This window comes from Blennius ocellaris (assembly GCF_963422515.1).
Source record: "Blennius ocellaris genome assembly, chromosome: 5".
NCBI lineage: Eukaryota > Metazoa > Chordata > Actinopteri > Blenniiformes > Blenniidae > Blennius > Blennius ocellaris.
The window spans coordinates 29416020-29556486 of record NC_137654.1 but is presented as its reverse complement, the minus strand read 5'-3'; the positions used below and the strand labels follow the sequence as shown (position 1 = coordinate 29556486).

General features: G+C 47.0%; 8 protein-coding genes across 9 annotated transcripts in view; 4 read left to right on the top strand and 4 right to left on the bottom strand.

Moving 5' to 3' along the window:
* Window positions 1–10289, top strand: part of lmbr1l (limb development membrane protein 1-like) — a 14560-nt gene extending 4271 nt beyond the window's left edge. Inside the window, exons 2-17 of the mRNA XM_080497519.1 lie at window positions 1606–1690; window positions 3419–3452; window positions 3787–3926; window positions 4327–4430; window positions 4556–4679; window positions 4772–4840; window positions 4965–5029; window positions 5625–5697; window positions 5785–5871; window positions 5990–6066; window positions 6144–6221; window positions 6311–6384; window positions 7071–7161; window positions 7278–7344; window positions 8019–8180; window positions 8740–10289. Coding sequence (XP_080353645.1) covers window positions 1606–1690; window positions 3419–3452; window positions 3787–3926; window positions 4327–4430; window positions 4556–4679; window positions 4772–4840; window positions 4965–5029; window positions 5625–5697; window positions 5785–5871; window positions 5990–6066; window positions 6144–6221; window positions 6311–6384; window positions 7071–7161; window positions 7278–7344; window positions 8019–8180; window positions 8740–8825 — 1416 coding nt within the window. The 3' untranslated portion in view covers window positions 8826–10289. The remainder of the gene's footprint in view (window positions 1–1605; window positions 1691–3418; window positions 3453–3786; window positions 3927–4326; window positions 4431–4555; window positions 4680–4771; window positions 4841–4964; window positions 5030–5624; window positions 5698–5784; window positions 5872–5989; window positions 6067–6143; window positions 6222–6310; window positions 6385–7070; window positions 7162–7277; window positions 7345–8018; window positions 8181–8739) is intronic.
* A 5000-nt stretch (window positions 10290–15289) lies between these two features.
* Window positions 15290–19114, top strand: dhh (desert hedgehog signaling molecule; the record flags this gene model as incomplete). The annotated part of the gene is made up of 3 exons (XM_080497035.1): window positions 15290–15598; window positions 17883–18144; window positions 18228–19114. 3 exons carry the CDS (start codon window positions 15290–15292, stop codon window positions 19049–19051), a joined length of 1395 nt encoding a protein of 464 aa, XP_080353161.1. The 3' UTR covers window positions 19052–19114.
* A 4518-nt stretch (window positions 19115–23632) lies between these two features.
* kmt2d (lysine (K)-specific methyltransferase 2D) lies at window positions 23633–51657 on the top strand. The gene is made up of 55 exons (XM_080496048.1): window positions 23633–23934; window positions 26685–26767; window positions 26869–26980; window positions 27066–27268; window positions 27419–27528; window positions 27622–27784; window positions 28145–28316; window positions 28469–28583; window positions 28730–28908; window positions 29000–29292; window positions 29419–29526; window positions 29644–30413; window positions 30545–30658; window positions 30749–30862; window positions 30963–31067; window positions 31152–31333; window positions 31625–31789; window positions 31966–32075; window positions 32199–32243; window positions 32359–32547; window positions 32637–32807; window positions 32898–33020; window positions 33194–33315; window positions 33408–33543; window positions 33640–33726; window positions 33822–33899; window positions 33999–34154; window positions 34275–34344; window positions 34485–34723; window positions 34831–34904; window positions 35161–35211; window positions 35315–36961; window positions 37047–37235; window positions 37385–37524; window positions 37718–39507; window positions 39720–39843; window positions 40031–40112; window positions 40211–40277; window positions 40373–40605; window positions 40723–43557; window positions 43639–43788; window positions 43873–44037; window positions 44129–44276; window positions 44366–44447; window positions 44542–44714; window positions 44983–45107; window positions 45207–45342; window positions 45541–45662; window positions 45757–47092; window positions 47172–47308; window positions 47396–47526; window positions 47615–47900; window positions 48001–48074; window positions 48305–48413; window positions 48500–51657. Exons 2-55 carry the CDS (start codon window positions 26719–26721, stop codon window positions 48590–48592), a joined length of 14979 nt encoding a protein of 4992 aa, XP_080352174.1. The 5' UTR covers window positions 23633–23934; window positions 26685–26718; the 3' UTR covers window positions 48593–51657.
* Window positions 51658–53289: 1632 nt separating this feature from the next.
* On the bottom strand, window positions 53290–65230 carry acvr1ba (activin A receptor type 1Ba). The gene is made up of 9 exons (XM_080497111.1): window positions 65073–65230; window positions 56587–56823; window positions 56223–56483; window positions 55907–56137; window positions 55654–55821; window positions 55399–55555; window positions 54815–54939; window positions 54572–54702; window positions 53290–54098 (listed from the first exon to the last, which is right to left on the bottom strand). The coding sequence occupies exons 1-9, from the start codon at window positions 65134–65136 to the stop codon at window positions 53973–53975; spliced, it is 1500 nt and encodes a 499-aa protein (XP_080353237.1). The 5' UTR covers window positions 65137–65230; the 3' UTR covers window positions 53290–53972.
* A 2488-nt stretch (window positions 65231–67718) lies between these two features.
* On the bottom strand, window positions 67719–78236 carry acvrl1 (activin A receptor like type 1). Its single transcript, XM_080497399.1, has 10 exons — window positions 77516–78236; window positions 72851–72922; window positions 71366–71593; window positions 70525–70730; window positions 70338–70437; window positions 70096–70242; window positions 69646–69921; window positions 69328–69525; window positions 68656–68786; window positions 67719–68508 (listed from the first exon to the last, which is right to left on the bottom strand). Exons 2-10 carry the CDS (start codon window positions 72918–72920, stop codon window positions 68362–68364), a joined length of 1503 nt encoding a protein of 500 aa, XP_080353525.1. The 5' UTR covers window positions 72921–72922; window positions 77516–78236; the 3' UTR covers window positions 67719–68361.
* A 3278-nt stretch (window positions 78237–81514) lies between these two features.
* On the bottom strand, window positions 81515–86483 carry ankrd33aa (ankyrin repeat domain 33Aa; the record flags this gene model as incomplete). The annotated part of the gene is made up of 5 exons (XM_080497423.1): window positions 86385–86483; window positions 84516–84834; window positions 84284–84413; window positions 83045–83185; window positions 81515–82341 (listed from the first exon to the last, which is right to left on the bottom strand). The coding sequence occupies exons 2-5, from the start codon at window positions 84771–84773 to the stop codon at window positions 81515–81517; spliced, it is 1356 nt and encodes a 451-aa protein (XP_080353549.1). The 5' UTR covers window positions 84774–84834; window positions 86385–86483.
* A 17413-nt stretch (window positions 86484–103896) lies between these two features.
* On the top strand, window positions 103897–133455 carry arhgef25a (Rho guanine nucleotide exchange factor (GEF) 25a). Of its 2 annotated transcripts, none has more exons than XM_080497020.1 (16): window positions 103897–104415; window positions 120627–120934; window positions 121375–121485; window positions 124242–124366; window positions 125460–125526; window positions 125882–125985; window positions 126183–126252; window positions 128013–128102; window positions 128509–128601; window positions 129051–129101; window positions 129816–129893; window positions 130037–130228; window positions 130501–130681; window positions 131721–131950; window positions 132068–132202; window positions 133196–133455. In XM_080497020.1, exons 1-16 carry the CDS (start codon window positions 104301–104303, stop codon window positions 133310–133312), a joined length of 2067 nt encoding a protein of 688 aa, XP_080353146.1. In that variant the 5' UTR covers window positions 103897–104300; the 3' UTR covers window positions 133313–133455. The 2 variants fall into 2 exon arrangements, with proteins under 2 accessions (XP_080353146.1, XP_080353145.1); XM_080497019.1 differs by having other exon boundaries at window positions 133193–133455.
* Window positions 133456–136928: 3473 nt separating this feature from the next.
* On the bottom strand, window positions 136929–138370 carry sp5l (Sp5 transcription factor-like; the record flags this gene model as incomplete). Its single annotated transcript, XM_080496515.1, has 2 exons — window positions 138264–138370; window positions 136929–137984 (listed from the first exon to the last, which is right to left on the bottom strand). The coding sequence occupies exons 1-2, from the start codon at window positions 138315–138317 to the stop codon at window positions 136929–136931; spliced, it is 1110 nt and encodes a 369-aa protein (XP_080352641.1). The 5' UTR covers window positions 138318–138370.
* Between the last annotated feature and the right edge of the window lie 2097 nt (window positions 138371–140467).

Below are 140467 nucleotides of genomic sequence, written 5' to 3'. Positions count from 1 at the left end.
AATTAAAGTTTCCGTTGGGCTCACAAAAGGCCCAGGAAGTGGAGTCGAGGAGTTTTTTTCGTGTTTGTGTAAGCAGCAAATGGCTGTTTGCAGATCCCCTGAGAACAGTTTGTCTCACGTCGAGTGCTTTTCTTCAGAGATGTGGCATTTCTTAGGATTTTTGACTTGGTTTGTTAACTTGCTTCAGAAGCACTTGAGTACAAAGGATTAAGAACATTTTTAAAGGAAGTCGCCAGAGAATGAAAGATGATGATGATTTATCTTTCTTTTTAATATTACAACTCGGTGAACTCCTTCTGAATTACAGTTATTTTCTTATCCATTTATTCATATTATTATTATTTTTCCTACTTGCTCTAATACCCGCAAAGTGGTCCAAACCTAAAATAATACTATTTGGTACGTTCAGGCAATTTTTATAGTTTTCTTTTTTCTTAATTTTTTGATAAAATGACAGATAAAACCTTCACACAATGTTTTTTTTCTTTTTTCTTTTTTTTAAATCCCTAAGGATTTAGGGTCTATGGAAGAGTGTTAGGGTCACTGAAGAAGAAAAAACATTTGGAGGCTTAAAAAAAACCCAACAAACCTTAATGCACTTAAGAAAAAGTTGAGATTTTATTTTTTCAGAGGTAAAAAAACCAAAAAAACTTCATGTACTTCAGAAAAAAAATTTTTTTCCACAGAGACGTCGGTCCAGCCATCATCATTTGCCCGTGAATGTGAAATCACATGAAATCCCTTACTTCTGACTATACAGGGTTGCCTACTGCTTATGGACATGTGATTTTACGCAGGATTTCCTTGGTTAATATTAACACGTCAAATAAGCCCCCCCGGGACCCTCGCCTTTGTCCTTCGTACTCGACGAACGTCCGTAATGGAACAACGCTGCGGGCCGCACTGCGTCGTATCGTCCTGATGCTGGTGACTGCACTGTGTTTATCAGCTATGGTCTGTTCTGAAGCATCTTTTCACCTTCATTGAACCGCCTGCGATGCATTTTGAAGCAGTCACGCATGTGGATGGACGGACTTTGTTTAAAACGAAAAAAAAAGAAATTCTCCGTGAAAAATCAACTTTGATTTTCAACTTTTTCTGATGTGCATGCAGGTTTGTTTTGGGTTTTTTTTTTTTTTTCTTTCAGTGGCCCTAATACTCGCATGCGACGGCCCAATCAGAGTACAGAGCGGGGGGGGCAGATGTTCAGTTGTTCTGAATTTTGCCCAGACAACAGACGCCTCAGTGAATGATGTGACCTACATTTTTCATAAAGAGTTAATGTCAAGTCAGCCAATGGCGATTTAAACCAGCATGAGACGACCCCCCTACTGGTAATAACCCCTTTCCCTTTGCTTTAATCCACCGTTTTTCCCACTCTCAGGACCAAAAAAAAAGGGCTAATCTTCAGACTCCATCTGTCTCCACTGACTGTGATGTTTTGCTTCTTCGATTCCCTCCCTCCCTCTTGTCTTTCTTTGTATCTGCGCCGCAGATCCACCAACCACTTTTAAGTGTAAACTTCATGAATGAAGAGCCAAACCGAACAAACACACCGCGACAGGACTGTTCTACTCACCTCCTCTTTCTTGTCTCGTCTTTCAGATCTGTGTGCTCCTGTTCTCATGCCTCTACATGGTGTCCTACCTCATCCTCACACACTTCAGGAAGAACGCAGAGTTTGTCACAGGTGAGTGTTGAAGTGACTGAAAGATCAAAGTCGGTTTCATCTCGGGGGGGGCGGTGACAAGCTTATGTCTTTCATCTGGGCAGTGGAATTTCTCTCCGTGCAGTTTTTAGGCAAAACGCAGCGGCTTTTTTATTGAATTTCTATTTATATGTTGTTTTTTTATCACTTAAAACTTTGAAACTTAAAAACGCTCTTATCTTACTAAAGTCACAAATGTCGGTCGAATTATTGGACATGTATTGCGCAAAGAAGCATCTTTTTTTTAATATGACATGAATTTCATTTTATAAAATATAGATAATGGAATGGAACGATTATTGTTTCCTCTTTTTTCTTCCCAAACACAGTTGCACATTTTGAACTGTGAAACTTTGCCAAACCTCTTCGATATTTCCTGGCTACACTCAATTTGTCTACAGTCTTGGGATTTCACACAGATCTCCAAGTTTTGCTTTGACATTGAGCATTTTAGATTCTTTCCCATGGTATGTTTGCAGCAACGTCCAGCGCCTGGTTGTTGGTACGATCACAATTTAGTGTTTTTTTTTTGAGTCCTTCCCATAAGAGCTGAATGTTAAACCTGATATACACGACAACCCCGCCCTTTTCAGACCCACGTCAGTCTTACAGGACAGTAAATGCTCTGAACCTTGGCTGGAGAGGCCCGGGAGGTGAAGAAGTCCTGTTACGTAACGTGTAACCACCTCCTCGGAGGGGAGGTGAAGAATGTTGCTGCGTAAACAAGAGCTGCAGAGTAACCCCTACTTTCACAAGATCACCTCCTCATGAGCACAAGAACCTTGACGCCGTGTCGCCGAGCGCCTCGCTTTGTCCCGACACGTTTCGGGTTATTAAAACCGCGCAATACCCTTTTCACGTGCGTGTAATACATAAGATGCACGTACTTGATGTTTCGGAGGCATTCAACTGTTAAAACTGACGAACTTTTAAAGTTCGACAGCATGAAAGCGGTGACGGTTATATAATATATCCAATAAGTTGCGACAATTAGAACCAGATGTATGAGCGAAGCAGATCCCTGTGCTTCACTGAGGCAGGGCTTGACCTCATTTTGATTTAGATTTTTGTTTTTTTTTGTGTTATTGGAGACGACGAAACCAGCTCGGTATTCACCCGTGGCTGAACACTTGTCTTGTGTATCAAAACAAGCCAACAGTTGTGCCCTGCAGCGGCGATTGAGCAAGAACTCCACACGCTTTTGTTATTTTTTTTGACACAAGGAGCGAGAGAACTGGTTTACGCCTCGTAATTTAACATCTGTTCCAACATCTGTAGAAGAGGCGTGAGAGAGTCATTGGCACAAAAAGCTGCATTGTCAGGGAGGCGCATGATGATAAATAGTTCCTGGAGTCCAGCAGGTAGTGTGAAGTCTTGTCACGTGGATCTGTTGGGGTAACGAACCCAGTTTGGATTGCAAATGGAGCTGGTGGGTTCCAGTTTTGCTGGTCTTGAACAAAATGTTCCAAACACTCAACCTCCCCCGGTACTCACTCCCCTCGCTGAGACCACTGTGACTTCTGCTTTTTTTTCTTCTTCTTTTTTTTTTGCACACTCCTTGGCTGCTTCCATTACATGTTCCCTATATTTACCTGTGTGTTTGTACACTGGAAACACACACAGTGCTCCTGGAAGGTTACAACTATATATATATATATATTTATATATACAGTATTTAAAAGTAACTGTAATCTCTTCGCTTTCTTTCAGAGGACACAGAAGATGCCACAGTCAACAAGATTGCGTAAGTGAAAAGTCGAACCGTTGATCACCAGCCGCTGTTCACTAACCGAGTGAGCAGATAAAGAGTCAGTGTGACATAAGCAGTGACCCGGGATCGTCTACCTGGAGTGTGTGTGCGTGCGTGTGCATGTGTGTGTGTGTGTGTGTGTGTTGAGGCTGAATGACTGCAGCTCTGCCCTTTGTCCCGACACGCTGGCACTTCACCGTATCCAGATCCACCCTATAGCCTTTCACCCCGGTTGTTTTTTTTAGGCTAAACACAAACATGTGACACTCATTGATAACTCTTCTTCTTTTCTTTTTTTTTCTTTTCTTTTCTCCCGTCCTTCTCACAGGCTGTGGTTGTGCACGTTCACCCTGTCGGTGGCGGTGTGTGCTGTGCTCCTTCTCCCAATGTCCATTCTGTCCAATGAGGTGCTGCTCACCTTCCCACACAGCTACTACATGCAGTGGCTCAATGGATCTCTCATTCGCGGTACAGAGCATTGTTTTTGTTTACTTGGAAGTAGGAGATAGTTCACCATCAATGTTTGATCACTGGGGATAATCTGCAAAGTTTCTGTGACCCCCCCGGTGTGTTTATGTTTTAAGGTTGAACTCTTTATCAGCCACTGATTTAAAAAAAAACAACAAAAAAAACGTCCTTTTGAAAACAAGTAGATCAATTATGTGATTTTTTTGGGGGCTTTCACCTCTTAAAATTCTTCCCCTCCTTTTAAATCCTTGCACATGGTGTTGATCGGCTCATGTTTGGCAGGACTCTGCCTCACGGTGGCTGACGGCGGTACTACCAAAACCATTCGCTTTAATTTAAGAACGTCTGGTCTGACCTTTGTGAATTTTCTCCTCCTTTTTTATTTATTTCTTTTTCACAGGACTGTGGAACCTAGTGTTTCTCTTCTCCAATCTGTCCCTGGTCTTCCTCATGCCCTTCGCCTACTTCTTCACCGAGTCTGAGGGTTTTGTAGGATCTAAAAAGGTAACCTCCCCCCCCCCCCCCCTCCCCCACCACCGATCTCTGCTCCGCAATAGATTGATTCCGCAAAATCCATTGATTCGGGCTTTCGCCGTTCGTGTTCTAAAACGTCCGCTCCGGCTCCGCAGGGAGTCATGGCGCGAGTGTATGAAGCGGTGGTGCTGCTGCTGCTGCTGGCTCTGCTTGTGCTGGGCATTGTGTGGGTGGCGTCGGCTCTCCTCCATGACAACATGGCCCGGAAGAGTCTGTACGGTGAGTCACTTGCATCATACCCATATGCCTCTCAGTGATACTATTTTTTTTTTAATCCATATAGTTTCTTATCATTTCCTCCTGAATTGCAGACCTGTGGGAGTATTACCTCCCCTACCTGTACTCGGGCATCTCTCTGTTTGGAGTGCTGCTGCTGTTGCGTAAGCACAACCTCCTGACATTTTACTGCAGCAGCATGAATGCTGTCGGATGACTTTCACCTTCCGCCGCCTGTCATCGTCAACTCTTTCATGTGTGTGTGTGTGTGTGTGTGTGTGTCCTCAGTGTGCACGCCGTTCGGCTTGTCCCGAATGTTCAGCGTGACGGGCAGCCTGCTGGTCAAACCGCGGGTGAGTCACACGCTTTGCATGTTGGGAATTTCCACAAAACTAAACAAAACAAAAACAAATCAATCGTTGGGAACCTCTTTGTGAGACTTAACTGAAGTGATCCAAATCATCCTTACGGTTATTTAAAGCACCTTGTTGAATTATAACGCGATCATGCACATGAGCTACGATCCGTTTTCGAGGCCCTCTGGTCGGTGCTCCCATGGTAACGTTTAAATAAAATGAATTTAAATGAACTGTGGATGGTGGTGAAAATAAACGAGCCCACGCCAACAGTTTAATGCTGAAAACCTGTTGTGGATCAACTTTTAAAAGCCTCCGATTTCACCGACGTGCAGACAGGAGCAGCTCACTTATGACTTAGCGACACATAATGTATTTCTTTTTAACGATTACGCCAATTATTTTTTAGTAATAAGCTCTTGGCAGTGGAAAACGGTGTGTCGTTGGTTTCAGAGATATTAAAAGAACAAAGATGTGACCTGATACGAGTCGAATTAAGTTGTACAATTGATTGCAGATCACTCACAACAGCAATTTAAAAAAATAAAACAAATAAAATTAGAGCCACGGACTGACTCTCGTCTCTCCCCAGCTGCTGGAAGACGTAGAAGACACGCTGAGCTGCACCGCGTTCGAGGAGGATTCACTCTCCAGGAAGCTCAACTGTAAGTGGACGACTGCGCTCGTCTTCCCCGCGGTTCGTTTTGAAAAAAAGTCACCTGACGTTTTGTCTCCGTCGCGTCTGATTGGAGGCGGCGACGCGTCGTGCTGGGTCCGGCTGAACATTGAGGCGATGAGAAAAGAATATCGAGCGGTGAAGAGCAAGCGGGTCGCTCTGGGTAAGACCAACCAGACATGTTGCTCCTCTGCTGGTTGTGGGGGTTTTATTTTTTCTCTCTCCACTGTGTTTAATCATTTGTTGTTGTTGTTGTTGTTTCCTTCGTCTCCCCTCCGCAGAGGCCCGTACCAAAGCATCCCCCTGGCAGAGGAACCTGGGATACCCTCTGGTCATGCTCGTGCTTCTCGCTCTGACGGTACAATTCACGGACGTCGTTTATCCGGACGCAGCTTCCTTCTGCTGGCTCTGACCTTCCCGGTTTGATTCCCACAGGTCATGTGTGTTCTGATGGTCTGTTTCAACGTGTTGGAGTTGCTGCTGGATGAAACGGCGATGCCCCGAGGGATGGAGGTGAGGGAAGGGCGGGGTCAGAGTTCATCCGAAAGACCTCCTGCTTGTGTCTTTTAATAATCTCAATGATTTATTCTGCTGCGCTGCAGGACCCCCACCTGGGGATGGCCTCCTTCTCGATGTTCGGCTCGCTGGGAGCAGCAGTTCAAGTGGTCCTCATCTTGTATCCCTTCATGCTCATAGCTCATCTTTGCAGCGATGATATTTAGAACTGTCGGCGTCATCTTGCACGGTGGCGCCAGACGCTCGTAGATTGAAATATGGGCCTTTTTTGTATGTAGTTTGCATGTTCTCCTCGTGCGTAAAGGTTTCCTGACATGTCTTCATTCACGGTTGAACCGGATAAAGCAGGATAAACAGTGGATGTATAGATAATCATTCTTACGTTAAATGCCTCTCGTAATGCTATTAAAATGCATACGCACATATATAGTCATATATGCATATTAATACCAAATATTAAGAATAGTTGAAAAGTCATTTGCAAAGAATAAAAGAAAACACATTAAATCCTAACGATGTGGTAAATCTAAGCCATCTTAAAGCATCATTATAAAAGTTTTGAGCTGCTTTGTTGACTGTTGCTCCTTTAATATGAAGCAGTTTCATGTTCCAGTTCCCACATTACAACTGAAAGCTGCATCACAGTCCCTGTTTCTGCCACTGGAACCAGCTAATCTGAATTTAATTTGACATTTGACTTTGAGCGTGTGGCTCAGTTTCTGCTGCATTTATTGTACAGAAAAAAGAAAAGAAAAACTTGAAAAAAATATTCAGAAGAACCAATCGGCATGTGACGCGAACCATCAGTGATTCGTTATTCGACTGTTGTCCTTAAATTGATGTCAGCTACTTAATGGTGTCTTCGGTGGTGGGTTTTTATAGTTCTCCTCTCTTCACTACCCTCCTGCCTCGGGCACAAGACACCAACCTCACACAGGTACCTTCGCTTCTTCTTTCTTTATTTTCTTTTTTCTTTTTTTAAATCTCGCAGTGAGACTCTGCAGAAGAGGTCATTGACCAGGATGGTAATGCCAATATTTGCGTCTCTTTCAGATTATTGCAAACTGCGTTTCACTGCTCATCCTGAGCTCTGCACTGCCGGTGTTTTCACGCACGCTCGGTAAGAACCACTTTTTTTTTTTTTTTTTTAAGCTTGTGTTGCATTCACCGGTTGGAAAATGTAAGTATTCATGCTGGAAAGTACTTGTGTTTTTTTTGTCACAATGTAGAATAGGGGGTGTCAATTCCAAATCTGCCTGCCGGAGAGAAAATAGACGGTGACTGCACCGTCGGAGAAATTTAGTGGCCTGAGAGATTTTATGAGTTTGAGGACAAACACTGTGGCCAAGACGACATGTTTTTTGTGTGTTTTTTTTAAAGAAATTTTGAGAGGAGGAAGTTTTTCAATTTCGGGCAAATGCATTAAAAATAAGCACTTTTCAAAAACAAAAGGCAAAGTCCTGAAACGGTTTGTTTTTAAAGGGTCTCCTGTCGTTTTCCTGGTCCAGTCCCATTGAGATCTAATGAGACTCTGAACCGTCACCCCTGATGAAGAACATACAGATTAGTTAACTGCTCTGTGTTTGTTCACAAAAATGACACGGTAGACGCTGTCTTTCAAGATTTCCCTTTGTCGAGTGAGATTGTTAAAATGGCAAATTATGTTCCTCCTTAAATCAACGGTAAACGTGTAGTTCTTAAAGATGGCCACACGGGGGCAGTCGACTCTGGATACTGCACCTGCATTGTACAGCCTCACAACTGTTTTCTCTCCTGGCGGTTGTGTTCTTTTAGGGATCACTCGCTTCGATCTGCTGGGAGACTTTGGGCGGTACAACTGGCTGGGCAACTTCTACATCGTCTTCATGTACAACATGCTGTTCGCCGGACTCACCTCCGCCTCCCTCATCAAAACCGTCACCTGGGCGGTGCAGAGGGAGCTCATCCGGGCCTTCGGTTCGTCTGCTTTCACCTCAAATCCACAAAGAAGTTGTTAAAATGCACAGGGTTGGTTAAAAAGTGTAGGTCCCCGAGTCCCCGAGTCCCCCCCCCCCTCCACCCCCCCACCTTTGGCCCGACTTCCCCGTGGGCTGGACTCTCTTCCTCAGATAGAAAGAATACAATTCTTTCAGGAAATTGTAAAGGGACGAGAGGAGAGTCGGGTCCGCTTGGGGACCTTGGAGAACCCCGCCCTCGACCCCACACACACACACACACACACACACACACACACACCCTCGAAACCTCCACCCAACACAAACAAGCACTGGGATAATGGGCACGCCAAACACACACACACACGCAGTTCCCTTCCTCGCGGGGCAGATAGCATCTCGGCACCGTGGCACTCCATTTTCCCATCACCTCCCAGGCTACTTTTGTTCTGCGATTAATAGATTTTCACCTCGCCAAAAACACAGTTTTCCTCAGCTTTACAAAAGTCCTGCTCCACCTTCTATTTCTCTGACACGGTGTTGATGTTTGTGTGTTTGTGTGTTTTGTTTTGTTTTGACAGGTCTCCACAAACTCCCCTTGACGGTGTCGCGCTCCACCGTCCCCTTCAGACTCCTCCTGGCCAGCGGACTGTCTAAAATCCAGTGACTTTGTTTTCCCCCTCCTCGATGCTGCCTTCGCGAACCATGAGAAACTTGAGCCGCGCTGGCGAGATTCGCCATCATGGGCCTTTTTTTTTCTTCTTTTTTTTTGACCTCATGCAAAGAGACTGGAACGAGTGAGACGTCCCGTCATACGACGGTCCACGTTGAGCGAGTCATGGGACGGGCTGGATCTACAGGAAAAGGGATTTCTGCCATATTCGCAGGACTGCCATGCTGAACAGTCTTTAAAGAGGATCCTTAGTTTTGCTGTCGACAGTAGAAAGTCAGCAGATTTATTTTTGTAATATCGCATTGTAACTGTGATGTCATTTCCTCTTTCCCCCCCCCACCTCAGGTCGATGAGTGCTCTCCCTCCTTCTAATGCGGCCTCCCCACTCCTTCCTCTTAGGTTCGACCACTATTTTAAGATCGGGAATCGTCTGCCTCCGCGTGTTTTGCTTGTCCGGTTTTGCGGCAGTGGCTGGTTTAATAGCAGGATGTTGTTTTTGGAGGCAGACGGGACACAGGGTCTGTGGATGTGCAGGTTATCCAGGGAATGCAAGATTAATGCAACGGCCTCCGTGTTGATGACAGTGAGTTTACTGAGTGGGAAACAAAAGCGTGTATGGTGTGTGATTAGCGAAAGCTTTACACTTTGTCTTACACGGGACCTTTGAACGCCATGTGACGTTCACAAACTGAAGATTTTTTGCCTTCAATCAATCAAACTGTGAATCTTTTTTTTTTTAATTAGGGGAAAAGTGCAATATCTTAAGTGAAAGCACAATTTTTTCACCTTTACCAAAAGCCTTTTTTTTGGTGTATTTTTCATATCTTTGTCAATCATTAGACATTAGAGTGAATCATTTTTTTTTAATAGTTCCAAGATATATGTGACTTGCAGGCCTTAAAGTCGTCTACCAGCTTCTAGTATCACGTATCAATCCCTCACATTGTGTAATATTATGAATAATGCATCAGAAGTTTCTCGTTGACGACCCTGTGTCAGCGTTTGTATTTGCTGTATCAGCAGGTAATTTAGTGGTGTTGTGACCAGCAGGGGGCGGTCTCTCTGACACTCAACCCTCTGTGAGCTCTTATATTCAGTGTATCTGGAGAAATCTGAGGTTTACTCATTTCACTTTTTTCCCTTTCTTTCCTGTTCTTTTTTGGGTTTTCGGGAACTTTTATGATGTGTTGTTTTTATTATTATTATTATTTATGGCCGTTTGGGGATTCATACTTTATGGCTCAGTACTCCTTAAGATGTAACGTGAGACACGCGAGAGACAAAAGAATGTTTAAAAGTTGTCAAAGATGAAAGAGCGGGGAAAAAAAGTGTTTATTGTTTACTTTTTTTTAAAAGAAAAAAAATGTTCGTGTTTCAGACTTTCTTAAACTGATTTCTTAACCAATGTTGTTTCACTGTTTTATAAGCTGATAATTATTAAAGAAAATGTCTTTTTGACTTCTTTGGCTCTTCTTTGAAGTGTCATGACGTGTGTGTGTGTGTGTGTGTGTGTGAGAGAGAGAGAGAGAGAGAGAAAAAGAGAGAGAGAGAGATCAGGGCATCTGTTCTCTGCATCCCTCCACCCTCTCCTCGTACTTCTTTAATCAGAAGCAGAAGAAAGCCATATTTTGAGCTGCCTTTCAGCGGTGCCCCCCACCCCCGACGCCACAATAGACGGAGTCACACACACACACACACACACACACACACTCCGATGCAAATGCCAGATAAAAAAACCCAACAAAAAAACCTCAAATCAAGAGAAGCGACAGTCACTCGTCCACCACCCGCCTCCTTTCTTCCTCTCCTTTCCCCTGCCTATTGTTCATTTCCTCTCCTCGGTTTTTTTTTTTCTGGAGTCGGTTTGAAGAAAACCCCCAGCTTTGATTAATTTCTCCCTCCTGATTTTTTGTTTGCATTTTTTTGAGGGGGGGGGTGTTTTGTTGGATGCTGTAATTAAGCTTATTTGGTTTAGGTTTTGTTTTGCACTGCGTTTCCTTTTGCCAAAAGGAAACTGGCCAACGTGTCTCTGTAACACCAGCAGCACATCTGGAGGCTGCAGTGACACATTGGATGTAGTTTTTAAGTGCGTTTTCAGAGAGTTTGTTCTTTGTGACTCATGATTGAATAAATCCACAAACAAACATACATCCCCAAACAAAAACAAAAAAACATAAATCATGAAAACTCCAAAGTCTTCCCTTTTATTTTTGGAGTAAATTCCAATACTTTTCACATTTAATGCACCTTTTTTTTTTTTTTTAAATAAAGCAGATTGTGATCTTTTCTTTTCTTCATTTGATTGATTCTCTTTAGAATAATGTGAGTAAACAAAACAAACTCGCTTGTAAAATAGGATTTCTACATATTTTCACAAACTCTCCTGTCCAGTATTGAACCAAACTTGGCGTTTGTGATTAATGTTCAATTTACTGGGGGGGCCAATTACAAAAAATAAATCCATTTAACATACGTGGAGGCGACAGGATGTTTGGAATACAACGTTTTGAAGAATAATTTTTTTTAAAATGTACAAAATGTTTTGGTTTTTTTTTACAAATATTATTATTATCCGGCATATCTGAAGTCGGGTTGCGGTTCAGCACCTTCACAGCAGTTTTCCTCAAGGTTTATTTGGCACGTCGGCTTCCCGCCATCTTTCAAATGTAATATATTTTCCACACAGTGGGTTTCTAATCGTCTAATCGTTCATTAGTTCGCTGTTTTAATCTCATTTTAGGTCGAGACTGAGAAAAACGCCTCCTTTCATTAAAAGTGTTTTCATTGGAATTTTTCCCACTTTAATTTATGTAATTCATTCGGGTTATTTTGTTTAATAATTGGGTTTTTGTTTCTTCTACCTTATTATGAGCACATGCAGAATGAATCTGACCTTGAATCTAAGGGGTGAAACGGCGCGCCTCATCCGACAGCAGAAAGCGAAAAGGTCAACGGCAGTGCATCAGTGTCCCGCTGGGCGGCACAGTGTAGAGGACGAGCTGCTGGGCATATCGGGCGGGGGGGAAGTAGACGGCTTGTAATGGGATTAGATAGGCTATCTTTATTGTCAAAACATAAGAATGAAGGACGGGGTTGGGGGGGTTGGGGGTGGGGGGGGGGGGGGGGGGGTGGGGTGGGGACGACGACACAGATTAGCTTTCCTGACAGTCGTCCGTTTGAAGTTTGTGCCAAAGTGCATTAAGCGCTGTTATCCCCTCTTTTCTACGCTTTGCAAATACAGAATCGCTCAGGAAAAGGCGAGACGCGCTCTGCTAATCAACTGATAATGGGCCACGCTGTCCGTTTTGCCGCAGCCGCCCGCCATCCTGTGTGCACGCTCGCGGCACACTCGCTTCACACACTCGCTTCGCACAATCGCCTCTCACACACTCGCTTCACACACTCTCACTGGTGGCGCCGGCTTCTGCCTGCTCGCCCCCGGTCCCGTCGACTGGCGTGAATCTCGATTCGTCGTATAACAAAAAAAAAAAAAAAAAATCTGTCCTAATGACTAATAAGCTCGCTTTACAGTGCAAACACCGTTTTTTTGGGGGGGTCAGGTTCCTCAAACATCATATTTGACCTTTTGACCTGCTTGTCTGCAGCCAGGAAGTTCCACCCTTCGCGGCCTCCATTGTCCACCTCGGCGCAGCATCGCCTCAACCTTCGCCCGCCGCCGCTGTTTTCTCGTCGGACACATCAAAGCGCGAGGCACAGAAGCGGTTCTGTACACGTTCCACGTCACCTGGAGCCGACGGGACCGGCCCGAGGTGTGACACTTGAGTTTCCCGTGGGTTGGGAGCTGCAGCACAAGAAGCCAAGAGGCAGCCAGGGCGCGTGAAGTCACATCAGAAAGCACCACCCTACCTTTTCCTGCACTGATAACGCGGTGAGGGACAGTGGAATGGGCGGTGCGGTGGTGTGTGAAGAGAACGCACAGGGTGTGTGTGTGTGTGTATGTGTGTGTGTGCGTGTGTGTGTTTTTTTTGTGTGTGGGGGGGGGGGGGGGGGGGGGGGTTCAACTCCTTGACTTTCCTTTCCCTCCACCCGCCTTCTAATGGCCTCCATCTCAGGAAGTGGATTCTGCAGGACAGTCTATTCAGCTCAAAAAGACACACTTTGGAATATTAAAGTCAAAAAGCTTCTTTTACAGAATATAGGACTTGGTTGCTGCAGTAGCTTTTCCTCTGTTCAGTGTTTTACCTGCAGACAAACCCCCACATGGGCTACGTGCCGAGCCTGAGCGGGCGGCTCAGGTGAAAGTCACAGGAATCCTCTGGGACGGAACAAAAGCGGAGTCGACTAAACCCAAGCAGGAAAGATCTCGTTTTCTGTGCCGCGGCTTTGCAGGAAACCAAACCATTCACCCAGCCATGTACTCCCATCCTGCACTGGGGGAGTGAAATGCAACGAGCCACAAGGAGGGAAGAGGATGGAGGAGGAGGAGGAGGGGTGGGGGGGTGGGGGCACCAAAATAAAAACCAATAATAATGACTTTATTTTCATCTCCAACCCACAGATGTTTGCTTCCTTCCTTTCCCTTTCATGTCAGATTGAGATCTTTTTTTTTCTTCATTCTCTTAAGGCTTTGAGGAGGAACGTTGGTCCGGGTAATTGTAGATATGAGAGTGTTTGTTACTTTTCTTTTTTTTGTTTTTTGATTGAGTCATTCCCTCCGTTTGTTTCGACGGCTGACATCACTCATCTGTGCGTCTCGGGCCAGACTTGAGCCGTTCCTTCGGTGTTGATCATAAGGACAGGAAGATGCAGCTTCGCCTTGCCACCCCTCCCCACAACATCCTGGGATCATCTGGAAACTTCCTCAACAAGGATGCCTTTCCATGGTCAGCGTGGAGCTCAGTGACCTCTCCTCCAGCTCCGCACAGCCGAACACCACCAGTCCCGTCTGGTGAACATGACATATTGGCTTTTTTATTTTGGTTTAAATTCTCACATTGCTCATCAAGTGTATCACTCATAATGTATTAAATAAACTTCACTGGATCTCTGGGAAGAAATTGGCATTGACTCAATAAGTCGTCCGGGAAGACGGAGACGGGACGGTTGACCTTCAATCTGACGCTAACTTAAGGCTTCCATAAGCGATTACGGGCGTCGCACCCGTCAGACACAATAATTGCAGTCTTCTGTGCTCGGCCTGTGACATTATCAGAGGCGCTTTTTATGAGTCTCCCTGCTATTGTTCTGACACGGATAAAAATAATAAGTGGCTGATGTGGTCAGCGGGTGTTTCCAGCGAAGAAGTCTCGGGTGCAGCGGGTTCAGAGGGTCAAGCCGGCTCCCCAAACACAGGAAGGCACCACTGTAAGTCATAGTCAAGGGTGTCAAGGCTGGACACTTGTGCTCTCCGGGGTCCTCACCTTCAACTGCGTCTATTAATAACAGCAGAGTGTGACTCTGATGGGTGGGATGAGCAAACAACCGGGGAAGGGCATGATGAGTGAAAGTCACTTTTAAAGCACTGTGGTTATCTTTGGACATAAAAAAAAAATGCTGATGCTGAAGTTTTGCAGGTGATGGTTGAGGTTTAATTCACTTTTGAAAAAAAGTTTGGAATTGAATGAAAGCAGTGCGTTTAAGTGCCTCGTAGTAGTGTCTAATGAGGTGAAGGGGTTGGTGGTCATTGTGTTAACATCAGTCGGGTAATCACATGTTCTTTGTGTTGCTTGAATTGGAGGCGTGTGCTGTGGCGCAGGGAGCGCGCAAGAGGAAGGGAGGGCAATCTTGTCCGGACGCTAATAAGACCCAATGGCTGGCGCAAGGTGGCCAGGCGCGCTGGAACGCGACAGGAGACGGTGGACGAAGGACAGAAGGAAGAGGAGGAGGAAGAGGGGGACAAAAAAGAAGAAGGAGAAAAGGAATTACATTTCGGACCGAGACATTTCTGGGTGGACTTGGAGGATGAGAGCACCACAGCAGGTTTCTGAGGAAGTGCGCAGAGAAGAAGGCGCTGCGGTGCGTTAAAGCGCGCGTCAGTTGGAGGATCTCTCTCTCTCTCTGTCTCTCTGTCTCTCTCTCTCTCTCGCTCTCCAGGGGGGCTGAGAGGACCACAGAGAAGCGGCGAGTGAGAGGAAACCCACTAAGACACCTGCTTCAGGACAGGTTCCTCCAGAGGACGTGAGAGGATGACTGGTGGTCCTTTGGCCAGGGACGTCTGATGGGTGACTTTTCACCAGCAGGCTTCATTCAGTCAAATTATGGTCACTGAGCGGCTCGATTAGACACCAAAAGCCTGATTAAGGTTCTTTTAAAAATTAATTCTCTGTACGGGACTGAGTAATTCCAGATGTGACAACACTGTGTCATTTTAAAGCATCATCATTATAATCCATGACTTGGAATGGACCAAGATCTGACCCTCATTCACTTACTATTGCACACCTGGAACTGGGCGACCGCTGCGGGCCTGTGACTCCCGGGAGCTCCAACCCTCCCCAATGAAGCAGTCCTGGCGGGGCCGCCTGGCACAGCTCGGCCTGCTTGCTGCGTGGACCTGCACGTGGCTGGTGCAGGGATGCGGGCCCGGCCCGGGATACGGCATCCGCCCCCGACCCAGGAAACTCACGGCGATGCACTACAAGCAGTTTTTCCCCAACTTCTCAGAGAACAACCTCGGGGCCAGTGGCAGAGCGGAGGGCAAGATCACGCGCAACTCTGAGCGCTTCAATGAGCTGGTGTGCAACTACAACCCGGACATCGTCTTCAAGGATGAGGAGAACACCAACGCCGACCGCTTCATGACCAAGGTGAGGCCGTTTGGAGGAAGGGATGGGCTTTTTCCATTGATTGTGGTGGCGTCGACTCAACACATGTGAAACTGTGACGAGCTGAGAGACGCTCGTGAGTCATGTCAAGGAAGTTTCCCTCCTGGATTAAGAAATCATCTACTTATACAAGGACACGCAAACAATAGCCTGCCTATTTTATGCTGCCACCTTTAGAATTAAATCATATGATCCCATGCTTTGTTTGCACCATTCTAAATCACCTGCTCTTTTTTGAAAAAAATAGAAAAACAAAGTGTCTGCACAGGCTGTGTGAGTTTTAACCCTTCCTTCTCTTTCTTTTCTTTTTTTTTTAAAGATCAAAAGATCAGGATGTAATTCAACACTACTCCTTAAGAGAGTGAGTTTCACTGCAGGAACACCTCCTTTTAATCTTTAACCGAAGTCTTTGTTATCGGCAATAAAAAAAAAAGATTTCTATGTCACGTCCACATTGAATTCCTGATTGTTTACCAGAAATGTGCCTCTCAGGAACAGTCGGGCTTCAGGGTGAATTCAGTCTGGACAGTGAACTGAACAACTTTTAAACAAACAAAAATAAAACCCCAAAATATATATTTCCAGATTGTGAGCGTGAGGTATCTGGAGTCTCAGACGTTGCTCAGCCGTGGCCTCCTCTGATGGTTTAGGATGTCGGCGTGTGTTCGTTCCCCATCCAGAGTGATTGCATATGATGGAAATCTGTGGTTGCATACGTGTGCCCTTTCTGACACCCAGTTTGAGTGTGTGTACGTGTGCAAGTCGCGATGTGAAAGACGCTCTTTGTGCATCATTCGGAGACTCGGAGTGGGTCGCCTATACTAAAATTCCCGCCTGCTGAAGTAATGGCACCGTTGGAAAAGCCACTATTGTAGTTGTGACAATGAAACGCCTCTCTTCAATGGCATCGCGGGCGAAATGTGGCCAGTTTGTTTTCTGTCCCTCTCTCTTTCTCACTCTTGCTGTCACATTCCCAAGTCTGTGCCCATACATTCTTCCCCTCTGCCCTCTCTCTCTCTCTGTAGTCCCAACCTCGGCCCTCTGACCAGGCGCCTCTCTGGTCGACCCGACTCAAACTCTCACCCTCATCCCTTTCGTTCACTTCTTCTTTTTTGATTTTTTGATTTTTTTCCCCCCCATTAATCTGCAATAAAAGCTCGTTTTGCTTTTATTTATAGGCCGCATGCACAAGTCACAAGTGAAAATGCGTTCCGGGGATGGCAGTGAGTGTGTCACCTCAGGTGCTGACGTCATCGTCTTTTACAGTCGGCCGTTTCGCCACAATGCTGACACAGTCTGCAACGTTATGGCCCACGGGGGTGTTAAGAGTCACTGTGCACATATTTGATCAAATGTCTCAGGGGTGAAAACCGAGAGACTCCAAGTCGGGGACAATCTGGGAAGGCGGAGAATGGCCTTGATTATTCTGTCACCCTGTTGAAAAGGGCCAAGGAATGTGCCGAACTGGCTACAGTAGGTTTGTTCTTGTGCCGCGATTGTTTGAGCAAGGTTGAGATGGCCTTTAGCGGAGTGGAGGAGGAATTGCGCGACGCTGCCAGCAGATAAAACCAGCGCAACCTGGGAGTCGGAGGCAGCGTTGAACCTCTTGGGGTTGTTTCACTGAAGTCGGCCTGTATGCTCAAGTGGCGACGCACATACTCCACATTCTTCTTGTGTTCTTACTCAGCGCCTTCCCCGCTGTTAATGAATAATTACGAGTCACTCTTTTGTTACCTGGGCTTGGTTTAAACGGTGCATAGAGTTTGCTCGCAGGCCAAGTGACTGAACTTGGAACCTTTTTCTTTTTAAATAAACTACTAATCTCCTCAAACAATTGGGAGACGAAAGACGCCGTCAGCAATGGGGAATTACACTTGACCATCCTTGTGTATTCACATAATAATCCACAATAAAACAACATTCTATATGTTCACTTTCTTTGATGCTGATGTATTTAAATACTTTGCAACAAGCTGATGCTAATAAAAGTTTGTTAATCGTCAATATAATGCCAACAATCTGGTGGCTGGAAGCAGTTGTTTTTTTTTAAATAAGATATGAGCGTCCTTTTGGCTCCAGATCATGTTTGATTGGGTGAGATTGGCTTCAAAAGACACAAGTAGAATGTATTACACCACGTCAGTTCGTCGTGCATCCAGATCCTTCATATCCTGTCAATACTTGTCAGCTAAATAGTGACTAACGTATAACGTCGCTCTGCTACCGCTCCGAGCTGAACCCTTCCTCTGTGTCTTCCCGTCCCCAGCGCTGTAAGGACTGTTTGAACAGGTTGGCCATCGCAGTGATGAACCAGTGGCCCGGCGTGCACCTTCGCGTGACGGAGGCCTGGGACGAGGACGGACACCACCCCCCGGGCTCGCTGCACTACGAAGGCCGCGCGGTGGACATCACCACGGACGACAAGGAGACGAAGAAGTACGGCCTCCTGGCCCAGCTGGCGGTGGAGGCCGGCTTCGACTGGGTGCATTACGAGTCCAAATACCACATCCACTGCTCGGTGAAAGCCGGTGAGTAACGCCGCCGTCTAAAGGGGTAGTCAAAACGAAAGGTGTGCGATCGTGTTTGTCAACCCCTCCCCCCCCCTTTGCAGATCACTCCGTCGCTGTGGAGAAAGGCGGCTGTTTCCCCGGCTGGGCCCGGGTGACCGTGGCCGGAGGGAGGCAGGAGACGCTGTCGTCCCTGGCTCCCGGCGACGTGGTCACGGCGTTGTCGGCGACGGGCCAGGTCGTGTACAGCCGGGTCCTCCTGTTTCTGCACCGCGACCGGGAAAGCCGGTCCACCTTTCTGTCTCTGGAGACGGAGGACGGCCACAGACTGTCCCTCACGCCGCATCACCTGGTGTTCCTGGCGCCGCGCTGCCGGGGGGACGGCGCGGAGTATCGGGCTCAGTTTGCCGGCAGAGCCGAGGCCGGAGACTGCGTTCTGGTCCGCACCGCCGGCGGCCAAGTGCAGCCTTCTCGGATCGCGGCGGTTTCCGTGGTCGAAGGCGCGGGACTGTACGCGCCCTTGACGGAGGCCGGGACTTTGTTTGTGGACGGAGTGCTCGCCTCCAGCTACGCCCTGGTGGAGGACCACGGCCTCGCGCACTGGGCATTTGGACCCGTGCGACTCTTGTCCTCGTTGGACCAGTTCGTGCGCGGGATGATGACGGCGACGGAAAGGCAGCGCGAGGCCAGTGACGACGAGGAAGCGTGCGCCGAGACTCCAGTGCATTTGAGCACTTTGGCCGCAAAGAACACAGCAGCTGTTTATGTGAATAATCCGAACAGGCGAGACAATCTGAGCGAACCGCTGAGGACGGGAATGAAAAACGATCGCTCCTCACAGAGACGGATATCACACGTGCACTGGTATGCTCGGCTACTGCACAGTATTGGACGAGTCTTTTTAGACGCCGGCACATTTCACCCTTAAAGGTCTGAGGCTCCAGAATTCATGCAGGCCACGACGCAACTCGGCTATATTTTCACTAACGCTTGTGGTTTTCTTCACTAAATTAAAAACGACGGAATGGCTTGGTTTATTATAAGAATCTTTTTGTGACAATACAAATGCTACCGTTGTGATGACACTTTAAACAAAACGACCCAAAAAAATGGATGTAAAAATCAGGAAAAAAAGTATCATAGTTTATCTGTTATATGTTATTTCTTTGTATCATTTCTTTTTATTGTTAAATATATATATTATTCCTAGGGATCAGATTTAATTCCCTATACAATAGAATCTTTATTTTTGTACTTTGAATCATAATATATAAATGAGTCATTTTTATTATAACATTTCCACTGCCTGTACTGTATACCTTTCACTTGTATGTATGTAAAAAAAAAAAGAAAAAAGATTAAACTGTAATTTTATGACGCAGTATTTTCTTTTCTTGAAGGCCAAGTCTGGAGTATTTTTAGTTTGATTGTTTGAGCTGTTTCCTGCATTCACCTGTCGTTTGAAAAGAATCTATACATCTGGAGTATTTTTCCCGTTTCAACTTTAGTACATTGTTGAATATCGTATTTCTGTGATCACGAACAAACACATTGTTATGCCATTTACAAATGATGAAATCTACAGATAACCAAAAGCATACATATTACATAGACATATAGTTTTTCATACTGTGTGGAGTCACCTGACACACAAATGGTAAACTGATGTATGTTTCTTTTTTCTTTTTTAAGACAAAAGTTATCTAGTGTGATTTTCAGGGCACAAATAAACCATTTGTTATTGTATGCAACCTTCTGTAGAAAAATCCAGTGTAACCGACTTCCGAGTTAATGAAAAGCCCAGACTTACTTAATATTCTCCACACTATGTGCACACTTTAACTTTATCGGTTTAAGAGCTACTTTAGGGAGGCCCGATTAAAAAGGACGGCTTCACTTTGCACCCATTCGGGTCACAAATGTGTCTCTGTTGACTTGTTCTGCCTTGTGCACACTATCTCTCCATTATGCAACAGAGTATATGGCGCTCCGAACGAGCACATTCCGGCTTTTCCCCGAGGAAACCGAACTGTCAATATTGAAATGCTCTATTTTAAACATGTTTCAAGTGAAATAGCTTTGGTGCAAACTGCAAACTAAGGTGTGCGACTGCACTGTGGTCGAGCAGTGTGAACCAACACGCCCCCTGGTGGAGGAGCATCAACGTAAAAAACAAATCCCACCTTCAATACAGCTTTGCCACCTTTTCACACCAGGGAGCCTCAAACACATTCTTCTGGATTGCAGAATAATTTTGTTTTCGCATTTTATGTTAAAAAGTAATTTCTACTGGTTCTTTTTTGTGTGTGAGCGGTGACGCCGGGCCTTGTAATAAAGATTATTAGAGCCACAGAGAGGTTGGAGGACATGCAACTCAGCTTCAGTCTCTGCAATGTCTATTAAACTCAACAGAGTCAAAACTGCTCTTCACCTGAGGAACAAACTTCCCGAACGACCGAAGACGGCTCACATGCACACTGTTCTTTTTTAATCAGGGCTTCGGACATGAAATGTTTCCAAAAAATATTCAAATTCAATTTATTTTCCTCCCTTTAGTTTATTCATTCTCCATTTCATGCATTTTCTACTTGCTATCTTATGTATTCTCATTTGCTTTGTTATGATGTGTCTGAATAATGCACAAGTATATCATAAGCTTATTTTTTTTTTGTTTATCTATCGATGTCTGCCAACGTGCAGAGATTTAAAATGTTTTTTTTCCTTTTTTGCTTTAAACAAATGTACACATATTTGTATTGAATATAAGACCAGATATTGACACAGCAAATTATGTTTTATACACTTGATGTATATATAATTGGAAAATAGTGAACGGGGGGGGAATAAACTCTTGTTTTCCATGTCTCAGTTTTATGCTATGTTGTAAACATCTGTGAAGGTATACCAGGGGATTATCCTTGAGATACAGGAGGCAGATGGGAAAGCACCAGCTTCCACCCGGCCGGCCAATCGGAGCGGACTGGAGTTTTAATACCACCCTCTGTTTACATCCACAGGCCAATCAGTGAACAGACTTCCAGCAAGTCTCAGCCCCCCCAACCCCAAAATCTAATCCAATCTTTCTAAAGCTGAATGTGGAGTTAACTAATCCTGTCAGGGGTCCGGTAATAACCTATTTTCAAGATGGAAAACACGGACACCTCGCGTTCAAACGCTAAGAAACTTACACATTATGTGGTCAAGTGGTTTTGTTGGGGGTTGAAGAAGTGGTGTAGTTGGGCTTTAGAAACACTCTTAAGCTGTGTCAGTGTGGATTTTATAGCCTTGAATGGAAAAAAACAAACACACACTATAAACAGTATCGTCAGTTTCTGCAAAGATTAAAGATTGCGCCTCGGAGCCATGTTGATCTTTATTAAACAAACGTATTTTTCTCGCTCAAATGTTTAATTTTCATGCATTCAAATAGTTCAGGGGAGAGGCGTTATCCCGTATATAGAAGAAACTGACAGCAGGTTTCATACGCCGACGTTCACCCGATGAGCGGTGACAGCGTGACACCGCGCGAAAACAAGCGTCAGTCACGTTGTGTTTCTTCGGCGGCCTCAATCCAGCCCCGAGGAGAATATTTCAGATACCTCTCAACACAAAAACACCACGAAGAGTTCACAGAGCAGCTCCGCTCGCTCCTTCCCTTCAAACGAGCAGACGGCGTATTGCACGGGGCTGCTTATCTGCAGGCGAATAAACAGGAAGGAACCATGTGAAATCACCCACATCAACGGCAGTTTTGAGGCGTTCGGCAGATGCTTGATCTGCACAGTGTGCTGGGCTGTAGCCCAAATAAGCTACTTACCTGTAACAGTAGGTGTTTTGCTCTAAGGCATGACAGGTGATATGCGGGAGCTGATGTGGATTAAACTTGTGACCTTGTCGCCACGAGACAGACTGTCACTCAGCGTGATGTTTTTTTTTTTTTTTTCCTGTAAGTTTGCATCTGAGCTGTGAAACGCGTACGTGAACCACCTCGGGAACACGGACCGTCGGTTGAGGAACCGTGAGAAGATGGCATGAAGACCCTGGTGGCTTCATTTGAGAAGGAATATGGTTCAGCCGGACTGCCTGCAGAACAAAATTAAATATTTATCAAATGTTGCACAGGAGATAAATGCTAAACTAGTCATACTTTATTAATCCCCTTGGGGAAATTGCTCTTTTCCGCATTAACGCGTCCTATATCGAGGATGCGGTGGGCGGCTGCATTATGGTGCTCCGGGGAGCTAATGGGGGGGGGGGGGGTCAAAGGTCTTGCTCAAGGAGCCATATTGTTTTTTCAGACCTTTCCTCTCTGGGTCATCCATGCCACTGTAATTCCCCAGTAAAGAGGCATCCAGGGGTTAACAGCAGTATATCTGCCCCCTCCCCCCTCCCCTGCAGGATCTGTGGTATCCTCACATTACCACTGTGCCTCAGCCTCATCTGCAAATCGTAACTGAAATGCATTAATAGTTCATTGATTCTTTAATAAATGAAATGATTCAATATGAGCGGAATAAAAACGTCTGCTGGAGGAAAAAAAAGAAAAAGAAGCTCCATGTTGCTTGATGGAAATTTAAATAGGGAATCTACAGCTTTAATAGCAAAACATTATGTGGAAATGTCTGTATTTATGGGCGAACCTGCTGAAGACTTAAGACTGGGTTTATGTCAGATTTATGTCGGATTGAAGCCTGTGGTTTGGCTCCTCAGTCAAATGTAAATCCTTCCCAGAATTAAAAAAAAAATAAAAATACAAGTGTCAGATTAGAGAGTCGTGGAAGAGAGGAACAACGTGCATTTGTTGCATTAATGAATAAAAAAAAAAAAAAACAAAACCGGTCAGATCGTCCAGAACAAGAGCACCATTCATAAGCAGGCATGTCATCTCAACTGGAGCTTTACAATCACAACAATCTAATGAAAAATGGCTTCCGTGGAACCGAAAAAAAATCTAATGACCTAATATCTCACATCCACCATATTCCAGCGATCCGCAGATTATAATCTCACGTCGTGTGCAGATTGTTCCCCATCGTGCAACGCATTAACGCGTTATCGAGTGATGTAGGAACACAAATCACGATTGGTGTGCATGGATTATTATTATTATTATTATTATTTTGACGTCGTTGTTGAGCGCCAGCCGTTAGCATCGTTAGCTCGGCGAAGTGTTGACCAACAACAACAACAACATCCCCATGCAAAGTTCACGGAGGATGAACGTGTGCAGGAAAACTCACATTAAATATATATAGTCGCTGGATTGACAACAACATTTATGCCTAACGTCTTTTTTTCCCATTATTTTAGATACACAATTTTTTTATTATTTTTTTTATTGCTCAAACTTCTTTTTAACGAGATTCCAGAACAGAGACAGCCGCTTTAATATATTAGCATTAAAGCTAAAAAAAAAAAAAAATCCAACCCGACTACGGACGGACGGAAGCGGAGGGAGCCCGGCTTCACCGCGGGACACTGTAGGCTCGTACCCCCGGCAGTTAAAAACGACAACAACCAAAAAAAAAAAAAAAAAAAACGCTCGACACAAAAGCTCAGGTTACGGGCACGGCGAAGGTAATCGTAGCATTATCCGTGCGGTTAAGCAGCTAGCCGTGTAGCAGCGCCGCTCCGCTCCGCACGGCACTGCCTTCCGCCGCCGACGTGCACTTCCCCCACTCTCTCTCCCTCCAGCCGGCGAGCCGCAGCGGTAGTCCGGTGCAGAAAATGAAGCGACCAGCAGCATTTTGGGACGCTGTGGGGCCGTCTGGATTCTGCTGATGCATGAGGAGACGACATTGTGTTTGTGAGGTGAGCCGCTCCGCTTATCCGCCCGCTTAACTTTGTTTTTGTTGTTGTTGTTGTTGTTGCAAAAAAAAAAAAAAAAAAATAGACGGTAGGTAAAGAGGCGACACCAACCCTGACCTTAGACCGGGTGTTAGCTGTGCTATTGGTAGCATGTAGCCATTAGCCGGAGCCGTCTACTAGCTGGGGAACTAGCCGCGTTACCTGGGCGCTAACTTTGGCTTGAAATATGTTCACGCCGGCCGCACGCGCGATGTTACACGCCGGCCGGCTGGCTCGCGTTCCGGGGCGCCTTCGCCCGCGTGCGTTGGGTTTCGTGCAGTTTTCGTTGTTTTGCGTGTTTTGGGTGACTTTGCTGCTACGTCACCGTTTGTAGTCGTTAGCCAGTCCGTATCAGGCTTGTCGCCAGTGATATGGCTGCGTCTATTGTCTGGGCCGCATCTGCCCCTTTGAAGTGTCGATGTTTACATTGAGAAATAGTGCTTAGCGCCGCGATTATTAAACGGTAAAAAAAAATACATCAAACTAAAAACAAAACGAAAACCTCACGGTATTGCACAGAACCAACACAGTCGACTGCGTTACCAGTCCAAGAAATGTAAAGGCTAAGAACTGACGGAACCTTGATTTACAGCGTTAAACATTCTTTTTTTTTTTTTTTTTTTTTTTTAAACTTTGCTAGCCCATGATGGGAAGACGTTAAGTCACATCGTGGTGTGTATAATTTACTTTTAAGCATTTCCAACTTCCAGGTCGCCTCAAAGCACGTCTATTTAACCTGTGCGGGCTGCTTCGGTGGATGTTTCGGGGGTTTTAGTTTTGAGAGTGTGCCGTGAAATCGAGTTCGTTTGTTGTATCGCTTAAATCAGTACAGTGCATGAATCCGCCGTTCACAGCTTCCCATGCCGTTTCTCATCGTGTCGTACGTTATCCTGTTGGGGCAGACGTACCCAATTTCAGAAGATGTTAAGGATATCCTACCAATACGTTAAAATCACCTCTAATTTGCATGGCGAAAGTATCGGTCGTGTAGTTGTGGATTGTGTTTTGGGCTTTTGTAATGGCTCCGGTTCATTAAACAAGCTGCTTCCTATTGCCTCGGTGAATATTGCAAAATAAAGCTTACGAAATATGCGTGTGTGTTGATATCAAGTTGTTTTCTTTATTATTATAAAACCGCGGCGACCAGACGCGAAGAAACACGTTTCAAATGGACTCATTCAGAGCTACAGTGTCACATTTATAGTCTTTCTCTTCGTTTGCATTTAAAAAAAAACCGACTGTTCTCTTTGGCCTATCTAACATCAGGGGGGTGTTTGATCGATGTGATTAAATATTGATTTACAAATTGGGGCAAATGCATACGTAAGATATACATCATATGTCGGAGTCGATTTTGTAACCGTGTTCATACGACTTCAAGCAATGTGATTACACACGAGTGAACCGACTGTGGTGTGTGTGATAAATATGGAGAGTCCTCCATTGTTTGTTTGACATTATTGTACTTAATGGCGTGAGTCTCGTAAGCGGAACTATGTCGAGGCGGAGTTGGGTTCTGCACGAAAGGCGCACCGCTGCAACAGGAAGTGCTGCACACGGAAGTTGTATTTTCTTTGTGTATCCCGATTTATGGCTGTTTTATTTCGCCAAACATCGTTTCAGTGGTCAGATATGGGACTTTTTTTTCGCCGCAGCATCGCCGATCGGGATTATGCTTTGCTGGGTGAATATTCCGAATGAGTGAAAAGTGCTTTTTGAAGATCTCCGAAATATAACCTGCGCGCTATTAACGCGAGTTTGCGACGAGCTCGAATGCAGGAGAGCGAAAGACTTCATTTAGCTTAAGAGAAGAGTGTCACGTCAATGCGAGGCGTACGGGGAGTTTTTAACCACTTGTTTTGTTTTTGCTCTGCTTTTGATGGAAGAGTCTGAGTTGGTGGAGAGGGAGGCGTGGAGTGTGATTTCAATGCAAATCTCATGTTGGTGGTTTTATTTAGAGATGAGAAATTTGTCATGGGGAGGGAACAAGAAAAAAAGGAGCTTGGGCTGCAATAAACTGAAGTTTTATTTAGTTTTTTAATACATTAATTGCAGGCATGTGGAATAATAACAGACCTGTGCTCTCTGACGTGGGACTCAGAAAGTTTGTCTCAGAAATATCTTCTTATTCCACTGATCTTCTATCCCACTTTATCCTGTTCAGGGGAGCGGGAGCTATGGGCATGGTACACCCTGGACAGTCAATTACAAGGCAAACAGACAGACCAACAACCACACACACTCCTGTTCACACCTCAGGGGCTACTTAGGGTCACCAATTGACCTCGCATGTATATTTTCAGGCTGTCTGAAGAAACCAGAGTACCCACAGAAACCTGTGCCCACACGGGGAGAGCATGAAGGAAATTCTATGCAGCCTTCCTCTGCACAGAAAATGCACACATTGAATAGACTCGAAGTGAAAATATCAATACAACAGAATAAAAATCAGAAATATATACATGGATAAGCGTTGACTATCAAAAGTGTGGAAAAAAGGATCAATAGCATTAAAACATTTCTGATGGATGGAGAATAATTCACCGATGCCTGAAAGAAAGAACCCGAAAGTGATGGAGAAGAAGTTGAAATGAAGTAAAAATGGTAGAAAGAAAATGGGAGTTAACGTGGCAGGCTGCATGTATCTTCCAAATGTGCACAATATATGTCCAGTACTCAGAAGCTAATGCAAACTATTATGTTTCCACCTGCAGATCTCTGTCAAGGAGGTCAAAATTAGTACAGGGGATGGACGAGCAGAAATCCAACTGCGACGAGAATGACTCTGAACCAACAGGTAATGTGTCTTAATTACGTGAAGGCACATTTCAAGTGAAATAAGTCAAACTTTTTGGAATTAATATTTACTTTTTTTTTTCATTTTGATTTTGCTTGTAGCTGATGACAGTGCCACTGCAACAAAGCTTGTCTCTTCCGAGGAGGAGTCGAAGGCCCTTCCCGCTGCTACGGATGAGTCTGATGGCAACGCTTCCTCCTCCAGCACACCTGTGTAAGTTTCTTTATAACGATTTTTGCACTGGCCTTTTCTTGTTTTGTTTTTTTTGCTTCAAGCAATTCTGTCTTTGACCCTGCAGCGAGAGCGTTCGTTCCTGTGCGCTTTGCAACTGTGTGGAGCGGAGTCTGCATGGGCAGCGGGAACTGAGACACTTTGGGCCATCCTCTGAGCGGCCAACCCTCAAGCCATCAGCTTCCCCACTGCCACAGCCCGGAAATGATGACCTGTCTTCCATTGGATTTTCTGAGTCCTCTTGTCTGGCGGCACTCCTTGATGACTCAGGTGAAACAATTGTTTATCCATTTCATTAGTTGGACAGTTTTGTCGGGCTGGCCTCGATTGCATTCACAGAGTATTTGACAGTTATAGACCTAATTTTGACGATTCTCTATTTATTTATTTTTCTGATTTTGGGGGCTTCACAACAAGCAGGAGGTTGTTGGGTTCACCACTGGTGTGCGGTGTGGTCGGACGAGGTGAAGCCGACGGAGGATGAGGAGCTGGAGAACGTGGATAAGGCCGTTATCTCAGGGACACAGCGGGTAGGAACAGGATGATTATAACACGATGCCACCATGCACATTGAGACTTTTTAAACTCTCCAAATTCAACTGGATGCTGTTGGTGCGTTTCAGCTTTGCGAATACTGCAAAAGGCTGGGTGCAACCATTCGATGCCATGCCAAGGGCTGCTCACGGTTCTACCACTTCCCCTGCTCGGCAGCCAGCGGCTCCTTCCAGTCCATGAAGCAGCTGGTCCTCCTCTGTCCAGAGCACATAGACAAGGCGGAGGAGCTGGGTATGTGATCTACACGCTTGCTTCTGAAAAGGGATTCCATTTTTTACTATCGAGTCGTGTCCCTCAGCTTTAGTGCATCCTTCCTTGTTTGTTTCATTTGCCTCACTACGTCACTGCACTGCTTTCTGCCGAATAGGTCGTCATTCAAATTGGCTGAAACATCACAGTCGTATTTTCAATAGGAGATCCACTTCCTTTCTCTGATTTTGAGGCTTTGAACACATCATCTATGTTGTCTTGAGATGATTTTAATAAAATGTGCTTTTGCTATTGGCATAGATGATTTGATAATGTCACCGTCTTCAGCAAGCTGAGGCTGGGGAAGAAGTGTCACTAATACTTGTCAATTTTGTCTCCCAGCTGGTGAAGAGGCTTGGTGTGCAGTGTGCGACTCGGCTGGAGAGCTCACAGATTTGCTGTTTTGTACAAGCTGCGGCCAACATTATCATGCGGCCTGTCTGGAGATTGGTGCCACACCCATCCAACGGGCAGGGTGGCAGTGCCCGGAGTGTAAAGTGTGCCAGACCTGCAGGTGACTTCTACTCATTCCCTTTGGGTGGAACAAAGTGCCACACAAGACAGTGAATGTTGTCATGAACTTTCAGTGCAATGTCAAAGGGACACGTTTGTTCTGTTTAACGTGAGCTATGTTCTCAGTTCTCTTTTTGACTTTTCGTTTTATAGACAACCTGGGGAAGACTCCAAAATGTTGGTGTGCGATTCTTGTGACAAGGGGTACCACACCTTCTGTCTCCAGCCGGCCATGGATTCTCTTCCCTCTGACCCCTGGAAGTGCAGAGTGAGTTTCATCTGTTTTACATCGCTTTTACTTAAATCCAGTTTATAGAATTCTTTGTTCTCTCTCAAACTCCCAATGGGACTCGTTGAGGAGATTTTATTCCTGATATGTTTTTCACTCCATGTCTTCGTAATCTGTCATGCCAGAGGTGTCGCGTATGCTCAGAGTGCGGCGTTCATGGATTGGCGCTACCGGGTTCGGCCCAGTGGTTCGATAAGTACGCAGTGTGTGAGGGATGTCAGCAACAGCGCAGATCTGTGTGCAGTGTGTGCAGCAAAGCTGCCAACCCATCGCTTGCTCTTCAATGCTGCAGCACGTGCCAGAGGTTAGTTTGCAATACGTCGGGAAGATGCATTCATCTGTGCTGTCGTGACGATGGCTTCTTAGTGTATTTACTTGTATTTTATTTGCTTTAGATCGGTGCACAGTGAGTGTGCTTCTTTAGCCGGGGAACTTCCAGACGCCAAGGTGATATGCCAGCTTTGCAAGGAGGATCAGCAGCCTGGTACCCAACCATCGATGCCAGAGATAAAGGCCAACGAGTCACCTGAGGAGACCAAAGGGCATGAAAATTTGGTGGAAATGACAATCCAAATGGATGCTGAACTTGTGAGGGAAGAGCAGAAGGAGGTGACACCAGGGCAGGAAGGCACGTCGGACGTGGCTCAAGTTGAAGAGGCAACTGAAAAAGAGACGCCGATGGATTTAGGTTTGTCAAAACAATACATTCAGATTCATCTGCCCTCACTGAAGGTTTCTTTTTGTACATGTTATTTAAAAAAAATTGTCTCATGGCTGAAACATTTGCCTTTAAATTAATTATTTGGGGTTTTAGGAGAGGAGTCTGAAGATGTTCAAACAGCAGATGTTAGGGAGGCGGAGCCACAGGTAGCGGCAGAAGCATCCACTTCTGAGGGACCAGCTGCTCCGCTGTTATCCAAAGGTACACTCAGTACTCATTATAGATAGTCATGAAGCAGTGTCTTTAAGTTTTCTGGTGTGTGCCATAACAAACACTTGCTGTAATAAGTGATAATGACATCGTGTTCTTTCACCTCAGATGCAGAACAGAGAGGCTCTTGTTTACCTGCTGATGAAAAGAAGACCGAAGAAGGACTCAACCCCACGATTCAAGCCTCCCCTTCCCAAGATTCACTGGTGGAGACCCACTCTAAAAGCACCTCAGAAGCTGAGCTCACATCGGCATCACAGCAAGGCCCTGAACACATGGAGGTGGAGGCAAAGGAGGAAAAACAAGATGTTCTTCCCTCTGTCAAGCAAGAACCATGCCACGAAACGATCAGCTCTGATGACCTCTCCGTTGCAGAACCAACGAGCAATGTTCCACAAAGGTTACCAGCATCTACACTCTCTGTGGACAACGGGCAGGAAAGAAGCCCATGTCGGGAACCCCTGACGCCCCCGCTTCCTCTATCGGCAGCCGCACACGAGAGCCTTTCTGGTGAGGACACGGAGGGGAGGTTAATGCCTCAGTCTGAAGAGGAGGATGAAGAGGAAGACGATGAGCATATGAAAGGACATATTGTTGACATAAAGCAGGAACCGCAGGAGCAAGAAGTGAAGCCGGAGTTATTGCTGGATGAAATGTCCAATATGAGCCACGGGGACGAGAGCAGCAGTGGCTTTCTGGGCTCGCCGGGAGAGCCCGAGTCTCACCTCTCCATGGAGCTTGGCCTTGTGCCCGAAGGCCGCTCGCACACGGATAACCTGCTCACTGAGACCGACGACTCGCTTCCATTCGAACCCCTCAGGAGTGACCGGGAGAAGGCAAAACGTAGAGGATCCCCGGGCCGCTCGCGGGTCAAACAGGTGAGTTCACTTTGTGCGGTGCAGCCCGTCTTTTGGGTGATAAGCTGACATGCAGAAACACACTTTATTTCCTTCATTAGTTTAAAGAGGCCATTACTCCAGACTGAAAAAGCTTATTCCTTGACATGCAGGGGCGGAGCAGTGGTTTTCCCGGCAAGCGTCGACCTCGAGGGGGTGGTGGAGGGAGAGGAAGAGGAGGAAGATCACGCCTCAAAGCCATGGCCTCTTGCATTGATGCCTTCTTGGTGAGCTCTTCGTTACACGTCAATTTATTTCTTTTTTGCATGCATGAAATTGTCGTATTCATTGTTGATGTGCTTGTAATCCCTTTGCAGCTGAGCATGACCACAGAAACTGGACTAAACAAGGAGGAAGAAGACGAGGAAGATGATACGATGCAGAACACAGTGGTTCTCTTCTCAAACACTGATAAGTTTGTCCTTCTCCAGGTACGGCTCTTGACTTCCTTTTGTCGGCAGTCTCACGATTTGCCGCACCGAGAGTTGCATTTTAGAACCCACTGAAAACTCGCGTTTTCTTCTTTTTCAGGATATGTGTGTCGTGTGTGGCAGTTTTGGAAAAGGTGTGGAGGGACAGCTGCTGGCTTGCGCTCAGTGCGCGCAGTGTTATCACCCGTATTGCGTGAACAGCAAGGTATGGCCAGTGTCCTCCGATTCTGTTTCCCCCGAGTTTATTTTTGGCCCGTCCAGCTCATTTCAACTCGGTATCTTTTTTCAGATCACCAAGACCATGCTCCGTAAAGGCTGGCGGTGTCTGGAGTGTATCGTGTGCGAGATGTGTGGAAAGGCGTCGGATCCGTCCCGTTTGCTGCTGTGTGACGACTGCGATGTCAGCTATCACACCTACTGCCTGGACCCACCCCTGCACACTGTACCCAAGGGTGGATGGAAGTGCAAATGGTAAAAGAGAAAAAAGAAAAAGTCTCTTTAAGTGCACTTTGTGTTGTTCAGCCTTGTAGCTTTGAATTGGGTCAAATGGAAATGAATACACGCATATTTGCATATTATGTAAAACTCTGCTGCTGCTTCAGCCCCGCAGAAGCGATGCACAGGCCTGCCCTTCTCCCTCTTACTTTGGCAGCAACACAAGAAATAGAACACCGCTCACATTTGCATCTCTTGTTTTATAAATTGTGCACATTAGTTGGATAAATCTAGCGAGCCCTTTTTTTTTTTGTTCCCTCTGTCCAGGTGTGTGTGTTGTGTGCAGTGTGGATCCAACTCGCCAGGTTTCCACTGTGAGTGGCAAAACAACTACACTCACTGTGGCCCCTGCGCCAGCCTCGTCACTTGTCCGGTGTGCCGCGAGAACTTCATGGAGGAGGAACTGCTCCTGCAGTGTCAATATTGTGATCGGTGGGTGTCTGTTATCTAAACTACTCGTACTCAGAACCTGGTGTTCCTCAGAGCCCTGCTAATGAAGACAAGCAGGAAAATCTCAATTAATGTGCTTTCACCATCTTAAAATGCTCCATTAGTTGTTGATTTTTGGTCGAAAATGTGCTCAGCTATATTTTTGTGTGTCTTTGCAGATGGGTCCATGCTGTTTGTGAGAGTCTGTACACAGAGGATGAGGTGGAGCAGGCTTCTGACGAAGGGTTTGCATGCACCTCCTGCAGCCCATATGTTCCCAAACCTGTGGGTAAGTCGCAGAACGTCTGCTAAATGTGTTGTAACTGAAAACATCACGGCTCGAGAAGTGCAAAGAATGTCTCGCAAAACACAATTTCTTCATACTCTTTCTGCTTTTTGGCTTTGTTCACAGTAGTTGAGTCGGCAATTATGGCCTCAATAAAAATCAAAGAGCCAGGTTGGTGGATATTTCTTACTTTTAGTCATCATTCTACATAGTTTTTTTTTTTTATGGCTGTGTTCTACTTATTGTAGGTTGAGTCACTGAAATTTGCAAATGTCACGTTATACAGAACCCCAGTTCTACCGGTTGGAAGGCGTGTGGCTGACGGAATCGGGCATGTCCCTGCTGCGCAGCATCTCCATGTCTCCTTTGCACAAGCGACGACAGCGGCGCTCCCGTCTCGGCACGCTGTGCAGCGAAGGGGGTCCTGATGGGATGGATCTCCGGGAGATGGAAGGAGATGTGGAAGACGGAAAAGGTTGGAACTTGATTCTTAGTGTATGAGTGATTTTTCATGTGTGTTCTGCCGCTTCTTCTTCTTTTTTTAACACTCATTTACACTTCCAGGTTGTGGTGAACCGATGGATTGTGACACCAAGATGGAGCCGCCCGGGAGTCCAGACAGAGACGGCGGTATAGAGGGAGGCGCCGAAGGCATGGCTGATTGCGAGGGTCTTAAAGGCGGGGCTGAGGAGATGGAAGACAGCAAGAAACGGAAGCGAAAACCTTACAGGCCAGGTGAACAATGCAGACTTATAGAGCAAGTTTTTAACATCTAAATAGATAATTGAACGATTCAATTTTAAACCTTTACCCGAATTGTTTCAGGAATTGGAGGCTTCATGGTGCGACAGAGGAAGTGTCACACGCGGATGAAGAAAGAGTTTTTCGCCCAGCTGGCTGGAGAGACGATGTTGGATGGTCAGCCAATAGAGCGAACCATCGAAGAAGGTTAGTCCCAGCAGCACTTCAATTAATAAATGAATCGGTATCATTCCATAGAAACTATATGAAAATTCTCTCAATATTTTCAGTTCTCCTCATGTGCATTTGAACCGGATTTTTTTTTTTTTGTGAATATTGTAAAGCTGGGAAACTTGAGTGTTATGGTTCTGTCCATGTAGGACCCCACCCGGATACCGATAATATCATGGATCCCAAGCCTGTGGAAGGTGAAGAACAGGCCAAGAAACGTCGGGGCCGTAAGAAGAGTAAACTTGAAGACATGTTTCCGACATATCTCCAGGTTCTTACTCTTTGTTATCACCGTTTCGAACAGAATCAGAATTCAGGTCTATTAGGTTGCCTCATACTCGTTATCTTTTCTTTTCTTTGTAGGAGGCTTTCTTTGGCAAGAACCTAATAGACTTGAGCAAGAAGTCTGCGATGATTCCTCCGGGACAGAGGCCAGGCGGATGCCTTGTCCGACCTTCGTTACCAGCGCCGACGGGGATTAAATCTTCTGGCCCGGAGAGTAAGAACACCAACCCGATCAATGACGGTCATCACATTACTTGTGGTACTCGATGTTGAATGCGGTGGTACAAAGTGTTTGTGCTTCTCTCACTAGCTGAAGCCAAGGATCAGACGATGGAAAGTAATTTTCCTCTCAAGCAAGAAGGGGGCGAGGCCCCCCAGGCTCAGGGAGATAGTACAGGTAAGTATTTGTACATTCCACAACACTGCATAGTTATTTTCAGTTTTCCGATGAATATAAACACGAGTTCTCTACATTGTCCGTTTCAATTTTAGCAACTCCGGCTCCATCCTCATCGCAGAACGACCAGGTGTCAACTGATCTTCATGACTCTGATGCAGAAAAAAGTGAAGGTAATTACCTGACGTGTTCCTTCGGTTCTTCTCTAGTGTGCTAGGCGTGACATAAGAACACACATTTTTAACGTTCTGCCTGTTGTCGTTGTGCGACAGGTCTTCCACAAGGGGTTGAGAGTCAGGACTCTGAGCAATTCTTTAGGAAAGTTTTGGGAGTGTCTGATGGCTCCTCTTTGGGTGGCATGAAGCCCATCTTAGAGGGCAGTAAGGGAGAAAATCGTAGTGCTCTGCCACAAAGAGCTCTCCTCTCAGGTGTGCACAATATTTTAGGCTCATTTTGTCACAAACTACCAACCATGGAAACCATACATGTTGTGCAGTGCTCGAAGACTGTGGTTGGCTTAGGATTCAAATTTGGAAATCCTTGTGCAGGGTCCCTTCCCTCCACTGGAATGATGGATGCTTTTCCGGGCCTCTCACAGTCACCATTCTATGATATTCGGTAAGACTTCATTGCTATTGTCATTTATACTGTGTGAATCAGCTTTGTATTGTAGTTTCTTTGTTTAATTTCTGTAAAAACCTGGAGGGCCCCCCCCCCTTTTTTTTTTTTTTTAATTGCTTTTTTCAATTGGTGTCCAGGGACCGAGGAGGATTGTTCAGTCCAGACGGGGGTGACGAGAGCCCCTGGGCCACCCCGTCTACCCCAGCGACCCCCTCCTCTCCACCGACCCCCACAGAGGCAGAGGGTGACGGGCTGTCTTACAACCAGCGAAGTCTCCAGCGCTGGGAGAAGGACGAGGAGCTCGGAGAGCTGTCAACCATTTCCCCCGTGCTTTACGCTAATACCAACTTCCCTAATCTCAAACAGGACTACCCAGGTCGGTGTCAAAGACGTCTCTATGTCAAGCTTCCTGGAAACATGACTTTCAAGTTCAGGTTCACAAATTCATTTTAGGGAAGTTGCTCAGTATTTCTTCCTTCACAGATTGGGCAAGTCGCTGTAAGCAGATCATGAAGATCTGGAGGAAGGTGTCGGCTACTGACAAGGCTCCATATCTGGTAGGTTCTTTCTACTCTTGATTCACAGTTGCTTCAGTTCCCTAAAGTTCTTCTCAAATTTCTAAGATCAGTGTTACAAAATTGTAAAGGTTTTGTTTGGTTGTTGTCAAGTAGCTTCTGTGACATTAATGAAAAACACAAAAGGTTTTTGAAACATTGATATGGAATTAACCACTTTAAGTTGTGGGGCTTAAGATTAAGTTGCTTAATGTAATACATTTCTGCAATTAATACTTTGCTGCATGCTATTCCGTAGCAAAAGGCCAAAGATAATCGAGCAGCTCAGAGAATCAACAAGGCACAGAAGGTGAGTTCAACGTGTTTTGTATGAAGTGATGTCTTTTGTACTTTAGTCCATTGATTGGGGTAACTTGGTGTATTGATCGCCTTGTGTCCCGCTTGTCTCACAGCAGGCAGAAAGTCAGGTGTGCAGGCCAATCAAGACGGAACCACAGCGTGTGAAAGGCGAACGGCCAAACCTCCACCTCCAAATCCCTCCACCTTCAGGCTCCACGTCGATATCCTCGCAACCCAGCTCTGCTGAAAGCCCATTTCCCTTCCCCCCAGATTCCGGATCATCCTCAGTCTTTTTCTCAGATGGACCCGTTAAGACACCGTCATCCGCTGAAATACGAACTGATCCTTTGACCAAGCTTCCTCCTCAGTCACCTCATTCTCACTCGCACCCATCCACGCCCTTCTCTCATGCCGGGGCCAGCCCCTTACAAGCCTCTTCCTCAGGTTATTCCGCTTCCGGCCCACAGGGTCCTCCTCAGGGACGGCCAGCCAGTCTTGGCCCCTTTGACATGCAACCAGGAACTCCTGGAACCCCCAGACGGGCTCAGCAGGTTGACCCCTACTTCAGGTCACAGCTGCAACAGCAACAACAGGGTCATCTACCACAATCACAGCAAGGCTCCCACGAGTCCTTAGGACCTCCAGAAAGTCCTCATTCGCGAGGTCCTGGGCTTGGGGACTCACCGATGTTCTCACCATCTCACAGCACTCACTACGGAGAACCTTTCAGAGGCCAACAAGGGATGGGGCGATCGGATTATGGCTCATCCCCGTCACCCTCGGCGGTGGCTTCCTCACCTGCAAGCACAGGGCAATACAGGGCTGACATGAGCGCACCCTCTCCACGTTCCTCTGCTGTCGGACGGCCTGAGCTCTCCGCTGGCTCGCCCGCTGGAATGCTGGAGTCGGGAGACGGCTTGTTCAAGGCACCCATGACGCCACGGATGCACCAAGGAGAGGGTGGAGGGCTTCATCCTGGAGCTTCCCCGGGCCACCCTTCTGAAGGCTACAGGCAGTCCCCCTCCCACACATTTTCTGACCCGCACGCCCATCAACCGCTGACTCCCAGACCTCAATCAGGTGAAAATTGTTCCCTCGGACCCCAGAGACACCCTTTACCTCAACAAGAACAATGTCCCAGAATCCCCTCCAGCCCGCAGTCCCAGGGCAGCTCTCAGTCTCCCCACACTCCGGGTGGCATGTCCAATGATGCCTACTCTGTTCACTCTCCCGCGACTCCTCGTTTTCAGTCCCCAGATCCTTGTTCTCAGCCACCTTCCCGACCGCAGTCGAGAGACCCTTATGCCAACCTCCACAAACCCCCTCGTGCTTCCTCTCTGGGTCCCGAGGGAACTGCAAGTTACAAAACCTCACCCCACCCTAATCAGTCTCCGACTGCCCATCCCACCAACAGCTCAATAGGGGATCCTCTTTCTGGCAAACCCTCCAACCAAACACCTCCTACGTTTAGCCGCAGCCCCAGTGCGGGAGGCTTCCAAATAACCCAACAGCAGACTCAGATGGTTCAGGGTCAGCAGCATCAGCAGCCACAGCCACAAACCCAGCTGACTCTAGGAGGGGAAAGTCTTGGACCCAGAGTACCACCTCCCTCTGGATCTCAAGAACTACCAGCTGTCCCGCCTCCAGATGCACCTCATCAACAGTCCTTGCCCAGCACCCAGGAAATGCCTGACATTTCCACAGTGCAGGACCCCTCATTAGTAGGTCTCAGCCCATTAGAGTTGGAGAAGCACAGACAGGTATGAAAATAATAGCCATTAGAAAGTCCATCTCTGCATATCTTATGTGATTTTCTAATCCGTGTTTTTTTTTAAATGTTTTTAGCGCCAAAGATTGAGGGAATTCTTAATCCGACAACAAATGCAGAGGAATTCAATAAGACAAGAGAAAGAGGCTGCGGCTGCTGCTGCTGCGGCTGCCGCTGCTGGCAATGCATCTCCAGGCTGGTCTGGAGGAGAGATGGGGGCCTTTCAGCAAGATAAGACAAACAGAGCACCGCCACCATATCCACAGGTACAAAGCGAGAGCAATATGGCACAAACCTTACATATGTTCTCTCTGATGAATAGGAATGTCTTTTTATAAAGAATCATCTTCCTTTTGAAAAGTATAGGAAATAAAATGGCACTTATATGCTGTTTTGCTTGTAATCCTCTCTTTAGGATCGTGTTCCTGCTGCTGCTGGAGGAGCTCCCGCCCCTGTGGCTGGGAAGATGCCTGTTGCGGTTGGAGGCATGGATGATAAGATCATTCGCCCCCCGCCCACAGCAACTCCTGCTATTGTGGATCCTAGTGCACTAAGGCAAGCTTGTAACATTGGTGATTAACACAACGATCCCATGAGCGCAAAATGATCATACAAAAGATCACTTGCACCTAAAAACAAAATGCCGCATTAAAACTAGTCGCAACCTCCTACATCTTGGCCAATCTTATCTAGTAAGCGCGCTCAAATTGTACACATATCTTACTTTTGTGTCGTTCTTTCTTTACAGGCTACCTGGGCCCCCCAGACCTCAGGGCATGTTTGCGCGTCCACCATTCCCTCCTCAGTGGCAGGGGCAGGTTCCAGGTCCAAGGAGGTTCCCCCAGCCTGGCGTCGAGGTCATGAGCATAAGGCACAATCCTAATCCTGGTGTCAACATCCAGGGTATGGAAGGCATGGCTAACCCTCACGCCATGATGCCAGGACATGGAGGAGAGACTGTACAGCCACTGGGTCAAGGACCTCCGCCACATTTCATTGAATTGAGGCACAATTCGCAGAGGCTCCCACTACGACCCCAATTCATGCCCCACGGTCCCCAGCCCAGACCGCGCCTCTTCGTCCCTCAGCAAGACATGACGCAGCCTTTCGTCCAGCACCACCCCATTTCTCAAGGCGGAGGAATTCCAGCAGAGGTAACCGGTGATTCACAGATGGGGTTACCACAGAGTGGAATGTCAGTTTTACTGCCTCAACAGTCTCCAGGTTCAGTCCCCCAACAGCCCCACTTGCAGCCTCAGGCAGCTACCTCGACTTCGAACTCTTCCAGTACGGAGCAGCACCGACTTTCACAACCAAACCTCGTCACGGAGCCCCAGACTGCAAGGGTGGAAAACAGTGATGAACTGCCAGAAGCTGACCTTGACGGGCTGGGAGATGCCCCAGGCGATGGAGGTGTGGAGGATGAGGATGATTTGGCTCTTGACTTGGACCCGGACAAAGGCGACGATGACTTGGGCAACCTGGACAACCTTGAAACAAATGACCCACATCTGGATGATCTGCTAAACAGTGATGAGTTTGACCTGCTCGCGTACACGGATCCAGAACTCGACCAAGGAGATCCTAAAGATGTCTTCTCGGACCAGCTGCGATTAGTAGAAGCAGAAAGTGAGACGCCTTCGTCCTCCTCCGGAGCTGCACATGTCAAAGTGGAGAAGAAATCCCAAATGGATTCGGCCCAGAAGCCAACAGGCGCCGCTACTCCACAAGGCACCGGCGTTCAGCTGCTACCTTCTGCAGAAACCGTTTCCTCCAACATCAAAGTGGAGGACCAAGGTTTGACTGCTCAGCTGCAGCAGGGACAAACTGTGGTGAAAGACGAAATGGGAGAAGCCGTGTCAATGCTACTCGGTGGAACTGCAGCAACAGACAAGTCTGGCCAAACCGAAGGCCAGTCTGCTTCACTCAGTTCTGTTCGATTAGGAGGGCTTTCGTACCCCCTACCAGGCCAGGCTGAGGCTTTGCCATTTCCCCCAGCTGCCCCACATGGCGACATTGTTGACGACCCGCTCGGCCTACCTGATGTAGGCGGGCAGCACTCGCCAGCTGTAGACCTCGCAAAGGTCGAGAGCTCACTAGAGGGTGAACTGCCTTTGCTGATCCAAGACCTGCTGGAGCACGAGAAGAAAGAACAGCAGAAACAACAGCAGCTCAGTTCCCTCCACCAGGGAGGGATGGCTTCTCATTTTCCTGGCATCCCGAGTCAACATCCGAATCCCCAGGCCCCCGGGCAAATAATGATGCCACACCACCATCGTCCGCCACCGCAAGGAATGATGACACAGTCTGGGATGGTGCCCCGTCCTCCTCACATGCTACAGCAACAACCACAGACACAACCACAGCAGCAGCAAAGGCTCATGGGAGCTGGAATGGTGCCGCCACCTCATATGACCATGGCACAGCCACAAGCTATGATGAGGACGGGGCAGCCCGGCGCCCACGCAGGTGTTGGTCATCAACCACAAACTTTGGTTAAACAGTCGCCACTGGCCAACAGCTTTTTCCCAGATAAGGGTAAGAACCACAACCTTTAATTGTCACCACTACATACTGAGTTGTGGATTTTCTGTGTTGTGCCGCTGCTAACAGGTTGTCTTCCAATCTGAACGTTTGATCATGTAAAGTGCTTTAAGACTGCAGATGTTTGTTTGTTTGTTTTTTTTTAAATTTTGTTACTCTTTTTAAATTCCATTTACAATTGTGCAAATGTCTCTGATGATTTGCAGATTTGGACAAATTTGCTACTGATGACATAATGGATCCGATTGCCAAAGCAAAAATGGTTGCACTAAAAGGTATTAAGAGAGTGTTGGCACAAGAGCCGATGGGTGGTCCTCCTGGTATTAACAGGTATGTTTAGATTACACTGCTGGGGATGATTTTTATTTAAAGTTCACTTTTTTTAAATGCAAAAACTTACAATAGTTTTGACAGAATTGTCTTTTTGTGTGTGATATTATTAGAATAGCATTGCTCTCTGTCACAGTAGAGCTCACTGCATTTGTTTGAGTCAACTTTTGTTTTGCTTTCCCTTCAGACAACAAGTTTCTTTGCTGGCACAGAGGCTGGCCTCTGGCCCAGGCACGGACCAGGCTCAACTTGCATCTGGAGTTCCAAAAGTATGTCACTATTTTCTTTTTCCCCTGCGTTTTTAATTTAATACGATTTGAAGGTTTCATATTGATAATGATGATGTGTGCATTGTGTTTGTGCGTAGGAGGGAGAAACCAGTGATCCTGCTCAGTCAAGACCCAACCCTCCTCAGTTTGTGCAAGGAATCATCAGTATGTTGTTACAATACTACTAATATAGTTTGTCGTTTTGAAAGATGTCTCACCTGCTCGAGATGATGTAACTCTTCCTTTGCCGATTATCACAGATGACGCGGAACAGCACCAATATGAAGAATGGCTTCTTCATACGCAGCAGTTACTCCAAATGCAGTTAAAGTTCCTGGAGGAGCAGATCGGAGTTCACCGTAAATCACGCAAGGCGCTGTGTGCTAAGCAACGCACGGCGAAGAAAGCTGGCAGGGAGTTTGCTGAGGCCGATGCAGAGAAACTGAAGCTGGTAACAGAGGAGCAAAGCAAAATCCAGAAACAACTTGACCAGGTAGGTAGTTTAAAAACAAAAAAAACGACCTGAAAAATCTTATTTTGTGTCACAAATTCATCTGTCACATTGATGTTCGATGTCATGATTGTACTCGGTTGTCATTATCTTTTGTAGGTACGCAAGCAACAAAAGGAGCACACCAACCTTATCGCAGAGTACAGAAGCAAGCAGCAGCAGCACCAGCAGGGCTCGGGTCTTCTTGCCCCGGGACATTCTGCTCAGGGTGGCCCCTCTCACATGTTTCCCAAGATGCCCGGTCAGATGATGATGGGCCAGCAGGGAACACCTGTAATGGCCCAGCACCCAGGCATGATGCCCCAAGGCGGCATGGCGGTCAGAATGCCCCAGGGGCAGCCCTTCATCGGAGGCGGCCAGCCGCAGCTTCCCGCTGCCCTCGGAGCGGGTAACGCCAGGCCCCCGTGTCCCCCTGGAGCCCCGGCAGGATTCTTCCCGCAGGGACCAGGGATGCAGAACGCAGACCCCAGGCTGCTTCAAGAGAGGCAGATGCAGCACCGGATGCAGATGGCAAAGTTACAGCAGCAGCAGCAGCAGCAGCAGGTGATGATGGGTCAGCAGCCAATGCCACATCCAAATCAGCAGCCTGGTTTAATCCCTCAACCGCAGCCGGGAATGATGGGAAATCAATTGATGACACAACAACCCGCAAATGCTCAGCAGGTGATGTTACCCAATCAAGCGACTCAGCAGAACATGGTGCAGGTTCCACAAGGGATGGTCGGAGGCCCGCCCGTGGCTCCGCCGCCCCAGAATCTTGTCGGAGGGCAGCCCATTAACCACACCCAAGCAATGGTCGCAGCCCAGCCTGGGATTATGGGTAGCCCGCAGATCGTACCGTCACCGCAACAGAGACCTCTGCTCATGATGGGTCAGCAGGGTGTAGTTGGTTCTCCAGATCACGCTGGCCTCAGGGCGCCGCAGGCCCAGTTGACTCCACAACAGCAGAATGTTCTCGCTCAGCGTATGCTGGTGTCCCAACAGCAACAACAGAACGTGGCAAAGAATCTCGCTCACCTTCAGCAGCAGCAAATGGTGCAGCAACGACAACCACCACAGTTGACGAATCAGTCCAGCCAGGAGCAAGGAGGACTTTCCCAACCCTCGACTCCTCAAATGGGATCGTCGCCTTCAGCAGGCAGCAACACGCCACAACCGCAGGGTTCGGTAGACGGCCAGAACTCCGGGCCCAAAGACAGTGGACTCCTCAGCCCTCATTCAAAAACTCCTCCGCAGCAGATTGGGCCTCCCACCCCCAATCAAATGCCCCCGATAAGCTCGTCAAATGAGCATCAGACAGACCTGGCTCGACAACAGATACAACAGATACAGCAGCAGAAGCTTCAGAGCCAAGTTTATATAGCGCAACAGCAACAATCAAATCCTCAGTCTGTACACGAGCCACAGACGGGCTCACTTCAGCAACAGCAGCAGCAAGTTCCACTTACCCTTCAGAGACAAGCATCTGTCAGTGCTGACAAGCCCAGTTTGATGGTTGTTAAAGAGGAAGGCAAACCTGTTGATTTCTTATCTCATCAACAGCCGCAAGCTGTTCAGAATCCCACTCAGCAGCCACCGCAGGCCATCGCCCAGAATCACCCCGGACAGGTACAGCCCGTTGTGATGGGCCATAATCCCCAACAGCAAGCCCTCATGGCCCAGCAGCAGAAACAACAGGCCATGATGGGCATGATGAGAGCCCAGCAGCAGGGGATGATGGCACAGAGACCCGGAGTTCCGCTTGGACAGATCCGCACGCCCATTAATATCCAGGCTATTATTGCTCAGAACCCTCAGCTCCGCAATCTCCCCCCAAACCAGCAGATCCAACATATCCAGGCCATGATAGCACAGAGGCAGCTCCAGCAAGGACAGATGCTGCGGATGTCGATAGGCCAAGGTCAGCAAGGTCAACTGAGGCCACAAGCTCCACATGTTGGCCAGCAGATGCACAGTATGGAAGGCCACCAGATGCCATATGGAGCCTTAGGGAACTCGGCCGCACTCGGTGGTCAGCAGCAGCCAAACATGATCAACCAACAGCCCGGTGTTGCGCCTCAGATGCAGCAAGGCCTGATGGTCCCTGGACAACAGCCACAAGTTGGGGAGATGATGCAGCAACAACACATGAGAGGACAGACACCGATGCCGCGTTCCCCGATGGACCAGGGCCGTATGATGAGGCCCGTATCCCCACGGCAGCCGTTACCCAGCTCCCCCGGGGATCATCAGCGACACATGTTTAACCAGCCTATGGGGATGCGTCCACCCACTCCCAACCAGAACCAGCAGCCGGGACTGATGTCGGCTGCAACGGGCCGTGTGCAGGGATCTCCATCCCAGGCTTACTCCCCAAGAGGACCTTTTGGCATGAGCCCGGCTCACGCAGCCTCACCCCATCACGTTTCCTCACCATCTGTTGCGGACAATAGAGCCGGCAGGGGGAGTCCATACAGCCAGGTGAGGGCGTCTCCTCTCAGATCGCCTGGAGCCAAGAGCCCCCTGGATTGTCCGGGACTGAAAGTAGAAAGTCAGACTTCAGGGATGGACGCGTCCTCGGCGGCGCCAGTTATGCCCAACGGGCCACAGAAGGTCACAGAGAGCCATACCGCTCCGACACAACAAGGGAACATCTGCAAGATGGCACTGCAAAACATCAAGCAGGAGCCGAGAGAGGTCCAGTGTGACGGCGCCGCAGAGGCTCATCACGGGGTCGTGAAGCGAGAGATGATGGGCGAGATGGTGGCTTCCGGGACTCAAGGCCCCAGGTCTGAGACGGGACAGCAGCTCCTCCAGAAGCTGCTGAGAACCAAAAACCTCCAGCTCGCCGGCCAGCGGCCGTCCGAGGGCATTCACAACGAGATCAATGGGCACATCAACAGCAAACTGGCGATGCTTGAGCAGAAACTTCAAGGGACTCCCCGCAACATGGAGGTACGTGCTTTTTGAAAAATAAAATTTCCTCTCGCTGTTTTATCAGGGAACGTTTTGATTTAATTGTCTCAAACTCCACAGGATTTACAGTCTCTGACAAAAAGGGCTCCTGTTCAAAAGCCAAAGCGCACCAACAAAGCTGCTGGAGACCGAGGGTCGAACTCGCGGAAGAAAAATAAGAAGGAAGAAGTTGGGAAAAGTGCCGAAGCCCTGATCAAACAACTCAAACAGGTAGGTGGATAAAATGCCTCTGACTTTTTACGTTTTGAGGAATTGTCCTCCGTCATGTAAGTGAATGGCCTTGTACCCCTCCAGGGCCTTTCTCTGCTTCCCCTCATGGAGCCTTCAATCACTGCCAGTCTGGATCTGTTCGCTCCGTTCGGAAGTAGCCCGGCCAACGGCAAGGCTCAGCTTAAGGGATCGTTTGGAAATGCAGTGCTGGACAATATTCCGGATTACTATTCTCAGCTGCTCACCAAGGTATACACGAGCTCCACGTGGGCAATGTTTTGGTTTTGTGTCGTGCTTTTTCCGAACTGATCGCGAGGATGTAATGTTTGTGTCCTCACAGAGTAATCTCAGCAACCCCCCAACACCCCCGTCCTCGCTGCCACCGACTCCTCCACCCTCGGTTCAACACAAGCTGCTGAATGGCGTGACCCCCGGGGAGGATCTGCCTGAAGGGCAGAAGGTTACAGAGCCAACAAAGGGGCCGATCGGTAAACTTGCTCTCATTTTGAGCTCTAAATCCAAACCAGTTTGGCTCGAGGAACTTCCCTCGATCATCTTTACTTTTCTTGTTCTGCAGATTCTGTTACAGAGGAGGTAAAAAGTGTAGATATCCTCGCAGCTCTCCCCACGCCGCCACATAACCAGAACGAGGACATCAGGTACAACTGCTCAGTCTGAACTTCTTGTTCTTCACCGTGTCTTTTGAGAATTCACTGATTTGTTTGGTTTAAAAAAAAAAAAAAAAAAACATAGGATGGAGAGTGATGATGAAGATGCTCCTGAAAGCATCATCCCGGCATCGTCCCCCGAGAGCAACGTCGGCGATGAAACGCCACGCTTCCCGAACCTGCGGGAGCCGAAAGAGGAGGAGACGGAGAGAGCAATATCCCCCATCATACCCCTTATTCCTCGCACTGCCATACCAGGTAATTCACAGGGAATGTCGGATCAGATCAGCAGCCGACCGTCACCCACGATAAACACTTTCTTCAAGTTATGCTTGAGCCTGAGACGGTCCAAGCTCGTATCAGGAGGAGCTTGTTGACTGTTAATTTATTACATCATCTTCTTGGAACAATCTTACCTGGATTGCGTCATTTTGTGTTTTACAACATTTGAAATCGATTGAGCGAAAGAAGATGTGATACTAAAATTGAATGCCCGCAAAAGTTGAATTTGGGTTCTTGTTTTTAGCTTTCCCGGAAAACAAACCATTTGAAGCTCCTGATGGGAAAGTCCTCTCCACATCCAACCAGTGGGACAAGACCAAAAACAACGAGGTGTCTGTTACCTTCACTCTGACTTCCGCTGCAGCCAAGGTACCGAACTAGATCTAAACCACACCACGGTTGTTTTTTTCTTTTTTTGACCGTTTAATTGTTTGAATGAACGTTGAACGAACCTTTTAACATCTCCAGAAATTGAATCACGTGATGTTGGCCATGGCCCAGCTGCTGAACATCAGGATGCCGGGTTCCTACGAGGTCACGTTTCCTCCACAAAGTACTGATCTTCCCGGCGTGGATCAGCCCGGAAAAGGACCCGGACAGTCGGGTAACCGTCTTCTCCCTCCTGCTTTCTGAGTTTTTACTGTTTTAATGTTATTACTGTGAAACCTCAGGGTACGACGCTCCGATGAAGAATCTCATTACTCCGTGCTCAGTGATTATGGTTTATTGCAGGGGTGTCAAACGTAAAGGGACGGATCCGGTCCGATTGCATACATTTGATATATCTGTCGTTGTTTTCCAGGGGTGCTGTGCACCAAGGACGGTGCTTCACCGAGTCAGGACGAGTGGCTGCGGCAGTTTGACGTTTCTCTCCCCGGCTGTACATTGAAGAAACAGGTGGACATTCTGTCACTCATTAAGCAGGTTGGCCTCACTGGAACCGAGTGAATCCTTCTTCTTTTGGGATTAAGCGTTCAAAGTTGTGGATCTCATTTCTCTTTCTCCCCCTCCCTCACAGGAATTCCCAGACAAGGAGGACAAACCTGTGCAGCACTGTTACACAACTAATGTCAGCGATTTGGATGTGCGCCACCTTCCCGTGATCCCCGTGGAGGAGTCTCCGCCCCCGTCGCCCTCGCCCCCTCGCCCCTCGACGCCTCTCCCAGTGGCAGCGAGCGATCCCGAACCTTCCAAAAAGTCTGCTCCCTCGCCGCCCTCGCCTGCCACTCCCACCGTCGTCCAGCCCAAGACCGAGCCCGAGCAGGACGCCGAGCCTTCGGCCGACGCCGCTCAGCCGGCCGGCGTCGCGGCGTCCGCGGATGCCGCCGCCGAAGCTGCGGAGCCTCCTGCTGCTGAAGATCTCTGCGCTGTTGTCAAGGAGGAGGACGTGGCCTCTGACGCGGCCCTGCCCCCTGAAGACTCTCCCTGCACCGCCGAGTCTTCCCCGAAGGCCGCGAAGCAGCGCCGGCCCCTGTCGCCCGACATGGAGGTGGTCCAGCCCAAAGTGAAGAAGTGGCGGGGCATCCGGTGGAAGCGGCTTCAGATCGTCATCACGATACGCAAAGGCGGCTCCAAGAAGGAGAGCAGCCGCGAGGTGTCGGAGCTCATGGAGCGTCTGCGCATCACGCTGCGTCCGGAGAGGCTCCCCCGCGACAAGCGCAAGTGCTGCTTCTGCCACGAGGAGGGCGACGGCGCCACGGACGGCCCCGCCCGCCTGCTCAACATCGACGTGGACCTCTGGGTGCACCTCAACTGCGCCCTGTGGTCCACGGAGGTGTACGAGACGCAGGGCGGCGCCCTGATCAACGTGGAGGTGGCGCTGCGCCGCGGCCTGCGGACGCTTTGCGCGTACTGCCAGAAGACGGGGGCCACCAACAGCTGCAACCGGCTGCGGTGCCCCAACGTCTACCACTTCGCCTGCGCCATCCGGGCGCGCTGCATGTTCTTCAAGGACAAGACCATGCTGTGCACCCAGCACAAGCTGAAGGGCCCCAGCGACGACGAGCTCAGCACCTTCGCCGTCCTGCGGCGCGTCTACATCGAGCGGGACGAGGTGAAGCAGATCGCCAGCATCCTGCAGCGGGGCGACCGCATCCACCTGTTCCGCGTCGGCGGCCTCATCTTCCACGCCATCGGCCAGCTGCTCCCGTCGCAGATGGCCAACTTCCACTCGGCCACCGCCATCTTCCCCGTCGGCTACGAGGCCACGCGGATCTACTGGAGCACGCGGGTGCCGAACAAGCGCTGCCGCTACCGCTGCCGCATCAGCGAGGACGACGGGCGGCCGCTGTTTGAAGTACGCGTCCTGGAGCACGGCATGGAGGACCTGCAGTACCGCGCCACGACGCCAGAGGGTGAGGACTCGCTCCCGCCGCTTCGCTTTTAAGTAAACGAGCTCTGCCCTCTAAATGCGTTTTCGCCGTTGGTGTTCAGGGATCTGGGAGCGCGTGGTCCATCAGGTGGCCGACCTGAGGGACGAGTCCTCCATGTTGAAGCTGTTCACCGAACACGTGAAGGGAGAGGAGATGTACGGCCTCACGATTCACGCCGTCATGAGAATCACCGAGTCGGTAAGAGAGAGTCCTCGTGATTGGTCTTCACCTGAAGACCCTCTCGGGTTCTTGAGGATAATTTGTGTGTTTTGTGTTGTGCATTAGTTGCCCGGAGTGGAGAACTGCCAGAACTACCAGTTCCGATACGGTCGGCACCCGCTGATGGAGCTCCCGCTCATGATCAACCCCAGCGGCAGCGCTCGCTCCGAGCCCAAAGTCCCCACCCAGTGCAAGAGGTATGATCGGGGGCTCGCGTACGGTCCCGAGGTCGTCCCATGGCGGCCTAGTAACGCAACTCGTCTTCGGCTCCTCTCCGTCCCTCAGGCCTCACACCTTGAACAGCACCAGCGTGTCGAAGGCCTACCAGAGCACGTTCACCGGGGAGCTCAACACGCCGTACAGCAAGCAGTTCGTCCACTCCAAGTCGTCGCAGTACCGCCGCCTCAAGACGGAGTGGAAGAACAACGTGTACCTGGCCCGCTCCCGCATCCAGGGCCTGGGCCTGTACGCCGCCAAGGACCTGGAGAAGCACACCATGGTCATCGAGTACATCGGCACCGTCATACGCAACGAGGTGGCCAACCGCCGGGAGAAGATCTACGAGTCGCAGGTAACTAGAGAGCCGTCCGACGGAGGTTTTTCCCCAAAATAAGAGCATTCTGAGGGAAACGATGCGCGAGAGTGAAAGTGTCCTCTTCCCGTCCCGCCAGAACCGTGGGATCTACATGTTCCGCATCAACAACGAGCAAGTGATCGACGCCACCCTGACGGGAGGCCCGGCCCGGTGAGTGTTGGCCGAGTCTTGTTTCCACGGCAACTCGGCTTTTCTTAAAACGCTGTGATGCTACGGCCGTAGTCAACAGTTGTTCTGCTCATGCTCAGTAGAGGAACGATCACTTGCACACGACGGGTAGAAGCTCCGGTGACTCCGCTATAGGAGCCGGTGGGAAAGCGCCGACCGTCCTGTGAATAGAATCCGATCACGTCTTTCACGTTTTTCTTCTCCCCCTTCAGCTACGTCAACCATTCCTGCGCCCCCAACTGTGTGGCCGAGGTCGTAACCTTTGACAAAGAAGACAAGATCATCATCATTTCCAGCCGCAGGATCCCGAAAGGAGAAGAGGTTGAAGAGACTTTCCTCCACCAGTTTATTATTATTATTATAATTGAATCTGCAGCTTTGAACAGATTTGTCTTTCCTCCCTCCAGCTGACGTACGACTACCAGTTTGACTTCGAGGACGATCAGCACAAGATCCCCTGTCACTGTGGAGCCTGGAATTGCCGGAAGTGGATGAACTAGGAGAGTTTTGAAGAAGAAGAGGAAGAGGAGGAGGAGGAGGAGGAGGAGGACGACTCGCTGGCACCAGAGCACTCCTGCGCCAAAGCCTTTGAATCCCACATCGCCAGTGCATAAGCTGTTCGGAGAGACTCGGAGGACGGCTTCCCTCCGCTACTGAGAGACTCATCGTCACCGTACCTGTAGCCAAAGGTTTGAAGAGCATTAATCATTAGAAGTTCCCGCGGCGGCCGCCTGTCGTCGTCGTCTTGGACTCGTTTCTTTCAGCCAATCGACCCTCTGGACTGTTCTCGTCTCAATAAGCTGGAAAACAATCCTCCACGTTTTTACCAAATGATCCCGACCCGCCGGCGTCGCGGCGCCGAGTTCGGCCGGAGCTCCGACAACAAACAAACAAACAAACAAAAAGAAAAAAGCCATTTGAAATGAACCGAGGAGGCTTTTTTTTTTCCGTTTTTCTTTTTTTTTCTTTTCCTTGTTTCAGGTTGGACCTACTTCCTGCCCCACCCTCCTCCTGACCACCCCCCCCCCCCCCAACCCCCCCTCCACCGCCGCCGCCGCCTCACCTCCCAGATAAAGGCACTCCCCCCCCCCCCCCCCCCCATTAAAGACTCATGACAACAACACGGATATTGGCTAGCTAGACAATCTTGATGTGGCTCTGTAAGAACTACACGTTGATCGACGGAGAAACGAAACAAACAGAAGCTAATATAAAAAAAAAAACAAGAAAAAGAAAGAAAATTGAGTTGCTTATTGATCTGTGGCTCCAGATCTGCTGACTGCGGAGTCCCAAGTCTACCTCACTGATTTAGAAGTGACTGCTTTGTATAAAAACTTATTAACTGCTACTGTGGAATTACTCTGTGGGGGGGAGGGGGGAGGGGGAGGGGAGGGGGGGGGCGGCGTGTTGGGTGTTTTTAAACGGGCTTCGCCTTCTCGGACAAGCAGGGAATCTTTAAGCAGCAGGTTTGCTCTATCTACTCTATGCTGATGATGATGATGATTTACAATAATGAGCCAACATAATTATTATTTATACAGAGGAAATATATGAAACCGTTTTTTTTTTTTTCTTTTTTCTTTTTTCCTTTTTGATAAGATGTTGCATTAAAATCACAATCAAGCTTAGTGGGTGTCGTGTACGCCACCAAATCATCCTGGATATTGATGTAGCTTTTTTTTTTTTTTTTCCTTTTTTTAAAAATAATTGATGCATCTGGAACCATGCGACTCGCTGTGTGAAAGCACAAGAACATCCACCTTTTCAGTTGACGGTGACGGTGCAGAAGATTTTTCAAAACTGCTCGCTTCCCCCACCGCCGGCAGACGCATGACTACTGTCCCGTTTAACACTTTTTTGTTTTTTATCGGAATCATGCCTCTTCCTTTCTCTGTATTATTTAAACGGACTGTTGTAAAATTTACTGTAGTAAGTCTTCCTCCGCCTGAGTCCAGCCTGCAGTGTTTCTACCCCCCCCTCCCCCCCCTCCTCCACCCTGCATTCTGCTTTTCTAGTGCTGGTACTGTCTCGTCGAGGCTGAACTGATGGCAGGGAAAGACTTATTGTGGGGGGGGGGGAAAAAAGGGCATTTGTTTTCTTTTCTGTGTAAAGATGATTGAAAAAGTCTTTAAAGGGAGCTTTTACTAAAACTCCACCTTCCCATTACTACTTTGTTTCCTCCCCCTCCCCCCCCCCCCCAAGAAACTGAGACCTCACGTGATTTAAAATAAAATTTAAAAAAACTATTAGAAAAAAAAAATAAAATAAAAATGCAAAAGTTGTACAAACTGTAAATATCGTATATGCATTCAGGGGGACAGCAACTTCTTTATTCAGCCCCTTTGTAATCAATAAAGTTGAAAGTGTAGAGAAAAAAAAGGAAAACAAAAAAAAAAAATCAACCACTGGATATCATTTTAACAAAGATAAAGCTGTATATAAATATAAATATATGTAAAATGGCAAACTAATATCTTTATGTATATGAACCAGAGTGTTTTTTGCATTTGACCTGTTTTTTCTATTTAGTGTTTTTTGCTATAAGCTCTCAGAGACGAGTTTTGTTTAAATAAAAGAAAGAAAAGAAAAACCTTTTTAAATAAAAACCGGGTGTGAGAAGAAGTCTGCTCTTCTCCAATCGAGTCGACGGGAAGCCGCCGATCAGCGAAACCGCTTGGAGAGTCGTCAATTAGAGATGAATAAATTTAAATAAATAAAAAAAAAAAAAAAGCAGTACAATGGTGCATAGCATTTGTATTTATGTAATATTGTTGGTGTTTATTTTTTTCCTCTTTATTTATGCTACTGCTTGTCGACTACCAAAACCCTCGATCGCTCACAATTGGATGATTATTATAGTCTTGAATGGAAAATCTTGAACTCCCTAGAATATCGTTAGTGTTTTTGTTTTTTTTGTTTTTTGTTTATCTATATCTTCCCTATAGAAGCGAATGTGTTGGTAAAACCTCGTGAACTGGTTACTTGGCCTCATGTATGTTATGATGTAATACTCAAAAGTTAATCCCATACTTAACCTGGTAATGAATTGCACTCTCATAGTATAACGGAGAACTTCTCTAAAAGTGGTAGATATTGATCAAGTATCCGAAGCAGTTGATATTATATATAAATATATATATATAAATATATATATTTTTTGGTATGTTTCTATTTCAAGGGAAGACCATGACGAGACATTATGACGCTCACTGGATTTTAGCCGAAATGATTTTTAACTTCTCTGAATCTTAATTTAAGTTCTCTGCATATCTTATAATTTAAATACAATTTCAAAAGTTTGCTCCAAAAAAAAAAAAAAAAGTTTTTTTTTTTTTTTTTTTAAACCTCAACCTACTTTTTAAAAAGATGTTGCATCTGTACAGCAGAGATACTTTTAGGGAATATGAATAAATATAATGATCATTTTTATTGTATGTGGCATGTTTTGTATGGATATTATTTTGAATTGTACATATTTTTTTCAGGACGCCAGAAGTTGCATCTCTTTATATACTGGTTCCCTCTTCCCCCCTCCCCCTCCTCCTCCATCTTATTTCTTTGTCTGCTTTTTTGTTTCTTGTAAAGGAAAATAAAAATGCATTTTAAATACACGCGCCGTCTCGTCTCGTCCTCTTTGGTTGCGTAGAATCGCCTTAAAACTTGGACTAAACTAACCCTTTATTTGTTCATTTTAACATTTTAAAGTTTAACATCACTTCCTGTGAGTTGAGTTTCTGCTCTTGAGGTTTGTAGAACCTGAACCACAAGAAAATATACAAATTTATACACTATAATGTGAAAATCTGGCACATAACTTTTTTTTTTTTTGAAAAGTTTAGATGTTCGAGCTGAATGGGAAGTTGTTTTTTTTTCATGAGAAGTGTGAGAGCTGCATCAAGTCTCTACGGGACGAACTGATATTGACAAATGACCTTTAAACCGAAGAGACGTCGAATAAACACCAGACGGAGACACGGAGGTAAGAAAAAGGGGAAAAAAAAGAGGAATTTATTGTATATCATCTATATACACACTTTTCAACTAATTCTGAAAAGATCTGCACAATATTACTTTTGAAGTTATTACCTATGAACAGGATGTCTTGATGGTCATATCACCATGGCAACAAACCAAACATGGACAGGAGTGTTTTTGTTGTTTTTTTTTTTTTGACAGTTTTGGTTCGACGGGTTTCGCCTCGTTTTCCATCCGCCTGCTGAACTTCTCCCCGTGTCAACAGTAGCAGCAACATTTCGGGGGGGGGGGGTAAGGGGGGGGGGACGGGGGGACGCAGCCAACGACTTGAACAGAAAACAAAAAAAAAAAAGTTGATCAACCTCGTTGCCGAGGAGCCAGTGTTTGGAGACGGCTTGCAAGAGCCGGGTACTGACGGGATTCCTGGACCGCCGGTGCAAAGACCCGCGGCGACAAACGTCAGTGTAAATACTTTCATAGTCTGCAGACGGAACGAAAAAAACATGCAGTTTCACTTTGTCTTTGGAAGGGGAGAACAAAAAAAACATAACAAAACAACCGTTTCTACAGTTCACATGTGAGTGTTTGACACCGTCTGCGTCCCCGAGCGACAAACACCCGCAGGCGGAATCAAGAGTTTACAGGACGCTCTGAAGTATTCCAGTGTCGACGAGAGAGAGAGAGGGAGGGAGAGAGAGAGAGAGAGAGAGAGAGATGCTACCCCAGAGGACGTCTGTAAAGACGGATTCCAACACTTGAGATGTATTCTTACAGACATACACGTATTTAAAAGAAAATAATAAGAACAATCTGGGATCAGTAGTACCACCAATGAGGAGCAAGTGAGAAATAAATTCCAGCAGTTCCTTTCCAAAGATCAGAACAGGATTTCTGAAAGTACCGTCCAGTCGAGAGAAGAAAAAATAAAATTTAAATGCTTGTGGCATTAAAAATAAAATAAAATTAAATGAAAACACACGTTCTATATACAAATCATATGTACCCATCATCAGTAGTGTCTAATCAGGATGTCTTTACAAACACGTAAAAAAAAAAAAAAAAAAAAAAGACGATGTTCCATTGCCATTTCATACGCCTCTTATTTGCTCAGTGTGCATGATGTCGCCATGGAAACGACCCCCCCCCCCCACCCCACCCCCGGATCGGACTGAACTAAGCACTAAAAATTTTCATCTCACAGTGTTCATCAATAACACAATAAAATCTATCAACAAATAAATAAAAAAAAACAACAATAATAACAAAAACCATCCCAAACGTTTTCCCTGCCACAAGTCACACTAACGGGTGGGGGAGGGGGGAGGGGGGGGGGGCTGCACGCCGGAGGTGGAAGCTACAGTTGAGTGCAACTATTTGGATTTTTTTTTTGGGGGGGGGGGGTGGGGTACAGGGGGGGGGTTCAAAGCTTCAGCCTCTCTTTCACACACTTCAGAGACGCGACGGGACGTTTTCTCTTCCTAACGAGGGAAACGACCCGCGGCTCCAAATCCTCTCGCCACTTCTCAAATTTCAGAGGTTCGATAAAAAAAATTAAAAATTAAAAATAAAAAAGTTCCTGTCGCTGTACAATAAGTCAGAATTCCTGCCATGGGAGACGAGAACACGACGAGGTGGAGAGTCATGATATTAACAGTGGTAGAGGGTGTAGTGTTGTGGCCTGTGGAGGGGGGGGAGGGGGGGGGGAGGGGAGGGGGGAGACGAGGGTTCGATTCTCAGTAGTTTTGGCTAAAAAGGTGAGGTAGGCCTTGTCACAACTTGGAGTGTGGCTTTAAAACTGGCAGGGTTTCACTTGCAGTCTGTCATTTTAGTGTTCGTTTCCTATGTGGGAGTGTTTTTCCGCTTGTGCGTCTCCGGAGCGCCGTCACGCCGTCGCCGCCCGGACGCTCACATCTTCACGTCCTCCTCCACGCTGAGCTGGGACAGCGTCTTCTTGATGCGCAGCGCCGTGAGCCGCGCCGCGCCGTTGGCGTACCAGCACTCCCTCATGATCTTCCCCATCACGCGCAGCGACTGCGGAGGAAACGGTCAGAACGCCGTGAGTTTTTCTAGAACCTTGCTGGAGAAACAAGATGGCGGCGCCCTATACGGCAGCGGCTGCTTCGGCAACATCACAACATCACACTGTGCAATTATTCAATTTTAATCTATCCCATTTCTCATCCTGCTCTTTTGTTTATTATTCATATGCACCTTATTTCAACTGTTTGCACTACTTTTTTTAAATGTATTTCAATACGTTTTTTTAAATGCCTTTTTTTACCGGTTGCTAAGCAACGACATTTCGTTGCCAGTTCCTCACTGTGTGATATTCTGTGCAATGACAATAAAGAAAGTTTTCTAGAACCAAAGGAGTCAAAGGCGACGACGCCCCCGTTTATTTACATGTTGCAAATCCTCACTGACCCGATTTGTTATTCAAACCTTAAAATTGAACGTTCGACGCGTCGCCAGAGTCAAAGAAAACGTCTCGGAGCCGGCCGTACCTCGTAGCTCTGCCACCAGTTGGGCACGTTGGGCCGCAGCTTCTGGTCGCACACCACCTTCCTCATCTCCTCGATGGACGGGTCGGACGGCACCAGGTCGTAGTACGGCAGCTGGTACTCCTCGTGGATCCCTGCGGGACAGGAAGCGACAGCCGCCGTCCATAATCAAGCTTTCAAACTGGCTGGTTTTGGGGGTTTTTTTATGAAAAGAGAGAATATTTGTGCTTTTTTTTTTTTTTTTACCTCCGGCGTTGCAGCGGCGAGCGATCTCCCAGTACACCAGGCCCAGAGCGTAGATGTCGGCACACTTGAAGGAATCGAAGTGTTTCATGTTGATGGTTTCGTCCAGGACCTCTGGCGCCATGTACCTGCGAGGGAAGAGAACGCCACGCTTCAATTCCCCTCCTCACTTAAATGCAACTTTCATGCATTTCCTTTGCTTTTGAGACGCTCCTGTGTCGCGTTTGAACCGTACGTGTAAAGTCGCCTTGCTGACGAATCAATAAGAGAAAAAAAAAACACCTGTGGCTCGGGACAAAACGTACGTCTCAAAACCAGCCAGAGGATTGTAGAGAAATTAAAGAAAACTTTGGAGTTTGTAAAAAAAACACCCAGAGGGTTTTTCTCGTTTCGCTGTATTTAAAATCGTCTCCATGTTGCCATTGTCACTTATTTGTCCAGAATTCCCTCCAACGGTCTCGTCCTCCGGTTGCAGTCGATCCCTGAGATTTGCCGACGCGAAGAAAAAGCGTGCAGAGCGCCGGCGGCTGCAAAGCCCCCGGCGGACATCTTCCATCAGTGCGCCGGACGGCGGTGGAAACACTCACCTCTTAGTGCCGACGCGCTGGTTGGGAGCGATATCGATCGTGTCTGTGATGGACTCGTGGCGCACCGCCAGGCCCAGGTCGGCGATGGCGCACATGCCGTTCTTCTTCACCAGGATGTTCTTGGACTTGAGGTCGCGGTGGGCGATGCCGGGCTTACCTGCAGGGTGGGAGGGGGGGGGGGTCAGAGGAGAACGTTAGCATCCTTCTTTTCATTCCGCCTTGCGGCGAGTGCGACACGAGGCGGCGGCGCCTCACCCTGAGTGCCGAGGATCTCCATGTGGAGGTGCGCCAGGCCGCTGGCGGCCGACAGCGCCAGCTTGATCATCCCCTCGATGGTGACGGAGTATCGGTTCAGGTAGTCGAAGAGCGAGCCGTGCTCGTGATAGTCCGACACCAGCCACAGCTGAGTCCACGTGCCATTGTCTGAGGAAGAGGAGGAGGAAGAGGAGTGTTTCAGAGCGTCCCCAAAACAAAGCGTTTTTTGTTTCGACCTTCCGGCCGCCCTCACCTTTATTGTCTGCTGCAATGAATCCCAAGATGTTTTCGTGCCGCAGCATGATTGTCTGGTAGATCTCCGCCTCTCGGAACCAGGAGCGCTCCTCCCTGGACGAGAAGATCTTCACCGCCACGTCTCCTCCCCGCCACTTCCCCCGCCACACCTCCCCGAAGCGGCCCTTTCCTATGATCTCCTGCAGCACGATGGTCCTGGCCACCGTCCGCTGCACGAACAGGGGCAGACCTGCAGGGGGCGGCAGAGAGACAAAGGACGTCAGACCGAGATGAACCCGTGAAAGAAAAAAAAAAAAGGGGGGGGGGCGACTGACCGGAGCCCGATCCTGAGGTGGACATGTCATAGATGAGGTCCTGTAGTGTTTTGTCCTTGGCGAGGTAGAGATGGTCGCAGGACGGGTCCTCCACCTCCAGCCGCTGCCGGTGGCTGTAGGCCCTCTGGTGGTACTGGAACAGGAACACGCCCACCATCAGCAGCACGCAGAGCAGGAAGACGGGCCCCGCGATGACCGCCACCAGCTCCACCGGCCCCCAGCTGCTTCCCGAGCCCGACCAGTCGCCCCCTTTCGTCGGGACTGGAGGAGAAACGAGAGACGTGTGGGTCATTCCTTCGTTCACTCCCAACCCTGCAGACCGAGGGGCGGCCTTCCGTGGGGGGGGGGGGGGACGGCGTCGTACCTGGGACCTTCAGGTCAATACTGTTGCAGTAATCGACGTAGCAGCAGTGAGTGTTGAGGAAGCCTTCGGCACTCAGGCAGAAGAAGGGCTGCCCGGGGGGAACCAGGTTCTCCTGGTTGATGCAGATGCGGACGTGCTGCTCTTTCCCCTGGATGAAGGACGTGGAGGCCATGCAGGCGCCGTCCGTCTCGCACTCGTAGCCCGTCTTCTCACAGTTTGTGCAGTTACAGCGTAAAGCTGAGGGGGGGGGAGAGAGGGAGAGAGCAGAGCGAACGGCAATTTATTTAATAACGGAATCGAGATGAGGCCTTTCATTCCTTCTTCCCGTTGCCAAAACTCCCGAATGATTTAATCTGCCAGGGTTTCTGGGAGGAGCACTCCCTCGCTGTACAACTGTCAACAATCATCAAAATAAAACCATCCGAGGGCTTTTTATTTATTTATTTTTCCCCTCTCCACTTCTCGGTTTTGTCCAGCAGGGGGCAAACTGATCCCAGGATCTCACGACCAAATGAAAAGCTCTTCCACTCAATTGTGGGCATTTCATGGCGTGCAGACTCGGAGCTCTGAGTCCCGCAGCAGCAGCCAGACGGCCCCGGCGGCCCTGAAATCAGATCCTCCACTGCAGATGAACCCAAACACGCAGGGTGGAGACGGACCTGCCCAGTGGGACACACAGAGTGAAACCCGACGAGGGCGGGGGGGGAGAGGGCCGCTGCCGAACGCCCGACGCAGCATCCTGCTCCTCTCCTCCGCCCGACACGGGGAGCAGCCACTGTTTAAGCTAATGAGATAAGAGTTTCATTAAGAGGCGTCAGCCTATTAAAATGTGACACAGTGGAACTTGTGCGGCCGCAGGAATGAAACGACTCCGGGGGGGCCGTCTGCACGCCCAAACGAGGTTCAGTGCAAGGAAGCCGGCACAAATCTGCCACATCTAAAGACAAAAGCAGCAGCGGCGGCCGGTCGAACCCGCAGCGCCAGGAACTGCAGAACTGATTCGATTTGGAGCGAAATGTGATTTTGAGTCATAGCGCACATGCTTCTCATTTAGAACAAGGCCGGTACAAAGCGGGGGGGGGGGGGGGGGCTCTTCTCACCACAGTGCACAGCGGGGGGGCCGGCACGATGAGGTAGTGGTGTGACCAGGATGCTTGGCTTCTTCTTTCACGTGGGAATGAAACACAAACGCTGAACTGTGTGACTGACGACTGGCGTGAGATGCAACGAGGCGAGAAACTGAAAACGCTTCGGCCGCCGTCGAATCAGCGAAGACAGAGGACGGGGGTTTTTGTTTAAGAGAGTGGCGAGAGTCCACCGAGCCACCGCGTCCTCCGTGACCACACGGGATCACCGATCTTCCCGTTTGCTAAACGTTCTTTAGGCGGATGAGCCGTTTTCTCAGGGCGGTTCAGATGAGCAAACACTTAAACATGCCTCCTCCACCGATTGCACCATCAGCATGTAGCGTGTCCAAAACCACCGAGCCGCAGTGTCACAGGAGGGCTGAACTCTTCCACGTCGATTCGTGTGCGGGAAGTGACGTGGTGATGCTTGCTCACTCAGCGCTAACTGGAAACGTGAAACACTTGAAGCTGTAATATTTCACATGTGTGTGGTGTTTACGTGCGTCTTGTTCTTAAAGGAGGCGAGCCAGAAAGTGGCAGGAACTCTCGGCTGAGTGTGTCCAAACTCACTGACGCTCGCATGCAGATGGAATTTCCTGCAGATTACGGAGGTGAAGCGGGCCGGGCCTGATAAAGGAGGGAGAAATAAAAAGAAGTGGCTGCCAGGTCACACTAATCTGCAGCATTAATGGAGCAAATGTGCTCAAATTGTGCTAGATAAAATCGACGGCGGGGAGCAGCGTCAGGGTTTAAATCCTCGATTTGCACCCAAAAAAAAAAAAAACAAAAGAAGAAAACCTGGAACTTGGCTTCCACCAGGCTGCTGCTGTTTACATGCTCCTCTTGCGACAAATCAATCTTCAGAGAGGAAGCGCCGCCGTCAATCCGTCGTGACGGAAAGGAGTTTAAAAAAGGAACACTTTCGAGACAAAAACCTTCCCTTTTCAGACACTTCAGCCTGGTAACCCGACGACGGTTCATTTTCCCCCCACATGCCAATATGAGGCGACGAATTAGTGACGACGGCGAGATAAGAACCCCGGGACCTGAGGCTCCGTCCATCACGGAGACCCTGTGTGGTCAGACAGACGGTGCGCAGCGCAGACACACAGACAGAAGCTCAGGAAGGAAACCACACATGGCTGAAAACACACACATTTCACTTCTTGTATCCGCCACGGATGGTTTGTGGTCTGCCCAGAGTTTGGCTTCCTGGCAAATCTTCCCTCTCATTTCAGGCAACTTTGTTGCCATATGTAGTTCCCCCCCCAAAAAAACATATCGGGTGGCCGATGCAGGAAGGATCGCAGCAGAATCATTTGCTTAAACCGACTGACCTCACAGGTTTCCAGATTAAATGATGTGAACATTTCGTAAAGATTAATCCTTGTATCCCAACTAATTAAAAGTAAATTTGCCTCAATGCCTTAAAAGTTTGCTATACAAACAGATATTCACAGTATCTTCAAAATCTCTTCAGGCAGAAAATCTTTGCAGCTTCTAACACTTTCCTCCCCAGGCTGCAGGGAAAGAAAATGTAACCAAGACCTCAGACGTAGAATGAAAACTCAATATGAACACGAGGCCAGGTAAAGATCCAGAATCCGACTTCAACACAACGCTCTGCACATCTCAGTGGCCTCGGAGCCAAACTGTTAGCAAGCTCAACGTGAAGGAGGCACATGGAGCCTGAAACGCGGGGATCTGAGCGGAGGCCGGGTGTGTGCGGTTTGTGAGTGAACTCTGCACTTGTATCCACATAATTGGGGGTCTTTACACTGGTCCTTTGTGCAGAGATTAAGGCGACATGAGGAGGGATTGGACTGGCCCTACGCGAACAAAGAGCAGACGGGGGGGGGAGTGTGGAGCAGTGTGTGTGTGTGTGTAGGGGGGGATGGGTGGAGCACACGGGACAGACTGGGGGTTACCAGTAACAACCCCAATGTTTCCCTGAGCCAGACAGGACCGAGAGGAGGGGGAGTGTCTCCCATTCGGGTGGGACAATACAGGGTGGAAAGGAGGAGGGGGGGGGGGGGGGGGGCCTCAATGAGCCCCCCAGCTGCGCCCGAGGCCTGACCGAAGTGACCAGCTGCGACTGTCATTAAAACCCAGTCTAGACTCGGACTTACTGGAGGCAGCAGGAAAAGGGAGCCGCGCAGGGAAAACAAGAGGCGAGAGCGAGTTTCTCCCGGCATGTGAAGTTCCCGTCATTCCGTTCGTGTCGAGACAGGAAGCGGCCGACGCAGTGTGGAAGGGATTAATAAAACATTGTTGCCGTAAACAGCGCGGCCTTAACGGGGACCAAATGAAAACCACAGCGCTAGTCCCAGGCCGAACAGGTTGACCCGCTGACCCCGGGGGAGACGGCGGCGTCGGGGAGGCCTGCCACTGTGAAACGGGCCCCCGTCAAAACAAGAGACGAGCTCTGGAGAACGGAAACACCCGCGACGTCAGAGGGAAATACTCGCAGACGGCGGGTTGCAGGGGGCAGACAGAGACGTACCGGGTGGGGTGCTGGGGTGGTGGGTGGTGGGGGTGGGGGGGCAGCATTACCAAAATGCACCGGCTGAAATTAGATCCATACAGATACCAGACTGAGAGCTGATCAAGACAAGCAGACGCCACCAGACAGTGTGAGCGCAACACACACACACGCGCGCACACACACACACACGCGCGCACACACACACACATGCACGCACACACACAACGCAACTGTGCCCTAATCAATGCTAGGGGGAAGGAGGAAAGTCATTACCTTTGTCTGCATCTCAGGGTCAGATTACTGATCTGATTCTAAAGTGAATTCTCCAGGGCTGAAGCTGCTTCTACTATCTCGACCCACCACCGTCCTCCAGGCTGCAGGACACCGTCCCGTCCCGTCCCGCCGGACTCAAACAACAGACCACAGCGAGACGACCCGGCCGCTCACATTCTGAGACGACCATATCGCCTCCATATTGCTCGTGTACATTCCTGCATTATGCATCGGCGAGCATTGCCGCCGGCCCCAGTGGAGACGCACGGGAGGCCGATCGATGCACTGGGCCGTTTCCGGTCAACCTACAATCACAGGCCGCAGCTTTTAATTGCGAGTTGAGGCCGCCGCCCGAACACAAGCTCCGCCAGTTTCTGTCATGTTTACCGTGAGCAGCCAGCCGGCTCGTTGGGTTTGAGCTCCTGTTTACCTTTTTCACACACGGTTCAACTTGTGGATCAGGATCAAACATGGAGCTCCAACGTTTCCTTTGTAAATTGACTTTCAGTCGCGTTAAACTGGTGTTTAAAGTCAGACTCTGAAAACTCCCGACTTCGGTGAAACCGACGGGTCCAGTTTCAGCACGGATAGTTGAAGTAATAGATTTTTTAAGGCGTCAATAGCAGACATCTACTTCCCTTTATGCATCTCTGGTGTTCCCTGTTTAAACCGTTCAGAGCAAAATGTACATTGTTAGTTTTAAATTCTGTGGTTGCTTTAATTTAGGTAATAGAAGAAAAACTTATACGGTATTAAAAAACATCCTAATTAAGGATTTTTGGCTTTTTGAAATTTGACATTTTCACAATACTTTCCTTCAACAAAACTAATAATTTCATATTTCTTTTGGGGGGGGGGGAATAAGTCTGATTTCAATCAATTACAGAAGGTTGTGTTTTACTGTGATACATAATCTACTCAAAGGAACGAGTCAATATATTTTACAAAAGAAAACAACATTTTAGAGTTCTGGTGTTACACTCTTCATGGTGAAAAAGCAGAAAGATATTATCTTATAGTTTGCATGTAGGACACGTGCACGTCACGTGGCTTCGAGAGAAACAAACATGGATTCACGACGATAAAAAGTGAACAGATAAGCTTTTAACAAGGAGAACTTCACTGGTACAAGAAGGAGCGACTTCACACTTACTGGGATGAGTGTTTAACTGGCAAATGAAACAGTCGGGCCCAGTTTAAAAAAAAAAAAAAAAAGAAGAAGAAGAAAAGAAAAGAAGAAGGTACGAGGTGCAGGCTTAAACCGTCCTTCCAGAACTTGTTGGATAAGTTGCACTGTAGGCCCAGCTGCCCTACCCTGGTTCACGCCAATCAAAGCAAATAATTGTCAGGGAAGAATCGAGGACGCATAAAAAAGCTTGACAAGTAGACTGCACGCCTCCCTGCAGAAAATTATGAGGTACGGCAGGTCCAATTTAAATTCCAACGGCAGGCAAAAAAGAAGGGAGGGAAAAAAAAATAAAAAAATATCCACCACCTCTTCAAAGAGTGGTGTAATGGAGGAGGGGTGTCGGGTTCAGCTCTATAGACATGAACTCACACAGCCACCAAGTCCACCTCGGTGTACTGTGACAATAGCAACATTCCTTCCCCGTGTATATTTAGGAGAAACTGCAAGGAGCTTTTTCAGCACAGATCAAGACTTCAGAATAAAATGAAATGCAAAGAAGTGGTCTGGCTCTAGGGGGGGGGGGGGGGGGGCAGTAATCCCCTGCGGTTGAACGTCGGTAATGGCGGAGCTGGGTCAGTCAGAGGCTACGGAGTCTGCTGCAGCAATTAGGGCTCCGTGCCTCCGGGCTAACGGAGGTCATTAACCACACTGGTCATTATGTAGGGAAAGCTGAACCACCCTGGACCTGACCTGACCCCCCCCACACTGGAGAAAATGTTGGTAAACACGGATCACTATGGACGAGGCGTCTCGCCCAGGAAGTGAACTGAAACCCTACACGCAGTACGTGCCGCATTTGATCATAATTCAGCGCCGGGGACTCGGCAGCCAAAACATCAACGCTCTGAGAACAGGTCCCGACAACTGCTACACGTTCAGATGGGAGGCAGCGGAGAAAAACAACTCTCTCCCTCTCTCTCCTTTTCAAGCTTCAGCATCTCAAAATACAAATGTCAAACTCCTCTCTCTTGTCCAAAGTCTACAGTTCACTGACAGACGGCTTTGAACCCAATGGGTTTGGGCCTTTCTGGGTACATTCCCTTGGCTCTGATCTAACGGGCAGGTGTACACATGTTTCAAACTGGAGAACCTGCTTCCAGCACCTCGAGTCATTCGCATTCTGATTTGACATGAGACAGCACCTGCACCGGAGCCTCTTTCCCGGCACGCACACGGCCACTATCCCAGTTCCCAATCAGCGCGTCTCTGGTTTATGCAGACACGCATCGGGGAACGACGAGGCTCTGGCAGGGCGGCTGATTGCACGAGGAAGAGCTGCTAAGAGAGGGTGCAGAGTTCACCAGATAGGAGGAGCTCATCCAGCCAACAGAAGTGCCAACCAACGGCAACATGGTACAGATTAAACCCACGGCAAAGCAGGTGACCTTTAATGCGGGAGAGATAGAGAATGGAGAAAGAGAAAGGAAGGGACGCGCCCTACCTCAGGGCTGTGTGGCTGACAATGCCCATATCACATTGCTGCCGCGTTCAGTTCAGCCAGGCAGGCAGACTGCGTCATGCTGGCATGCGATGCACATAACACCAGTGACTCCTAATCCGCATGAAGTCAACAACACGTGACTGATTCATCAAGCGTACGAGTAAAAGTACTTGCAAAAAAAAACAGAAAACAAAGTACGTGCACACACACACACACACACACACCAGTGCTGGACAGGAATCTGCTCTCGCGTGGAAACTTTCAGGTTTGTCTGGTTTCGGGCCCTGCGTGGTGAGATCTACTATGTGCTGTGACGGGCTGGTTTGAGCCCCCCACCCCCCCCTCCGACACGAAGGAGCCCCAGCAGCTGGACAGACCCATCACCACTCGGCGTCTGCTCTGGACACACGAACCCACCCCCACCTCACACTTCGCTGTAGTGATGGAAAAACAAACCAGCCACTGAGGTGTGATCATTTTCCCAGCATGCGGGGCAACAACCTTGTACTGCACCCTTGTCTACGCTAAGCGGGGGAGGACTATTTTTTTTAATGATTCTTGGAAGCATGACTCAACTTTGTAAAACTTAAACGCTTTAATGAAAGTTAATGCAGTTAAGGTATTTGTTTTGGCACACAAACCTGCAGTTGTGTGTGTGTGTGTGTTTTAATTATTGGCCAGTCTATCCTGGGAATGGCAAGCTGAAACAAGGTGAGGAAGTCACAGGAAGAGCAAAAGTGGAGCCAGACTTCAAACCAACCAATAGCCATGTGTAATCTATTAAACCCCGCAGAGGTGGCTCACTTGGAAGGGAGTCAAAAGGTGAGCAGAGGGAAACACTCTCGAGCTCCAGAGGAATATCCACGCCGATTAGATGGCAGTGTAGTGAGGTTGGCTATCAGCTGCTCCAGCAGATGGAGGGAGGAAGGAGGGGAGGGGGAGGAGGAGGGGGGGCTCAGACTGAAGCAGTGCCCATAAACCGGCGCCTCAAAAGACCCCCTCAACTCGCCACATTTCCATCACAATAAACCCAGACTTCAACTCTGACTTCTGTCTGGGACGGCTTGAATGTGCGGGCTGCTGTCGCCCCTGTTGCCAGCATTCACTTTTCCTGCTGGAGGCCACTAGCCGAGCAGCCCCCCCTTTTCACTCCTTTAACAACCGGGCACGGAGCGCGGCGCTGCCAGTGTGTTTACCCCCAGAAACACATCTCATGCAACAAAGTAGGTTAGGCCTCCATTCACAGCCCCCCCCCCCACCCACCCTCCTCCCCCCTTTCTCTGCTGCTTCCAGCGCTCTCAGCATGTGACCGCGACTGTAATTGACCACATTGCGCATATTTAAGCAGCCAGCCGTCGTTACACGGCGTCGCCTCGCCGTGACGACGGGCGACCGTCTTGTTTGGTAAATATGTTTATCGTTAACCGGGAGATTAACCTCGGGAAGCGGCCAACGGACTGCCGTGTTATGATTTTGTCACACGGCGCGTCCGAGCGACACAATAGAAAGAGAAAAAAACCCAACCAAATAAATAAATAAACAAATCACCTCCATATCAAGTGTCGAGGCTGTAAAACAAAACCAGAAATAGCGACATTGTTCAACTTTACACGGCGAGCTAGCAGACGTTAGCAGCCGTCGCGAGACAAATGCAGCCCCACCATGTTGTTGTTGTTGTTTTTTTTTGTTTAGCTACTTGCTCCGCGTTTAATCAGCCGGTTATAAAAACAATGAAACAAAAAAAACCCAAACAAAAATCAAATCGTATTCGACAACAATAGAATAGAACCGCGGCTCCGGGGCTGAGGAGGAGCAGCAGCGGTGGAGGTCGACGCTAGGCTAGACGCGGCTAGCCGAGCCGATCCGAGCCGCGCCGCGGAGCGCCATGACGATTAGCGACAACAGGCGATGCCCGGTCCGGGGAAAAACGCGGCGAGACAAAAGCCGGAGAGGCGCCGGCGTCGAACTCACCGTTACCGACGGCCGCCGACCCGAGCAGGGCCAGCAGCGTGAGGGCGATGTGCTTCACAGCCATTTCCTCTGGATTCCCATCTCTCCGCGGCGAAAAGCGTCCGAAGTGTGTCGTTATCGACACGAGCAGCCGCGGAACAACCACAGCAGCGACCGCACGCACCACACCGCCGAGGCTCTCCGCGAGCCAGGCGGTGACGTCTTTAAAAGGGGCGTGAGCGTGCGCGCGTTTCACGGGGAGGGGGCGGGGCGTGCCGCGCCGTGCACGCCCCCTGTCTGCCCCCGAGTCCGTGTTGAACCCCCTACCTGCCCCCACAACTGCCCCTCTCAGAGGAACAGTGTGTTATAACGTCTACCTGCCCCCACAACTGCCCCTCTCAGAGGAACAGTACATTATAACCTCTATCTGCCCCCATAACTGCCCCCCTCAGAGGAACAGTGTGTTATAACCCCTATCTGCCCCCATAACTGCCCCTCTCAGAGGTACTTGATGTGTTATAACTCTCCTACTGCCCCCAGTCTCCGAGATAGAAAGTTTGTTATACCAGTTATACCCCCAATCTGCCCTCCTGCCCCTCTCAGAGGTACATAAGTCATAATTTCCTATTTGCCCCATAACTGCCCCAATCTGACAGGTAGAAAGCATGTTAGGCCCCCCATCTGCCCCAACTGCACTTCTCAAAGGTACTAGCTAACTAACTAACTATTAGTTATTAACTATAACTATTTTCTATAGGAACACACGTTGTCTGATTGTATTGAAAACCTCACAGTCACATAACTGATGATGTATTAGTTTTCTCACAGCTGCGCCAACAAGACTTTTTGTTTATTTATTCAGGTGATAATCTTCTTAAATGTGTTTAAAAACATTAAACAGCACAGAAAAGTCCCTCATTTGGATTTACAAGGCAAAACAGGTCAATTTAATACAAACGAGAGAACAACTTAACTTTTATCATTCGCTGCTCGCCGACTCTTATTCTCGCCACGTCGGATCGTGAAGCGTCTGAAATGACCTCTGAAGGTGAAGCGTCCCGCTCAAGGTGACGCTGATCTTGGAACAGTCGTGTCATTATGAGCACGAGGAGCCGTTCATCCACCCTCAGTGACGGATCAATTAGCAGACAAGTCCCTCGTCTCACGTCACGCAGCAGCCACGTCGTCCGTCCTCCTCTGATGGAACCCACCGAGGATAATTTGATTTAAATGTGCATAAATGAACCTTTTGCACTTGATTTTTTTTTTTATTTGTGACTGTGGGGGTGGGTTACATCTGCTTACAGAGAAACATTGACGTGATGGGAGAAGTAAACATAGCACAGGTTGTTGTTTTTTTGTTTTGTTTTTTAATTTCCTTTTAATGTTTATACCCCCCCACCACCAACACACTCATCTGCCCCCTGCTGAGACTGGAGCTCAGGATGAGGGTGAGGCAGGACACAGCCAGGTGCATTTATTATTATTTTTTTTTTAATCAGTCTCTTCTTTTATCGCCTCCTTGCCCTCTCGGCCCCCGGGGGCCTAATCATGTCTGCATATTCTCCTCTGTGGCTTCATGCGTGTCCGTCGTCTAATTTACCTCCACGTTTCTCAAAGCGCGTGTCGCCTTGCCCAACAAGTCCCTCCTGTGTGTGGCGAACCGGAATACACCCGAGGAGGTGGAGTGAGATGAGGCTTCTGTACTTACAGCCGGGGGAGTTTGGGGCCTGTCTGATACTTGAAGTTACCCTCCTCCTCCTCCTCCTCCTCCTCCTCTTCCTCCTCCTCCTCCTGCAGTGTTAAAAATAACTGACTGACCAGACAGACTGGGACTGTGAGGGAGAGAATTATCCCTCTGGACACACTCACACACACTCAGATAAAGGAAGAAGCCGATACAGAAGGAAAAACAGTTGTACTGCAGATACGACATGACAAGGACAAGAGCAAACTTGGTGCTCTCGTGCTTTCATTTGAATACAATTTACCAAAAGCAGAACGTTTTAATAAAGATGAGAGGAAAGTAAAATAAACAAAACAAAAAACAAAAACGAGATAAACATGGTTGCTGAGTTTGAAGCCAATAATAATCATTGAAATTGGAGATTTGTTTTTCACCAATTCAATTAACACCACAATCGCAAGACACTTTTTCCACACGAGCAAGCTGGAAGGAAAAATAGGTTTTCTGTTGTTTTGGAAATAGAAAGCGAGAAACAAGCAAGTTGTAATCAGAGTACATGCAAACAGGTCCATCATACATTCTGTTAAAATGCATATAATATATATATATATAAGGTGGGTTCATCATGAATAATTTCATTTATCTGGTTGAAAACATAAATATCTGTTAAATGTCTAACTAAGGTTCGTTTAAAATATAGATTTTTTTCTAATTGATAGTCTCAATTAGAGACTACAATTAACTGTATTTAAGTAGTATAAAACATAATGTCTTTAATTGATTAAATACTCAAGTTTTATAATAATTGTGAGAGTGCGGTGCAAATTAAAGAGCAACAGCCTTTAGTCCCATTTGTTTATGATCTGACGACCCCTGCTGGCCGAAGTTGGAGTTGCAACAAAACACGCAACACGTTGAAAAATACAGCCCCTTTATTCAAGATATAAATCAATACATGAATCTTTGTATATTCTACTACCGACCAGAGTGATTGTGATGGTACATTTTAGGTTTAAAAGAGAAGTAGAAAAATAATTTGAAAAAGCTGTGTGATAAAAAAAAAAAAAAAAAAGTCGAATAATAGACAACAATATAGCCTTTTGAAATATATTTACAATGGTGCGGCATGAAATTATAAAAAAAAACAAAAAAAAACACACATTCAGTGCTGTTACAATATGTACAACTAATAAACTCAATGTGCAGATAATAAATGCTTTACATTTACTTAAGTAGAGAAATTGATTTAGATTATCGACATTGTGGCCAAAATAACAATTGAACTCCCTTTTTATAATAAAGATGAGAAATCCTCAAATTGCTTTCTAAAAAGTGCCATAGAAACGCCAGATCAACACTTTCATTACCAAGTCATAACAACAACAAGAAGAACAACAACAACAAATATTTCTGGCAAAAAAAACCTGAACTTTGTCCCGGGGAAACATAAAACATTGAGGGTGCAAGAGAGTGGCTCTAAACGTCACGTGGTTTGAATATAATGTCGTTACTGTGTGAGTCTGTAGCTGAAAACATGTTCAGGACGTGCAACTCGTTCTGTTGTGACGCTGTGGTTTAAATTTTTTTTTATTTTATATTTGTTTTTTATTGTGAGCGAGAATCTTAAATGTCCCGCTTGAGTTTCTCGACGCTGAAGTCGCTGTCATGGTCCAGTTTGGAGAGGGTCTTCCTCACCCGCAGGGCTGTGAGGCGGGCCGGGGGATTCTGGTACCAGCACTCCTTCATGATCTTTACAATGGCTGACAGTATCTGGAAACAAAAAAACAATACAAATGATGACTTTTGTTCACAATTGGACGGTTCTTGTTCTTCGTCCCACCCTCCCCCCGCTACTATATAAAACTCCCACTTGTGTGCATTTGTGTATTTCTTCTATTGTCCATGCTGTCGGCCTACCGGGTGGGAGGGAAGCCTGTTGTGCAGACTGGGCCTTTGCTGATCCACACACACCACCTTCTTCATCTCCTCGAAGCTGGGATCCGTCGGCACCAGGTCGAAAAAGGGAGGACGGTACTCTTCCACGATTCCTGAAGGAGTTAAAAAAAAAAAGAAGAGTTGTGCAAAAAAAAAAAAAAAAAAAAAAAACTCCATAGTCGGCAGGAAAGTGCAGAAACGTAACGTTACACGTGGTGAAATCTCGTCGCACACAAAGCCTGAAATAGCGACACATGGAGACTGAGATAAGCAGCAGTGGGAGTTTTGCAAAGTATGTCCGACTAAACAAGAGAGCTGAGAGAGATATCAATTCCCTCGTGAATCTGAAAGTCCCATCGAGTCTGACACACGCACACACACACACACAGAGTTCAGAATGCGTGCCCATGCACAAATTGTGGCGTCTGGACTGTGTAGAAGCGAGTGCTGACACCAGATAAGACTGTTTATAATTACAGCAGAACTAATCACGAGAGGATAGCCGAGACAGACACAGTCTAGAAAAACACTGGGCCGCTGAGAGACACGGGGGCCTCTGATGTCTGTAAACGCCGGCGGAGCCTCGCCGGGCGCAAAAGGCGGCGGATTAAAACCCAGGAGATCCGTTTTTTTTTTCGCGCTCCGTCGTCTCACCGTTGACGACGGTCCTGCGGCTGATTTCCCAGAAGACCAGGCCCAGGGCCCAGATGTCCGTCTGCTTGTAGGACTCGAAGACGTCCATGCGGATGGTCTCGTCCAGCACTTCGGGCGCCATGTAGCGCTTGGTGCCCACCCGGGGGTTGTTGCCCACGTCCAGGTAGTCGTGGGACTGCGAGTGAATCACGGCCAGGCCTGAGAGGAGGGAGGGAGCGCAACACTTTCATTTAAAAACCAAAAAAAACCCAACACAAATCCGCCACAATCAGCCTGATTCGCCCGTCGTAACTGGCAACTTCGTCCCGAGTCACCAACCCAGGTCGGCGATGCAGCACTGGCCGTTCCGCTTCACCAGGATGTTGCGGCTCTTCAGGTCGCGGTGGGCGATGGCCGGCTTCTCCTGCGAGCTGACGATCTCGGTGTGGAGGTGGACGAGGCCGCAGGCCACGGACAGACACATCCTCAGGCAGCTCTCGGGATCCAGGCTGCTGTACTGCAGGAAGTCGTAGAGCGAGCCCAGCTCGTGGAAGTGGGTGACCAGCCACAGCTGGGTGCTGGAGTTCTTGGAAGTCATGTCGGAGGCGATGAAGCCTGAATCGCAGAGCGGGAGGCGTTATATATCGAAATTGTGTGTTTCTGTTGCACTTTTGCTTAAAACCTGAGTTAAAGCTTGAGTTTGTTGAATGGCGGCGCCTCGTTTACTTTTTATTTTGGGATTGTTTACATGCATTGTGACAATATGTCTGCCGCCTGGGCGCTTCATACCCAGGATGTTGTCATGTCGCAGCTGCACGGTGTTGTAGATCTCGGTCTCTCTGAACCAGGACTGCTCGTCTCTGGAGGAGAAAATCTTGACAGCGATGCTCTCCCCCATCCACGTCCCCCTCCACACCTCTCCATACCGGCCTTTCCCTGGGAAAACAATCTAACTATTATACAAATAATGCCCAAATTTATAAAAAAAGAAAAAAAGAAAAGAGAGAATCTGCGGCGGGAGGGAGACTGACCGACACACTCGACAAGAGAGATTTGCCTTGCCATGGTCCTCTGAACCAGGTAGGGAAGCCCGGTCCCACTGCCCGACGTACAAAACTCATCAAAGATGTCCTGGAGGAGGACAAAGACACGTTTAATCCACGCGGCTCATCCACGAGGGGATTCTCGTCTCTCGGTGCCCCAACGCGTGCGTCTCACTCCGTATGTGGGCTCGTCTCCACTCGGGACCTTGGGCATCATGGTGTCGTGGTCCTCGGCGTCTTTCCGTTTCCATGGCGACCGCCGGAGACGCAGGAACGCCGCGAGGCCGCACGCGCAGGCGGTCACGAACAGGAGCACCAGGGCCACGGCGACCCACAGCTCCGGGCGAGGCGGTCCCGGGGGCGCGGCGGTCGGCCTCCCGTCTGGAAACGCAAAAACCGGATTTGGGGAGAATAAGTGGAGGGTTCGACACGTTCGGTGTATTGGAGACTTCAAACCTGGTCGCGTGTTAAATGAGGATGAGCGACGAGCTTATCGTCATCATCAGTGTCAGAAAGTAACAATAGCAATTTACTAACCGACCACCAGGGGGAGCCAGTGACTGTCTGCAGCCTTCTGACCTGCCTGCTTTAAGGTCAGACAGAAACTGAACACGATGAAAATTACAGCTTTGCTTTTATTTTAAAGAACATTTCAGGCAGGTCAGGTTCAAATAAGGAAAAACGGACTTTCTTCTTGTTATAACCATTCAATATCTGTCTCTCTTCTTTTTTTTTTCAAAATTAGCACGCGGGTGGCGGTTGCCTGGTTCCCATGTTGTATGGACTCCATGCTTGTGGGCCAGTAAAGACAACAATTGTTTTTCCACACAACAATCTGTATAGATGTGTTCAAATAATGCCGTTTAAATTGCCATTACAAGATAAAACATGCAGATAAAATACAATAACCTGCGGCTCTATTAATTCTGAAAAAAAATCCAATGTTCAGTGACCTGAATAAATTACATTTCCCCAAACGCTCCTTCTCCAACGTGACATTCCCGACATACACTGACCGATGTGGGGTGGCGGCGTGACCAAGGCGTTGCACTTGTGCTCCCTGCAGCAGCGGACGAAGAAGCGCTCGAAGGAAGTGAAGCACTGCTCCCGGTAGACGTCCCGGAGGAAACAGCCGCGCTCCTCCTCGCCGTGCACCCAGGTGTAGAAGCAGTAGTCTCCTCTGCAGGTCCCGTTCTCACACGTGCCCTTGCTGTTCTCACACGTACAAAGCAGCTTCCCGTCATCTGAAGAAGAAAATAAGCAATAAGTGCCCCTTTGGAAGGAAATTCACAGATTTTCTTGGCTTTGCAAGGATAAATGAACTAAAGTTAACTACTTGGTCGAGGCGACCGGAGAGAGAAATGTTCACTCGTTTCCCGAAGAGCTGTTTGTGCCATAAACCACCTCAGTGGGCCGTACAATTAACACGGTGCCATAATAACTTTTCAATTTAAACTTTAAGATTGAACTTTGTTGAATATACACGAGGAAAATGTCTATATTTTCACAAAACCATTCCACTTTAACAAGAAGATGACTACAATCTCAACATTTTAACGAAACCTTCTGGTTGAAAATGACCAAAAATCTTCTCCTATAGCCGTTAACATTATTCATGTTTTCACAAACTCACCCAGACAGCGTGGCCTTGAGGCTAACGCTAGTCTGATAGCTGCCATGAGGCAGCATCACTGATCTCTCAGCTCTGGCTTCAGTGTCGTGTCCACTGCTCTTAAGAGATGTTTAATAGTTTAATTTCTCCCACGCAGGCATTATGTCTGACACCCCCTGCTTTAGAACACACTGAATCTGTGAATGAATACCAGGAAAATTGAAAGTACAGACACTTAAATGTCTGACTTATCGACTGTGAAGGTGTGATTATCTTGATGAGAGCATATTCATTACTCCACCGCCCACTATCTCCGCAAACCGCTTTAATTTTTTGCGTCAGAGTTAAGAAAATCCCGTGTTTTGGAAGTGAAGGCCGACTGAAGGGACGGATGCGGCGGCTCAAAACGTAGTTACAGCAGAGCCCATGCATCTGAAATAACCTGTTAAAGACCTAGAAACCCGTGAAGTGGCCGTAAACAATCCCCGAGAAAAGACTATGATTCATATGTAGAACAGTTTAGCTGGTGCTCGTTGAGTCTGACTCTTTGTTTCCATGTCAGACGGGCGGTGATACGCCCGCCTTGTCCGGACACGTTTCAGGGAAGCTGCTACTTAAGTCTGTTGAAAAGCGTGAGCCTGAACCAACCACACAATGTCGTCTACCCCCCCCCCCCCTTAGGGAACCAGAGCAAATCTCCAGAGGCTGCGTCCTCAATGGAATTCTGCAGTAATAATGTTAAAGCAATGTGTGTCTGGGTTGGTCAGGCTTCCGGGTTCCTCCATGTTCAAGGTCAAGGCTGCATCATGGGGGGGGGGGGGTGGATTGTGGGGGGGGGGGCTTTAATTCACTACAACACAGCAGCTCATTTTCTGCATGACTGACTCACCCGCTCCAACAGCAGAAATCCACAGGAAGACTCCGGCCAGCGCGGCGGCGAGCAGAGCAGAACGTCCCATCTCTGAGAAACAGGAGGGAAAATAATTAATAGCAGCCGCATGTAATCGCGCGGCGGTAATACTGTTAGCGCTGCTCCTTTATTAGGAGCTGCCGTGGCGAAGAACGCCGTCGATTCAATTTTTCAATTTGCTGGTGCTGCGGGGAGAACGGTGCCATTTCTCCGACTGGTTCCACTGCGAACTTGAGTGGAATTTTGACGGCGGGTCGCTTTAATGGCAGTGTCTGGGAGTCTGAAGCTTTTTGGACTCGGAGGAGGCGGAGGAAGCCGTGAGGTCAAAAAACAACAGTCGGCGGGCCCAGCCTGTCTGCCTGTGTTGTAATTGCGTTGGGTGGGAAAAGAAGGGGGCTTAGGGGAAGCGGGCTGTAACAGCACTCCAGAGTGTTTGTGTGTGTGTGTGTGTGTGTGTGTGTGTGTGTGTGTGTGTGTGTGTGTGTGTGTGTGTGTGTGTGTGTGTGTGTGTGTGTGTGTGTGTGTGTGTGTGTGTGTGTGTGCTCAAGACTGTGTGTGGCGCTGTGCTGCCCCGGCTCCAGGCCCGCAGACTCCTCCGCTACCCTGCCTGCAGAGTAAATATTGATGGCTGTGCTTCCTGCCATTGAGCGGCCCCGCCCGGCTCGCCGGCGAGTCTCAGGTCTGCTCATTGTTTCAGGGCCGAGCGGCCGAGAGTCACGCCAGTCGAGCCGCCACTTGTGCCGCGTCTAATCAAAGAAAAGAGCCGAGGAAAAACAGGCCCAAACATTTCAGCGGAGCACTTTTAACCAACAGATAGGACACGGGATTAGAAAACTGGGCTTTGTTGTCGAACGGACAATGCTAATGCTTTCGTTTTTCGCCACTTTCGACACGACTGTTTGATCTCTCACCTCGCGAACGGATTATTTTAGAGTCAAAGCTGAAGTTAGAGCTGGGTTAAAAATGGCAGGTTCTCTTTTCTCTTAAATCTTATTTAAATTGTAAAGGGATTTCACAGTGTTGTACATGACTGGCCATAAACTTCACAGGTTTGGACAGTGTCCTTTTCTACTGGTGAAACATTAATTAACTTTGAGGATAGCATCCTTTGTGCAGCTATTTTATTACGTACTGCAATAAAATGTATTTCCTCAAAGATTGTATTGGTTTGTACTGTAAACACAGTTAAAAATAAAGTAAAAACAGGTAAATGCGGTTAAATAATACAAAGAAAATCAACATTTTGGCTTTAAAAAAAGCCTGCACAGGACTTTTCTGTCAGGATTTGCTGGTAAAACGCAGAAAAATGAAAATGTTCACTAAGCTATAGTCTTTTTCTGACTTTATCTGATTTCCACACAGGATTCCAACTCATTCTGAGAGATTCAACTCACAAAAACCTTTTAACAGTCTCCTTTACTTTACCATTTCAACCTTTACGTGTAAAACTGCGGTCGGCAAAAAACTTTGAACTTTGATTAAAAAAAAAGATGTTGATCTCCTGCAAATCACAGGAAACAAAAAAAACCCCCCACAAGTTTCACAACACAATTTTCTGTTAGGCTATAACATTGCTGCATTTTCAGCAAGAGATACACTAAAGCTTTGCAATGAATCGTGATTTATTCTGGAAGTGAAGGATTGTTAATGTCTGTCTTGAGCTGTGGGGAAACAAGCTCATTTTAATCTCATTTTAAGGAATATGGGTTTAAGAAGAAAACAACACAATTTGAAATATGATGGTATTTCTTTCATTTTAGCACTGAGTTTAGAAGTGCTGGTTATTATCTCTGTACGTAGGTTGGTCACCTTTAAAAAAAAAAAAGACAAAGATAAACAAAAGAGCAGATCGGAGTGGTGGTTAACATTCTCCACCGTTCTAGTCGGTGTTCTTCCTCTCACAACTCCAAAACATGCATTGGAGGTTATCTGGCAACCCTAAACATAGACACAAATATGCACTGAGCGTCTCAAACTGCTGCATTTTTTTCAATTTATGGTCATTTTTCTTCCCTCTGTGAGCAACGGACACAGAACTCACACAATTTTAACAAAAGAAAATCAAAACAACAAAAGATCTGACTGAAATGAAAGTGTCGTTCTTGTGAAAGAAGTTCATTTCTCACCCCTGAACTTCACACATGTGGCAGTGAAACTTGCACGTCAGCACAAAAGCACGGATATCCTTCTTTAGTTTTGATGCACCTGGCTCCATATATATAGATATATATATATGTGTGTGTGAAAAAACAGGAAACTTTACTCGTTTCATTTATGGCATCAATTGTTCCTGAAGAGCAGATAAACAGGTCGCAGATCAGATTCGTCTTAAGAACTCAATCGAACATGCGGGACGATCAGATAAGACGGGTTTATTTCTATTCCTTGGAGCTATTCTATCTTTAGACCGCCTCCTATCTCGGCCCGGCGGATGAGAAGCCGCTCCGCTTCGGACGCACCGAAACCACAAAGCCGCATTCTACCAAAGAGCAAAAGAGCACTTCCTGAATTATGCAGGCTTGCATGTCGACGGCGGTGAAATCTGCAAGGACCAGTGGAAAAAAAAATTAAGCATAAACACAACTCCACCCACAGAGTGAACTTATCCTCAGAGGAGAGGACTGTGTCTCATTTCCCCCAAACTATCATTTTATGATCCGCGGGGTCCCGGCAGGCCGGGCAGAGCGGTAATCAGGTCTTCCATCTGTGGCGGCCTGACTCTGTGCTCCCACCATACTTCCTCCCTCCTGTTTGTCTCCATTCTGTCCATAGCTACACCCGCGTGACTCACGAGGGGGAGGAAAGGTCCATTCTCATCTCTTCCTCTCATCTACAGGGCTTCGACTTGTAAGGGGGGGGGGTACGGTGCCGTCGTAGTGTCACCGACTCCCGATCAAATAAATCTGAGATTCTTCTCACAGAAAAGGCCTGGCGGGCTTTTACGGGCCGCCGAGACGCCCTGCATGCTCTCACACGCACGCCTCGCAACGAAAGCTCGACTGCAGGAGGACAAAAAACACACCAAAAAAAAAAAACGATGCACTTCAGACATGCTGTTCTCACGAGCTGGCGTTCGCTTCAAAGGGGGTGAAAAAAAAACAACAAAGCAAAACAAGAAGAACAAGAAGAAAGAAGAAAGACAAGCAGTGACACAAACGTGATGAAGCAAGAAGACCTGAGAAGCACCAACATGACCTCCATGTGGGTGTGGGGGGGTGGATGGGGGGGGGGGGGGGGGGGGGTTTAGATTCACAAGATATGGAGCCACTTTACCAGGCAACTATCATGATTCTGAACGTCGCCATAAGAAATGAACTTTTCACCCCAACATATTTCGCCTCTGGTTACAAAGTACATGCCAGCGGTTGAGGAAATACTCGACTCTTTTGTTTGACTGAAAGTAACCACACGGAAAGAGACGGGGGAAAAGAATTCACATTCACGAAGAAGAAATAACCCGTTTAGAAAGACCAGAGTTATTGACGTTAATGAAACTACAGCTGAATAAATCGTCTAATAAGTGACTTTGCAGCTCAGTAAAATACAATTTTTTTTGTAAAGTGTGAAATATAAATGGTTGAGGTAACAAACATGCCCTGAATAGTGCTTCCATTTAGTTTTATACAGGAAGCTTCTTCTAAAGCGTTGTAATACAACTGCTGCTGACATCTAGGATTCTATATTTTCTTCTCGGGGCACTTGCACACAGTTTTTGAAGAAACTCTGCAGAAAAATGTCTGAAAATGAATCACAGATCTTTTGTGGATAAGGTTTTGGCAAAATAAAACCAACCCTGTATATTCCTGTAACCTCCAAAAGACTTGCAGGGGTGATTCATTTATCTAAAAAGAGACAGAAATTCAACTCAAATATGGGAATATCTATTATTTAAAAGTGAGCAATCCTGTTCTGTATCTCTCTGGTCTTTTGTAGTGATTTTATTTGCATGTTGTTTTTTTTTTAGGAAAATGCTGATTCAAATGTGATCTTAGAAAAGCTTTCAGCCCAGATGGAAAAATATTGACGCACAAGCAAAAACTTCATATGAACAAAACTACCAGCTTCTAAAAAAACAACAACATATTTATCTGATTCTGAAATTCTAGATTACCTTTCACTGAAGGGCCACATGTGGCTCCTGGAAACTCTACTGTTTATATCCAATATATTTATCCATGACATTGACAGAATGGGTTGTAAAATAAGTTTGAGGCATGTTGTTGTGTAAATTGACGATATGAGTGGGACTTTTACCCCCCAAGTTTTTATACAAGACTGTAAATGGTGACGATACAAACATGCTGTATAAACGTTAATAACTAGAAACTATGACGCTCCACATGCTGCATACAAGAAGCTCTATACACAATAAGACAAGGGGTCAAAGCCACACAGTCCATTCTCGTTAAAACTTAGAATAAAATGAAATATGTCGAGTTTGGACACAGTTTAATGTGATTTCTTTAGTTCACGTTGGTCTCGTGACACCTGTTCACATCTGGAAACACGTGGACTGATGGAGCTGTCACAGGAAACGAACTGAGCTCCCTCAAATGTACCAGTCAGACAAATTTAATATTCAATTTACAACAATACAAAAAGAGAAAAAAGTGTCTTAATCCTAGTTGTTGTTGTTGTTTTTACCTGTTTGTTAACGTGGCAGATCCAAGCACCTCAAGCCACCCATAGCAAGGACAGGTCCGAGTTTCCCTCCGAGGGCAGAGGCAAATAAAGTTAAAAAAAACAAAACAAAACAAAACAAACAAACAAACAAACAAAAACGAGCTCAAACCACAGCTGGTTTCGTTTTAAGAAGAGCGAATCAGATGAGTTACAGATGTTGGATCCTGCGAGAGATCACATCCTTCAAGTCCTGGCCAGAAGCCGTTTGATAGAGAGAGAGAAAAAAAAGTTTCTCCACAAGTTTTAAAAGTCTAAAAGCTGAAAGTGAGAGGAGGATAAAGCGCGTCGGAGCCGCGTCTCTATCTCATCTCGGTGCCAAATCTGCGCTGATAATCCACGACGAGAAGAAGAAGAACCGAGGGGGTGGTCGGCCCTGGAAGCGGGGTCCTTCCGCTTTTTCACGACTCCACAAGTCCCCTCACAAGTCCTCTCACACGTCCTCTCGTGCGGAGAAGTCCTCTCTCAGGTCCTCACCCAGTGCGCTGTGCGCGCTGCGTGCGCTCCTGATTTAAAGGAGAGATTGCAGATGTTCTACCAGCGTTGCGTTTTTCCCTTTTCTTTTTCTTTTTTTTCTTCCTTTTTTCTCGTCCCACCCCTTATTGTCCCGCAGAGGGTCTGCTCGGCCTGGAATGTGTTCTCATAGCGGTTTTCCTGTTGCTTTGGCGAAACCTCTCATTTTCCTTTTCCCCTGCGGACTCGCGTCGGACAGGAATGCGCTCTGAAACACCCCCATCAGCGTACAAACAACACCAACAAACAACTTTCTTCTTTAGTTATCTAACCAGTCTTCTTCTTTTTAATGCTTTGAGATGCTGAGTTGCTAAACTCTCTTTAAACCGTTCCCTGTTTGGTTTGTTTAATTTTAGTCCCCAATCCCCCCCCACACAAAAAAGGAGAGAAAAAAAACAAGAGTATAAAGGAATAAAAATAAAAATAAATTGCAAGGCGTTTTCTACTTGAAAAATCTGTATTTAATACTTTAAAAGCCGCATTTTATTCCACTTGGTGGCAGCAGAAACAACACCAACGTGCTATACACTGGTGGATGAGGGCTCTGTAACACACCTGATGCTGACAGCCTGATAACCACACACTCATCGCAATACATCGATCCAATTTTTGCATTTACAACACAGCCATGTCATGGCACGTTCACAGATTGTCGTTTTAAAACCATCAATTTAATTCAGTCACTGCAGACGACATGGAATCGAGGAGGCAGGACACACTGCAGGAGATAAACAGCTTATAATGTTGGTGGTCAGTGCAGTCGATGTCTTACAGTGATCTGAACCTCGAACATTTTTAAAATAAGAACGTGTTGAAGTCACGCTGGACTGTGGCTTCTGACGTCAGCATGAAATCGTGTTGTGTTTTGCAAATGATCCATAAAGGCAAAAGAGCTTGAGTTGAATGTGATCTAACACCGACTGTCTGATCAAGTATTTTCACCTGTGTAAAAAAAACCCCAACTAACAAAAACAACAATCAATAACTACAAACTTAAACTCGACTCAATATTGACATTAGGATCAGGTCTAGTTACGGGAAGATGTATGGATTTAGTCCATTTGTGAAAGTGTGAAAGTGGATAAAGCCGAGTCGCTCGATTAAAGTAACCCTGAATGCAGGATGAACCATTTCCCCCCCACAGTTAATCACCACAGAAGAATTCCCGCTGCGTTTCGTGTTTGGTGGGGTTTTTATTCTGGTGAAACTCCCACCAGAATCATCCAGCATGCACATTCACACAATGTACATTCTGAGAGCTGTCGTGTTTCCTTTACGTCTGCAAGAACATTTCACGCAGCGATTAGCTCCGCTGCCTTACAGGGAAAAAATAAATAAAATTAAAGGTTGAGCGAGACGCATCCTCTCGACGCCTGCGTCGGTTTTCTGGATTCTTGGCAGTCTTAAAACACGCTTTGTGATCATAAATTGGTCGCCTGTTTACCTGTTCATTGGATTATGGAAATGTTGAATTATAGCTTTTTCCGTTTCGTCACTCAGTGTTATTCACTTCAGGCGGTCAGAGGTCACATTTATCATTATGACCCCATGACCAATGAAGAAAACTCATTTTTGAAAGGACCAACGACTTAATGATTTATCTTTAATTTTTAGTGGTCACTGTTAATTCTCCACACCCTCAGAGACTGAGGGGAACACACTGCCGCTTGTGTGTGCTGTGGAACGTTCCACCAGGGGGAACCGGCCTGAGTGACAACACTTCATCCGGTGGCGCCGGAGAGCGACGTCCTGGTGTCTGCAATATAAATTCCACCCTCCTTCGCTCTCAGGCCTTGTGATCTCAGCGCTTTGGCAAACGGCTGCAGACACAGCTGGAAGCTCTCACGTCAGCTGTCACGGAGAAAGCGGAGCAAATTGTTCCTTTTAAAAAATAAAAATCAGCACTTATTTATTCTCCTCCTCCTCCTCCTCACTAATCTCTGCGATTCAGAGAACCACGCAGTCCCGTTCCCTTGGGGATCGTCCCTGAGAAGCCTCTTTGTTGTGCAATCTAATAGAGTGATGTGATATTACATTTTGTTGTTTTTTTTAAACGCAACCCAGCGATAAAGAGAGAACTTGGCTTGTCTTAATGAGCTCTGATACTGTTGCACAGTGATTCCCCCCCCCGCGCGCGGGACGACATGAGATCCAGCACGTGAAGCCAACATGTGGAGGAGCAAATCTTACTCATACTTCATTCTCAGTATATCCGTGGTATCGTCTTGCTGTAGTAAGATATACGAGTATTGCTGGGATACATGTCTGAGCTATTCACTGAGACCTCAACTTAGCAAAGGTCAAAATCGACAAGACTAAAAATATGATCTTGCAATTATCACGAATGAGCAGGAAATAAAAAAAAAAAAAAAGACTCAGTCACTTCCTGCTGGGAACATGCTGTACACACACCTGAGCCGACCGGATCGTTCTCAAAGACGTCAAAATAGCCACTTTGATTTGTTGCTGCCACAAATAAAAGCAAAATTGTTACGTAATGATATTTTTCCCCCGGTAGATTAAGGGATTACACCTCAAAGCTCCGGGGCCACCTCGTGCCACGGCGGAGAGCGCATTACTGGCACGCCTTAAGTAGCTCAAAGTAACTGCATCTTGAAAAGAGTAATCAAGGTACGATGCCAGACGAGTGTAATCAGCAGGTAAAGACTTTTCACACGTGTCGCATGTACGCAGGGAAAAACATAACCGAGACGTTTTAACAAAAAATGTTTTCTTTAAAATCGTCTCTCGTGGGCACGCCGATACTCACTGGTGAGATCCAGCCTACTTCTAATCAATAAAAACAAACTATCACGTTTATTCCAAGCTTGCATACAAACACTTTTTTATTTCTCGTCACCATTGATATCGACGCAGAAGACCTCAGTTTTCTGTGTCGTTCTGTTTCCCTTTAAAAAAAAGGAAAAACGATAGAACTGGAAATGGAAACTTCTTTTCTTGATGACCTCGTACATTTTTAACAGTTTTAGCTGTAACATGAAGACATTGATGGAAGGCATCTGATTACATAGATTATATTACGTTCACAGTACCGGCTAGTGGATGTTTCGTGCTTTTCAGCACCATGACGGAACCCTACTTTCAAGTTGTTCACGAAACTGTTATTAACATTAAATAGAAACGAAAGGAAGAAATGACGTTTGCGATCCGTGCATCTCCATTAGAAACAGCTGTGCTCCGACGCGCCACCGTGATTCTACGACCAATACCCTGAGTCATTTTCAGCTCTTCAAAATGCCGAAAATCCATCCAGTCACTTGCGTTTTCTCACGTTCGCACCGAAGACGAGGCTAAAAATCCACGCAGTTGCTCTCCTCCAGAAGTGTTTCACAACTCCTTTGTGTCCCGATAAAACCGACTCCAGAGCGAGTTCATCTTTCAGACGTTATCAGAGCGAAAGTCTCCGCGGAAAAAAAACAAACCGCTGGCTCATTTTTTGCTCGATGAGCGTTTGGACGATTTGTTTTTCTTCTCTTGCTCTTTTTCCTTCTCCTGCTGCTGTTTCTTCTCCCTCTTCTTCTCCTCCTTGGCCTCCTTGTATTTCCAGACGGGCGGCTCCAGGTAGCCCTTTTGCCTTTTCTTCTTCTTCTCCTTCTTCGGGGTGGCCTCCCCTGACTTGGTCACCTCGATCTTGGGGATGCAGCCCGACGGGAAGATGCTGTTCCTGTGCGCCATGCTGCGGGGGATGAAGCTCCTCATGCCGCCCGCCGCCGCGCTGTCCCTGCGCTGCGAGTCCTGGCAGCAGGAGGTCAGCGACACGGAGGTGGCCGACAGCGCGGTGGGGGACGGCGAGGTGACGGAGCCGTCGCCGTGGGACACCGTGCTCTCCTCCAAGTCCTTCTTGTTGTGCTTTTCCAGCAGCTCGGGCACGGCGAGACGCCGCTTGCCGATTTCCGGGGGGCTGCTGGGACAGAAGGGACGGCAAGCGGTGGCTACCAGGGGGCTGTGCATGCTCGTGGTGATCCGGACCATGTGGTCGAAGACCCCGTTGTCTTCGGGGTCGTGTGGGAAGGTGAACGAAACGCTGTCTTTTAAGCGTTGCCGCAGCTTCTGGCTGGCTGTCTTCGCGGCGGTGGCCTTGGCTACGAAGTGCTTCAGGTCAGGCCACTCGGGGACGTAGGTCTCGCAGAACTGCTCAGCTACGGGACGACTCTGCAGGCGGCGGAGTCTGCTCAGAGTCTCAAAGCGGCCGGTCTTAAGAACCCAGTCCTTCAGACCTCTCCCCTGGACCAAGTCCATCGCGTTGATGTCTGCACCTGCATCGCAAAGACGAGAGAGGACGACGTCAGTTCTATCCGGAAGACACGCATCATAAAAGAATTCCCTCTCAGCTCTTTATATTAACCAGACCATGAAGCCACATCTCAGTCTATGTGCTGCGTTAATCCTTCAGAAACAGATCAGACTCTTTCTCGGCATTGAGGAATATGATATCGACTGCAGTGAGAGGAAAGCAGAAAGTCCAGAGTCCAGAAAATTCACTCTTCAGCATAAATTGCTACAATAATTCACTACAACCTATTATTTGAGAATGAAAGTCATATCTACTTAATATAACTAAACCACCTGAACAATAGAGTCTTCAAAAACAAATATTTGACCTCATAATAATGAGCTACACACATCAATGAATGCAGAATCAAGCTGTAAAGGCAGTTTTTTTTTTTAATGTAATTGAACTTTAAATAGGGTCCAAATGTGATTATTTTTATAGCGTTGTTGCAATTGTGTCTTGTACTCTTTAGACTGGACTTATCCCTGCAGAGAGTATCCAGATTAGTTCACCACACACATGTCCTAATTTACCCTGTATATCACATGTGAGTCCCTCTTATAAGTTTTGACGAACCGTCTCTCACACGTCACCCAGGAGCTTTGTGACCTCGCTGTGTAGATTTACCACGTCAATGTGAATATTTCAGATTAGAATGAGTTAGAAATGTGGAGTTACAAACTTACCGTGCATGAGCAGAGAGCAGACACACTCTTCTCTGCCCTGCAGGCCCGCCTTGATCAGGGCCGTGAAACCACGCGGGTCCCTGATTTCCGTGTCCACGCCATGGAAGTAGTTAAGGATGTAGTTTAGGATGACATTGAAACCTGGATGGTAAAATTCACATTCAGAAATTGATGCTTCAAATAATGGTTCCACGAAGCTTACACAAACTTATTAAATAATTTAATGTAAATTATTTTCTTTTTTATATCTTGTGGTTCACTTCCTGGTAAATAAACCATGATGAATTTAAATGAAAAAAAAGTCTGAAGTCATAGAGTTTAAACAATGAAGACATTCTCATTTACGTTCTTGTATGTTTGATATATGGAGAAAAAAAATAAACAACATCAAAGTTTGTTTAAAGCCTGTTTAAAGGTCAGTAGAAATACAATACAGCCGCAAAATTCACAACAAAATAACAAAAAGACACAAACGCAAAGGCCACAGCAGAAGTGCACAGAGGTCACAAGAACAGGCTTTGTTTCCGGGGGACAATATTTTCTGACGGACTGTTTTGATTCCGGGAGACTTTAATGAAAAGTAAGTAAAACACTGCAGCTCAATGATTGTGACTAATGTCGCTATTTGTTTTCAGGAATCGGCAATGTTGGTCACTGTTATAATATTATATATGTGATCCGCCGTTCGTTGTTTGGTTCCGTGAAAAAATATTGTCCCCCGGAAACAATGCCTCTTCTTCCGACGGCTGCCCACTTCCATTGTGGCTTTTTCTTCTGTTGCTTTGCGGCTAAATGATTATCCAAAAGAGGTAAAACTCCTATGAATGGCTGAGTGGTCTGAAAATAGCACTAAAGAAGCTCAAACAGCTAAACCAGCTGAAATGATTAAAAACCCTTAAAACAACAATCAGAAACGTGAAAAGCCAAAAACTGTTGGAATATCTAAAACAATTCTGAAAACCTAAAACAGCTAATTCTACTTAAATAACCAAAAGAAAAGCAAATGCATTTCTCCCCTTCTGAATTACAGCAAAAAAAAAAAAAAAAGCCCTAAATGCATCATCGTATACATTTTTTTTTGTCTATGTAGCAAAACTGTTTTCTTCTGTTCTTACTTTTGCAGCTCCAGCAGATTTTACTGAATGGTAAGTGACAAAAATGACTCATTTGGTGCTAAAGGTTGCAGACCGTAGCTCTAGTAACTGAGAGATTGTGTAGTGCGCATATCGACAGACACACCTGCCTGGGCAGCAATCATGAGGGCAGTGTTTCCGTCATTGTCTTGGTGGTTGATGTCTAAAAATGGACACGTGTGCAGCAGGAAGATGATGTCGACGTAGCCTTTCCCCACTGCCAGCATCAGGCCGTTCTGATGGAGACAAATAACATCACACTCATTCGTCTCTGTAATGCAGCCACGTGCTATTTTGAGTGTCAGAGTGAGAAAATGACGCAATGTAACGTAGCCCACCTTAGCGTTGATGTCCAGCTCCATGACCTCCTCCTTGGTAACTCCTCTCTCCAGGATGCTTTTCAGGGCGATGGCGTCGTTCCTGGCGCAGGCCTCGTACAGCGTTTTCGGCGGGTCTGTATATCTCGCGTCGCCTTCGTAGTCGGGCAGCACCGAGTCGTCAGAGAGCACGCTCCCCGAGTCGGAGTCGTCCAGGAGGATCTCCGAGTCGTCTGACGGGCCCCTGCCCAGGTGGGGGTCGTCCTTCGCTGTCGCCATTGAAACCCCTCGTTCTCGGGACCACGCCTGGGAGTCAGGACGGCGGCGGGGCACCTACATCCTACCCAGAAACACGTGTCTGTCGTTATTTTACGAGCGTACGACCTTTCTGTCTGTGTTTCGTTGACACTTTTCTTTCACCAGGTTCAATCCAGAGTGAGTTGAAGGGACTTGAGTGTTTGGAACGTCAGAATGTGCGTCCTCCTCAGGTGCTGTGTGAACAAACGGATTTTTGGAGGGAGCGCTCTCATCCGAACGATAATTTCAGGCAGTTTCAGACACACAAAAAAGTGCTTTGCATTTCTCTAAACAGACACTTTGCTGACTGGTTAGGTTTCTCATTAAGTAGTGTGCTTTTACACATACGGGTTGGCAACAATGACAGTATGTGATATTTGATGAACTGGAGCCGTCACAATAAGCGCTTCACACTGGATAAGCCCTCACTGCATGAGAATAACGCCTCTTTGGAAAACGTTGCCATTCAGCTGTTTCCGTATTGATCAGGGATGATTTTCCAGGCATCAGCGTGTGCTGATGATTGTATTTCCGTGACGACTTTGCCGGCTGTAGAAAACTGATCCCGTGAAAAGTCATTGTGGAGGAAGGCGTGATGCCTAAAGAGGATGAGGAGCTTTACTTCTCCTCGGCTGTCGTGTGGCTGATTCGTCGGTCTCTGGTTCACAAGACGGATTGTCAGATACTTTTTTGACATCGTCGAATCGCAGCCTCAACGCATTAACCCTTTAAGAGCGTGTGTGTGTCTGAACGAACTGGACGACTGAAGCATGAAATGCATTGACTTCCTTATCGACAAAGACGTAACAATATAAATGGAGCGGCTGGTTGAAGGCATTGTAGGAGTGTTGTCATTTAAAAAGACCATATGGACCCTGGAGCAGTGGGAGGCCTCTGTCATGGTGACCTAACAGAAGTGTCACACTGCGTTTGCATTACAAGTGTCCTTTGGAATTCAACAGTTTACAATGAGTGTTTTTGTCTCTCTCAAATTTTTTAAAAAGAAGCTATAAAAAACCTCAATGTCATGGATGTGCGTTCATGTGCATGTATGCGTTAAGACCTGCAGGGAGGGATTCTAATGATGTTTGGTCCTCCCAGTGAGCGATCGAGGGTTTTCCCTCAAATATTTGTGTCGGCCTCCACATTAAGCACACGTCCTTGCAGTCAACCGTTTGCAAAGAATTAGCTCCGCGCCTGCTGACAATCACACTAATTCTAAAGTTATTAGGGTGGCGGTATCTTTTAAGTAAGCTCTTGTTGAATGCGGGCTTGAAGCGCTCAAGTCCCCCTAATCCCGCAAGCATATATTAGAATCTCGACATTGTGTTGTGCAGAAGAATGAAGATCACCGTCGGACAAATATTTCCCCTTTCTTGTCTCTGTTCCTCTTTTCCTGCGCAAACATAGAAGGTTCCTACTTTGGCTCCTCGATCACAATCTGCACTTTCTGCTGAGCTGCAGATTGCCGTCCGGCTTCGCTCCGTTCTATCAGTTTGACTTTTCTTCAAGTGCAGATGCAGTGAGAATGAAGTAGTTTGTGCCAAAAACAAAAGTGAAAAATAGAAGAAATATCAATAGTTGAACTCTCACCCTAAACCAATCCCGCCATGCTTTAGTCCTCTTCTTTTTTCTTTTTCCTTTTTGTCTTGGGAGTTAAAGCATCCTCTTTTAAAGTACTTCCAGTCTTCCTGTTGCTGCTTCGTAGGTACTGGTAAAGTTTCCCAAACTCCCTCCAGCTCTAAACTTCCCCCCTCCTGTCATTTCTCCTGCTGTCCATCTAAATTGCCTCATCAGCCGCGTCCCAACATAGACTCTGCCGTCCTAAATCAGGCAACGTGCTCTCTTCCTCTCATCCTGATTACAGAAGATTTAAGGATTAAGAGAAAGAAGGAGGCAGCGGCCAACCTTGCTCTTCTTACTGTCTGCTAAGTTGGCCTCTTCTCTCCTTTTCTTCTCTTTCTCAGTCGCCTCCGCTGCCATCTCCTCTCTTAACAATCCCAGAAAGAGCTGTGACTGAATCACAGAAGCTTTAATGGCTCCTTAATTTTCTGTACTGGACCCCCGGCCTTAATAGATCCAGTGTGCCTTCCTGGTGGGAGACGGAGCCTTGGGTCTGTTTTTTCCCATGGAAATCTATTTGCTGGGGCAGAAAACTAACCCTGCTGTTGCTGTAAGCCAGGGGGGTTTTACTAGTAATTATTCCCATGGTGGGGACGACACACACACACATACACACATACACACGGACATGCTTGGAACACAACAATGCAAATTGATTGTGCACACTAAAGTTAATTTAAATCCACAATGTAGATTTATTAAGACTCAAACATTCAGTGGGACTTCAAAGTGTATTTTTCTTCTGTCTATTATTAGTTTGTCGAACTTGTTAACATGCCTGTTAAGCATTCTGATAAGACATCTTTACATTATGAGACAAGCCAGTTATCCCGCTGCGAGTTCATTTATAACCCTCTTGGACTTCTGCCACCACTTTTTTCAGTAGGTAGAGGGTTGAATCCCTTTTGTGGCTCTGAATATCGTGTTCAAGGTTTTATTCATAGCACCAGTGACACGATCGCGTGGTACCAAAGGTGCAAGTAAACGGATTAACCCTCATATGGGATGGGACCAAAGCCAAGCCATGACTTTGTGCATCGTAACCTGTGTTACGCAACAGTCCCCCCTTGTTGGGAGGATGTCGGCTGCCCTCTTCTGATCAGAGTTGGAACTGGAATAACATGAAATTTATTCCCTCGTTGTTGTAATCCAAACATGTCTGCAAACTCAGGAAGAAGCACATCCGGTATGAGAAGTCGTCATTGAATTTGCTATTCTGGCAACATTATTTTGGTGTCAGATGTTTCAGCGCTGGGGATCTTTAAGAGCCGTCCTAATAAATTGAATACTCAGTTCAGAAGAGCGTCGGTCTGGTGAAGAACAGCTGCTTATCTGTGCTGAGGACTTAACAGAGACATATTGTTGATAGTCAGTTCCAGCTGATTCACCCCCCCCCCCAACAAAAAAACAATAAATCCTCTTCAATCCTATAAAATGCCCCCGAAGCAATTCCTTATCAGAAGCTGCCTCCTTGGCTGTGAAGCATCAGATCAGAGCAAAAGCATCATTTAAAAACCTGAGCTCATACTGAGACCAGGAGCTATGTTTAGACACAAGAGCCCCAGGCTGGTCGCCTCGCTCATAGGAAACACAGGAAAAAGAAGAAGAAAAAAAGGCTTGTAGGATCAAATCAGGGGGAAGAAAAAAACGAAAATCAACAGGAAATATTACAGAGGAAGAGGAAGAGTGTTTGGCATGGCAGGGCGAGGCTGTGATTGTCAACTCTTGATGTTTTCTCCTTTATCTTGTTTCCGGTCAAGCTGCTGCGCCACATGAGGGCAGCACAGCACATCCAGCACGCTTCACGTTTATCTCACAGCACAAAGTCATCTCTCTTGTTTCCCATAGAAAATAATCTCTATTTTATAATTTTTTTCTCCCCCTCCCTTTCTAAACAAATAATCACAAATCCTATGTATGATTCGAAGAACATTTTGTTCTGATTCCCACCTCCTGATAAGTGGCCAGACTTTCCTTCTACGGTCAAAGTTATTTTCCTCCTATTCTGCAAATTCCTCCCAGAGCCATTCACTCGTCGCTGTGAAAGGGCGCTCCACCTTCTCCCCAGACGCCGAGGTGCCCTGCAGGAGGCGGTGGCAGAGTGAAAGGAGCTGGATGGAGGCTCGGGAGGCGGTGGACTAAGTTTAGCTGGCTTAGTGATTGATTCTAAAGACAGCTATGTGCTCATCTAATATTAGAGTTGGCAGTCTCTACAAGACTGTTCTTACAAGCATTTGGTGAGACTTTGTGAGCGTCTGCTAAATTATTTCCATCTTTGAGACTAAAGACCCCCCCCCCCCCCCCCCCCCCCCACACACACACACACCCACCCTCCATGTTGATTGTCCTAAAGCATCGAAAAGCTTCACAGTCAGGTGAATGAGAGGAAGCAGGAAGGAAACGGAGCTGAACTTGTCCACGCAGGGCAACGAGGAGATTTTGGGTGATTTGTGGAAAAGTTATTACAATGAGAAGTTGGAGCTTTGGGGCATTTGTGTTCTTTGCCTCTAGGGTGGGTGAATAAGTCAACGGATGGTGGAAGGAGATGATTTGTTTGAGGGAAGTCATATTGGATGAGAAGGGATTGGATTAGATCAAGAAAAGAGACTGAAAACTGAAAATGCAGGCAGAAATCCACAATTTCTGCTACTGTTTGTTCATCCAAAGACATATATTTATGCATAATTATTAATTTAATTGATTGGAGTGAGTCCAACTTGAAGATTAGTGCTTCTTTCTGCTCTCACATATAGTATTTACTGTATTTATTCTGCTGGTTTCAGTCAATTCTCTGAGGCCTTCACTGCTAAATGTTTTAATGACCTGTATGGGGTATTAAACATTTAGATTGTTTCTTCTTTGGTCTCTTGGAATTTGACTTGATCTTTTTAATTAGACAGAATTAAACTTTGAATCTCAAGTTTAAGGATCATAACATAATTACACCATGTTTTAGGGTAATTGATGATTCTTAATAGTCTTTCTTTACCCTATGATGGACTGACAACCTTTCCAAGGTAAATATAGATGATATAAAAGGGGGATGGATGGATACTCCTGGAAATACATAGAGCCTGTTAGATTTCTGATAATCAGCTTTAAAGCCCATTAAATATACCACTGCTCAAATAATGCTTTTCCATTCAACCTTTGCAAAAGAAAAAAAGAAAAGAAACTGCTAATAGGCACGCATAAATGCAAGTTCGTGCATTATTTAGATAGAATTATGACTTGGACTCTCCAGAACATATGGTGTGTGTTGCTTACGTTTACTTAAACGATGACCGGAGCAAATTTCCCGTCACCAAAATGAGAAACGTCACCATGCAGTTATATCAGTTCCATCAGTTCAGGTCAGAGAGACGGACAGCCACACACACACTCACACTCACACCGAGGGGCAATGCAGAGTCACCAATTAACCTCACATGCATGTTTTTTGCGGGACTGTTTCCCGCAGGAAATCAGAAGAGAACATGCAAACTCAGTGGCAAATGCACAATTTAATATTTGAACCTGCCAACAACAAATAAAATAACAGGTATCCGAACCTAAATCAGATTAAACTGAATTATGTTGTTATTAAATGCCACTGCAGCGGCAAGAAACGACCCAAATGTGCCACACAAATGTTTGTTGTCTCTGCCGGCTGCAGAATTCGGCTGCAGAATTCACCCTGATTTTTAGAAAAACACCCTCAAAAGTCCAAATGACAAATAAAAAAGAAAGGGCATTGAAGTAAAAAAACCCAAAACAAAACAAAAACAATGTCATAGAATAGAAATTGAGACTCAAACTAATCGTTGCAGCGACGTTTTCTCTGGTTCTGCTTTTAAGAAGAGAGGCTCTCATGGAAGAAGCCCGATCACCTCTGGCCTAGACTATAAATGACCAAAACAGGACAGTGTGTGGATCTCAGGCCGGCTCGGCGACTGGGATGTTTCCCAAAATGTGCATGAAATTTGAGATGGATTAAAAAAAAAAAATAAGGCAATCAAAATTATATTTGTCTGTGAAAGCTGGAGAAGGATTAATGGATTGGAGCAGTAAAAATAAAAGGAGCATAGACCAAAGTTTCCAGGTGATTTAAACACAAACAGTGTCAAACATGCCTCTTTTACTAAGATTCACATGTTTTTTTTCAGTGTATGTTAATATATTAACATCAAAAGCTGAAAATAAACTTTTTGGGGGATTAACAGCTTTATTCAGTCTCTTCTTATCCCTCACTTTAAAAAAAAAAAAAAGTCATAAATGATGTATAAACCTTGCAAATGTTAAGCCTTAAATAGTTTACTCAAATGATCATTCAATCTTGAAGAAAAACAGTCTAATCTCACATTCATATATCACGGTGTCAGCACAACGGACTTGTACATGTCTTATAAGGTAAAAATGTGACCGATGATATTTTAAGCTAAAGGCGATAATAAAGACAATAAATTACACTGATGGATGAAGGCAATGGCACATTGCCTCCAGATTAAAAAGGCTGGGACGTTGTGGGGCGTGTTAACAGCATCGGGCTTTTCAAGAGTGTGCAGTATTATAGTGGATGAATATTTCTGTATGGACGATATATATTCTTCTTCTTGCTCTGCTTCAGTGAAGATGTGCTTAAACACAATATACCAAACAAATGTGATTTTCAACAGAGAGGAATATAAAGTTGTGATCCCTCGGCCCCGACGCTTCCTTCAAAGCGCCGGCACTTTGGAACGTGAAACCTTTGACGCTGGGACTTTCTGAGGATGAATGACTTTCCCTGACAATAAATTTTTTCTTTTTCTTTTTCTTTTTTTTACCTCTGGCCTCTCTTAGTGGAAACGCGTTTAGTGGAAGCGAATTTCTGAAAACACTCCTCGTCCCCGGAGATCATTGCTGTGATGGATATGTGGCTATAGACGGCTGACACTAAGTATGACTCTTGCATTTCTTAGGCAAGCCTTTTAAATGGTGGAGTGACAAATGTAAGGATCATGGAATTAGATTAATTGATTACATAATACATTTGTTTTTGTTTGTTTTTTTGCACTCTTAACTTTATACTTGTTTGAATCCTCAATAATTTTTAATTTCTAGAGTTTAAATAACACTTTATGGTTCCACATGACACCTCGCTCATGTGTCTGTCTATAAATATTATTCGAGATCTTCTGATTTCAGAACAAATAATCGCACGCGCGGCCACAAATAAACACGACTGGCTTGATAAATGAGTATCACAGGAGTTCGGAAAAGTTGGCTAACGCATGTGTGTGCAACTGGTGACAGTCTCTTAAATAGTTAAGCTTCACGGGGCCGTGTGCCGATACCTTATTTGGGGCTGCCCTTCTGCACAAGAGTTCACACAGACCATGTGTCCCTGCCTGAGACTTGGGCAAAGATGAGGCGCGAGGCTTGAAGGGGTTCAGGGAACGAGCTGGCCTCAGTGCCGGGGGAAGGAATCCAGGTAGTGAGTGCAAAGAGGAAGGAAACAAGGAAGAGTGAGAATAATGGAGGGAGGTGAGGTTTTTGGGAGGGGGGGTGGTGATCCTCCATAGCCAATGAAGAAGAGGAAAGGAGGATTCCAGGGAGGGTGATGTGCTCAGCCACTGCTCTCCACTCCGGCACTCAGAGAAGACAGGAGACGACCAACCTCGCAGGGAAATGACGAAGACGACCGGTGAGGAAGGGCGAACCGACTCCAGGATGAGGCCCAAGAAAACCTTCTGCCTTGGGTTTCAGTGAGGGGGAGCAGCAGAGGAGACGCCGGCTGGATTGAGCCAGAAGAACCTGCGGGAAGCTCACCTGTGTGTGTGCTGGAGGAGAGGGACCAGAGCTCCGAGGCTCCGGCTCCCGAGCGCCTCGATCCCTCCTCTTCCTGGATCAATTAGTCTCCTGCATGAGGTTTCCTGTGTCTCAGACCAGAACGAGGTGGGCTCGGCTCCAGAAGAGCGGCACAGTGTGCCGCGAGGGAGCGGAGAACCGGTGGAGGACGAGGCCGGGGAGGGGGGGGACACAAACACACAAAACTGTGTCGACCCTTGGAGGGGAGATCTATCGTCACGGACGGAGGAGGAGAGTGATCTGAAGGGAGTGTTTTGTTTGGTGTCGGGGAGAATGAAGGCGCTGCAGAAGAGTCAGGGACGCACCGACCAGATGTTGGGAGCCATGGCCGACATGCTGACGTCCGTGGCCATGCCCAATCAACAGTGGGTGAGTTGGTTGTCTCGGCTTTGTTTGTGTATTTACTATGTCCTTCGCTTGGAAGCGTAGCGCCACAAATTCCCCAGAAAGATGGAAACGGACACACATGGAAGTTTGTTTAGGGTTTTGCTGAGCATGACATCCATCTCGTCTCTGGTCCACATCAATGCATTCCAGGTTTATTTCATGCCATCGCTATAACTTGGCCATAAACCTAAAATGGTCAAGGCAGACAAGCAGAGAGGAGAGAGAGAGAGAGAGAGGGCGAGAGAGAGGAACGTTGAAAGTCTCTGTTCGGTGCTTTGCAGGAATCTTGGATGTGGAACAGGAAACAGAGACGTGGTGATTGAAACATGTGACCGTAAACAGAGCGGTGCAGGTGCAACGCCTCACTGCAGCCACGCAAATAAATACTACTTCACTACGGTCTCCTCATCTTCTCTATGTCTTGTTCATTCCTCCTGTTTACAAAGATTATACAGCAGAGGAATGAAATATACATAATCCAAGATTGTGGATGATGGACAGATTGCTTGGAACCTGTTAGCTTTTTCTAAAAAAAAAAGTTTATCTTGACATACCATTTAGAGATAGCGGTAAAAGAAACAACATACCAGTGAAACCATTCTGTCTTCGAACAGCGATAACTCTGGCTGCCCTTATTAACCCCAACTCTGGTGCTGTTGGGCTTTAAATACAGATTTAAATTGATGTCTGAGGATCAGTCCTTATCCAAGCTCTGTGGTAGAAGTGCCCCCCCCCCTCCCCATGTCGTTGCATTCTTGTTCAGTGTGTAATGGAGTCAATGGATGAAAACGATGTGAGGGAATTGTGGCAAAAAGAAAAAAAACCTGCCACTCGTTATGAGTATAGTTAAATGCTCTGTGCAATCCTACAATCACTTCCTCCTTGGGCGCTGGGCTCCGCCGTTGACAAAGGCATCTCTGTGTGCAGCTCGCAGAAGGGGGTGAGGCAGACCTCCCATCGAGCGAGGAGGAGAAGGGGCCTGTCCGGGGCCTGGGGGGGGAGCAGGAGGGGCTGGACTGGGAGCGACAGGGCCCGGCGGCAGAAAACCCCGAGCGGAGAGAGAGAACAGGTAAGACCTGACAGAGCGCCTGGTGACCCGGCGTTATCCAAACACGGTGCCTCGCCAAACCGGTCCGGGCCGAAGAGGCGACTGTCCGGCGACTTTCCAAAACAAGCGGCGACCACTCGCCGGGCGGCCCGACGGCGACGGGGTTTTCGTGTCGAAGTGCACGTACACACGGCGCTGCAGCGTTGAAACAACTTTCACGAGAGTAAACAACTCGACTCGTACGGGGGGGGGGTCTTTTGTTTTTTTTCCCAGCCCGTCCTCGAATGCCGGCCGCGTGTGAACCGACAGCCTCCGCCTGCCTGAGCCGACGGGGGTCATTATGCAGTAACTGCACCATGATCGGAGTCGACTGTGTTGCCAAAGCTCTACCCCTGGAACTCCACCCTCTGTATATCCTCTATTAGCACTGATAGCAGTAAATTGCCTCTCTGCAATGTACCATACACAAGTACGTGAGAGAGAGAGAGAGAGAGAGAAAAGGGATCCTTGTGAACACGCGTATACACAAGCAATACTTTCCAGATGGGGGGAAAGAAAACATGCTTCCCCTCTCTGCCCCGTCACCGCTGCCTGGACTCATTCTGATTCGGCTGAGGGTTTGCGTGCGTTGCCATTTTCCTTGAGTGGAAGGGAACAAAAGGAGCCTTGTGGCCGGGTCTGGGTTTGGGTTAGACGGAGTGTGTATGTATATATACTGGAGGTTTGGTGGTGTGTACCATGTGGCGGGACCGCTGGCTGCTACGGGAGGGGGTGTGAGCGAGGCCAGAGGAAACTGTCAGCGATGCTTATCTGTAATAGTCCCACTCAAATGGGCTGTGCTGGTTCAAATCAATGCAGTCAAAGATGTTTTTTTTTCAGTTTCGAAGTGCAGGGAGAAATAAAAAAAAAAAAGAAAAAGAAAAAGAGAAGAGACCTGTATTATTCTGGGGCATCTAGACGGATAATGACTAAACGGGAGGTTGTTTATTTCAGGCGCAGACAAACTTCTTTTGCCGGACTGTTTTTGCGTGGAGCCCAATTTCCCATCCAGGGGAAACTGGAAGGAAAATCAATGAAACACAAAGCAGAAAAACCTCTGAATCACGGCAAGGAACAAGGTGCTTCATTTCAGCCTGGCTCGATTCTGGAGTGCGTTTTTGTTATTATTATTATTATCATCATTATTATTCACTGGCATCCAGGAAGTATTCACAATGCTTCACTTTTTCCACATTTGCTTATGTTACAACTATATTCCAAAAATTATTAAAAGCTGCCCCCCCCACCATCATCATAATTCTAACAACAGCGATAATTTGTTATGACAATTGTGAAAAACATTTTTGAAAATGTTTCCAAATTTATCAAAAAATAAAACACTGAGAAATCACATTCAACCTTTGCTCAATACTTTGTTGGCCTTTGGCAGCAACTACAGCTTGAAGTTTTGTTTTTTTTCTTTTTATGTGATGCCAAAAGCTTTGTACACTTCTCTGTGCACAGTTTGGTCCGCCCCTCCCTGCAGTACCTTTCAGGATCAGGTTGATTGGGAAACATGTTCAGATCTCTCCAGATGTTTAACCAGATTCTCGTCTGGACTCGGGCTGGTTCTTCTCCGGAGTCGTTGTCTTGCTGACAGATGAACTGCAGCTCTCGTCTGAGGCCCAGAGCGCTCGGGAGCATCTTTTCATCCCCGGGTTGTCTCTGTACATCGCCGCATTCATCTTTTCCTGACGAGCCTCCCCCGCAGCGTGACGCCGCCGCCGCCACGATTCGCTGTGGGCATCGTGTTGTCCTGGTGATGAGCGACGCCTGGTTCACTCATACGTGATGAAAAGTTAAATCTTTGTCACGTCAGAGCAGAGAATTCTGTCCCTCACTGTCTGAGTGTCTTTCAGGTGCATTTAAAAAAAAAAGAAGAAAAAAGAAAAACGCCTTATACTAAGGAGTGACTTCTGTCTGGCCTCTCTGTCAAACAGGCCTGATTGGTGGTTTGTCCTTCTGGAAGGTTCTCCTCTCCTCTGACGCTCTGACGGTGAACATCAGCTTCTTGGTCACCTCCCAGACAAATCCCCCCCCCCCCCCCCCCAACGGCTCACTTTATCCAGCCAGCTCTCAGAAGAGTCCTGGTTCTGCATGTCTTCACGTTTGCATTGCACTCTTTATTTAGGCCACGCTTACACGTACCCATTTTTTTTTTTTTTAATGAATATTTCCCCCACTACGTTTACAAAATAAATCTTACTTTACACCGAACTGCATATACACCTGGTTCACAGCGAATATGAGCAGCCAAACCTCTAGGGGGCAGTGTAACGAGAAATATGAAGCCATAATAGCCAATCAGAACCCTTCAAAAAAAGGTACATGTAGTAATCTAATTTCTTTCTTTCTTTCTTTCTTTCTTTCTTTCTTTCTTTCTTTCTTTCTTTCTTTCTTTCTTTCTTTCTTTCTTTCTTTCTTTCTTTCTTTCTTTCTTCATTTAATAACAGTAACAAAATGTAGAAATAGTGAAGTGCTGTCAGGATGCAACGTCAGTGACATGTAATTTTCTATTATAACGTGTGAAAGTTGACACTTGAGTGCTTTTGCAAGAAGAATATTAGACACCTTTGACAAAATGCAAGGATTTTCTGAGATTTCAAGCTTATTTGTTTTCGTTGTAATCTCTTATGTTGCGTATTTATTGTGCGTATCAGCCTGCACACTGCCAACAGTGCAGAGATTTAACAAGAAACTAAAAATCTCATTGTCTATGGAAGATATTTTCCACAATCACTAAAGGATAAGCTCATGACTTTGTTTACGTCGGCTGTAGGAGCCAATGAGTCCAGCAAACAGGTAAAGCAGAAGGTCGGTGACGGGAGGAGGAGAGGCCCCTGTTTTCTTTAAAGACATCCAGACCATCTGTTATGTGTTAGAAACAAGATGCCTGCTAATGGCTTCCCCCGAATCACAGAGGACAGTGTGAGCCACCTCACTTCTTCCTATTTGTTCGTCTTTTTTTTTGTCTTCCATTTCTCTGAGAAATGAACTTCACTCCACTTTTTTGGTGTCCTCTGATTGTTCATTTCCTTCCTCTCTCATCCTCCAATTTCTTCTGCGGTCCCCATACCTGCTGTGTCTAAATTTCTACATCAAGACAGTGTTGATATTTTAAACCCGGTGTTTCCTTTGAGCCGCTGGTCATTTTTTTTCCCCCCTCCAATCTCATCAGCGGTTCCTTTTCTTCGTGACACCTTGAACTCGCGACCATATGCTTTATTATCTCACTCTGCCCAAGCAATATAGTTCTTCTTTCCAAAACACTGAGCTAAGATGGATGGACATTTGTATCAGTGCAGAGTTTTATCGCCACATGAAGCTTCATCAACAGGCAAGTTGCTTTTCGCGTCTACAACAGTTCAACGGTATAAAAAGCCCTTTTGTGATTTTCTTTGTCCCACTTTTTTTTACATTTGTTGACACATGACAATAGCTTGCTTTCTACTTTATAAAAAAAAAAAGTAATTCGCTGTCTTTTTTCTGTCACAATTATACCAAGATTGCCAATATAATCTAATAATGAAGTTATTTCTGTTAAAAGGCTGAAGATCAAAACAAATTTCATAGATAAAAAGACAAAGTTGTTGGCCAGAGAGCCCGTCTCAGACGAGAAATCCAATTAATTATCTATTTTGACAAGTCGTCCTGTTGAGATAAACAAAGCTTGAAAAATGGCTGAATCAATCAGGGTTTGTGGGGAGTGTGCCAACCAACGAGAAGCCCTGATCCCCAAGGACCCGGCCTCTGAACTGTGTGTGGCTGCAGCCTTACATGGGCACGGATCGGCCTGATCGTGCATCTTATTGGGTTGTCATATTAATAATAGCGCTACTGTCTAATTACTTTAATTTGCACAGCAGCACTAAATAAAAATAACTGTGACGACTGTACATTTCATGAAGCTGTCATGTATTAGTCGGGAGGTTCCAAAAGGAGGATGAGCTCCACCCAAAAAGCAATCTGGTGTCCCTCAGGGAAGGAGGGCTCGTGCTGACTCTTTAAGATGAACTGTTCCTGTACATTTGCTTCGCGAACCGTTTAACTCCACAGGTGAAAGACTGTACACCCTCCCGGGGACCCAGTGATTCACGCTCAAAACCATGATTTGGCGCGCACGCATTTCTTTGTGGAGTTCCTGTTGTGCGGCAGAGAAGTGGGTCAGACGGGGCTGGCGGGAAGGCGCAGGTCAGTCGGGTCAGTGAGACACCTCACAGGTCAGCGCACCGCAGCACAGCTGGCATTTAAACCACAAACTGACCTGGAATAGAAGAAGAAGGAGGCGGATGGAGGCTGGGTTAAAAAAAAAGAAAAAGTCACATGTATGTGGATGTGGATGTATGCTCTCATGTAGTCATGTGCTTCCACACATACCACACACACACACACACACACACGCACACGCACACACACACACACACACACACACACACACACACACACACACACACACACACACACACACACACACACACACACACACACACACACACACACACACACACACACACACACACACACACACACACAAGGCAAAATCAGAAAGTCATTTGCAGTTCAAAGTTTAAGTTCCAGTTGAAGGAGTTGCCGGCACCCTGCAAATTTGAACGCGATACAACAGCAACACCTCAAAATCATCTTTCCAGGAGATAATCTCACGGGTGCTTCTCGGTTAACATTTGCTTAATTAAAGTTTTTTTGTTTTTTTCCTTTGGGTGGCGTTTTAGATCAGACCGAGGCCCCGAACGCAGACGGCAGCGGTCCCGGAGTCTCGACGGTCGTATTTAAGTTTCTCCAGCAAGATTTGTGATTTCATCCCCCCCCCCCCCCCCCCCCCCCCCCCCTTGGGGGGGATAGAGGGAGGGGTGGTGTGTGTCAGATCAGTCAAGGCCTGCGAGAACGAGAGCAGTCAAATAAAGAAACAAGTGCGTGATTTTGTGCGAATGCAGATCTTTGCCCGAGAAGTGAGTCGTCGCCGGCGGCGTCCCGTCGACCCGTTGACCCGCCGCTGCTCGGCGGGGGGTAAAACAGCACGAGGTACTGAGCGGTGCCACGTAGCGGTGAGGTGCACACCTGTCTGGCTCCCTGCTGTGTTCTCCCTGTGCAGTTTAGTGCAATCGGACAGAAAAGCGAAGGTCTGCGCCGGCCGGGGAGGAGGAGAACAGGACAGTTACTTTCTGCTTCGAGGTGGGACCTCAGCCAAACCCCCCCCCCCCCCCCCCAAAAACCTCCCCCTCACACCGGCTTGTCCAGAATGCCAGTTTGCCTTAATTGGTGTTCAGCTTGGAAATGAGAGGAAGGGAAAAAAAGAAAAAAAGAAAAAGTAGAGAGCGAGAGGAACTAAGGAGGAAAAAGTGAGGGGGGAAGGAGGTAGGAAAATGAAATGTAAGTGAGCATATTTTGGCAGGATTTCAGCTGGCTGATGGGGTGAGGAGAGGCGAAAGTCGCTAGGGGGGGCTGGGGAACACACTCTGAGTAAGCAACTGCAAACCGAGGCAGGGCTGCGTCTATTAGTATGCATTATGTCACGCGGAGTCTCCGTTGTTTGCTCGGCCCATCTGCGCGTGGAGCGTGTCGTACAGTATCACGGTGCATTGCGAACGCCTGCACTCCAGCCGGGGCGTGTGGCGTTTTAACCGCACGCGCATTTCAACCGTATCACATCAAAAGAGCATTGGGAAGCAGTGTTTTATATGCATGAGCGGTTTTACAGCCATAGATCATACTCCAGATTCCAAACTGAAGCTCCTGAATGTGCCTCACAGACTACCTCACAATAAAAAAAAAAACAATAAAAAAAAAACAACAATACATTTTCCATATTTGGCTTTTAAAAAATATATATCCTCATCCATCCACTTGACTGCTCATCTTCAGCTAAGCCTTTTAAAGTTCAGTCCAGTGTGAATGTACATGTATAGATTATCTTCAGTTGTCCTGGTCTCTTCAACCACATCTGCACAGATGAATCATCTTTAGCACACGTGTGTGTGTGTGTGTGTGTGTGTGTGTGTGTGTGTGTGTGTGTGTGTGTGTGTGTGTGTGTGTGTGTGTGTGTGTAAGGGAAGGAGTGAGCGAGCAACGAAGGAAGATAAAAGGAGAGAGATGAATGTGTGTTAATGCCTGCCTCACCTCACATCCCCCGCTCCTCCCTCCAAGCCAGAGGAGGAAAATTTTTTTTCTCTCTCCATATTTCTGTTAACATTCACGGCCCTGTAAATTGTGTGCCGGGACAATTTCAGTCTCCATTTATTCAGAGGTTGCATCTCATATCGGGGAGGTGTCAAATATCAAGGCCGATCCTTTGACACGGGCTTCGGCGTCACAAAAATTTAACATTTCATAGAGCAGCTGCGTGTCAATTGAGGCCTTTTTGTGTTGTGCAACATTAAATCAATCCTCGTATGACATCCATTTGCAATAATATGGTTGTGGATATGATTAATGACTAAAGCTGGGGTGTTTTTAATTATACTTGAAGGGCTTTGAGGAATTAACACTTTTATTATCCTTACACAACAAAGAGTAGCGCCCCCTACCGTTTCCTTGTGAATTAACCAGACTGGCACATGTCACATGTAAAGATTCCTCTGCAATCTATGCATACATTTTAAATGCAATCTCTATGGTGCATTCTGCACTCAATTTATAATGCTTTACTTTTTTTTCAGTGACCTTATCTTGTTTTTGCTGTCTTAAGTATATTTTGCATCCCTGTGCCGAGAGACATCCAGACCAACTTCAGACGGATGGACGGATTCGACGTCACAGTTCAATACTCCTCTTGTGAATTGCCCCCTTCAATCGCAGTCGCTTAAAGCATCCATTATGAGCAAGGAAATCGAGACATTGGGGGTTGAGGTGATGAGGGAGGCGAGGTGTGTGTGTGTGTGTGCATCAACTTGTGTGGCTAATGGGTGAGGCGGCAACATTTCTCTGTTTGCTCTCGCCGTCTCCTGTATAAGACGGCGACATCCTGACAGCAGGCTGCCTCCACCCTGACACTGTGGAGAGAGAAGAGATGGATGCTGGGTAGAACCGCTGAACCTCTCGACGGTGCACCGCATGGGGTGTGCTGCATGTGTGTGTGTGTGTGTGTGTGTGTGTGTGTGTGTGTGTGTGTGTGTGTGTGTGTGTGTGTGTGTGTGTGTGTGTGTGTGTGTGTGTGTGTGTGTGTGTGCGCGCATGGCTGGCCAGCGCCAGCCGACACTCAGCCGTCTCCCGTTGCCGCCGATGCTCCCGAACAGGAACCTGAGTGGGCGCCGTGACGGGGCCCATATTTGTTGCAGTAACCGGGCGGTGTTTTCCCCGCAGTCAGATTTCAGCCGTTGAAAGGAGCGTGGCATGATGCGCCCTGCAAAATGAGATCACTCACTGAGTCATCGTCTCAACAGCTTCAGGCCGCAGAGACGCTGTTTGTTGGTCAGATAATAATTGGTTGGGTCTCAAGAGGCGCGACGTGTCATAAAAGCCTTTTCCGTTTCCTTCCTGTGCGGGTTTAATGGCGAGCTGTTTACTTGGATGGCCCCGGTTTACCCAGTGCTATTTAAGCAGAGTCCGATTTAATCCAAAGTTCTGGTTATCGAGTCGTAGTCCAGTCTTTGATTATTGTTCAATGTGCTCGATCTGCGGTGTACTCTTGCGTCAGGCTTTCCTCTGCAACTCCCGGGCTTATCGAAGTGTGCAGCAACACCGGTGTGCTTGTTCTTACCTCATAACATGAGGTTATTTCTTTTACAACCACATCTGTACCAGACACAAACACCCGAATGGGCTGTGTCTGATAAACTCAACATGCAGTCTGTCACAGGTTTTATTCACACAGGTGCAGACATGGCTGTGTTGTTGCACACGCACAATACATTTTTCGTTTAAACTGCTGGGAAATCCTAAAAGTGAGAGTCGACAGCTGAGTGAAAAAAGATAGACACATTTTGCTAATACATTTTTTTTTTTTTTTTTTGTTGCTTCTGTTCAAGTCTGACAAGCACACGGCCAGGCATTCTGACACTGGTAAACCACTGGGGCTGTCATCTTTACCTTTCTGAGGATTACAGAGCTACTTTATTCAGCAGAGTACAAATAGTCTAGAGAAACCAAAAAACCTTAAACAAAACAAAAGCACATATATATTATTAGAAAGACATTCTGACCGACAGTCGAACCTCAGATTGACGAGGAACAATGTGGACTCTGTTATGGCCCCAAAACAACAGACAGACTTCAATCCATTCAACATGTGTTTCGTGGATTTGGCACCATCTTCCAACCACGCCTCCTGAGACCCTCTGTGGGAGGCGCTTCTGCAGAATCATTATGGCTGCTGCTGGCTATGGACAGACTGCAGACTCAGCTGGTTGTGGTTTGACGTCTCTTTTATACGTGATGTTCACAGACAGGGTGCAAAGTCAGGATGGCGTCACTGGAGGCGGGTGGGTACCTCCATGTCTGAATACATTCGTCCGTCAACGAAAGGGGGAGGCTCGGTTCAAGTATCTTAGAGTTTCATTGATGGGTGTGTGGTGGAGGGATCGTGGGATCGGATGCAGAATCGACCAGGCAACCGTACCGGACTGTTGCGACGAAGAGTCGCTGATCTGCAAAGCAAAGCTCTCTGTTTCCCCGTCAGTCTACATCCCTGCCTCTACCTATGTTCATAAACTTTGAGTCAAGACCAAATCGATGAGATCTGGCTCAAATTAAAGCTTGTCCACATGGAGAGAAGAGTGTTGAGGTGGTTCAGGCGTCTGAACTGGGCGCCTCCCATTAGAGGTCCACCTGGGAGTGGAGCACTGAGATGACCTAGCTTATGCTTCCACTGTGACCTCATGCGACACCAGTTTTCTACCACAGTACACAGTTTAAGTGTGTCCTCTGGAATTAGAGCAGCCAAGTCATTCATCTCATTTGCGTCTCTTCTGTAAACACACTCCAATCGGAGAGCCTTTCCTAAAAGCTTGACTTCTCCCACTTTACCTTGGATATGTGGATGAATGAAGGCTTTGGACAGAGTTGTACCTTATGATTTGTTCGCAAACAGTCACTCAAATGATGAGTTATCTGTAATTGCCGAGCAGACATGCTTATAAATGATGTGGGACTACCAGAATGTACCACGGTCTTAAACACATACAGGCTGTAAATACTTTTGCAGCTGTTCTTGTTAGGACACCACATTGACTTCCTGTAACTGTTGACAGCCAGAGTCAGACCCCAACCCCCTCGCGTGAACCCTTAAGCTTTCACCTCACTTCAGACCTTGGCATTGACCAGAACCGAAAACCCTACATCCAAACACGAGTTTCAATAATATAATGTTTTGTTGTTGTTGTTGTGGTTTTGTTTTAATTTGTTCATTTGGATTTAGCTTTAGCTTAGATAAGGGCCCATAACGAGGTCATGAAAACCTGCGGAAACACACGTGCACACTCGCTGAGACTGCCAGCATTGTGAAATATGAAACTGCCTGGACACACACACACACACAAACACAAACACACACCACACAAAGAAAGCGTGTGCCGGCTCCATGATCATAAATGTGCAGAGCGGTCGATACTGGAGCCGTCCCAGCCAGGAAAGCCCACCCTGATCAATGGGGGTCCGCGAACTGTCAGGAAGTGTGACACACGGCGAAACACTGACGGGAAAAGACTTTGACACCTCCAACCTAACATGGACTATCCTCTGAAAACAGGATGATGTATCGCTGCAGACCTGCGCGTTACTATTTCCAGGGTCAGCCGCGAGCAGACACAAGAGAGCGTGTCATTTCATCTGGATAGCCAAGTGTGCCTGCGAGCAGTACCTATGCCAAGACGAGGCTCATCCATGTAGAAAAGAGGATAACAGACAAGATGTGGGGGGGGGGTTAGGGCAGGGAAGAGAGGAAACAGAAAAGGAGCAGAGGGAGAAAAAAAAACAGCTGAGAGGAGGGAAGAGAGAAAACAGAGGACAGGAAGAGAGAAAAGTAGGGGAGTGGGAACCTTATCCTGGAATAGCCAGCAACTAGAGCTGCAGACTCCACCCTTCTCACCCTCCCCTTACTCTCCCTCTGTTTCTCTTTCTCTCTCACCCCTGCTATCTCTCTCTCTCTCTCTCTCTCTCTCCCTCGCTCTCTCTCTCTCAGCAGTCTCCCAGCCTGTCATTTGACCAGGCAGTTCACAGAGGCAAGAGCTCGGCACCAAAAGAAAGCAGAGGAAAAAAAAAAAAAAAAAACCAGAGCCAGAGGGAAAAGGCTGCCTGTTCAATATAACCATAGGCTTGCTGGAATGTTTCTATCGTGGTTTTATTGCTCGATGTGAGGGGGGAGAAAAAAAAAAAAAGACTCTGTGAGTGTGGATTTCTTCTTGACTGCTTCTTTTATGGACTCTCGCCTTTGGCTTCTTGGATGTTGGCTTTAACTCAGTCGGCTCTCCGCTGAAGAGGAGGAGGATCGAGTGGCATCTTTTTGGTGGATTTACACTTGGAGGAGTGAACCTCTGCTGGGGGTGAGGGTGAGAGAGGGAGACAGACAGAGAGAGAGAGAGAGGGGGGGTAGAGTGCCGGGCCATGCCCACCTCTGCTCATGCTTCAACATCATGAAAGGGGGCCACCACCACCACCACCACCACCGCCACCACCGAGGCTGTGGCTGCCAACACTTGTTCCGTAAAGTCCTGGTCAAGTGTGGCTGCTGCTATGCCAGAGTCAGAGGTCAGTGTCACACACAGATAACACACACACACACACACACACACACACACATCAAAACGCCGATCATCATTGAGCTTGCCAGTGTGTGTGTGTGTCTCTGAGCACTGATGTGATGGTGTTGTTCTTTAACCGTTGCTTTGGTTGCAAGCCAATAACTCAAGGAGCTCTGCTCCTCCTCTTCTCTTCCATTTTATTTTTTCTTCTTTAGATGTCAACTCATGCCTCCCTTATCTTTCTCTTCCCCTCCTCTGTGAGCGTATGCCAATCGTTTAAACAATCGTTTAAACGCAAACCTCGGTCCTCTCCGCTGCTTTTTCGGTGCCTCGAGCTAAAGCAACAGATGTGTGTCACATCAGAGCAGCCGCAACAAAAGAAGTCCTTCCTACGGACTGCACAGTGAGGAACAGGAAAGAGGACATGCGTTACACATTCTTCCATGGAGAGCAGAGAGAGAGAGTGTGTGTGTGTTTGTAGAGGGGGGATTTAGATGGTGACTGTCTTCATCACGATGAGTGTGTGTCATTTAGTTATGTGTAGCACGTGGATGGATGAAGCACGCAAGAGGCACTGAGCTACTCTGTAACATTCCTGCAGCCCAAACAGCGGGAGCTGAACAAAAACAGCCGTAATCCCCCGCCTCCCTCCCGGCCCTCCCACCTCATCCCGCCATCGTTCCCTCTCTCGCCCCTCGTGCTTGTCGAAAAGCAAAGTGCAACATAAATAGCAGCCAGTCCATTAGAGCGGCGTGGTTGAGGCACAAGTTGTATTAACGATGAGGCAGGTGAGCACGCACACACACGCACACAGATACACGCACGCACTCGTCTGTGTCGCTTGTTTGGAGTTTAGACAGGACTTACGCCGACTCCTAACAGAGAGCAGGACAAAAAAAAAACTTGCAGTCAAAGTCTCTGCCGCTTGACTTTTTCCATCTCCGGCCATCACTTACGTTCTCCGTCGCCGCCGTCGGCGTCCCGCACCAACGCATGACCTCTGTCCCCGCGGCCCAGAGGCAAAGTTGAAACAACAGCGGCGTCTAAAAGCACTATGTGAGCTCCACTCTGTGCTGTCACGCTGTTTGTTCCCCGTCTTACAAGCCCGGATCAAAGGCGTAAACGGCGGCCCTGCCCATTGAGGCTCAGTACATGGGGGGGCGCTTATGAAGGAGACGCTCGTATTATTGGCCGGCGTTGTTGGATGCATACCTCAGATTCCTTCAGTTTAATCTCTTATGTAATGGATATTCTCCTTTTCCATGGCCTGCAGCTCTCCACTGCACTTCTGCCGTGTTATCACAGCAAATATGCACATGCTTAGATCACAATATATAAACGCGAGGGGTACCGGAGAAATGATACTTTTAAGGCTATTAAAAGAATCTCATTGAAGTGTTTTTTTTTTTTTTAAGCAAAAACAACGAGATGGAGAATTTTGCCCCGGCATTACAAGATGAGATGTTATATATTTTAAGAGCTGGAGACTGTAGAGCTCACTTCAGTCTCAACGGGAGAAACACGAGTGCCACATTACTTCTGTGGGAGCCACTTCATAAAACTGCAGTGGTCCCATAGAGTAAGTTAACTATTAATATGAAGCTATGTGCTCCGTAAAGCCCCCTCATAGAGCATGTAAAGTACATTTCTATGTCGCTGCTACTGGCTGAGTCCCACCAGCATGTTGGCAGCTCTCCCTATTCATCTACCGCAGAGCAATTTCTATAATTAACATAATGTCGAGGGGGGGAAACAGGTCAGCTGGAGGCCTTTAACGGAAAAAAATAGCCAAATCGCTTCTTCTATACGTTTGAGATTTGGTGATATGTTCGACTTTATATTGGACGTCAAGATCTGGTCCAATGGGAGCTCAAGTTCCGGCAACCGTCCACATGCCATTGTTTCTTTTGTGCTGTTTGTAGAACACACACACACACACACACACACACACACACACACACACACACACACACACACACACACACACACACACACACACACACACAGTGGCTTCATTCATCAGAGTCTTCACAACTTTGTCTCGAGGCTCCGTTCAGTCAGGTCACTGCGGCGGTGGGATTCGAACCCTAAACCTTCCGTTGCACAAGCTTGCCGCTCCAATCCATGTGATATCAGGAGAAAATGATGAATTTACTGTTCCTGCTTAGTCACCGACCGGCTGTCTCACTTGATTAAATTGGACGGAGCTGTGTACCGTGCATTTAAATCACTCGCTTCTCAAGTTCAACAAGAGCAAATTATCATGTGCTGCATGATTAATTTCCCTACTTACCACCAATAATGCTTCCTGGCAGTCGTGTGTGTGTGTGTGTGTGTGTGTGTGTGTGTGTGTGTGTGTGTGTGTGTGTGTGTGTGTGTGTGTGTGTGTGTGTGTGTGTGTGTGTGTGTGTGTGTGTGTGTGTGTGTGTGTGTGTGTGCCCTCACACCACATCAAAACACTCACGCGTAGTTTACAGGGAGCGGATGGCTAACTTGAGATACGTCAATCGCATGAAGTGACTCGCACAGAAAAGGTCAACCTGCTCACTTGACTGCAGTCGGGTCACTGCAGACTGTCCGGCTACACACGCTATCCACACCCCGATCGATAAGGGAAGTACCAGGGGCACGAGCAGCGGAGTCCCTAAATCAAGCCGAACAACGTGCGGCGGCGGGTGTCCGTTGCTGCACTGCGCATGCAGATGTGTCTGTTGCACATCTGAGAAGCGCTGGAAGGAAAGTATGGAGAGCCGAGGAAGAATATATATGAGGGTGTATATGAAGGCGCGTGCGGGGGAGGAGAGGCACTATTGATCTGACGCGGTGCTCGTTGTGATGGGGAGGAGCAGGGAGATGGACAGGTGGAGAGACGGGTCTAATGAAAGAGAGAAAGCAGGGATCTCCGGAGCTCTGATATCGGCCTTGCCTTGCACGGCGCATTAGCGGCTCCCCCGCCAGGGGGCCCATTAGTGAAGCCCGCTTCCCAGCAAAGACCGTCGGCAACTCATTTGGAAATAGGCCGTTGTGTTTATCGTCTTAAATCGCCCACGTTCAGTTAAATTCATGGTCCGGAGGGAGGAGACGCAACCCGCAGACTCACCAAATCAGCTGTGGAAGTGATATTTGTCACGTACCACGGCTCAGGTGGAACAAAGCCAGTGGGGGAGTGGAGCCAGCCATAGATCGAGTGTTCGCTCCGGCATCCCCCCCACCCCCCAGAGTTAAATACTGACTGTTAAAAAAGGGAGGGATTCACATAAAAATGCCGCGCGGCCTCTCTACCGGCGACATGCGGTTTTGTCTTATACATACATGGTAATGTTGATGGCCGTCCGGTTATGTCTTCCTCTCATCCTTTCTTCTCGCAGCGCCTCCCACACGCCTAATGGTATTTGGGAAGAACCCCGAGGTAAATCTATACGCAGGTTGTCAGAGGAACGGAGTAAACACGGCAGAGATAAGGACGGAGTGGAGGCGAGATTGCAGCGAAACACAGGCGGTCGACTCGAGATGAAAAGATCGTTCGTTCCACAGACCTCCTCTCCGTTTCAGAATTACAGCCGTTTTCGCGAGTTTAATTGAATGACCTGAAACACAACCTTTTTCCGTTCATAAAATGTGTAGGAAGGCCTATTGGAAATGCTTTGCGGATACATCCATCCCTCTTATCTGCTGCTTTATCCGACTTAAGGTCACGGCGGGGTGGAGCCGATTCCAGCCGACTGGAGGTGAAGGTCCAGTCTGGACAGGTGGTCACAGGGCAAATACACACAGTCACACAACAGCAACGGCTCAACCTCCGTCTTTACCATTTCATCCCTTCTTTTTTGGACCCCGGGAGAAACGGTTAAACTGTTAAATATGCAATGGAGCTGGATAATAAATGTGTTTATGTGTCTTTTGGGAAACTAGTATTTCAAGTAGGGATTTAATGCAGGAACATCGTCGCAGTCACAGTTTATCACCTGGATTTCTAAATATAAGCTTGTAGCTTAAAGTGTGATGTATATTTCTCGCTTTTCTGTTTATGATGCAGGAATTTCGGAAAATGCGGAGGGCTAAAGTGTTTTATCTGTCCCTTCTTTTGCTCGCTCACGCAGAAACACACATCTCCGGTCTTTTGGATGCGTCTTCTCCTCGGCGTGACCTGCTGTGTTTCCTCCTCTGAGGCATTAAGCAGCTTTTACCTGTTGGCTGGGAGTTTGTGATGAACTGCCACAGTAGCAACGCCCAGAACTTCGGTTTCTCTCACTTTCTCTAGTTTGGAAAACATTTTTACATATCAAAAAACAAAATTACATTACCATAACAAAGAGCGACTAGTTTTCTCAAAGTGCTACATGATAAATTAGCAATACTATTAAGGGTCGCCACATAAGCACTTTTTTTTTTTTACATGATTTCTGTGAGCTACTGCCGCTCTGTATTTTTCATTAATCATCTTTTTCCACCGAGACGGATGCTTGACACAACCAGTAGTATAATAATGTCAATAATGTAAAGAATGTGACAATTTACGATGTAATAAAACCAATAATTACAGCAAATTTCCTTTAATTAAGGATTCTGCAGTGACGCTTGGAGGGCCGGTCAAGCAGAGCTGTGTTGCTTATGTTGCCTTATGCTTCCCAGGTCTGCTTGAACACATTTTCATTTCAGAAAACAAATGAACACAGACCAAGCACACAAACAACAGAACCGCATTAATCGGTCCTTATGTTGTCTACAAAACGGGCAAAACATGACTCTCTTTCTAACTCGGTCTGTTATCGTTAACAAGTCGGATCTACTGTCATCTCACATTTTGTTAAAGTGTTTCACACGTTGTAATGTTGTTTTGCGCATCTTGGCCACCGTAGGAATTTTTCTTTCTTCACGCTTCATGAAGGTGTAAATGACTGTATGCTGGCTTTCATTTGGATTTCCTATCTATATGTGCCTCTTTTGCACCGACAGTGTATTTATTTGTGAAAGTCGGCGGCTGGAGTCGACTCATGCATGCGAGCACTGAGTTAGGACGAGTATCCCCCACAGCAATGACACACACACACACACACACACACACACACACACACACACACACACACACACACACACACACACACACACACACACACACACACACACACACACACACACACACACACACAGCTGTGAGGCAAATAGCGAGAATGGAGGACAGAATCTAACATGGAAAATTAATAGGAAAAGCATTTGTGTATGTCTCTAAAAGTGCAAACAGATATACGTGCTTGCTGAAACAATACATTTGAATCAAACACGGTTTCTTTTTAACTACATAGAACCTTAAATCTTACAGCACAATCCCTCCACATACAAGCCGACAAACCTATTACAATGCAATAATGGAGTTAATAACTTGAATTTAGCTGTTTGGTAATTTCCACCTTTCACTCACGGCTCATTTTCTGCAGTTTCCAGCCAATTTGAGATGAAATCGTGAAACACTGAGCAGAAATCTTTCACCTGCTTGCCCATCGCAGATGAATCAGAGTGCAAGGCGCGTTACAGAGCGTGAAGGAGGTCAGAGTCAGTGTCTCGCCGAAGGGTGTTTCACGGGTGTGGCGGTTTAGAGATGCAGGAACTTGATCCCGAGGTGCCCCCCACCCCCCCCCCCCCCCCCCCCCCTTGTCTGACCTACAAGCCAGAGATTAATGCATTTTGATATCAAGTGAATTATACTTTCAAAATAAAGAAAGCGGCCCTGCTTAACAGTCTGTGGGGAAATCTGCTGAGACAGTGAGTGTGTGTGTGTGTGTGTCTGTGTGTGTTTTTTAAAAGTCTCATCTGGTGAATCTTTTTTTGTCATCAGCTTATAAGGCAGATTTGAGACATTATGGAAAAAGCAACCAAAATAGCTGAAATTGAAGGTATGCTGGACTGCGATGGCCCGGCCATGTGTTCGGCAGTCTGAGATATTTTTAAACTTTGCACCCCCCCCACCTCTACCACCCACCCCCCCCCCCCCATCTCCCACCCAGTCCCCTGCCTGCCCTCTGCCATGCAGCCAACCCCCTCCATGTTGTTTCTCACGTGCGGAACACAACCGGACCGAGACCCGGTGAGACGGAGAAATGACCTGCTTGGGAAACAAGGTTAAGATCTCCTCCCGGAGGCATTCTCATCTCATCTCTCTTCCCCTTTCGCCCCCTTCGTCTCTCCGTCCGGCCAGTGGCCAACGTACAGCCAGTCCTGCCGTTATTTATTATGTCTCTTCTTCACAACCTTCCTCAGTTCGTTCGCCTTTCCCTTGTTTTCGCACCAGTAAATGTCCTCGGCTTGACACGCACTGTATTTCAAAGGCTCCTGTGCGCCTCTCCGGCTCTACGTGTCTCTCACGCTCTTTCTTTTTTTATTTTTTCCTCCTCCTCCTCCTCAGGACTCTGTTTGTAAACCCGTAGAGGAGAAGAATGAGGGAACAAACTATGAAACACAGGAGTGCATTCCATACCTTGTTTAGAAAGAATTCTCCAACAGCGCAGAGGGGGAGAGGAGCCACTTCCCCCTGCGATTCTAACCCCCCGTCTCTCAGGCCCATATGGCTCTTTTTACGTCCGCCATCTTTAGGAGGGTGACGTTTATTCATTCGCTCACCCCTGATTGTCAGTCGGCGTCAACTAATTGTTGCAGTCGTGGAGTGCGACTGCAACAGGTCCACTACAACATTTACTTCAGCGGCTCGCAGGCCGTTAAAGTGGAAAGATTGTCTGTTTCTGGCGGCCTCATCCTCCGCAGCTCTCCGTGGGGAATACTTGATAAAGGCTCCGCCGAGAAAAACTTTCCAAAACAGTCCCCACAAAGCAAAAGCAAACAATGGGAAGTGGCAATATTAAGCAGTTTTGGCGTTTTGCGTGAGCTTGGTTTCTGTGCAGGCGTCAGACGACTGAGAACTGCAGCCGACGAAATGTTGCTTAATTGAATTTACGGTTCAAACAGTCACTGTGAAACACCCGGTTTCCATTCAAACCATCTGATTGCACCGCAACTCCAGAGACAGAGAAGATTAGTACGTATTTAGATTTTAGTCAGAGTAATACACATAACTCCCCTGGCTATGTGTGCATTTTTTATTACATTTTTTTTCAACTCCATCCACTTCAGAAGTAAATGTATTTTGCCCAATAATGTGAAATGTTTCCTGTAAATGTAGTGAAGTCTCAAAAATTCACAGAAGTTTTGGCAGTCTGCTTTGAGACATTATGAGAAAACCCTAAGATGGGCCTGTTTTCCACCTTTCAGTTGGCAGATGACAAAGTGCTCGTCTGTTGTCTGCAGGTAGCATTGATTGTTGCTATAGACACACGGCGATCGCCTGCAGCCGGTCTGCTGCCGCTGATACTGGAGGTTGAAAAAGGTGTCTTGGTGGCCTGGCTGTTGAGACAACGAAGAAGGAAAGCACACCGTCTCCAGCTTGATTTAATTGTTCTTTATCCAGGAGGGAGATCTCTGCTTTATGTCTTTCGCTTTCTGATTGTTTACCCACAGACTAATTCCACCTCTACTCACACGTAAACCCTCTGAAGCAGGTCAAACCGGCTCCGTTCATAAATCCAGATCACACATCGCAGGTGGAAGTGATATTCAGGTCACCGTGCAACACTTGAGTGAACATTGCGGATTCATAACACGGCCTCTTCGGCCATATGGAGAGCTCTCGCTCCGTTTGCACGGGGGGGGGTCTGATCGGGAAAAACACAAAAGCCGACAGGTGCAGATGCGCTTTGTGAATTCTGAATCAGCGTTTTTGAAAGGGATCTTTTGTGTGCACGTCCTCGGTTCACAAATGAGACACGAAGACGTCCTCGGTTCACAAATGAGACACGAAGACGTCGTTTCAATGCAAAGTATGTGTGTGACGAACAGGGGCTGCTACGTACGGCGCGAGTCGGTGTTTGTTCCCACATGTGTAGGTTGATTTCTTGTCTTGCTGATGGCTAATCTTTTTTGTGCGTCTGTCCCTCTCTCTCTCTCGCTCTCTGTCTCTCTTTCTCCCTCGCTCCCGTTCTCTCGCTCTCCTTCTGGGTTCAGTTGCTATGGCAATGAGAGAGTGGAGAAGTGAAGAGCCACGGAAAGGAGTCACAATCTTGTGTCTGGAAAGCTCATCAAGTCGAACCGAGAATCGCTTTACCAGCACACCTTTACATCAGCGGGTCAACGCAGCGTGCCGGATCACAACGACACGCGCTCCTCAAGCTTTCCTTCCCTTTGGCGTCGACGCCTCTTGCGCGACCCGCGAACTTTCCAAAGCTAAAAAAAATGCGACGCAAAAGTTTTTGGTGAATTTGCCACCGTCATGCTAATTCACATCCGCTTTTATTGATTTATTTTCTTCGGAATATGAGCGATGGCCATGGCGACTTGCAGTTCGGAGTACTGACCTTGTACACAGTCGGCGTGAAAAACAAGGAGAGCACCAGGGGTGTCCGGTGGACGGAGGCCAGGCCGAGGGAGGCGTTCACGTTGGCCGCGGCCCAGCAGGTACCGCAGCTCCTGACGGGCACGGCCACAGCTGCCACGTGAAATCACCACTGCTTTTAATTTGCACCGTTCTGATTCGCCTCGGGCTTAATGGCGGCTTTGTTTATCCCTAAACACAAGTGTGAGCCCGGCAGCCTCCTTCCCCCGCTCTCTTTTTTTAGAGCGTGTATTTGTGGCCAGAAAATCATAGTGATGATCAACGCTGCCCATTTTCTTTAACAGCAGGCTGCACACACACACACACACACACACACACACACAATGCAAATACATGTGCGACAGAAGTCACGAAAAATAGTGTCATATAGGCAACCGAAGGCCAAGTGAGCGCTTCAGCATTCCACGTTTGATAAAAATACTGACTTTGTAAAGAAGAACTGAAAAATCTAAACGTTTTAGGTTCCCGTGGCGGCGTGTGCCGCTGATGGTTACCGTCATGAAGACAAACATTCGTGACACAAAGTCTGTGTGGTTTGAGAAGCGCAGAAATCAGATTTGATCATTTATATTGGTACAAATTCACAGTCAGATCGAAAAGATATGAGTATCATACATATTGTTCTGTATTGACGTCAATGGCAATCAGCCATATAAGATAAGATAAGATAAGATAAGATGAGATAAGATAAGATTCATGCCACGTGGGTAAATCCAGTAACCACTGAATTTCCACCTTGTGCAAAGGTTATTTAAAACACAATATTAAAGAGTAATAAACATTTAAAATTGTATTCATATTCTGAATCAAATTATAGACGGTAGTAAGAATTTGCAATAAAAAAAACACATTGCAATATTTACAACATGAAAAATACACAAACAAACACGCTTGTTTCAAGTTGAAAAAAAAATCTGCATATTTACAAGTAATTTGCATTATAAGTATTAAAGCTTGCATGTGAGTAAAATGAATGTAGTAACAAATCGACTATTTTCAGGACTATGTTAAAGTGTGCACAGTAAAATATTATTTTTCTACAGTGTTTTCACAGAATCCTACTTTAGTATTGATGATGAATGAACTGGATTGTTGACGTATGCATTGTAGCAATTAAGTTACAACATGTCTATTTAGATATTTTTAGTCATTCATGTCTGAGTTGTTTCTCGATAACAAAAGAGAATTCTGTTTTGGACGACTCAAGCTGAAATCCCGGGCTTTTGTTTGCCTGCTGCTTCTCAAGGAAAGAAAGTGTCTTCAGGAGTTACTGAAGAATGAACACACCTGTGTATGATTTTCTCTGTGTACTCTGGCAGTGGAGCGTATCCTGGATCACAGGGATGTTTTCACGAGTTCTCTTTGCACCTGAGCCTGATCCTCAAAACTCTGTTACATGAAAAACCCAAAAACAAAACAAAGATGGGACTCTTTTTTTTTTTTGTTTCGAGTAAAATGACAGTAAATGCAACAAGATACAGACAGACTCAGAATGAATGGATTTAATTTGTTGTCACACTGACAGGGATGGATGTTTTTCCTGCTCTTGTTCCACAACAACTGCTGTTATTCGCACTGAGGGACGTGCAAATATTCATTTGTGGTCATTATGAGATTAACGAGTTGCATCGGTGTTCAATTCTAGTTCTGGGTAAGTGATTAGCAGGTGGAGTTTGGTGGCAGTTTTTATTTGGAGAACAATCTAGTTCAGGTTGACACACTAATGTTGTTGTTTGCTTTCAGCCATTAGGTCAGCAGTGCAGGACATAAGGCTAAAGATCCTAATGTCTCCTTTTTCATCCTCAGCTTATAATCGGATCAAGTGACAAGTCCATCGCCCCGAACATCAATCGTCTGAATTTCATTTCATCATGTGTGTTATTCGGTTCAGTGTAAACCAACACCTGCAGATTGTGCCAAAGACTTGGAAAAGTCTCTCTCTCTCTCTCTCTCTCTCTCTCTCTCTCTCTCTCTCTCGTGCTTCTGGAGGAATGTCTGGAGGTTTCAGACCAACAAACCACAAACCGGGTTCCAGCTTCTCGCTGCAGGAATCCTGAAGACTCGCTGTCGGTCGAACAATCGGCTCTGTGTCCTCGTGACTTTTTTTTTGTTTTGTTTTGGTCCAAAGTTCCGTTTAAATGGAAAGAGTTGTGACGTCAGGACAATCATCTCCCCGGGAGGCGTCACCTGCTCAACCTCCGCCGCTTAAAAATGCAACGCCGCGCCGCCGCTGACCCGAATTTCACACTTGAGTGGCGTCTCAGATCCCGTCCTCAATTAGAGGCGTTTCGTAAAGCTCTCGTTGGGAGACGCGTTGGAGTCGCTGCTTTCTCATTGTTCAATAGACGATGGGATTAATGCCAACGCCATCTTTCTCAGGCCTGTTGATTTCCCGACGGCGGGAGAAACGACCCCGATGGCTTTGTTTGTGTGCCACTTGATGTACTTCCTCCCGCGCTCCTGGAGGCGCTGCAGGGTGCACGCACATGTTTGCGTCTGCAAACTGGGTCAGTGGGAGGACAGGAAACCACTGATCCCCTGCCTGGCTGCAGCGTGTCACTCCAAAAAGTTTGGCACAAACACACACACACACACACACACACTGCATACGACACACGCGAGGGTGGCAGCGGTGGCGAACATGCACGTCCATGTCTCTTTCGCCCGCGATTGGAAATTTGCACGCTTCCTGCTTGCGGGCACTCGAGCACACTCAGTTTGTTTTGCAGCTCGTGACCCGATGGCCTTCCTGCCTTTCTTCTCCTCGGCGTCTCCTCCTCCAACTCTTACTAGAGGTTTCAGCTGCAGTCACGCCAAACTATTTAAATCGGGGGTCGGCAACCTGTTGGCTCTGGAGCCACATGCGACTCCTCGGCATCTCCGTCGTGGCTCCTGGGAAATTTTTTGTAAAATGAACATTATGCATATGTCTTTGTTTTATTTGCATACCACACCGATTTTTCCAAAATGGTTTAATCTTGGCTAAAAAGAGCTAAATCGAGGTTAAAGAGCCAGAATTGGCCAAAATAAAGTGTATAAAATAGTTACAACTACTCAGATAAAGACATACAGTAAATATGGTTAAACTGAAATGATTAGAATTGCTTGTACATAGGTTTTATCTTCAGGAAAAGAATAAGGAAGATATGTAGAGGAAAAAAGGGAAATAGAAACAGGATATAAATAGTTAAACAGCTAAAGTGGCTGAAATAACCACGATGCAAAGACGAGATAAAGCAGGGAAATCTATTAAATGAAATAGGAAAAAAATCTCTAAAAAAGGTTTGTGGATTCTGCTTCGAAAGTGAAAGATAAGAAGTGATTTGTCTTTTCTTTCTGCTAGCTGCTTTTGGAGCTTGTGCTGGTCTCAGCAGCTCGGGGGCGATGTGGATGTGGGGGAAGGCGTTGCATCAGAGGAGGGAGCAGCGAGTCCTCTTAATCCCAGAGCAGGACCCGGCCGCTCTGTGCAAAAAAAAAACACAACACCGCAGTGCACAGATCTGCAGAGTACATAAGGACGTGTTGTAGCAGAGGGTGAGTTAAGACGAAGAGGAAGCTGAAGTGGACGACAGGAGAGAAACGGAAAAAAGAAAAAAGCCAAATGCCAGATTTTATAAATCAGGTGCAGCACAAACAACACACGTCAACCAGCCTGAGGCCAACTCTGGAATATCGGAGAAAAAGAAAGAGTAAAAAAAAAAAAAACCCAATAAAGTTTGAAGCAGAACAACATCTTTACCTCCACCGAGGATCACAGCCGGTGAATTTTAAGTGGAATTTTAAACGCTGCGAAACATCTTGAGACGTACGACGGGCCCGCTTCCGGTCAGATGTACTAAGTGCCGTCTCGTCTCTCAGGTCTTTTGAGTTTTGCAACATCCGAGCACCTGAGTGCAATCCAGGTCGTGCGAGTTGATGGGAAGCGTGTCCATTTCCTCTGAGTGGGTGAAATGTAATATACCACCCGGGCGAGTGCTGGAGAGGCGGGAGGTGGAGAGGGCGGTGAATGGGAGAGGCGGCATGAAGGAGATAAGCGTGGCGCTGTGTGTGTGTGTGTGTGTGTTAGTGGGCTGTTAGTGGTGACGCAGGCAGGCGTCTGGTGCTTGTGTCCCGGTGCGTCTCGCTGCGAGGTGGAGGCTCGCTGACTGGCGGCTTTAAGAGCCTCCAGGACTCAGCTGGACTTTGGTCGCGTCTGCCGCCGTGCGTCAACGGGATGCTTGAATCCAATTTGCCCTGCGCTGTTACCTCGAGAGACAGATGACACTTGAAGTCTGGATGACGGGGGGGGGGGGGGCGCGATCTGGAGACGGCTCCTCTGTGGGTACACCTGCATCGCTGTCTGCGGAGTCCAGTAATGCCTGCGTCGTCCCGAGAGGCCGCGGGATGGACAGGCGGCTGCGAACAAGTTCGCTCCATTACAGCCGACGCTTTTAGCCCCGGACTGTTGACTCAGCAGCACTCACTCAACAACTGATCAATAAAGAGAAGTCGGAGCATTCTTCTTGTACTGGACACTTAGCAGATCCATCCACGTCAGTCAGGCTCGTACAGGAAATACTTTTCCTTCTCTCTCGTTCAGTCTTTTAAATATGACGGGTCAGGAAATCCACAACCATCTGTCTATCTATCTATCTATCTATCTATCTATCTATCTATCTATCTATCTATCTATCTATCTATCTATCTATCTATCTATCTATCTATCTATCTATCTATCTATCTATCTATCTATCTATCTATCTATCTATCTATCTATCTATCTATCTATCTATCTATCTATCTATCTATCTATCTATCTATCTATCTATCTATCTATCTATCTATCTATCCACCCATCTATGTATCGAACCTAGAGTATTTATGCATTAGATGTGGGGGGGGGGTTGCATTTATTGCCTCCAGTCATAATATGTCGGCTCTTTAACAAACACAACAACAACAAAATAAATCGACTTCTAAAGGGAAACAACCGCCCGACCTCGATCAAAATTGATCAGTTCAACCCTGGGAAAACTTCTTTGTGTCGTCTGAGTTACAGTATATTCTACTACAGTGACTGTACCCACCCACCCAAATATAATTAACTAAAGTCTAAGAAGTTGTAAAACACCTTCGTTTGTTAAGTAAAGTGAATAAAGTGGATTTTTGGTTCGACGAAACAGCTCGTTATAGATAAAGCCATTGAAGAGTCATTGGTTAAATAAAATATGGAAAACATTCACAAGCCACAAACATAGGAAAATGTGTTATCATATACAAACACAAACACTGTAAGGTGATCAGGCTCTCCTGAGTTGCCCTCTATCCTTGACGAGCGCGATCAGATGTCAGCGTTGCGAGATGAGCAGCATGAAAGAGGAAATCTGGACCTACTTTGCAGCAGATAGACACTTGGCGCTAACGCTACACAGTAGTTTTGGACGAGGCTCCCATCCCGGCAGCCACCCGGCATTTCCAGACAGCGAGTGGGCGACTGGTGAAAGCCCGGCATTAACTGATCACCGCCGATCAGGGTCCAGCTTAACGCGGCCCTGCAGCCCAGTGCCTTCAGCTGTTAATTACCGTGAGCACATAAACAATGGTCAGGTTGAATTAACGGAATCAGCCGGGGTAATCGTTCCTTTGCGGTGCTGTTATGCAGATGGGCGTCACGGGGGGGGGGGGGGGCTCTGTCAGCGTGTGGCGAGTCAAGGAGAGCGTGGGAAGCAGCGTTTCCCCTGTTCCTTCTCTGCCGGTGTCTCACAGTACCGGCTCCTCTCATCCGGAACCGTTCGGGGGAGGACGGAGGCAAGTTCCTCCGAGAGGAAGCTCGAGCACCATCTCCACCCGGAACGGTTTCCTCAGTGTTGTGGTGAAGCAGTAGTTAGTAGTTAAACTTTCCACAGCGGAAAAAACACGACGCACTCTGTGAATCTGCACGACTGACAGTGTCATTTATTCACGGAGCAAAGTTTCCTCTCACTTCTAATTACTTCCAGGTTACCCATCTTGGGGTGTTTTTTTTTTTTGTACCCCGACTGATGTCTGGAGATAGTTAGCGACGCTGTTAGTGGCTGTATCTCTGCACTTTGACCTCTGATCGGTGACCCGACTGAAACTGAAGCAAAGATCACTGGGAAAGAAAAAAAAAAAAAAAAAAACACGAACCCCTGCGTCTGGGCCTTGTTAGAGGTCTGGAAGAACCGGGGCGTTCGCGCGGCTTCACATGTGCTCGCCATCATTTCCACATCCTTTTTCTTCTCTGTGACTGCAGGGGCCATCGCAGATGGTGTACGCTTTGCTTTTTGTGCCTCGTAAATACAATGGCTTTCAGATGCATTTTGAGAACCAAATAGTTTCTGTCTCTTGCCCGCGGGCTGCGGTCGCTCGTCTCCTTCGTACCCTGTGTGCGTTGTTTGCGTCGCTCCTCAGTTCGCCCAGTCAGACCTCAGACGCCCTTGTTTTGTCCCGCCTTTTAAGTGGATGGTGGGGAAAATAGGACATGAGGAGGATTCTGACCAGAAATCACAGACGTGAGTGCATAATGCTTGAGGGGAGAAAAAGTGTAAAATATGAACAACAAAAAGACGCTGAACCACAAAATGTTTGGTAGAATTTCTCCTGGAACAAATCGTATTGCCCGTTTCGTCTGACACTTTAATGCAGTACTGCTGCTTGTCCTGGCCAGGACACTCTTGAAAATGTGTTTAGTATGAGTTTGAAAATGAGTTGTCTGAACTGTTAAATTACTAAGAATATTGAATAGATGGTGAATTTATTCAGAGTTTGCTTTTGAAGCTGGGGCGCTCACAAAACGGACCATTTTCTTCTGCGGTCTAGTTCTTAATGCTTAAAACTTTGATAAGATCTTCCTCTGTGGCTCATATAAAGAGCAGTGAAACCAGGTCATCGTTGACGTCTCACAAACTGCAGTATTTTCCTCAGAAGACGAGATGTATGGTACTCAGTCCTTGAATCGGTCTGATTCGGTCTCCAGTTTGACGACAATAAGCCACGGCTGTGAACCCCAGCAGGAGAAAGTGTTTCTCCATCTGTAGGAAAGGGGTGATCGGGGGTTAGAGGTCCACGGCGTGAAAATGGATGGGAGGCATGACTAATATAAAGCTGAACAGATAAACGCTTCATGCTCACCGGCTCGGGCGGAGAGTTCAGGACTGAGGAAGGCGGGAGGAAGAGGGAGGATTAACACAGAGGACAATACAGAAAAACAACAAACCGTCCTGGGTAAAGCTGTCCCCTCCATCTACAAAGGGATAGAGTGGATGTCCGCTCCAGGCTCAGCCCCCCCCCCCCCCCCCCCCCATGTCTTCCTGACATCACCAAGCACCAGCTGACCTGCAGTGTTCCTCATCAGATGTCAGCCAGCCTGACCTCTGCTGTGTGTCCTCTGCTGTCAAGTGACGATGACACGATGCACAGTTCAGTGTATGAAAAGAAATAAAGAAATAAAACACCAACAGAACGGTGTGTGTCTTTTACGGCGTGGCCACACAGCTGCGTTTGAAGAGAACGGCTATTTATACATTGGGACTCTTTGCTTTGATTTCCTCTCATTACTGTTTTCGTCCTGGTGTGTTGACACGTCTTCTGCCTCCAGTCGTTCGCCGCCTCTCACACACCCACACTCTCACCCTCACCCGCTGTTGGCTCGAGGCCAAAAAAATAAAATAAATTCTATTTTGCGGTTTGGTTAAAAGTACGTGGATTTCTTCAATGGGAAGTTGAGTTCAGCGCTGTGGCGCATTTAACCCACAGCCTCCCTTGTCCTCCTCCTTCCGCAGACTCGTACTCGGCAGCAGGCAGCGAGGGCAGCATCTCCACCTCCGTGGCGTCTCTGCCCCCGCAGGCCTCGGGCAGCTCGGCCCCGAGCTCCCCGGGATCCAGGCGCTCCGTCAGCACCTTGAAGAAGTGGCTCACAAACCCCGTCCGCAAGCTCAGCGTCGGATCCGTGGCCAAGGGGGAGCGCCAGGTCCGCAAGCTGGACGACAAGCCTCCTTCTCTTCCGTCCCACAGCCACAGTCAAGATCTGAACAGTCCGCCGAGGCTGGACGAGCCTTTCACCATCCTACCTGTCACCCACAGAGAACTGGTGAGAAGCAAATATAAATAAAAAAAAACATTTTTTTTATTTTTATTGTATGAACTCACCAAACGAGGTTCCATGAGCTGCTTTTTCTTGTTCTCACACTTTTGTCTCCTCACTCAAACTCGTCGCGAGCCCTTCGGACTGGTTCTGAGGTAAACATGTGGAACCTCATCATATAAATACACGCTGCGCAAACATCCTGACCGTGGCTTGTTTAGTTTGCCGAGCTCAGGAACTTAATTGGAGCAACAGCTTGACGTTGTTGATCCACGGCGGAGGAAGTGTCGCGTTCGGTGGAAGTTCTCACTCTGCCGGCAGAAATCTCGTGTCACCCTGTTCTGGGAATCTCGCTGTTTGTCTCCTTGCATGTCACAGAGATTTGACGTAACAGGTTGATATGTGACAGGGTACATGTATTGTGTGTGTGTGTGTGTGTGTTCCAGGAGTGGAAAGATGGCCTGGCAAGCCCTGAGGACCTGTCACCAGCGACGCTACAGTCTCCCAGCTTCATAACGGACTCGCTGATTGGCTGCACGTCTCTGCCAAACGCTCAGGTACTGCCAGGAGAGCACGTACTCTTGAACTTGTTGACTTTGACGCCTGTTTTCTGTTTTGTTTTTCCACCATCTGTCCGTCTCTCCGTCTGTCCTTCCATTCATTTATTCCATTCACTGTTCGAGTGTTAGATGTTAAAACCCTATGAAGGATAAACAAGGAGTAGCTCAGGGTTTAAAGAGAAAGTTGATGAAAGGAGAGCTGTAATAAATTCAGTGAGGTCCCAGCCTGGGAGGGATGTGACGTGACATCATTGTTCTTTGTGTGTGTGTGTATGTGTGTGTGAGCCTCGAGCCAGATCTGGAAGTAACTAAAACTCTCCTGCTTCTTAATGACAGGGAAAAATAGTAAATTTCCTTGTAATATAAATATACTGGAAGCGTACTAAGAGGTACGAACGAGTACAAAAAGTCTCTCGGAGCAGATTATTGCACCGGAGGACCTGCGGGCAGCGTGTGACAGTGACCTGTGACTCATCACTAATGTTCAAAAGGACATGCCTGGAGAGAAATAGGAAAGAGTTGAAAGACAATGAAAGATCACTCCACCTACACTGTGAAAGAAACACGAGAGCTCCGGGTGGAAGTTTTCACACAAACAAATGAGAATTTTCTCCCTTAGTTGTAAACTGTATTTTGATGCTATTCTTCACAGCACAGTGCAGAAGAACAGTCTGTCGATTAAACAAGCTGTAGTGTCCACAACAAGACAAACCACACGTTCTATGTTTCTGCCGAATGGCTCTTTTCTACGACTCAGGCTGCTGATTTAGAGTTTTCTGCACTCGAAACATGCCTTTCATTTATTGAACTGTACTCATACTTGTTCACGTAATTCCTTTTAAGACGCCACATTTGGCAGAAACAGTTTAAACATGACATTTTATCCACGAGTATCATCGCGGTCATTCAGGGATAATTTATGATGTTGAAATAAAGAAAGATAGCAGTTCTTCCTCATGTGACGACATTTATTACTGCTTATGACAAATGTATTACTCGGAAAGTGTCCAAACCGTAACCTTATCAACCCCAATTATTATAAAATACTGTAACAAGACACAAATAGAATTAGGAATTTATGTGAATGGCTCCAGAGTTGCTTCAACTAAAGACAAAATATAAACTATGAATAGATCAGTAAAACATGTATTTAAATATATATATATAATTCTAACCTTCAAGAAAGCTATGCTTTGACTACTACATTTTAAACTACAGTGTCTTTACTTATTTAGGAGACATTTTTCACGACAGGTCTTTCAAATTACTGTGTTTTTTTTATCAGCTAATCCCCAAAATGCTGTCAGTGTTTTTTTTTTTTGTTGTTTTTTTTTTTTAAAAGCTTCTGGATAGAAAAACAAAACTTACAACAGAGGGAGACATGGGGGAATTTTTCATGTGGGCTTTGCCACAGCTCATCTGGAAATGATCAGGGAGCCGGGGAGACCTGTCAGCCAGGCCGGAGCTCTCCGAGCGGGGCAAGACGAGCCGGGGGAGCGAGGGTCTTTATGGAGCCTCTCTGTCTCTCTGCTCTGCTTCGTCACTTCCATTCTATCTCTCTCTCTCTCTCTCACACACACACACACACACACACGCACACACACTCCTGAAGTCAGTGCCTGTGGACCTCAGTGGTTTTCCCAGCGAGGCGGCAGGTGAGCAAGTTAATCTCAAGAGACGAAGCGAAGAAAGTTTTTTTCCATTTGCTTTTTTTTCTTTTTAAATGCATCTACCCAGCCATGTATTTATTTGTCCAGGAGAGTCTGAGGGATTAGGTACATGTCTGTGGTGTGTTCAGGTCTGTGTATGTGTTTAAGGTGTGGAGGTTCTGCTTGACCAGGGCAAGGAAACACACGGATTAAGGCGGAGACAGATGACAGCCCCTACATGTTTACAGAGGCCGGTCCGAGTGAAAACAGCACAAATGAAACAAAGACCATGCCTAAAAATAGAGACAGCGCTCCGCAACCGGTCTGTGCAGACATATTGTAGAGAGTAAGGTTATGACCATAAAAAGGGGACAAGCGTGTCTTCACAGAGGCGAAAATACTGGGTTACGCAAACATGCAGATCATGTGCAGATGTTGAAGCATGTATCCATTGAGTCAGACACGGTTTCACTGCGTGCAGCCTTTGTTGCGGTGTGCACAATGACTATTTTTGCACCAAAATCCCCCCACAGGAAGTGATATCAATTCCAGGAAAAAGCTATGAAAAGGAGGTCATGTATGCAACCCATGAACACAATCGATTCGATCAGCGTAACCTTCGGTTTATCCCGCATGTAAGGCGGCACTGGAAAATGTTGGTGTCGTCGTGTCACAAAACATAAAACAACAAAAGATGCATGTCTGCCTGCCTCGATTAGGAAAACACAAAATTACATATTGGACATGGGACATTGTGGAGAAAGTCCAAAATGTCATTAAAATAAAAAAACAAAAACAATTATAGCTTTTTGAGTGGTCTTCGAGAAGCCTGAAGCCCCTCTGACTCATTGTCTTTCATTTATGTGGCACAGCTTGGATCATTAACGGCAACTTTGTGAATCAGATCTTTTTATCATTCAATCTCTGTTCGCCGTGTCTCGCTGCGATCCCCGGTCACCTTGGCAACCTGCATCATTACCATCTCTCTCCTGCTCTTTATCTCGCTTTGTTTACTTTATTCCTTGGCATGATCCGCATTACTGGCACCGGACCTCCGATAAAACTGTCTGTCTGCCTTGCCTGTTTGTCCGTCTGTCCCCTCAGGACACTCAGTCCACCGGTGTCCAGCCCGATGACAGCGGCTCGGTCTTGTTGGACGACACGTCCAGCCAATGGTCCTCTGCAGCTGACACTGAGGAGGAGAGGAGGAGTGCCTTAGAGAAAAGCATGTACGTGTTTCATCACCGCGGAGCTTACATGCTTATTTCACAGCAAACCAAATGACCAAACCCCGGGGGCTCAGTGCTCCAGTATTTCATGTAAAAAAAAAAATACTTTGGTCCACGATTCTATTGCAGAAAAGTAAGTCTCCTTCGGGAAAACAAAAAAACAAAAAAACTCACAGATTTTCCAGAACGGTGGCCTTCGACCTGCGCTGGTTTGCCATTGTGTGCGCTGGTTCGGCCTGAATCGCCCGCGTTTTCCCGGGACTCTCGAAAATAAACGAGCCATTGTTAATGTGATTACTGGTGCTTTGCCTACTGTGACAAGACAAATGTGTGCTGTCAAACCCGGCCTGCGAGGCAGGTTGCTGCGCTCAAATGGAAAATAAAGCTCTTACTTTTACTCGCCTCATGATTTATCGAACACTTCGGCGGCTGCACAATGCGGGAAAACACGAGATGTTAGGCTGAAAGTAGACACGGGGCGAAGACGCTATAAACAAAGTAAGAGCCGGGTCATTTATCTGAAAACAAAGAGAGACGAGATGGGAATCTTATAGTTTTCGCTGAGAATTGATTAAAAAACTTCATTATTTGAAATTGTAATCTCTGAATGTGCTGATGATTTGTTGGAGCTTCTATGTTTTTAGCACTTAAATGATCCCAAACAGCTATTTTATATTGGCCAACTGCTTTCTTCCAGTTGACGGTGAGTCGGAGTCGATCCTGCACAGCCCACACGTGCACGGGGAAGAACATGCAAACTTCACATATCCCTCAAACCAAATTACTTTCTCACATATGTCAGTCATTAAGTCATTATCATGAAAAGCAAAACTCCATCCAAAGTGTTAAATATGCATCAAGCTGTCACATTTTCCTCCATCAGCTGATTCACTGCATGACAAAAATTGCAAGGTACCAAAAACAATGGTAGTATTTATTTGAAACTGCTCCCAATGCTTTGAATGTAGGTAATTAAATCAAATAATAAAGTTGTCCCCCCCCCCCCCCACTAAACTCTTTTAAATAGCAGCAAACTGTGACGTGTTCCTGCATAACTCTGGGACTAATCTTCTCCTCGATTATGTTTTCACAGGTATGTACTGCAGGAGCTTATTGAGACGGAAAAGCACTACGTGGCAGACCTGGGACTCATAGTGCAGGTAAACCTCACAATCTGCTCTGACAGAGAAAGAGGAAACTTTAGTCGTCTGTCAGGGAAAGCTCTAAATCCTCCTCATCACCGTTCCTCCACTTTACCGCACACTCCGGTGTGTTTCCATCCCGTCGACTTGAGCCCCAAGCAGATTTTTGAGTTATTATCTCGAGAAAAAGCTTCAGTTATTTCGGGTTCAGGACGGAACTGTTGCCATCTGAAAATTGACGAACGCTCAATAATAATTTGTGTTTGATTGCTGCAGTCACGGGCAATGTATTTTTCACTGGCGTGTCGGAGCGTTTTTTTTAGGTATTCGTTGTAAGCAGACGTCTCCGGCTTTGTCTTTTTTCCCCACGCAGGGCTACATGGCATCGATGAGCTCCAAAGGGATGCCGGAGGACATGAAGGGAAAAGACAAGATTGTTTTTGGAAACATCCACCAAATATTTGACTGGCATAAAGAGTAAGTCACTGACTGAGGAGATTAAAAGCGTGCATTTTTTTTTTAATTCGAAGCGAGCAGTTTTAAGTCTGGAGGCAAATGTGACCCGTGTGTGTGTGTGTGTGTGTGTGTGTGTGTGTGTGTGTGTGTGTGTGTGTGTGTGTGTGTGTGTGTGTGTGTGTGTGTGTGTGTGTGTGTGTGTGTGTGTGTGTGTGCAGCTACTTCCTGGGAGAGCTGGAGAAGTGTTTGGCAGAGCCTGAGAGGCTGGCTCAGCTCTTCATTAAACATGTGAGTACAACGCCACGGTGCAAATACACACACAAGTTTGAATGACATATGACATAGTGGAACACGGAGTTCCTTCTATTTCTTCTCTTGTTTGAAATTTTTTTTTTTTAGTCCCCACTACTTTGACGCACCAAAAGCTATAGTGACCCCATAAGGAGATAAAAACAAGAACATACGCACACACACACACACACACACACACACACACACACACACACACACACACACACACACACACACACACACACACACACACACACACACACACCCCAGTGGCGGCGTCTGGGTCTGCTTCCTTGAGCTGTTTGGAGTGAGAGTTTAAAAAAAAAAAAAAAAGAAGAAGAAAAAAAGCGTTAAGAAAACACGCAGGGCTCCTGTTTATCCTTTACCGTACCTCTTTCCTTCTCTCACAGCTGCCAGCCTCTCTCCTTCCTCTTCCCTGTAACTGATACGTCTCCGTCCCGGCTGTTTTCACAGCAGTGCACACGACTGAATGCACGAGTCTGACCGCGCAGTCGGTCAGGAAACGCCAGGGGGGGGAAAACATTCAGGGAAAGACGACGGATGTCAAATCCTGAGCAAAAGGTCTTCGATATGAAACCTTTTTTCCAGCCAGAACAGTGACCTAAATGTACATGACAAAAAGAAAAAAAAAGAAAAAAAAGATTATTGAAGTAAAGATTTACTGTTAAATCTTCCATCCTTTGAACTTGAATAGAGCCGGAGCCAGTTTCAGGTCACAAGACTTAAACGGGGAGATAAATTAGATTTTTGTACATTAGCTAAGTGGCGGCACATGCAGTGGAACACGATGGGTAATTTGACCAACTTGGCCTCGCTTTTTGTTTGAACATCATTAAGTTAAATGTCTCTCTGTCTCTCTTCTCGATGTTCGTTTTCTTTAAACAATTCAATCAGTCTCAGCTCACTGGATGATCAACTTAAAAAAGCCTGTGTGTGTGTGTGTGTGTGTGTGTGTGGGAGGGGGTGGGGTGGGGGGGGGGGGGGGGGGGGGTAAGAAAACTTGTAACTAAATCTGGGCTTGGTGTCAAACTGTGAAAACAAGCAGGCTGGGAACACGGCTTTAATGAAAAGCAGAATGCTAAATCCGCTTTTAACAAGAGCCGTGTCACCAATGTGCAACATGTGTGCTTACACACACACACACACACACACACACACACACACACACACACACACACACACACACACACACACGCGCGCAGTGTATAAACGCGTGTACACGAACCCAAACGCTGGCGGAGATACATAAAACAAACAAACTAACAAAAACAAAAACGCTCCCTCGCATTTCAGCCCTCCGTTTTGTCACCCGACGTTCATATTCAGGCGGCGTAGCCTCCTGTTCTCAAGGTTACCGAGCCATCCGGCCCGTTGCCAGGGACGGCTTTATGGCTCCGAGAGGCTCCGGTTACACCGGGGGTCACCTGGGTGAATTATACATAACCTGATGTGCGTCCACATGTAACTCCATTAGGATTCTGCCACATCTGCCACTCCCATTGCCAATTAGTCGAGTTTCAACTTCAAAGGTTCAATTTTGCTCCGCTTTCATCACAAAGAGAGCCGGAGCAGCACATCGATTGTTTTTTGGTTTTTTTGCTCACTGTCAGTAGCATTTTAATTTCTTCATAAAGCATGTACAGGGGCTCCCCCCCCCCCTCACAGTTAAGGTCCTGTTACCGAACTATTGTCTTTTGCTGCTTGCGTCTAATCTGTTTGTCTGGCTTGTGTTGCAGGAGAGGCGTCTGCACATGTACGTCGTTTACTGTCAGAACAAGCCCAAGTCGGAACACATCGTATCAGAGTATATTGAGACATATTTTGAGGTAAATCACTTTTTTTTTTTTTTTTTTTTTTTTACCTTTTCCTGATGTCATTGATATATATAATCTGCTTCAGCCCAACATAATATCGTTCTTATTATAGGTTTGGTCCCTCCAGCAGTCACCTGCCAATCAAATCCGTTCCCAATGAGACATCGAGTATGCATGAGTGTCTCATTGTGCCTGTACTATATATTATACATGGCCTTGTTGATGGGCTTTTGAGCAGCCATTTATTATTCAGACTGTAATCAGTTTATTCAAAGTGACAGCAAACACGAGGCAAACACACACGCAGTGTAATCCCGGCGCTTTATTGTTCTTCGAGGGCTTAAATGGGCCATCCGCCGCCGCGTCGCTTGCCGCGGCTGTCATGTTGACTGGTTGTCGTATCCGTCTCTGCTGTCAGGAGCTCCGGCAGCAGCTGGGCCACCGGCTGCAGCTCAACGACCTGCTCATCAAACCCGTCCAGAGGATTATGAAGTACCAGCTACTGCTGAAGGTGAACAGCGGGGCGCTGCCGTGCTGTTGATCAACACCAGCACCCACACACAAACACACACACACACACGCCGAGCAGCTGTCAGACACACAGCAGGTCCTGCTATCAGGCTGTAAACATGCAGCAACAACACACACATCCGTCTGTGCATAAACACAGACGACACACGGGGTGTATTGCCTCTTCGGGCCACTTTCCCTGCAGCGAGGAAGAAGGCGAGTCGAGCATGAGACTCGCTTCTCATTTGGAGCTAAAAAACAAAATGCTTAAAGGGCCTTTGACGATAGTCATAAAATGACATTACTGGTATAAAAATGTGGCCCGAATTCAAAGACTGTGCCCTTTGGCACGCAAGCGAAAGATGAGTTCATTTCCCGTTAAATGTCGTCTCCTTTGCTTTTGCGGTAAACCCGGGGCGCTCTGTGGTCACGCTGTGTTTCTTTCAACAGGACTTCCTAAAGTATTACACCAAAGCTGGGATGGACACGGAGGAGCTGGAGGTAAGTGTCTCCATGGATGAAGGGTCGACAAAGATCTTTCAGTTTTGCAGCTTATTTAAACAACAGGTCAGTTATTAAAACAGTGAAGGTATAAATCTCATATAGAAAACAAGATAACATATATTTCACTCCCAAATAGAGAAAATACTTAAAAATACAAGAGAAAACTATTTGGTAGATTGCTATTTTTTTGTTTGTTTCCATTGTGTTGTGGTGAATTTGTAAGTGTTTGTTGTATTTGGTAGTGTTTTGCACTTCCAGGCCACTGCAGTTAAATGTGCATGTCCTTTTGCATTTACGTAAGTTTACATGTCAAGATAGGTGTGTGTGTGCATTGGATATAGATTTATGTTGTGTTTATGTATATTCCAAAAAATATAGATTTGTTCATTTTGTTTATTTATATGGATTATATGCAAGATTATATATAATTTATTTTCCTTGAATTAATTATATTAAAGTAAATCTCATCTTCTTTATGTGTGAGAAACCAAGACATTTTGCTGTTTGAGGCGCTTTCGGTGTTCATATCATGAATGTCACAAACAACAGTGCAAAGACTAAAACTTGTATTATTCTTAGTATTGTGTTGGAAAACGTTCTGATATTTTCACCCATTTTTCATGTACGAGTTGTGAAAGTTTAGGCAAAAATTGTACGAATGAGAAATGTTGCATGATTAAAAAACAGACGTTTGGTTTTTTTCCCCTCCAGAAAGCAGTAGAAGTGATGTGCTTTGTGCCAAAACGATGCAATGACATGATGAATGTGGGACGACTACAAGGCTTCGAGGTACATTTAAGTCTGTTTTCATTCCTCCTCCCCCCTCCCTTGAACCTTCCTCGTGCCAACAACGCAGCTCCTGAAAACAGCTGTGTAACCACTTTCCCTCTGTTTGTTTGTTTGTTTGTTGGTTCTCGTCATTGCGCCCCCAGGGGAAGATCACGGCCCAGGGCAAGCTGCTTCAGCAGGACACCTTCACCGTCACCGAGCAGGACAGCAGCTTCCTGTCTCGGGCCAAAGAGCGACGCATCTTTCTGTTTGAGCAGCTGGTCATCTTCAGCGAGCCCATCGACCGCAAGAAAGGCTTCTCGCTCCCCGGATACACCTTCAAAAACAGCATCAAGGTGGGAGCCGCTAAACCCCCCCCTCTCCTCCCGAGCTCCGCCGTAAGCCTCCCGGGATGCTTTTAAGCGGAACTAAAATGAGGAACGCACCACGCACCTCGGCGGTTTATGAGTCACACAAAAGATTTGCACCACGTTTCAGCCCGTTATGTAATCCCACGGCGAGGACGACTTCTTTCGCAGGCTTTTCATGTCGCGACAGCCATGAGCTCCCCTCGCCCTCGGGTGTGGGTGTGGGGGGGGGGAGTCGCTTACGTCCTGATGCGTTCCAGGTGAGCTGCCTCGGGGTAGAGCCCGGCCTGGACGGCGACGACGCTCGCTTCGTCCTGACCTCCCGTAACCCCGACGGCAGCGTGGTGCGCTTCCAGCTGCTGGCCTCGTCCGCCGACATCTGCAGGGCCTGGGTCAACGACGTGGTCCAGATCTTGGAAAGCCAGCGCAATTTCCTCAACGGTAAGTCCCGGCTGAGCTCCGGAGGAGACGCCGTGTCTCCTAAAGCCATACATCGTGTTTCATATTGTCCAGATATTGACTCTGCTGTGTGCTCGCACAAACCGCGGGCTGCAGCAGAAATGTAGTCATAGTGCATTTAGTCTTCGCGTGAAAGCTCGCTTTGACAGGAATAATATCTAAAAATCTATTTTTCATGACAAGAACAAGACAACGTGTAATCAGTATTATAGTTCTGATCTAAAATCCACGCATTGAACACAGTATGTGACTGTAACAGACAGAGTGGTGATACTTTAACTTCCTCAATATACATTTTAAAACACTTATCTTTTCTGTGTCACTTTACCTGTAATGAGGTTTGAATTCTGGTCCAACGTACAACGTACTACTTCATTAGTATCTACACATACAGTATAATGATATAAAACAAGTTAATTACTACATCGATGTGTGTCGCAACCAAAACGGCCAGTAACATAATAATTTGGACCATTTTGAAAGTAATGAAGCCAAAAACCTCACAACTTACCAGAAAATGCAATAAAACTGCAAAAATGTTTACAATGATAGTTCAGAGACAGTTGTAAGTATGTATGCATAAAAATAACTAATAAGAAGAAGAAGAACAAGAACAAGAACAATACATTTGATAAAGCACTTTCCAAATTACTCAAAAACAAATCCTCAATGAATGAATGATATTTTTATTAATAAGAAAAAAAGCTTTTTTTAAAAAGCCACGAAATGCATTTGTATTCATATATTATCAAAATATTGGCTGCATTGAATACATTTTGAATGTAGTAGCTGATTCGCTTACTAACAAATTGTTATTGTGACAGTGGCTCAACTATATTATTACATTATTACATTATTGGCTTTATTAGATTTAAAACGGACAAAATAATTGCCAGATATCGTGTTATTTGCCACTAACCTACGTGTAATGTAAAGATTTACATTCTGCTGAACGTATAAACTGAACAGTTTGGCGACATTCAGATGGGTGAGGCGTCTCCACTTCCCCTGTGTGCTTCAGCCTTACAGTCGCCGATCGAGTACCAGCGCAGGGAGAGCAAGTCCAACAGTTTGGGCCGCAGCATGAGGCCTCCTCTGTCTGCTGCCTCCGCCCTGCGGCCGCACTCCTCCGCCTCCATCGACCGCCATAAGCTGCCCTCCCTGCACTCCCACAACACCTCCCTGCCGGCCCTCTACCTGCCCAGCCAGGGCGCCGGGCAAGGATCCGGCGAGAGCTGCTCGCTCAGAGATGTGAGGCCCCCCCCCCCCCCCTTCAGTTTCTCCTGCGCCGTCGCAGTGGCACAACAGTTGTGTGTGTGTGTGTGTGTGTGTGTGGGTGAGACTTAACCGAGCCGCTCTCACCCGCAGCCCGCCGCTGTCCAGCCGCGCCCCGCTGACCCCCACACTGTATCCCCGTCGCACGTCCAGCTGGCCTTCACCGAGCAGCACAGCTGTCCAGCCGTTTCCAACGGCCTCTACACGCCGGCCGCGCAGAGTGCACAGGTAACCCGCTTGAAAGACGACAAGAAAGAGTTCCACACCGACAGTCGCCGAGTGGTTTGTTATTCGACGATTCGGGATTGTGGGGGGGGGGGGGGGGAAACAAAACGAGCTGCGGGAAACGAGTCGCAAGGGAAATAATAACGGCCGTGGTAAAATGTCCAACAAGGATTCCAATGTGCTCATTCAATTAATTAAAAGATAAAATAATTGAGTAAATTGCTGCTATTTATTGAGACACACACAGAGTGAAGAGAGCTGTTGGCTGGTAGGAAGAGTTATTTCTCCCCCTGTTGGATGAAAATGGAATGAACAAAAATAATCTGGGTTTTTTTGTTTGTTTGTTTTTTAATTCTCCAAAGACAACAAAGTGCAATATTTTTACAATAACTTTTAATTTGAAGGTAGAGTGTCACTGAGCTATGTCAAAAACTACATTTACATTTTTACGGGGGGGGGGGGGTGAACCAGCCATGCCAGCTGCCATCCGGTTTGGCAGCCTCACTCCAGCATTAGCAGCGTCTCCCTCTGTCATCGTCGGGCCTTTATTCTGGAGGGGGGGGGGGACTGCCCTGACAGGCATTTAGCCCTTGTTTTCAACCTCTCTCTTGTTTACTCAGGCTGGACAGATTCAGCACATAACAAACAGGATGTAGGCCGAGACGGAGGAGGAAGTCAGAGAGAGAAAGAAAGAGAGAGAGAGAGAGAGAGAGAGAGAGAGAGAGAGAGAGAGAGAGAGAGAGAGAGAGAGAGATGCCTATCAAACTCCCAGAATGCTTTTCCATACATGAGCCAGTCTGTTTTCTGTGAGACAAAAGAAAACACTGATATCCTCACTGTTGTAATTACCCTACAGCTCAGTCGTGCAAAAGCAGGGAGGAGATATATTATATTGCTTCTGGTGTGAAAGATGAAAGTGTGTGTGGGGGGGGGGGGGGGGGGGGGGGGGGGCAGATTGCAGTGAGATGCTGAGCGTTTCTCCCGTCTCCCCAGCAGAGAGCAGGAGAGGGCTGCCGCCGGGGTCAGGCCGCCGACAGCCAGCCTCCTCCGCCGGGCCCGTCGGCCGGACGCCGGCCCAGCAACCTGACGCAGCTCGCCGAGGACGACCTTTGAACTCTGGAGTGGTCGGGCAGCAAAGGCCGCAGCTGCGAAGACGAGACTTTGCCACGTTCTGGTGGATGATGAAGGAACCTGAAGGAATATTTGAAGGACTGACGGGCTGCAAATATATATATATATATATATATATATATATATATATATATATATATATAAAACTTTGCTCCTTTTTAGAGAGCAGTTCAAAGGGAGGTGACATAGCCCGAATCACCTTCATTGTACATGAACAGCACCCGGTGAGACGTTATTAAAAAAAGACACTTCGTGGAAACTCGCCGTTATTACAATTTCTGTTTTTGTTTTTGTTTTGTTTTCTTTGTTTTTTACCTTTTATGAGAGTTTGTATTTCGTACTATTCTCTCTATCAAAGGCAAGGGGAATTTGTTCAATGATTCCATTCCTGATTGGGGCAGTCACTGGAGTTACGCATGTGTCTGAATGTTTAACAACTCTAGTGTGCGTGCGTGTGTGGCTGTGTGTGTGTGTGTGTGTGTGTGTGTGTGCGTGTGCGTGTGCGTGTGCGTGTGCGTGTGCGTGTGTGTGTGTGTGTGTGTGTGTGTGTGTGTGTGTGTGTGTGTGTGTGTGTGGCTCTTCTTCTACCCTCTGGTAACGTTTCTTATTTGTTCAGATGCCCCACAGTGAAGTTACTGCAGCTTGACCCCCGCTGACAGCCGATTCCGCCGTCCGTGTCGACGGGAAACTTTAAAAGGCCTCACGCTTGATGCGAACATGGACTTTCCTCGCTCACCTGAAAGCGGAGAACTTTCTTTCCTCGCCACAGCGCCGGGAGCCCCCCCCCCTCCCCCCCGTGCGCTCTGTTATTCTGTTTGACTGTTTGATCTGGACCAAGAAGGCAAGGGGGAGCTCCCCGGAGGTTCTCTGTGGATGTGACGTCACTCCAGAACACTTTTTTTTTTTTAACTCCTCGGGCACAAACCCCAAGAGGAGCTGCAAGAAGTCTGCATTCAAAGGGCCTGCTGTGCCGACCCCGAAGTGCTGCACGCATCTCCTGGCCGGGTGACCGGCACAACGCAACGTGAGCCTTTATTACATGCTGAAGTGGGTTGCTTGTGCTTTTATGAACAAGGGGTCCTTTTAAAATGGATTAGTTTAAACTAATATGATGGGGTTTTTTTTTTTTCATCCACTGCTGTCATGTCAAGGCTGTGCACCGTTTCTATAATCTCTGTTCGCCTTCGCCCTCATGGAGTATAAATTGTACAGTGCACTACGTAACAGAAAGCCACGCTCTCAAGGTGACCCAGGTGTGCAGAGGCGCATATGATGACATGTTGCTGCATAAACTAGAGTAATTCTGACAAATCTGCACGATCCCTCTTCCTCAATAGTGCCAAAAAACAAACAAACAAACAAAAAAAAGCCTCCGCTGCAGCTCAACACTAAAGTGTTTCAGGCTCTCGATACTTCGGCTTGCCAATACTACTTACAAGGCAGAAAGCAGGAGGCTGCCCTGTCGCCTCGCCCCGGCTCCGTGGCCAGTAGAGGTCCTCATCAGGCCTTTTCACTTCCAATTAAGTTGGATCATACAGCTGCACCAAAGATCAATAGGCCTCTTATTTCAGTGTTGACATTGAAGCTTCTTAACAACCAGTCCCACAAAACCAAGAGTAAATCATAATGAACTGAAAGTTGTGACAAGCATCTCGCAGAATCTGCAGTTAATGTGAACCGGTGAGGTATTTTTTTCTTTCTTTTTTTTTTTTTTTTTAAACCGTTCAGGCAGTGTTGCATGGAACACAAAGGAAAACCACTACAGAGAACCAAACAAGGACACACAGCAAGGAAGGGTTGGTTGACAACATGTTAGACTGATTAGAAACAAGTTGTATCATATCAAATGAACATAAAAAAAATAAAAGATAAAAGTGTTTTTTGGAACATGAGTTTGTTAGTGTTTCTCTACACATCTTATTTAAATATTGTGGCCTAACTTGTGATGTTTGTGTGAAATGAAGTAACTGAACACTTTGTAGTTTGACTCATAGGACAGATAAAATAGAACCTTCAACACGACAACTTTTAAAATCCCCCTAAACTAATATTCCATATACAAGTTGCGATATATTTCCATAGAAGTCCTAGAGACGTTGAGTGTGGGACCGTCAGGAGGAGGACAAAGCACTCTGCTTGCTCTCGCATCCCATTTGGAGAAACTTCAAACAGGATTAAAAACAAAGAGAAAGAAACCCCTGGATGAGCAGACATCTGGTTGGCTGGCCTCTGAATAAAGCCCCATTCTGGGCAGTAAAGCGAGGCCGATCGTAACACGGCTGTGATATATGGAGGGGTGGAGGAGGAGGGGGGGGTAGAAAGGGGTATTAACTTTCACAAGGGTGCAAAATCAAAGGGAGTTCCTGTCACCACCGAGGGGGTCTCGGCAACAGGGGTCCCATTCACAGGGAATTCCTCTCCGCCGCCCTGCGTTGCATCTGTTGACTCAATCTCCGCCATCGAGAGAAAGAAAACACTCATTAAAAAGCCACATGACTGTGAACTTGATTGCAGCAGGCGAGACAAACAGCGCCGTCAATGGGATGAGTATTTGCTCTGAGGCGTGAGGGTCTGGGGACGGCCCACCGTGTTCGGTCTCCTCCGCTCGGCTTCCTCCCTCACAGCCGGCGGCAACAGCCAAGCCATCGGGTGATCGTTGAAATAAAGTGTGGGGATCTTTCAGGAGCACACTTCACACATTTATTAGAGGGTTAAAAACAATTCTAGATGTTTTATTTACACCAACGTTCCATCAACAAGTAAGAAAATAACGTTATTAGAAACACCCCCCCCCCCCCCCACCGCCGAACAAAAAGAAAATTGTTCCAAGAACAATGTTTATTAAAATGCACATGCTGCCATGACCCCAATAACATTGTTCATGATGTTTATACATAATTTACAGAGAATTTAAAAGTTTAAAATGTTTACTAATCCGCAGCAACGAAGCTTCACATCGAGATCCTGGATCGAAGAGTTTGTGTCTCCAAAAATATTTCTAGCTTGAAGCGGACAACTCGCATCTGTTTTAGGATAAATTTCTAATTGTAAACTGCAAAACATCTTCAAGACAGCTAGAATATTGAAATACTTCGAGGGCATCTTTAAGCTGTACTAAGGCATACAATTAGTTTGACATAATATTGACAACTTGTTCTTAAAAACCTGGAATTTTTCTCCCGTCAGGCGTTTCCGTTCACATGAAATAAAACATTTACACCAAAACATTATTTTTTTTTTAAAAAGAAAAATAGATTTTTACCTCAGTTGTAATTTAAATACATTTTAAATTGTGAAAAGGCATAAAGTCCATTTCTTTCCAGTTCCTGTTCATGTAGTATGTCGAAAAGTACACGGAATTCAGCAAAAACTCACAATATCAGAAAAAAAAAAAGGCTTCAAGTTTTCTTTAAAGGTGTGTTGAATCAAAACAGCACACACTTATTTTCCTCAGCATGGTCACTAAATATACTTTTACGTAAGTCGGAAGAAGGGCTTTGACAAGATGTGTGGGGAGTTTTTGACGTTTCCCCCTTCTACAGTGCAAACCTCTGACGATCAGCGAGGAGTCACACGCTGAGTGTTTCTCAGACGGACGCTACTCCCTCTTGATGTTGGTGAGCAGCGAGTCCGAGCCGTGCGGCGGCGGCGGCGGCCCCGACCGGCTCTTCCTCGTCTGGTGGGTCTTGACGTGTTTGGAGAGGTGGTCGCTCCTCATGAACCGCTTGCCGCACTGCTGGCACCCGAACCGCTTCTCGCCGGTGTGGGTGCGGAGGTGCCGCTGCAGCTCGTCCGACCGGGTGAAGCTCTTGCCGCAGAAGAGCCAGTTGCAGATGAAGGGCCTCTCCCCGGCGTGCCAGCGCAGGTGCGCCTTCAGGTGAGAGGTCTTCTTGTAGACCTTGCCGCACTCGGGGATGTGGCAGATGTGGAGCCTCTTCTTCCCGAACTCCAGCCCGCCGCCGTTCGCCTGGCAGTTGGGGCACTTGCAGCGGCGGCAGCGGCGCGTGGAGCTCAGCAGCCCTTTGGACGTGCCCTGGAGGAGAGCGGCGATCTGCGGCTGGTGGCCCAGGACCAGCTGCCTCCCCAGGGAGAAGGGGTGGTTGGAAGGGGTGGCGTTGGTTTGGGGTAGACTCCACCACTGCTGGCCGTCCTCCACGTGGCCGCCGGGTAAATGATGCCTCGCCGAGGAGTTCTGGAGAAAGCTGGGGAAGTTTTGCCCCACGCCGTTGTGCTGAGGGTAGTAGGCGCCGCCGGACTGCGGCTGCGAGGAGAGCACCTTCACCGGGGAGAGCTCGAAGGAGTAGGACGAGGGAGGTTCAGCCGGAGGGGTGAGCGGCAGTTCGTGGTGGTGGTGGTGAGGATGGTGGTGGTGATGGTGGTGGTGGTGGTGACCCAAACTGGGCTGCATGTGTCCGGTGAACTGCACCTTGGGCACGGTGAAGGTCATCTGGTGCGTGCTGAGGGCGGTGGTGGGAGCCATGTCGTTGCTCCAGAGCTGAAACATTCCAGATGTGGAGCTGACGGTGCCTTCGTAGGGGAACTGGGAGCCCTCAGAGTTCATGGAGCCTCCCACCTGCCAGGCCTGGCTACAGGTGGTGGCCAGGAAGGACAGAGCGTTCGGTGCTCCCTCTGGAGAGGAGCTGGGCGTCCGGTCCTGGGTGGTGACGCAAACACAGCAAGTTACATGCAAAGTTTAAAAAAAAAAAGAAAAAATCACATCAAATACGCATGTTACAAAAATTTAAGTAATTATAGATAATTTCACTTTTATTTACTATTTCTTCATTTGAAAAAGTGAATGTATTTCAATTTAATTGTTTCTTATTTTAATAATAATAATAATAAAAAAGGCGCATCACTTCATGCAAACTTCTGCGTTTTTACGCACGAAATAAAACCCCAGTTATCGAGATCCCCAACGAAGATAACAAACCTGCAAAAAGGTGTGCAAAAAGTTGTCAGTCCGCTGTATCGTCAGCGCAGCCATCTGTCCTGACGCTCCTCCAAAAGCACCTGCAACGCAAACTGCGCCGAGAGGCGACGACGCGCAAAGTCCGAACTCTTCCGCTTGCGGCGCGCGGAGCGGCGCGGCGCACGGAGAGCGGAGGACGGTGCTAAGGCGACTCCCGCACTCTGGCTGGAATATCCCGGGTCATTCCCTGCAGGTGAAACGTCTTCAACGTGCTCCCGGTCCCGGTGACGCGGTTGGCGAGTCGCTCCCGGGCGCGGAGGAGGAGTTGGTCGCGGACAGGAGCGCAGTAAATCCTCCGGATCGTCTCAAGCGCGGCGGAGCCGCATCTTCTCTTTATAAGAGAGAAAAAAGATCCTCTCGACGGGGTCTCCAGTATGATGCAGGCGAGAGGGGACGTGAAGGAGGAGGGAGGGAGGGAGGGAGGAGGAGGAGGGGGGGGGGGGGGGGGGGGGGCTTGTTAGGTGAAGGGGTGGGCTACTCATAATTTCACGCAATTTCAACCAAACGTTGACCCTAAGAACTGACTCCACCTCCGATTGTTAGGGAGGGGAAAAAAGAAAAAGGAAAAACGATGTAAGGAAAAAAAAAATCGCTTTAAAAAAAAACAAAAAAAACATCACAGTATCTATTTAAACTCCCCTGCACCTCTGTGTAAGTGTGTCTCTCTCTGTGTGTGTGTGTGTGTGTGTGTGTGTGTGTGTGTGTGTGTGTGTGTGTGTGTCTTTCAAGTCTTCAAGCACAATAAAATAAATCCAAATTAATACAACAACAAAGTAAATATGTGTTTCAGCAACTTTTCACCGGAGCACTTTTAGCAAGAGGAAATGCTTAGTCTGTTAAAAAGATCTGAGATGAGCAGAGTCAAAAATATGTTTCACTTTGGGAGCGTTTGCCCGCCGCTGCGGCTCCACGGTGGAATTCCTGCAAAGATAGAAAACAAGTGGATAGTTTCTATTTCTGGCTTCGATGTGGTGTGTGAATAAATTCTATCTATCTATCTATCTATCTATCTATCTATCTATCTATCTATCTATCTATCTATCTATCTATCTATCTATCTATCTATCTATCTATCTATCTATCTATCTATCTATCTATCTATCTATCTATCTATCTATCTATCTATCTATCTATCTATCTATCTATCTATCTATCTATCTATCTATCTATCTATCTATCTATCTGTCTATCCATCTATCTGCCGGTCATTTCTGGGTGAAAGTGACAGGATGACTGCCCGCGACAGTTGCAAGGTGAATTAATTCACCGTTGGGTTCTGGCTTCTCTCCGGCTGGTTGTGTGGCGGCGGCGGCGGCAGCCTGGCAGGTACTGAAGCTTCACACACACACACTGAAGAAAGTCACAGTATTTTTTTTCCCTCACAAAGCTAATTGATAAAACTCAATCAAAGGCCCCCTGAGTTCTCACCAGTAGGTGACATGTCAAATAGGCCGCCCCGTGTGACATTCTCACATTTCAGGGTTCAAGTAGAGGCCGCCTCAGATCTTCTCCATTAAATGCAGATTGAGGCTTAATCTCATTCTGTAAGTCTGCTCACCATTACAATGTTAAGAGTTTAAATCCAGGCTGGGAACCTGCTTCTCATGTAAATGCCTGGTTTCTCGCTGATCTGCTCCTCACTGTTTCACACACGCGGTGGTTCTTAAATAAACACACCCCGAGGAGGGGCCATATAAAAAAAAATACAAGAGACGAGATGACTAAAGGAAAAGGAAAAAGGGATCATTTTGAAAAACAACGTGAGCAAAGGAATAGTTTTATTCCAGTCACCGCAAATCACTTCCTTGTTAAGGCCTTTCGGTGTTTTTGGACAAGCTCAACTGACAGCATGCAGTTTAATCTTAATTAAAAATTATTTACAGACACTTTGCCTTTAAACTCATAATCACACACTTTATCCAAATAAAAGAACAAACAAACACACATTGAGTCAGTTTTCATTGCCGTTGAGTTTTCTCTGTGTTCTTATTTTTTTATTTTCTTTCATCAGAAAAGAAGGGAATAATTATCACAGCGTTTTGCATAAAGGACTGACCCAATCTAAAGAGCAGACGGAGCGACGACAAAAGGATTAAAGGGCCCGAAGATTTGAATAGAAGCGAATCGTTTCGGCAGGCAGCCTGGGAGATTTGCAGATCAATGCT

Coding starts and splice junctions, on each gene's coding strand:
- kmt2d (XM_080496048.1), top strand. CDS start 26,719: ATGGACGAGCAGAAATCCAACTGCGACGAGAATGACTCTGAACCAACA. Junction 28,584..28,729: donor CTGACCCCTGGAAGTGCAGA/GTGAGTTTCATC, acceptor CTGTCATGCCAG/AGGTGTCGCGTATGCTCAGA. Junction 32,244..32,358: donor AATAAAAATCAAAGAGCCAG/GTTGGTGGATAT, acceptor CACGTTATACAG/AACCCCAGTTCTACCGGTTG.
- acvr1ba (XM_080497111.1), bottom strand. CDS start 65,136: ATGGCTGTGAAGCACATCGCCCTCACGCTGCTGGCCCTGCTCGGGTCG. Junction 56,824..65,072: donor GTCGGCGGCCGTCGGTAACG/GTGAGTTCGACG, acceptor CCCCCCCCTCAG/CTTTACGCTGTAACTGCACA. Junction 54,099..54,571: donor ACTGGTGGCAGAGCTACGAG/GTACGGCCGGCT, acceptor TTTCCTCCGCAG/TCGCTGCGCGTGATGGGGAA.
- acvrl1 (XM_080497399.1), bottom strand. CDS start 72,920: ATGGGACGTTCTGCTCTGCTCGCCGCCGCGCTGGCCGGAGTCTTCCTG. Junction 70,438..70,524: donor GAGACGAGCCCACATACGGA/GTGAGACGCACG, acceptor GTCCTCCTCCAG/GACATCTTTGATGAGTTTTG. Junction 68,787..69,327: donor CCGCAGGACCGTCGTCAACG/GTGAGACGACGG, acceptor TAACTCCTTCAG/GAATCGTGGAAGAGTACCGT.
- arhgef25a (XM_080497019.1), top strand. CDS start 104,301: ATGAAAGGGGGCCACCACCACCACCACCACCACCGCCACCACCGAGGC. Junction 104,416..120,626: donor CTGCTATGCCAGAGTCAGAG/GTCAGTGTCACA, acceptor CTCCTTCCGCAG/ACTCGTACTCGGCAGCAGGC. Junction 129,102..129,815: donor TGGACACGGAGGAGCTGGAG/GTAAGTGTCTCC, acceptor TTTCCCCTCCAG/AAAGCAGTAGAAGTGATGTG.